The sequence below is a fragment of the Toxorhynchites rutilus genome, chromosome 3 (genome assembly GCF_029784135.1).
Source record: "Toxorhynchites rutilus septentrionalis strain SRP chromosome 3, ASM2978413v1, whole genome shotgun sequence".
Classification (NCBI taxonomy): domain Eukaryota; kingdom Metazoa; phylum Arthropoda; class Insecta; order Diptera; family Culicidae; genus Toxorhynchites; species Toxorhynchites rutilus.
The window spans coordinates 200,756,109-200,898,501 of NC_073746.1; the positions used below are offsets into that span (position 1 = coordinate 200,756,109).

The following is a 142,393-nucleotide window of genomic DNA, read 5'->3' on the forward strand; positions in this document are numbered from 1 at the left end:
ACCCTTTTGTCATTTTTGTCATTTTGTGACACAGATTTCAGTCGATCGCATGCAACAACCGCTTCATAATCGCCCAATATTTATTTATTGGGCGAAGCTCCGGCGCGTTGGGCGTGTTCATTTCCTTTGGCACGAAGGTGACCCCGTTGGCTTCGTACCACTCCAACACGTCCTTTGAATAGTAGCACGAAGCGAGATCCGGCCAGAAGATGGTCGGGCCCTCGTGCTGCTTCAACAGTAGTAGTAAGCGCTTTTGTAGGCACTCCTTAAGGTAAACCTGCCCGTTTACCGTGTCGGTCATCACGAAGGGGGCGCTCCGCTTTCCGCAAGAGCAGATCGCTTGCCACACCATGTACTTTTTGGCAAACTAGGATAGTTTCTGCTTGCGAATCTCCTCCGGAACGCTGAATTTGTCCTCTGCGGAGAAGAACAACAGGCCCGGCAGCTGACGAAAGTCCGCTTTGACGTAGGTTTCGTCGTCCATTACCAGGCAATTCGGCTTCGTCAGCATTTCGGTGTACAGCTTCCGGGCTCGCGTCTTCCCCACCATGTTTTGCATTTCGTCGCGGTTAGGAGCCTTCTGAACCTTGTACGTACGCAGGCCCTCCCGCTGCTTGGTCCTCTGGACGAATGAACTTAACAAATTCAGCTTATTGGCGACATCCCGGACCGAACTTCTCGGATCACGTTCACTGACGGAGCATCCATTTTTGCCGTTCTTCACCTTCCGGTCGATAGTTAGGTTCTCGAAGTATCGTTTTAGTACTCTGCTGACCGTGGATTGGACGATTCCCAGCATCTTACCGATGTCCCGATGTGACAACTCCGGATTCTCGAAATGAGTGCGCAGGATTAATTCACGACGCTCTTTTCGTTCGACGACATTTTTACAAATTTACGAAAAATTGACAGTGAAGCATGGCCAACGTGATCTATACACTCTTATCTGATTATAAGCGAAAGCTGAAGATATAATTCCTAAAAAATAAATTTCTACAGCGTTTTTTCCGTGATGCAATTTGATGTGACACACCCTTTATTGGGTGTTTTGGTCGAAAAATTATTCAAGATTACCTTAGCATGGGTTCCCTCTCATTGTTCGATTCCGGGGAATGAGAAAGCGGACTCGCTAGCTAAGGTGGGCGCTTCAGAAGGCACACTTTTTGAAAGGCAAATTGCTTATAACGATTTTTTTCACATTCCTCGTCAAGACACACTCGTTAGTTGGCAGCGCATGTGGAGTGAAGATGAGTTCGGTCGCTGGTTACACACGATTATCCCTAAGGTTTCGACGAAAGCTTGGTTTAAGGGATTGAATGTAGGTCGTGATTTCATTTGCGTGATATCTCGGCTTATGTCCAATCACTACAACCTAAACACGCATCTCTATCGCATTGGGCTCGCAGCAAACAATCTTTGTGATTGTGGCGATGGCTACCACGACATCGAGCATATTGTCTGGTCGTGTATCCGGTTCCATGCTGCTCGCTCTCAGCTCTCTAGAGCACTGAGAGCAAAAGGCAGACAATCGGATATCCCCGTCCGGGATATCTTAGATAGCCGTGATCCTGATCTTCTGCTTCATCTATACCTGTTCCTCAGAAACGTCGATGTCAACGTTTAATGATGTTTCCTTCGTTGTGTCCCTGTTTCATATCCCTCCTATCCGATCTATAAACTTTTACTTAGTCGCGGCAATACATACACACACTCTTTACAGATACACGGGCCAAAGGTTGTACAGTCCACTGATCATTCAACAAGAGCCAAAGGTTGTACCGCTCATGACAACTCTACACGAGCTGATGTTTACGCTGGCTAGTGACCATTCTATCCTGGATTCCTCGAGTCGAGAAGACGCACCACGCTAGATATGGGGTACAGACTAGGGGGCGTTGCTGATTAATTGTCAGCTGCATCCCAAAAGGAAGTATCCCGTGTCGGGCACAGGTACAGAGCATTGGAGACAGCAACATCACAATTACGAAACAATCACTTGTAATACTAACCTCGAGCCAACCGCGAGTAATCGGTTATATATTACCAACATAGTTATAAGGCAAATATTGTCGAAATATTGAACTCCCGGCCATGTCAGGTTGACGCCATATGAGCCTTAATAAAAATATGTCCTTAGGTGACGAGTAAACCACTCGGTTGAATGTTCTACTAATTCCGTTTAATCGATTTTGGGAGTTTGCTCTGGTATCCCGCATGATTATGAGGAAGTATTAAACCTACCATCCCCCGGGAAAGATGAGCAATCCGAAGTTCAACTCGGTTGAAAGCACTGTGTCATGGAGCATTTGTAGCAGCAACGAATATTGCATCAAGATTTAATTGATCAACATGGTAAATCGAAGATATATATATATATATATATATATATATATATATATATATATATATATATATATATATATATATATATATAAATATATATTTATATATATATATATAAATAATGCCGTGACTTAACTCGCGGTTTAAAAAAAACTTTTATTTAATTTCTAATTACCCTTTTTATTCGTTTATAACACTTTACATTCGGTTCATAAACCTTTATGCCCGTATTCAACTCGGCTACGCTCAAGACTGAATTCTATAATCGTATTACAAGGCTTAAATAGACTACATCTGCTGATCTCATTATTTCCGTCGGTGGTTCGAACCTGATCGAACCTTTGTTCGCGTCGTTCGATTGATTTCCGCGGCGTCGGCAAATGTTGGTTTACACGCGCGGTGTAACTTTGACGCCTCTGTCTGTTGCTATGGGTCTCGGCTGGGCTTTTGCTGACGTCTTGACTTCTGGGACGCCTTGGTCGGTCGGTTGTGGTGTAACGCCTCCCCCCTTAGATTCTCGTCCGTCCTCGGACGATCTTTCGAAAAGGACGAGACTCGGTAATGGTCCAAATTCTCCTTTTCCAATGGTTTGTTTAAGTTCCGTGGTGGTTCCAACATGGCTTCGAATTTCCAGAGTTGCTCTTTCCTTCGCTTTGAATCTTCTGTCGATGATATAAATGGTAAAAGAACAGATAATGATTAGCATGAGGAGGACTCCTCCTCCGATGGTTGTTGTCCTTTTTGAACGATGCAGGTCTAACTTTATGTCCTGCAGACTGTTAAGGTTTTCCAATTTGAGGTGGTTGATTTCATTATTCTCCTCTGTATAGTTTAATTGTATCAACTTATTTCCGTATATTGGGAGAAGGTATTCTTCACTATTTCCAAAAGTTACTTGGTTATTGAAGGTGATGTTCATCACTTTGATTGTACAGTTGTTTGTTTCGATGATTGTCGGGGTGTTGATCAGTCTGGAATTGTTGCATGAATCAGAGATCAATACATTTTTGTTTGTGTCAACAAGTATGACTCCTTTCTTAATTTCTTCGACACGGATGGGTTGTCTGACGGGTTTTATGATACATTTTGGTGTTTGGTGATTCAGAAGGTTATAGATGCAATCATCTTCGAGAAGGGTTGTAGCTTCGCAAATGTCGCAAAGTTCGCTTTGTCTGTAAATGATGTCTCCATGCTTTGCCACCAGTTTTACGTCTGTGCTGATTCGTGTACTGTTTATGTTGAGCGTCTGAATGTTGATCAGGTCGAACTCGTTGTCCCCGAGGATGGGTATTTTCACCAGTATTATAATTTCACCTTGGCTTACAATAACGCTTCCTGAGCTGTACTGGAATATTTGATCTAAATAGTCTAGCTTTAGCTTTTGAGCATTGAGTCTGTTGAAAATGTACTTCTTCTCTTCAAATGAAAATAAATTTCTGTTTAAAATGTTGAGTTTAGCAAACTCGATTTGTTCTTCAATATTTCCGAGAATCTGAATTATAGAGTCAAGGTTTACAATCATGTTGATATATTCCAAATCTGCTCTGGTTACCAAAGAATTGTTCCTCTGTTCCACAATCTGTTTATTGATCTTTTTGAGTACGTCTGTTATGTTATTAATTTTGTTTTGTATTTTTTCGTTAATGATTATTTGTCTTGATATAGATTTCGATAGTAAATTTTCCTGTTTCTCTAAAGTTCCCAAACTATGGTTTATAATTTCTAAATCGTCATTATCAGGGTTTCCTGCTATTAATTTTATTGCTGTTCCTAATGCGTTTACTAATGCTCTTTTACTTCTGTGGGAATACAAGCTCATCAATTTACCTTTTGAGTTTTGTATTTTGAAATCTAAAGTACTTCTTAAGTGGTCTATAACTTTAATATTTCCTGCGATTTTTTCAATGTAATTGATATTATGTTCGATAGAGTGGATATTAATCTTTTGGATAATTCTCTCGAATCCTATCCTAATCCTGACTTGTTTTAATTTTATGGCAATTATACCATTGTTGTGAGATAGATCTTTAAGTTTTGTGCAATTTATTATGACGATGCATGAAAATCTGCAACGAGAGTTAAATAATTGATTTATCGGTTATTTCTTTATTCTATTTTTGTGGATTTTAATATTATTGACGTCTTCAAATGTTAGTTCGTTGTTGTGTTTAATCGTTGTTATTTTAAACGGATCTTTGTCCTTTGTTAAACGTTGAGAGTTTTTTATGTATTTAATTTCGCCTGGTTGAAGATCTTCAGGTTTTTCGTTATTCATATTTTGTTGTTCGTATTTATCTTTTCGTCTATTTAGTTCGATTTTAACTGCAGATTGCAGGTTTTTAGATTTTTCAGATATTTCTTCCATATTCGTAGATCCAGAGTTATTAAAAATCAAATTTCGCGGTTGGGTTTTTATTACTGAGTGGAAACTATTATTGTAAATGTCGATGGCGATATTTACTTGCTCGTTTAATGTTAAATCTTTAAATTTTGCTTTGTTTGTGCGGAAGGTTTCAATTAAAGTGGAGTGGAAACGTTCCACGATATCATTTGAATTGGATCCACTTGCGAGGTGTATCTCTATATTGAGATCATTTAGGAATCCCATAAAGTCTATGGACCTGAAAGATGGCTCTTGGTCACTCACTATAGTTTGAGGTCTTCCAAAATTTCGAATGTGTTCGGTTATTGCGGTTTTGATATCAACTATTGTTCTTGTGCTTAATGGAATCGCGTTTGCAAATTTTGAAAATGAATCAACTATGGTGAGCCACTTTTGACCTTTTAGGAAGAAAATGTCAATGTGGACTCTGTCGAAAGGTTTCTGTCCAAATGTGCTTTTTCTAATTAGTTTGGGTGGATTTCTGTCATATTTGGCTTTTTTGCAAATATCACAGGAATCGACATAAATTTTGACCTTTCGATCGAGTTGCGGGAAAAAGTGTGTTTGTAGAATCTGGTTCCGGTTTTCTTTGATTCCTCTGTGTCCGTATTGGTGAATTCTTCTTATGATCTCGTCTTGCTCGACTTCCATTCTGATGTCCTCCAACATGGTCTCTGAAATAAATACTTTGTAAATAATATTTGAGGAAAAATGTTTTTTATACGTCTCCTGCACTAGTTGTGCTAATGAGATAGGTACTTTTATACAACTCAAACCCTTCGGATTCAGGGTCCGTTTCAACGTTTCAACTATGTCTTCTTCGGTGTATGTTCTTTTTACTATTGTGTGTCTGTGATATTTTGGAAAAATTTGTTCGTAGGCTGCAAGTTCTACATTTCCTATTTTGAATATGACTTGTGTCCGAAAAACGTTGATAGGTTTCTCAGTATACCGAATAAAGTAGTCATCACTCGTATCCGCTGAGTGTACTGTCGTTCCGTCGCTTTCGTCGTCTGAAGGTTCGTTTCCTCGCTCAGAAGGTTCAACATTTAGGGAAAGCGATGATTGCGAGTGTGCGTTCAGGTGTTTTTCTATGTTTACGCGCGACAGCGCGTCGGCGACAACGTTTTGTTTTCCCGGTTTGTAGATTAGTTCGTAATCGAATTCCTCTAAAGCCAGCTTTCCTCTAATTATTCTGTGGTTAGCGTTCGTGAAAGAAAATGTTAGTGGTTGGTGGTCGGTGAACATTTTAAACTTTCTACCATAGAGGTATGGTCTGAAATGTTTCACTGCCCATACTATCGCGAGAAACTCCTTTTCGGTAGTGGAATATCGTTCTTCCGTTTTATTCAAAGTACGTGAGGCGTATGCGATGGGTCGGTCGTTACCTGCTGGCCCTTGTGACAACACTGCACCAATAGCGTGGTCACTCGCATCCGTTGTTAGTGAAAATTCTTTGCTAAAATCAGGGTAAATTAATACCGGGTCGATCGTCAGGAGTTACTTACACTTTTCGAAGCATGTTACTACTTCTGGTGTAATTTCGAATTCAATATCCTTTCGGAGAAGTGCTGTTAACGGCTTTACAATTTTTGCGAAATCCTTAATAAATCGCCTGTAGTAGCCAAGCATTCCTAGGAATTGTTTCGCTTTTAGGTATTGGCCATTGCCTTATTGCATCAATTTTGTCGCTGTTTGGTCGTACTCCCTCTTCAGAGACTGTATGACCTAAAAATTGCGTTTCTTTCCTAAAGAACTCGCATTTGTCCAGCTGAATTTTTAGTCTTGCTTCTTTCAATTTTGCGAAGACTTGCGACAAATTTTTCAAGTGCTCTTGAAGCGAGCTGGAGAAGATGATGATATCGTCCATATAGACGAAACAACATACTCCTACTAAATCTCTCAGAATGCAATCCATGACTCTTTGAAAAGTCGCTGGGGCATTCTTCAAGCCAAATGGCATACGAGTAAACTCATATTTGCCACCGTTTACGGAAAAAGCAGTTTTTTCTGTATCTTCCTCCGCTAATTGAATTTGGTGGAAGCCAGAAACTAAATCGATTGTTGAAAAATATTTCGCCTTTCCTAATTTATCCAGAATATCCGTAATTTCTGGTATAGGGTATTTGTCATTAATTGTTTTCTCGTTTAGTTTTCGGTAATCGATCACTAAACGGAATTTTTTTCGTCCAGATGCATCGGACTTTTTAGGAACCACCCACACAGGTGACGTGTAAGGCGAGATTGACTCTTTTATGATTCCGTCTTTCAGCATCTTTTTAACTTGCTCCTGCACCTCGCTTTCGTACACGTAGGGGTACTTATACGATTTGGAGTGTATCGGAATACTGTCCACGGTGCGTATTTTATGTTTAATTTTATGGGTGAATGATAACTTATCACTTTCCACATATAAAACGTCGTTGTATTTCCTGATCAATTTCCTGAGGGTATATTTCTCCTCCTCATTCATATGATCGTCTCTTATGGTGTAATTTTCAGAGTCAACCTTTTTCGGTAGCTCTGTCAGCTCGAATGGGTCAACCTCTGTATCCAAGTCATTGCAAAGCTTGATCTCGTTCGAATTGATTTCCATCGATTTTTTTGTATAATTTTGCACTGCTACAAAGGCTGTGTTATTAGCACTTCTGTAGAGGCCTGGCAAGATAGAAAATTTTCCGTGAGGCTTTTCTTCCTCTATAAGAAAATCTCCATTTTTCTTGGTTTTCAATTTTATGAACTGATATTCTTGTTCATTTAAATTGATTTTATGTTTCTCGGGAAATCTCTTTTTCATTGCGAAAGTTTTTCTCCCGATCTTCAATGTATTTTTACTGACGTCGATTTTAGCATTTAAATTTCTCAATGACTCGTATCCGATGAGTCCATCGAAAAATTTATGAAATTTGAAAATGAAAAATTTCAGTTTTTTATTTATAAGAAATGGGTCGAAGGAAGCGGATTTATCGATTGTAAAGGTTCCCTTAATGTTGGTTACTTTTGAAATCGGTTCTGTTTTGCAGTTTTCTATGTTTACATGCTCGGGTGATATGTAATTTTTGTTCGCTCCTGTGTCGATCAAAAATTTCATCTCGCCTTTGGATGTTGCAATGGTGATGTAGGGAATAAAGTTATTATCGTTCATTATTTTTCTTTTTGTAGCGCCTCGGCCACGTGAAAATTTAGTTCATCGTTGACGAAATAATCGTCATCTTCCGAATCGAGGACGGATTCGTCCAGCTGTTCCGAAGTGTCAGGTTCTGTTTGATGATTTTTGCTGTGTTCTGCTGTTTCGTGGCTGTTAACCTCTGCCCGCGATTTCGCTGTCCTCATCGAGACATCGTCATCTGGCGGTGGAGCTCTAGCTTTGAATTTCGCAGACCCGTATGGTTTTTGATTATGCAAGTTATTGTTAGAATTTGAGGTGGATGGCTTCGCGTTAAAGTGATTGCCATTACTATTGGGGTTGGGAGACGGTTTCGAATTATGTGAACCGTTACTATTGTTGGATCTGATATTTTTATTTGTGTCAGATGGTTTTTGGTTTAACTTCTGCCTATATGCAGCGTTGGCATATTGTATGGTGATTGCATACGCTTCCTCCAGACTTTTAGGTCTGTAGCTTCGCACGTGCATAGACAATTCCTCTGTGAGCCCATCTATGAATCTAGTGAGAGTCATAAGGCTCACTAGATTATTTATTGCTCTTGTAGAGTTGTTATAATCATCCATTGTCGCTGCTGTGGATTTAATAGCAGTGTCTATGGTTTTGATTCGGTTGTAGTATTCAGTGATGGATTTTTTTCCTTGGTTTATATAAAACAACGATTGGATATGAGATGTCAAATCTCTCCTATCGCCGTATGAATTTAGAATAATTTCTTTGATTTCTGCCCAACTGTTCGGGTTGCCGGCAGCAATCAAAATTTCTTTGGCCTCTCCCACGATTTTATTCTTTACCGCTCTGACCAATTGGCTGTAGACCGGATCATCTCTGTATCTTTCAAAAAGATGCAGGGTGTTTTCGGCGTCTTCAAGCCATGCGTTTGTTTCCCGTTTGTTTCCGGAGAATGTTGGTAAATTCTTAATAGGATCCGGAGTTCTAAACTGCATAAACGGATCCTCCGCTTTTGCTTTAAGTGTTCTCAATTGCCCAATCAGTTCGTTCTGATTGTGAGTTAGGCTCCTTATGTGTTGGAGTAACCCTTGAATTGTTATTTCTTGTTGCGGAATTGGTGCATGGTCATCCAATTCCGGGGCCAGAAGTTCCGGAGAAATCATTTGCTCCCGCTCGGCCATTTTAATAAATTTGTTTTTTCAAAAGAGTTTGTTCTTTTTTTTTTTTTGGCAGACTTATCTCACTTCTTAACTAGGCGAACCTAGCCAGAATTTTCACCTGCCCCCGGGCTTCTGAATGCCAAAGGGGGACTAGGCTCTGCGGAATGCACGTATCTGCATGCTCGTGCTGTTTCAATCCTGACCGAGAAATTGTCGGACAATCGCGCAGGTGCTAAGGATGACCGACTTTTGGATGCCGGCCAATTCCTTCTCCATGTTCAACACCTTTAGCGCTTCCAGAAGTGTCTTCGGGACAATTCCAGTTCCAGAGAGAACGACTGGAACAATTCTTGGGACCTCCCTTAGCCCCCACAGTTCCTTGAGCTCCACGGCCAATGGTCGGTACTTGCAGATTTTGCGACCGTGGGTCTCCTCCAGATTCTGGTTCAGTGGAATAGCGACATCGATGATGGTGACTTTGCGGTCGCTCTTGTCGTAAACCATTATATCTGGGCGGTTGTGGTGGATCGAGAGGTCGGTCAGAACAGTGCGATCCCAGTACAGCTTGAAACGGTCATTTTCCAGGACAGGTGCAGGCAGGTACCGGTAGTTTGGTACGTTGTCTTCCAGTAGAGCACATTGGAGCGCCAGTTGTCGATGAACAATACGGGCCACGTTGTTGTGGCGCTCGGTGTAGGCTGCGTTGGCCAAAACGGGACAGCCTCCCATAATGTGCTCTATGTTTTCACCTGGTTGATGGCACATCCGGCAAATGTCATCAACGTCTTGATGTCAGACGTACCGCCTGCAGTTTCTCGTCGGCATTATCCTGTCCTGGATGGCTATCATGTCGGCTTCTACTACTGAAGAGAGTTCACCACGCGTTAGCCACAGATTAGATGCGGCCTTGTCGACGTGTGGCCGGTCCAGTTGATGGGGGTGGGCACCATGCACTGCCTTCTGCTTCCAAGCTGCAATCTTCTCCTCCACTGTCTGCAGATTGCAGTTGAGTTGGTACTCCGCTTGCGCCAAGTGCAGAGCGCTGTATCCTCTGTCGGCGGCGCAGACAGCCCGGTATAGCGCGTTTTGGTTGGCGCGTTCTGCGAAGTACTCGCGCAGTTGTCGTACCTGGGCAACACACAGTGCAGATATGTCGACTATTCCAAGTCCCCCTTCTTTGCGTGGCAGTGAAACTCTCTCCAGTGCCGATTGAGGATGGTGCATTCCGGCCTCTTTGAATGCTTTCCTCATCCTCCTCTCAAGGTCCTCTAGGTTAGTTTTGCTCCATTTGACTACACCAAAACTGAAGGTCAGTAGGGGAACCGCGAATGTGTTGATCGCGCGTACCTTGTTCCCCGCGTTGAGGAAAGTCCTCAGGACACAGTTCACTCGACTCAAGAACTTGTCTCGCAGCTCCGTCTTGATGTCGGAGTGGCGAATCCCGGTGAGCTGTCGGAATCCAAGATATTTATAGGATTCGCCACGAACCATGTCTCTTATGAACTCGCCGTCATAGACCTCGTAACCTCCGGATTCGGTAAGCTGCCCTTTCAGCAGATGGACACAGCGGCACTTGTCGAGGCCGAACTCCATGCAGATGTCCCTGCTTATGTCTTCGACAACCCGGATAGCTACACCTAGACGCTGACGTGAATCAGCGTAGACCTTGAGATCATCCATGTAGAAGGTATGGGTCACTTCTTCGTGGGCGCCGTCGCCATACCTTATTTTATAGCCATGACCGTTTCTATTGAGCGTCCTACTGAGGGGGTTCAGTGCCAGACAAAACCAAAGCGGGCTGAAAGAGTCGCCTTGGAATATCCCCCTCTTTATCTGCAGCGTTCTAGACTGCAACACATTTTCCCCATCACTGAGGTGCAGAGACGTGCTCCACTGCCTCATCGCATGCTGCAGGAACCTAACGACGACGGGATCAATCTTGTATAGCTCCAATACCCGGACGAGAAACGAGTGAGGTATGGAGTCATAAGCCTTCCTGTAATCGATGTAGGCCATACTTAGGTTCCGCTGGTTATATACCGCCTGGCCGACTATGGCTGCGTCGATGATGGCCTGGTCTTTGCAGCCATGCGTATTTTTCCTGCATCCTTTCTGCTCTTCTGCGATGATATGGTGTTGTTCGCAGTGGGCAGAAACTTTGGCGGTTATGATGCTGCTTAATATCTTGTACAGACTCGATAGGCACGTTATCGGCCTGTACTTTGATGGGTTCAATGTGTTGCTGTCTTTCGGGAGGAGGAATGTGACGCCACGGGTGGCGAATTCAGGGAGGTTGTGTGGGTCACGTAGCACCTTGTTGAAGCACTCAGCTATCTTTTGATGTGCGACGGTCAGCTTCTTGTGCCAGAAGTTCTGAACACCATCGGGGCCCGGTGCTGCCCAGTTCCTCAGGTACCGCGAGGCTTCGCGGACATCGTTCTCTTCGACGATGATAGCTGGCATCTCTCCAATTTCACCACAACTCTCCTCCTCCCGTCTTAACCACATTTGCCCGTCGCGATGTTGTACTGGGGTCTCCCAAATACCAGCCCAGAAGTTCGTCACATCGCTAATATCTGGCAAACCTTCGCGGTAGTCGGGCTTCTCGTCGCTAATGTGGTCGTAGAACGCTTTTTCGTTATCTCTGAACATCCGATTTTGTTCCTGGCGCTTTGCAGAGTCAGAGTAACGTTTCAGCCGTTTAGTTAGGACGCTCAATTGCTGTACCAGTGTGTCGAGTTTTTCCGTCAGCTGGTGAGCTCCCAGCTGGCGAAGTTCAGTAGGCCGCACGATCACAGCAACTTGGCGACATAATTTCGCCGATCTGTTGCCTCTTTTGTACGCCATCAGTCTTCCAATTGCGGCGCGCTTGTTTAGGATCCGTTGCTCCAATCTCCTTCGCCATGGAGGCTCACGCCTTTCACGGAGATGTTGGAGCAGTCCGCCTCTTGGCCTAATACGGTATCCTAAACTTTTGGCGGTCGCCACAGCAGCACAGTAAACTTTCAGTTGCAGCTCCTCCATGTTCTCAGCATCAACCAAGTGCAGCGGAAGAACGTGCTCGTTCATGAGCTTTACTGCACTTGTCAGCCTGCGGGAATGCTGCAACTTCGGGATCCTGGGGCGCGACAATGGGTCTGTGTCGCGGAACTGTGAGATCGCCTCGTCGTAGTGGAAGACCAGATCGCGTAGTAGTTGTTGATCTGGCTGTGGGTCTTCCGGCTCAGGGGGTTGTAGTACTGTGGCCTCCACTGGTGCTGATTCGCGTGCCCCACTCGCGAATGAATTGCTCAGCCGTACTGAACTTCGTCTCGACACATCGCTTGCTCTGTTGTTCCTGGAGCTTATTTCTCTCTGCACCTGCTGCTTGATCTCGTCGATTTGCGTTTGGGAGAGCATGTTGTTGCGTACTATCGCTCTACGCCTCGCGTTCATCGCGTTCTGATCAAGCCTCCCGACGAACTCTGGATACGCTTCCTCGAACATTGTTAGTATTCGAGGGCGACCGCTCATGTCCGTCTCCAAAGCAGTGCAGATGTAATAGGCGCGGATCACGAATTCATTCATTTCGTGTGTCCACATGGCAACACGTCTCGTAGGCGCAGCGTTTCTTGGGTGATGTCGATGGCTGCTGTTTCCGTATGGCGGTAGCTCTTCGGGTTGAACCCGGCTGGTGGCCCGCTCTTGCACATCGCCCTCCAGCCGCTGGCCGCTCGCTCTTACGCCCGTTCCAGGACCAGCTCCAGTTCGGGGACCCTCCTCGGGTGATCGCATTCTAATTAATCTTCGTGATCGTAGCTCCATGTTATTGGGTGTATCTCCTTTGCCCGGGAGACAGCGGGTTGGCAAGGCCTCCATGACCCGGGAGGCCTTCCCCGGGAGAGATATAGCGCTCTGACTCGCTCGCACCCCCTCACTTAGCCACTTTCGACACCCGTTCTCGGAGCCAAGACCAGGTGTGTGTTTCCAGTTCACGCCCGATCTAAAAATGTCGTCATATGATCTTCGTGGAGGCGTGAGATAGGAACATTTGAGACCAACAGGCAGGCTCCTACCCTATGTTGATCCCCATTTGAGAACCTAATATATTTCCTGATCAATTTTCCTTTTTTTTTTTTTTTTTTTTTTTTTTTTTTTTTTTTTAAAAATCTTACGTACTTTATACGCGCGAGAAAATGTGTTGTTCTACACTTCACTTGTTAATGAATTAGTTATTCACTTTGTGATATATCAAGTGTCCGCTTACCACTGGTGGGGGCTCGCACTTCTGAATTAGTATTTTGTTGTGTTAGGTTTAGATAATTGTTCGTGTTTACTTACAGGAAGATTACTGCTTTCATCTCCTGGAGTCTGGGTAGGTTGAATCGGTTTCCTCGTAGATCGTTCGTTCCAGGTGGCGGGATTAGTTTTCCTAACGGCAGCGAGTCCTTGATTTTCGCTCAGGGGGTCCTCTCGCTTGTTCGTTTGGTTTCTTCAGTAGATGTAAACTTCTCCTCTTTAACTCGGTGGCGGTGCTTCCAGATATCCGCTCTATAAACACTACTCACTTCGTTGTACCACTTGGCCAATGACTGCGCCAATAATGCCGTGACTTAACTCGCGGTTTAAAAAAAACTTTTATTTAATTTCTAATTACCCTTTTTATTCGTTTATAACACTTTACATTCGGTTCATAAACCTTTATGCCCGTATTCAACTCGGCTACGCTCAAGACTGAATTCTATAATCGTATTACAAGGCTTAAATAGACTACATCTGCTGATCTCATTATTTCCGTCGGTGGTTCGAACCTGATCGAACCTTTGTTCGCGTCGTTCGATTGATTTCCGCGGCGTCGGCAAATGTTGGTTTACACGCGCGGTGTAACTTTGACGCCTCTGTCTGTTGCTATGGGTCTCGGCTGGGCTTTTGCTGACGTCTTGACTTCTGGGACGCCTTGGTCGGTCGGTTGTGGTGTAACGTATATATATATATATATATATATATATATATATATATATATATATATATATATATATATATATATATATATATATATATATATATATATATATATATATATATATATATATATATATATATATATATATATATATATATATATATATATATATATATATATATATATATATATATATATATATATATATATATATATATATATATATATATATATATATATATATATATATATATATATATATATATATATATATATATACATATATGTACGTATATATATGCCTTTTTTAAACGAGGATTCTCGTCTGGTCCTCCATCGACATTGATTATAATTACTGGCTTGATTATTTCTTGACATATAATAATCCCGAATTCAAGCAACTTGCAAACCCTCTTAAAATTGAGCCCATGAGGAAATCCGTTTGAAGAACAGTGCCTCTGTCATCCAATGGAGTTCGTATTGAACTGTTTCAGCATGACTAAGGTGACTTAGCTTTATTTTGCATTCTGCCATAACAGACGGAATAAGCTTATGTTTAGCAGCCGTGATAAAATCATGATCCTGTATATTAACACGATATTCGAGATCCATTAATCGATGCCGGTGTGAAACTCTACTCCGAACTTCTTCTTTGCTTTGAGAATGACACTTTATTGACGTTCGACGCTCCTAAGCAAACCGTGTCCTTTTCAAGAAACTCAAAAACGACGTTTTTGAGTTTTATACTGATTGACTTGTTGAATTTAAGAGACTTTAAACTTTTGCAGTTCATTTGTCTCTAGTCTTGAAAAGAGCCAATGTGTACAACTTAACTCAAACTCCTTCTCCAATTTCCTCGACAAAGACACTTCATCGTCGTTCGACGCTCCTCAGCAGACCGTGTCCATTTTCAACAACATCGAACGACGTTCTTGCGGATTTTGTATCTTCTACCCTTTTCTTATCCATCGCTCTTCGATGCAACGTGGTTCTCTGAGCGGCACGAGAATGGGCATAGCAACAACATTCTCAGAAGCCATGGCATGTGAGCTTGCTCTCGAATTGAGTGGAATGGAATAATGCTGCTTTTTGCATTAGAAGACTTGTACGAGTAAAATCGACTTCTTTTATTTGTTTTACATTGTTCACTTGTTTTCCTATTTCCACTATATATGTCTCGGACAAAAACATATGGGGGGGGGTCTATTTTCTTTTGATTTGCGTATTCGGAATCAAAATCCATCCATTAATTGAAGATTTTCAAAATCTTTTTCCACCCGAAACTTTGAAAGAGGCCCCTATATTGAAAGGTTTCACGAAGTCTCACGTCAGAATCGCGCAAAACAAGAAATCAGTGTATATATCAATTTCAGTTTCACATGTGAAAGGACGATTACTGCTTTCAATTGAAAGATTCATCCGATTTCATTTCTCGAAAGTGGATTATCCTAGACCGTCTTCAAAAAAGTGGTATTAAAAGAGGCATTTGAGAGCATATTAGTCTTACAACCAGCAACTGATTACGTCTGCTGTCATACTGCACATCCTTTCAGTATTAAATAAAAGTCAATAGGAAGAACTGCATCAAAGAACTGTGCCGCGACGTTGTTGCGAATCTCCGGTCCAATGCATCTAAAGTGGTGATGGCAAAATTTAAAAGTCCATACTGAAGCAAAAAAAAAAAACGTGGCGTATTCAACGCAATTCAATCTATGAAATTATATAAATTTTGAACTTTTTGAATCCTTTTTGTCAACGTGTTTAGGCTGTTTTTTTTTGTTGTTCAACAAAATACATCCTCATCTATATAAATAAAAATGATTTTGTGTCCGTTCCTCAAGATTTAACCCGAGAACGAAACAACGGATTTTAACAGTCAGTATCAGGTTTGATGCTTCTCAGTCTGCTTCAGATTCATATGTCAAAAATATATGAAAATCATTCGGAAAGGTGAAAAATTGGAAAGTCATTTTTAGCAAATTTTGTTTAGCTATAGCATATATATTTATATCTATATAAATAAAAATGGTTTAGTGTTTATATGCTTAAAAAGAAATTAAATAAAACGATCTATATTCGTACAGAAAAATAATTTTTGTGGGAACTTGAGTGTTCGAAATTATTTAAAAAAAATATAAAACAATTATGATAGATTACGACAAAACTGGACGACGGAACATTAGTTCAGCATTCAAATGTGTAATCTGGTGAGTTTAGGTTAGTTTCTTACGTGACCATTCAATTTTCACCACAAAATACACGCACACAAAGACTCAACAATGTGCTACGTGTTTTTTTTTTCTGAATTGCAACAAGGGTGCTTATCAACAACTGCACATACGCGCTCCACTATTACGATCTCGTCTATGCTGCCTCATTCATCACAAAACAGAAACACGCTCACATGTGATCGTATTGATGAGATTCAAAAATGAACCGAAAACATCTGGACTTGAGACCGGTTAGTTGAAAAGCAAACGAAAAAACACATTTGTTTTCTCTAAGTGAATAAGTTAGCATAGTGAATGAATATGTTGGCTGTTTATGTTGTGATATTATTAGTGTTGCAAGATCAATTGATAACATCAGAATCAATGGATCCCAACGACCATTCATCATCTAAATCTTTCATCGAATTTTACGATCAAGGCGTTCAAAGTTACTTATCGGGCGAATATGACGATTGTGTATATTTGTTAGAAATGGCGCTGGACAAGTACAGAAACTATTACGAGTCCATTTCAAACTGTAGAATAGAATGTGAATACGAAAACAGGGATATAAAAAATAAAGGAGACTTTCTCTATTCCAACGATATTGAAGATCTACGTTTCTATGAATTAATACTGAAACGTACTCTGTGTCTGGCAAAATGTCGTAGAAGAAACATTAAATACTTTCCTTTCGAAGAGGATTTTGATGGATATTTAATGGAATTATTTAAAACAGGGTATGCATATTCATACCTATATGCATGTTACACTAAGGTATTTGTTAATTGTTTTGTTATTACGAACCGCAATGAATCTGTTTGAACCATAGACAAACCAGCCAACATTGGCTGCTTCTGCAGCACTAACGTATCTTGTAAAAAATCCCGCTGATGATCTGATGAAAAAGAACTTTGCACTGGCTATGGAGAAAACAGGCGTTGATGCAGACGAAGTTGTGGACCTCGAAGAAAAGGTAACTCTTTTTTTCTCGTATGAATCTTTGATTTACATGAAGAAAAAATTTCAGAAATTTGTAAAGTTGTTTGTCTTAGGAATTCTCGCCATAAATGCAAAGGAATGGCAAAAAGTGATCACATTGTTGGAAAGTTCCATAATGCAGTTTATTTTCGATGAAAATCAGTGCAGAGCGTTCTGTGAAGGTGAATTTGATCATGGATTCATACCTGATTTCATATCGTCCATTGGAAGTAAGTATCATCGTTTTTTTTGTTTCAAACTTATAAACTTAATAAAAAAATTTCAGACTATGTAATTTCTAATGTTGAGGTTTTGATGCCTCAGTGATGATTGTATGAAACTAGATGTACACAATTAGGTTCTTGACATGGTTGTCGTTGTGTCCTTCCTCTTTCCATCACTCGTAACGATTTTGTCTAAGAATTTCTCAGTTTGGGTTCATCAGACTCTAAATAAGCTGGTTCTGCAGTATATCCATGAGGCGTTCTTTTGTCGTGTATTCGGCCATTCACCTGGTCGAACAGGGCAGTACAATTTAGGTTAATTTAATTCTACTTTCAAATTTTTTCAAAATGTATAAGTTATTGTTAGTTAAACAAAACCCCAACAGAATGCAAACGATACTAAAGTACTGTCACCGGCCACTGAGATTCTAAGCGCACGTAACCACTGTGGTGTCGCCGGAGGCCAAAGTGTTAACACATTTTTTTTCTAACCAACTTAATAGCAAATTCAATTAACCTTATTGACCAGCTTTCATTTGGTATCTACAACGTTCATATAGGACTTTTCCATACAGGATATTTTTGTTTGAATGAAAATTTCGTTTTCATGCGTTTGTAGGTTCTAGGATTGCAAGAAGTGATGATACTCACACGTATACATACGCATTCTTACTTATACATGCACTTCTCACCCATAAAATCATGAAAACGAAAGTTTATTAAAATTATTCATCATCAAAAACAAAGAGGAAATTTTAACCAAAAATATCTCTGTATTGAAAGATCCTACAGGCACATTATAGGGATCAAATGAAAGCTGGTTGATAAGGTTAAATGGATTTGCTATTGACTTGATTGACAAAAATTGTGTTTATTCACAAAATTCCTGTAAAAACAGAAAGAAATCGATTTTTTATATTTTATCTATATTTTTGCTCACTACATCTACACACTCCAAGACAACAATATGTTCGTGAAATATTCCAAAATCTGGAGGTTTAAGCTTTAAAATGATGTATATATTAGGCTGTCAAAAAAGTCCTGCGGTATTTCCGCGAGGTGTCGTAAGCGCGTAGTTCTAGTTGTATTCATTGTATCGAGTCATACTATAGCTTGTTGGAAAGGTATTTTTGCGCGCTATAAGCCCTTGACAGTGTTTTGTTTGGTTAAGAAATATAACCAAACAAAATAAATAAAGAGAAAATCCGACATATTTTACAATACTACTATGACAAAGGCAAAAATGCATCTCAAGCTGCCAATAAAATTTGTGCAGTTTATGGACCCGATACAGTTTCCATTTCCACCGCACAACGATGGTTTCAACGTTTTCGTTCTGGTGTAGAGGTCGTCGAAGATGCGCCACGCTCCGGAAGGCCTGTCGTCGAAAATTGCGACAAAATCGCCGAATTAGCCAAGAAAGACCGACATAGTAGGAGCCGTAGCATCGGCCAAGAGCTGGGGATAAGTCATCAAACCGTTATTAACCATTTGAAGAAGCTTGGATTCACAAAGAAGCTCGATGTATGGGTGCCACACACATTGACGCAAAAAAACATCTTTGACCGTATCGACGCATGTGAATCGCTGCTGAATCGCAACAAAATCAACCCGTTTCTGAAGCGGATGGTGACTGGCCATGAAAAGTGGGTCACTTACGACAACGTGAAGCGCAAACGGTCGTGGTCGAAGCCCGCTGGAGCGGCTCAGACGGTGGCCAAGCCCTCATTAACGGCCAGGAAGGTTCTGCTGTGTGTTTGGTGGGATTGTCAAGGAATAATTTATTATGAGCTGCTTCCCTATGGCCAAACGCTCAATTCGGACCTGTACTATCAACAATGGACCGCTTGAAGGTAGCACTCATGAAGAAGAGGCCATCTTTGATAAACAGAGGCCGCATTGTCTTCCATCAGGACAACGCCAGGCCACACACTTCTTTGGTGACGCGCCAGAAGCTCCGGGAGCTCGGATGGGAGGTTCTTTTGCATCCGCCGTATAGTCCGGACCTTGCACCAAGTGACTACCACCTGTTTTTGTCCATGGCGAACGTGCTAGGTAGTCAGAAGTTAGCCACAAAAGAGCCCTGTGAAAATTGGCTATCCGATTTTTTTGCCAATAAGGAAGCGAGCTTCTATAACAGGGGTATTATGAAGTTGGCATCTCGTTGGGAACAAGTCATCGAACAAAACGGCGCATATTTGACTTAAAACAGATGATTGTAACTAATTTTATGAACAAATGAAAATTCAAAAAAAATACTGCAGGACTTTTTTGACAGCCTAATATCATTAATTTTCGGAAGCTTATTTTCGACTTTCAAAAGTAGTGGAAAAATATCTGCATGGTGGGGTACGATTACGAGTCTGAGTCACTGTATGTATTAAAAAAAAATCGAGAACTATTTAAAGTCGCGTTCTTCACAGCCGCGTTCTAGGAGGCCATGTTTTAAAAACGATTGATCTGTGTTAGTCGTGGCTGTCTGCACGATTAAGAACGATTTGGTTGTAGTTTTACCTTGCTCTTCGTATATGCACCAGTCCTAGCGAGTCATCAGAGCAAGTGGTTTGTTCACCGCGCCTTCCTTGATTTCCAGCGGAACACGTACGTTGTCAATTCCACCAGTAATCGCGGAACTGCTGGGTTGCAGATTTGTACAGAAACTCCTCGGAGGTGTGGATATTTGGAGATTTGACAGGCATGAAGCATCTTCTTCTTGGATGGCACTTACGTTCCCAGTGGAACTTTTGCCTTCTAAACGTAGGTTTTACTTGCGTAATTTTTCATTAGTAGTACTTAGTTGAGATTTCTGTGCCTGATAACACGCCTTGAATGTATTCGGGAGTGGCAAGTTCTAGAATACGCGTGACCACAGTGCAAGTCGGAAGGATTTTTTGACGAAAAATTCCACCGACCAGAACGGGAATCGAACCCGAATCCCCGGTATGATGATGTGGTACGCTAACCACTCGGTCACGGGAGCACGGAGCATGGAGCACCTAGACCCTGAATCGGTAGAGTTAGTAACTCTACGTTCTATACGTTTTGTAGTTTATGATGACGTTGGTTTCCTTGGGTCAATGACAAGCATATTGTCCGGGACGATTTATAACATGGTCGCTCGGTTCTACGCTGGACGGCGCGGTCAATCGATTCGTGTTGGGCCATAACGTCTCAGCCGATGTACAAAAATGCTGACGAACGGAGAAAACGTAGTAGCGGATGGTGTCGACTTTCGCATCCGTTAACACCACAAACTTACGGTTTGTGAAAGGAACGTTTGCCATGGACGTTCAGGTAATTGCGGCAAATTCCTTGCTGTTGCACGATGCGACATCGTCCATCGACGGTAAAACTGAACGGTAGTGGGACTAAATGAAAACACGTTTGGTATAACGATTGGGCGTTTGGTAAGTTTCTTCGGTTTTACAACAGATGGCGTAACTTGATTATTATTCCAGTGAATCAAATTTCCAGACATTCGTTGGAAAGCTTCTGTCATTGCGCGTCTTTTTCAGTATATGTCAAAAAGTTGAAGCGTAAACAACATAGTTTTTTGCCACTTTGAATATGTCGAATTTCGTACCAACGAGAGTGTTTTTACGGGGAGTGTTATTTCATTACTTCTGTTCAGGAATGTAGATAATTTTCCTAGCCTAGTCCTAGAAACACGGAGAAAGCTCGCTAACTTTCGACCTCTCGCTCAATTTGTCTAAATGGTCAGCTTGACCTATCGTAAAGCTTTTTCTCGCGCTTTTAATCTGACCAAGACTATAAATATTAAAGCGCAACGCAGAATCACTCTCTTCATCAGTCGGAAATACATACTGAAGTACTCAACGTCTATCGTGTTATCGCTGGAATATCAGACAGAGTTGTGAAAGTTAAGTTTAATAAAAATCTAATCAAACTGACCGCGTGTTATAACACCATCGATTTCCGATTTCTTAACATAAAAACAGGAAGTGGGTTATATCTATGGTATAACCGCAAGGGTGACGTAGGACTATCGTTGATTTAGAGATCATTTGTTCGAAGTTGAATCTAAATCCATTCTGAATGAATGAATAAATGAATATTTGGGGGACTTCGAAAACGAGAGCGTTACGTTGGAGGCACAAGGTTTTATGCATCCAATATAGAATACGAAAAACCTTGTTCTGAAGAATAATCTTCAGAAGCTAACCTGCTAACTGTACTTGATTGACAAATCACAAAACCCAAATGTATTATATGGATATTTTATGGATAGAAAACATTAAAATTAACTCTTTCGCTTGAATGTAATTTTCAATTCCAAGGGGAACTGGCAGATTATTTTCCAGCAACGATTAGATATTTCCACATTTTCCTCGATACTGGAAGCCCACCAGTGGTTAATACTAACTCGATAACCACCTGTTAATAGTACTTGATTGAAAAATATTTGGTCACAGTGTTACACGGATAGAAAACATTCAAATAAACTCTTTCACATGAATGTATTTTTGAATTCCCAGAGGAACTGGCAGATTATTTTCCAGCAATGATTAGATCTTTCCGGAACTTTCTCGATGCTGAATGGCATCCAAACGGAAAGAATTCTGCGCGTGTATGTGTCGATCCTTCGCCGTCCACCTCCTCCAGCACGTTAGGCAACGATGTTGTCTTGTCGATGTCCTCACGAAAAATGAATGTGTCTCACCACCAGAATATCGCTTAAGTATGCTTTTTGTGTGTGATTGAATCGAGAGAAGGTGTGGTTTACGATGGCAATTTGGAAGGCAAACTAGAGGGGAATGAACTCTCTGAGCTCGGAACTTTCGGCGATTGAGCAATAATCGATTGCGGGCGCATACAATATTGGATACGGAAATATCCTACTGATGGGGAAGAATAATCTTCTGAAGCTATCCTGTTAATTGCGATTGATTGAAAAATCACAAAACCAAATGTATTTGGTCACGGTGTTACATGGATAGAAAACATTCAAATAAACTTTTTCACATGAACGTATTTTTAAATTCCAAGAGGAACTGGCAGATTATTTTCAATAACGATTAGATATTTCCACATTTTCCTCGATACTGGAAGCCCACCAGTGGTTAATACTAACTCGATAACCACCTGTTAATAGTACTTGATTAAAAAATATTTGGTCACAGTGTTACATGGATAGAAAACATTAAAATAAACTCTTTCACATGAATGTATTTTTAAATTCCAAGAGGAACTGGCAGATTATTTTCAGTAACGATTAGATATTTCCACATTTTCCTTGATACTGAAAGCCCACCAGTGGTTAATACTAACTCGATAACCACCTGTTCATAGTACTTGGTTGAAAAATATTTGGTCACAGTGTTACATGGATAGAAAACATTCAAATAAACTCTTTCACATGAATGTATTTTTAAATTCCCAGAGGAACTGGCAGATTATTTTCCAGAAAAGATTAGATCTTTCCGGATCTTTCTCAATGCTGAATGGCATCCAAACGGAAAGAATTCCGCGCGTGTATGTGTGTAGCGATATCTTCTCGGGGAACCGTTTGTGGCATCACTCTCCTCCTGATGGATTCCCTTCTGGCCTAGGGTGCACAAACAGGCTCTTGGTGACACCGTTCATCCGCGCTTTCATGATAAACGAAGAGCTTCACCACAACAGCGACAACATGCTCCAATCGCTGTTCAATTAGAACTGAGTGGATTTCCGAGCGGCGCTCGCTTATATACCGATTGGTGATTTCAATAGCCTGTTTTGAAAGCAATTTTAAGACTATTGAAACAAGTTTTTGGATCAAAAAGTAACAAGTATAGAACGCGTAGACATTTTATCTTTCGAATGAAGTGTTTATCATACCATTTCGTTCAGTTGTTTAGGAGCTATTAACGCTCAAAATCTCGGTCTCCGGCGTAACGCTTTCGTTTTCGAAACTTTGATTTTACACCCCGGTATAGAAATGAAAGACGTAGTCCTACGTCAAAAAGTTTGGTTCTTCGAGCCGGATCGATGGTTCCAACGCGCGGGTGAATTAAATCGAAAGACAGTTCAGTTGTGAGTTTAGTGATAAAACCGGAAATAAAAAAAAATCTATCGAAAAAGTGAAGCCGCGTTCGGTAATAAAATCGCAGAATAGTGTACGAAAGAACCGCAGATCGCAGAACAGGATCGCATCACATGATCACAGGGCTTGGAGCAGTTTCGCGCACTTGGCTTGGGTCAGCTATTGAGGTTGTAACATCTATTGTTACACTGGACAATAGAGCTGCATATCGACCACTCTGATAGGAAATATTCGAACCGTTCCTTCCACCGTATTACTGCAAACCGCTGTCGTAAAAGTTTCGAATCTTAACGGATACGCCGTTTGGGCAAGAACATTGCTTGACCCAGCATCGCAAATAAATTTGATCACGGAGCAATTAGCACAAAGACTAACACTACGAAGATACAAAAACCACCAAGAAATTGGAGGTGTAGGAAATTCGCAAATCATCTCATCTCACTCTGTCGTCGCACGAATTCATTCTCATTGTTCGAATTTTATCGCTGATTTCTCGCTACATGTTTTGCCGGGAATCACCAGAGAACTCCCGAGCAGGACAATTCATACAGAAAAATGGAAACTTCCCAAAAATATCGTACTCGCCGACCCTACATTCAACGAACCTAGTCCAATCGACATGATTTTAGGAATGGAGGAGTGTTATAACATCTATTGTTACACTGGACAATAGAGCTGCATATCGACCACTCTGATAGGAAATATTCGAACCGTTCCTTCCACCGTATTACTGCAAACCGCTGTCGTAAAAGTTTCGAATCTTAACGGATACGCCGTTTGGGCAAGAACATTGCTTGACCCAGCAACTAGCAGCACATTCTCCGTAGAGGAAACGTATTGTGAAGCACATTTTTCCAACACAACTACACGTGATGCTACCGGACGATTCATTGTTCGCCTTCCGAAGCGCTCTGACAAAATTTCCACGCTTGGTAGCTCAAAGGAAGTTGCCGCTCGTCGCCTTTTCGCTTTAGAGCGTCGCCTAACCTTAAATCCCTCATTGAAAAAATCCTATTGCGAATTTATTGAAGAATATCGCCGACTGGGTCATATGATAGAAGCATCGCCAGACAAACCCAATAGTAATTTGCCAACATACTATTTACCGCACCATTGCATAGTTAAACCCGAAAGTCTTACTACGAAATTGAGGGTCGTGTTCGATGCCTCCTGTGCTACTGACACCGGAGTGTCACTAAACGATGTACTCATGGTCGGACCTGTCGTGCAAGACGACTTGATCGCGATAATTTTACGCTTTCGTATGTTTCGATACGCAATAATATCGGATATCGAAAAAATGTTCCGGCAGATTGTCGTTCATCCATCCGACTGCCAACTCCAACAAATCTTATGGCGAGACTCGCCCACAGAACCACTAAAGACTTACCAACTTACAACAGTCACTTACGGAACGTCGAGTGCCCCGTACCTGGCAACTAGATGTTTGAAGGAGTTAGCCAAAATTGGTGAAAATGAATATCCTCTCGCCGCAAGAGTGACATCCAATGACTTTTACATGGATGATTTATTAACCGGAGTTGATGATATCGCGACAGGTCGGCAGCTGTGTGCGCAGCTGATACAATTACATCAGTCCGCCGGGTTTTGCTTACGCAAGTGGTCGTCCAACTGTCCCTCAATCCTCGCACAGATTCCTCTTGACTTGCGAGACGAGAGAACGCTTTTAGAGTTAGAACCTTCTTCGAATCCAATCAAAACACTAGGGCTACAGTGGCAAACGACAACGGATCAGTTTCTCTTCAATGTTCCGCGATGGAACGATTGTAAGACGTTCACGAAAAGAGTCATTTTGTCAGAGGCTGCTAAACTCTTTGATCCACTTGGATTAGTTGGACCAGCTATTGTCACAGCTAAGATTTATTTGCAACACCTTTGGCGAAACCAAAAATCTTGGGATGAACCGCTAGATCAAGAATTGTGCGAACGGTGGATTGAATTCAGACACAATCTCGAATCTCTCAGGCATATCGCAGTTCCCCGATGGTTCATTCGTATTGGAACATTTGTTGCGAACAGGGTCTCGGAGATCCAACACATAACATCGTCTGGATTGTGGACTCATGTTCCCGGGACAGAGAACCCTGCGGACATAATATCTCGTGGAATGGACCCTGCTCAACTCCAGCATACCAATCTCTGGTGGAATGGACCGCCTTGGCTGTCTCAATCGACGAGATTTTGGCCAGCTTTTCAACGACCTGCTAGAGAAACATTCGGCGAGAAGACCTAGAAGAACAGCCGATATCGTTAGCCATACAGCCAATCCCGCATTACGGTCAACCTATATTGCACTATTTCGTCTAGTGGCATGGATTCATCGATTCCGTTTCAATGCTGATCCTCGTAATCATCATCAGCGCCAACAAGGTCAGTTAGGACCCTCCGAATTAGAAAGGTCTGTTGAAGAATTGTACATTCGTGCATAACTCCAAGAGCAAAACATGGGTGATTTACCTCCCGAGAGAGTCTCTCCAACATTGCCTTTCCTTTCCACGGGTGTGGATCTTTGTGGTCCACTGTATTATCATCATCCACAGCACCGTTCGAAGACAACAAAATGTTATGTCGCAATTTTTGTCTGTTTATCCGTAAAAGCGGTCCTCTCCACCGGTTCGTTCATCGCAGCGCTTCGGAGATTTATTGCACGACGTGGAAAACCACGCCTTATTGAATGCGATAACGCAACAAATTTTAAGGGTGCTACACGAGAACTATGGGAACTTGAACAACAGTTTAATTCGCAGCAAATGAAGCAGGCCATCCAACGTTCATGTGCAGAGGACAGAATCGAGTTCACATTTATTCCACCTCGTTCACCGAACTTTGGAGGCTTGTGGGAGGCCGCGGTAAAGTCGGTCAAGACCCATCTTCGTGTCACTCTCGGTAATTCATCGCTAACAGCAGAACAGCTAACCACCTTTCTAACCCAGATAGAAAGCTGCCTGAATTCGAGGCCGCTCACCCAGCTCTCAGCTGATCCCGAAGATCTCGATGTGTTAACTCCGGGACATTTTCTAATCCATCGCCCACTCACTGCAGTAGCCGAACCGTTACTCGAAAGCATTCCCTCGAACCGACTCGATCGCTGGCAGATCGTACAGGAATATTTACGCAGGCTGTGGAAACGGTGGAACACGTACCTCTCCAGCTTGCAGCCTCGTACCAAATGGACCACTGAAAAGGACATCCGTATCGGAACTATGGTTCTGGTAAAGGAGGACAACCTGCCACCCCTCAAATGGCGTTACGGAAGAGTGACGCACATATTCAACGGACCTGACGGCAAAATCCGTGTCGTCATTGTAAAAACCAAGAATGGAGAATTCAGGCGCGCAATACCTCGGATTTGCGTGCTCCCGATACGCGACAACTCTCCATGTTCAACCACAGGACAATGACGTCCCTTCCATCGCAGCAACAATGCTGCGCATCGACCGGAGGCCAGGTGGCCTCCGGACCGTGTAAGTTAATTTATTCAAATATTTTTTCAAAAAACTAATAGAATGTTTTTACTCCGTTGATGACTGGCCTTCGGGATCCTTGGAGCTCCAACCCACAACCACGAGCACAACTTATTGAGCACGCTGCAACATGCATTATGCGCTACAACCCACAACCGCAGCGCCCAGGACCAGGAAACAACGGCAACCAAGGGACGAAGGATGTGAGATGGAGGAAGCCGAAGGAGGAGGAGTAACTCAACGTCATGAGGATCAATTACCAATACAGTGAAACAATTAGTTCTTGACCACTATCATCACACTGAAAACCAACCAATTTTACCTTCAAGAAAATCAACGAATATTTGTATAAAATCATAGATCATTGATAAGTGTTAGGATAGTTAGTCGCAAGTCACTACCATAGTGAATTTAATGTTGAAAATTAAATTTTCAACGGTGGCCGGCGTATGTTCAGGAATGTAGATAATTTTCCTAGCCTAGTCCTAGAAACACAGAGAAAGCTCGCTAACTTTCGACCTCTCGCTCAATTTGTCTAAATGGTCAGCTTGACCTATCGTAAAGCTTTTTCTCGCGCTTTTAATCTGACCAAGACTATAAATATTAAAGCGCAACGCAGAATCACTCTCTTCATCAGTCCGAAATACATACTGAAGTACTCAACGTCTATCGTGTTATCGCTGGAATATCAGACAGAGTTGTGAAAGTTAAGTTTAATAAAAATCTAACCAAACTGACCGCGTGTTTTAACACCAACGATTTTCGATTTCTCGACAACTTCAATATGAAGAAAAAGGTGCAGAAAGTCAGTAGAAAGTGGACATTTTGGTGGAAGTTTATGGTGACCATGCTCCAACTGAGCGAACGTGTCAGACATGGTTTGCGTGGTTTAAAAGTGGTAATTTTGACTTGGAAGATGAAGAACGTTCCGGACCGCCAAAAAAGTTTGAAGAAGGCTTTGGAGGATTTACTAGATCAAGATCCGTCACATACGCATCAAGAACTTGCAGATACATTTGGAGTAGCTCAGCAAATCATATCCGATCGTTTAAAAGCAATGGGAATGATCCAAAAGATAGGACATTAGATAGGTGCCGTATGAATTGAAGCCACGAGACGTCGAACGCCGTTTTATCACGTGCGAAAAACTACTCCAACGGCGTAGAAGATAGGGTTTTTTGCATCGAATCGTTACGGGCGATGAAAAGTGGGTCCAGTACGACAATCCTAAACATCGGGCAACGTATGGATACCCCGGCCATGCATCAACATCGACGGCCGCGCGGAATATTCACGGCCAGAAGGTTATGCTGTCTATTTGGTGGGACCAGCTGGGTGTGGTGTACTATGAGCTGCTAAAGCCGAATGAAACCATTACGGAGGACCTCTACCAACGACAATTGATGCGTTTGAGCCGTGCACTGAAGGAAAAACGGCCACAATACGAGGAAAGACACGGTAAAGTTATTTTGCAGCACGACAATACTCGGCCGCATGTCACGAAACCGGTCAAAACATACTTGGAAACGCTGAATAGGGAGGTCCAATCCCACCCACCGTATTCTCCAGACATTGCTCGTCCGATTACTACCTTTTTTGATCGAAACAACATGGCCTGGTTAACCAGCACTGCTCCAATTTTCATGAAGTCAAAAATTGGATCGATTCGTGGTTAGCCGACAAACCGGCCGATTATTTCCGCAAAGGGATCCGTGAATTGCCAGAAAAATGGGAAAAAGTTGTGACTAACGATGGGCAATACTTTGATTATTAAATTTGTAACACACAAGTCCATACAATGTGTGTTTGAGGTGTGAAACAATTAGACAGATAGTAGCACTTCATCTTCAATCTTCCCAAGATTTCCGGAACCCTCGCCATCATGGTCTGGACCACTTTTTTGGCACATCTGATACGGGATTTGAGTTTTTGAGTTGTGGTGGCTTCCCAACTATTTTCCTACTTCGGTTGAGACATTATGGCCCAATAAGATTCGATTGGGCGCGCCGTCCAGCATAGAACAGAGCGATCATGTTATAAATCGTGGATTTCTAGTGGCCCTCCGAAAGACGCGCTCTCGTAGAAAACTCTGTTCATGACATCCAAAACATTCTTGGCACGAACAAAGTCCACAAAGAGGAGAATAAAACCATACCCAGCTGTTTGTCTCTCTATAGCTCGTGTGATGGAAAACGTGACACGAATATGTTGACTTCTCCTGGTGACACGCTGGACAGGTTATGTCGGCTTCTTCTACGTTAGTATTCTGCGGCACTTCTGTTTGTGAATAACCTAGTCTATTTTGTCTAGGATTATCTTCTTCTTTGGACGCTGCCTCAGAGTGGGGTGTAACTCGGCTCGCCGACTTCACAGTTCATCGCATAAATTCACCAAAAAAGCGGTTCGTCACCGTCCTACATAAATTTCACCCACTTCATCTTCTCATGGTAACTTTTTTCCACAAACTCAATGATCAATGACTGTGCTCTCAGCTAATGTATATCGTAATAGTTCTCAATAAACATTGCATCAATAAAAATCGACGCAGAAAATCTTATTTTGTATTTTCATTTTAAACATATTTTTAAAGAAATTTATTGAACATCCTGCATATGTAAATATGTTAATTATTTCAACAATTGGGCGAAACTATTTAACGACGTGACCAAAAAAAATTTTTTTCACACAGACATAAACAGCGGACAGAGAGCCTCGAACCAGTTGGAACGAGATGATCTTCCGCCGCGTATTCTGACCAATGACAATACAGGACTCATGATGTTATGCCAATCAATAACTATTCACAAAATGGTGGAAGGGAAGTATTGCCTTACCCGTATTGTAGCACAGACCTTACCACATCTGTCTACCAATTATTTCGATCGGTGCACCCGTGCACATTTCATTTCGGAAAAACATACTTACATAGAAACCATAACCAGAACCAATGCATCCTACGAAATAAAATCATAAGTACACTGGGCAAATCAATTTACTGCTCATCATTTTTCTTTTCCGCACTGTAAACTTTAGAAATCGAAACATAGAAGACATTAAACAATATATTTTATATCATTGTACTTTATTCTAGATCATTTCACAAATACATTATACTGCAAAAGAAATTGTACGCGAAATATGGAAATGGTTCGAGGCAAGTACTATAAAAATTTATTTTCTGAACACTATCGATATCTTCAGTTGGCTTATCTAGATGGTAATTATTTCATACAATGATTTCGAAATTTATAAACATTTATTTTTCCGAAATTCTAGACAAACAATACGAAGAATCTTATCGTGCGGGGTTGAGCTATTTGGTCTTCAATGAAGGTGACTCTGACATGTTGAATGCTTTGAAAGACATGGAAGAAGATACCAAGATAACCTTGAACGACAATTTCTTCAAAGTTCGTCGGGTGAGTTAAAAAACTCTTATTCAAACAAATTTCGAATAACAATATGTTACTCGGAAATAAGCGCCAGTTGAAGCGCATGTTCCTTCATGTAATACACATTTGTTTTTCGTGATATCGTTTATTGTTGATCTTTCAGGAAGCTGATGAATATTACAACAGAATGGCGTATGAAGAAAAAATAATAGACTTTATACGGACAGAATTCGATGAGAATGAAGATAAACACGGAAATAGTACAAATGACTTACCCAATCTAAATGATTCTGCTGCCGCTGATCAAGAACAAGACGAGGATGAAAAACATGAGGCATGTTCATTCTACAATTGTAATTTCTATTATAAATTTTTTTTTTCGTTTTCGTTTTTCGAAATTTATTCTGAGGTCATTGAACAAGGATAAGGAATCGAAGTGGTCCGAGTCGTCCACCGACCCATTGTAAGAAGCGGCGGTCTCTCGCACGCAAACCTGTGTTCCACCGATTGCTCGGTTAGCTTGAAAGACAGGATACGATCCTTTAGCAAGGTCCGACCGAGCTTTAGCGAGATTTTTTTTTTATCTGTATTGTAGTGACTTTCAACACATTTGGTTGGTTCGTCACTTAACTTCCATTTTTGGAATAATGTCGGGAGTGAGAATTGAACTCGTGACCTTTAGCGTGAGAGGTATGGATGTTACCACTACGCCAGATCGCCTCCAACCTTTAGCGAGATCTTCAGCCGGACTTGCCTAGTTCCCCGGGATCACTTTCTGACATTGCATTGTTGGGCTACAAATCTAGTCATTTTGACTTTTTTTCTTTTCCAGCTCAATTCCATTCACTTCCTGTTTTAGTATTTTTGCGATTTACAAGATAAATTAATTTATATGTACATTATCACTATGAAACCAAAATCAAAAATCGCTATCCCTACGTTTGAGTATGCATTAATCTAACAATTCCAAAATCTAACGGAAAAAAAAAACAATTACACCCGCTTTTTTTGTTCGAAAATAACCTTTGTTAATCCGTTAGGCTTCGCCAAATTGTAGAGATCTTCACACGCTATTAAATGCTCACAGTTTAATTGCGAGCGTTTACACCGATGGTTACCAAACTTCTGACCCAATAAGTTTTCCTGCTTGCTTGAGAGCATCCGCGATGACAGTCGTACAGTGTCGACATCTGGTGGCGACTTTTAAGTTCGGGACCATAATTTGAGTCTCAACTCGGAAGTGTAATATCTATCACATTAGAAGGCACGAAGCCAGTTCTAAAATATTAAAATTTGAAGGAAAGGAAATGCAGAAGGAAAAATAAAATCATTCAAACTACGTGAACTGCTTTTTTCACTCAGTTTTTTTTACTTGTATGTGGTACACAAACTACGTAACACTAAAAATGCGGTTTTAGTGACTTCGGGAGAACTTCCGACAAGTTCATAGAATTTCCAACAAACAGAGACGAAAATTAATGTTCACATTTATTGGAATTGGTGCTTTCAAACCACCTGGAGTTTAGCAGAGAGGAACATGGGCTTGTACAAATTGATGTTTATACAAAAGTAACTACTCATTGGTTCAGTGCAGCAGTTCCCATCGTTACACTTCACTACTTGCAAAAGGTACTGGGATTTCCTTACGTAACGAGCCTACCACTCGGCTTAATATCGAACTAATTCTGCTTCATCGATTTGGAAGTTTGCGAACTCAGTATATTTTGCTCTGACGGGATATCCGTGCGATTGCACAAAAGTTTTCACAGTTTAGTTTGTCCCCTTTCTTGGAGATAAGGCAAATGACCTCATCTTTCCACTCCTTCGGTAGCTGTTCTGTTTCCCAAATTCTGACAATCAGCCGATGCAGATAACTTACAAACTTTTCCGGGCCCATCTTGATAAGTTTCGCTTCGTAGCCATCTTTACCAGTTGATTTGTTGTTCTTAAGCTGTTTGATAGTGTTCCTAACTTCACTTATCATTGGGGGTGGTACATCTTCACTATTTACTGCACCAACGTAATCGCTTCCATCGTCATCTTGGTCTTCTGTCTGTATGCCATTCATGTGTTCATCGAAGTGCTGCTTCCACCTTTCGGTCACATCACGTTCGTTCGTCAGAATACTCTCATCCTTATTCCGACACATTTCTGCTCGTGGCACGAAGCCTTTCCGGAACGGTGCAGCTGTTCTAGTTTTTGAAACTCCTCCTCTTCCTGGTGGCGCTTCTTTTCCCTGAAGAGTTGGGTTTGCTTTCTCCGTTTCCGTTTTTATCGTTCGACGTACATGACAAGTAGCTTGACGCAGCATTAGCTCCCGCGCAGCGTTCTTCTCGTGTAACACTTGCTGACACTCATCATCGAAGAACTCGTACCGTCGTCTTCGTTCCACGTGTCCTAGGATGTTCTCCACTACGCTGTTTATGGCTGTTTTAATCATGCAACAACAGTCCTCAACAGGAGCTTCGTTAATTTCGTTTCTTTCGGTAGCGCAGCTTCTAGCGTAGTGCGTAGCGACATCTGTTTACTTCAGTCGCGTGATATTGTACCGTCGATGGCATTTGTACCGAATGTTGTTCACAACGAAGAGTTTTGGGCGCATCTTAACCGTCACTAGGTGGTCCGAATCGATGTTAGCGCCTTGATGGGTTCCGACGTCAGTTATGTCCTAGAAATAACTGAGATCAATGCGGACGGCAATATGTGGCGATATCGATGAGTCTTAGGTCGTTTTTCATATGTTAACTGGTGTACGCTATACATACCAATTATAGGTTTGAATTCCTCCTCTTTACCGATCTGAAAATTGAAATCTCCGATGATGATCTTGATGTCATGTTTTGGGCAGCGTTCGTATTCGCGTTCCAGCTGCGCGTAAAATTCGTCATTGATATCATCGGGACTGGTTAGGTGAGGGCTGTGCACATTAATGATGTTGATGTTGAAGAATCGGCCCTTAATCCTCAATCTGCACATTCTTGGGTTGATTGGCCGTACCTAGCTCGTTTGTATTGCCGCAGCTTTGGTAGATGGTATGACCGTCGCAAAACGTACGTACTGTAGATCCTCTCCAACACAATTCCTGCAGTGCTACTATGTCAAACTTCTTCTTCTTCTTCTTCTTCAATGGCACTAACGTTCCTAGAGGAACTTCGCCGTCTCAACGTAGTATTACTTGCGTCATATTTTATTAGTACTTAGTTGAGTTTTCTATGCCAAATAACACGCCTTGAATGCATTCTGAGTGGCAAGCTCTAGAATACGCGTGATCACAGTGCAAGTCGGAGGAAATTTCTTTGACGAAAAATTCCCCCGACCAGAACGGGAATCGAACCCGAACACCCGGCATGTTAGTTATGACGCTAACCACTCGGCCACGGGAGCACACTATGTCAAACTTGCGATTCTCCAATAGTTCGGAGAGCACACGAGTACTTCCGATGAGAGAGATCGACAATTCACGTTCCGAGTTTCCATTCATTAGCGCGTTTTCGTCGCCTGGGTCTGTGTCGATTAGTCCGGTTCAAATCTTCTTGTGTATCGTTCATTACTAGTTGTTTTAGTCGTGCGGCTTGCAAGGCCTGCGACCAACCCCACTATTTCGCAGGAGGACCATCGTGATACTGCTGCTTTACATCCCGAGTACCACCAGGACTGGGTAAAGACGCTTATAGCGGCACCAATTCGCTCAGACGAGCTGTCTCCGGGTGTGGCTTTTGTTGGGGACTGGCAATGCCCAATGCTCATCCCACCACATCCTAAACCCGAACGGGAATCGAATTTAAAGTTTGAGGCGCATTCAAATATAATTTGAGATGAGAGAAAAATTGACATTATTTTCGCATGACCAAAACACTTGATGAAATTTAGCTGGAGACCCTTTGTGTATCCAATTTCATGATACTCAATGCTGTGAAAATGCTACGATACACTGTATAGGCAACTGCATTGAAGGGCAAATTGTCGTATCGGTCATATCGTTGAACGTTCACAAGCGCACGAGTTTTTTTCAATGCCAATCAAACAATTCATTGAATCTCCCCTTAGTTTTATTTGATATTTGATATATTAGCCCAGTTGTCGGGTAGAATTCGATGACTCAATTGTATCAAACATCTAGTGCATAGTTTTTGCTTTCAAGCAGTGGCGTAGTGTGAACGAGTTACACCTGGGGCGGGTGTCTTGAGTTCAATGTGACTAGCGCAGCCTGAGCGAAAACTCGGTGTCAGTCACCGGTGACTGACGTGGCAGTCAACGTGTTGATGCCGGTCCCATCGTTGATCGCAAATAATTTTCAATTAATTTCAATTTTGATAAGCCTTTTCCACTAGGTCTCATAAAAACGCAAATCGTTAGTAACAGCTTCAAAACAACTGTAAGATTTGGAAGCGTTTCTTAGAAGTTCCATTTCATGTTGAACTGTGTCACTTCCAATGTACACTAATGATTGGCATCGTCTAGGTTAATTCCAGCGGCGTTTAAATGTCCACGGAATATTGAAATCTCTAGTAACTACTCGCTTTCCGAAACTTCGTCGTAAAATTTTGCAAATTTGGGAATCAACATATTTAATTCGCTAACATTTAATACTGCTAACATGTATCTTGCTTGAATTACGGCTACTTATTTAACGATTTTGATCGCTCTTGTAATTCTCAATGAAAACGATCAGTGCTTTTTTCTGCAACACGCAAAATTATCAGCATGTTGTCCTCATAAGCTCGAAGAGTGGTTTACAAACCCTTGAATACGGCTTTTTTGTTTTGCTTTCCCTACAAAACCTGAACTTCTTCTGACATGGTTGGAGCGTTGTCGAAAATTGAGAACGGCACTTCATGAAAATTGAACCGCCACTCACTTTAAGGGAGTATCTGTTGTAGTATAGAAATGAAAAAAATACTATTTTTTCCTTCATATTCCTTAAGTTTGGACATTCAAGAATGTACCCCAGAGAGGACTTTTCGTAAATTCCATCGTAGTCATTTCAGTGATATTTCACTTGTCTGAGGATCATACGATAGCGGCATCTTTACTGATCTGTTCGATTTTTTCCGTTTCAGATAACCAGATGGGCTGGAATCATTTATGCCATGGCGCAACTTTTTTTTAACCCCCTCACTTCACCAGTTTTTTTAACATTTTAATTATTTTTATCGTTTATTTCTTGTTGTATTGTTAAAACATAAAGAAACTAGTCATGAAATAATGTATAGCGAAGATATTGCTTTGTTCAGATCTCGAAAAAACGGTGAAATTTTTCCCTAAATAATGACACCGATCACAGAATAGACTCGAATGAATTTCAAAGAAGACGGTTGACGATCATTCTAAAGTTTCAAATATATTTTTTCGAAACAAATATAATTATTACGGTCGTGGGACTGTAAGACCGCCCAACACTACGCCACTGAAATTATATCGGAATGCTAGGTCGCACTTGTACTTACTATATATTTTTTTAACTCCATAGTATGAAATAATTTTTTATTAATCTTTACTTACCTATATGTTTCAGGAGGAATGGCGCCAAACAGGAACAGTGCAGCAGGAACCGAACAAAAATTACCTACGTGATGAGCTTTGAATTATTTTCACATCACTGCCTTCCTTCCTTTCTTGTTTGTATCAAGGAGACTTTAAACATTGCAGTTTATTCGCCTCCAAAGACAACACTGCCGGTATAGATATTTTTGAATCATTGGTCAACATGAAGTATAATTACGGGAATTGCATGAACAGAGAAAACGGGAATTTGAAGTATACATTTTTGTCATTTATTTTTTTCTCTATATTTAATCCCACCAACTCGCAGGAGTCAAAATATTCAACCTGAATGAATCCAATGTACAACTCGCATATTTAATCGATTCAGTAATAAAGATCTATAAGTGACAAATAAATCATTACCTTATAATATTTCACAAATTAGCATTTCTAACAAGATACCTCTATTTATTCTTCTCACTTGACAAGAGAAACTCTACGAATAATTCTTCAAAAATCAAAACTTAGGCTATGTTGCACGGTAAATTTACAAAATCTCAATACTCCGAATTATTCGACTTGTTTGCCTCGGTTAAAACATCCAACAATCACAGCTAATCTATAGTTTTTTTTTCTTGCCTTAGCTTAGCTATTTGTAGAGTTCGCTTTATTCCGCTTTTTTTGCTGATCACAAATGTTTACTCAAATGGCAATGAACAATATTCAATGTTACAGCTATGAAACTCACACTCTAAAATGGGAAGCAGTCTGGTATAGAACAAAGAACACAAGTATCATGAAATTAAATACTCGTTAAATAATGGTGATCCTTTCCTGATTTGGAGAATAGAGAGGTAGAGATGCGTTGCCATTCTACAGTTAAGCGATGGTAAAATAATTCCCGATTGTCTAAAAACTAGGAAATTATTCACCACTAGTCAAATAGTACCGGCTTACATTTCAAAAAAGGCTGAAATATGTATATCATGACCGTTACACCAAAACCAAATACTTGTATACTAGACACTCTGTTTTTTGAAATAATAAATAACCTTTGAAGTGGTGTACATATTGTATAGTTTTGAATTCAATTTGTTGGAAATGTGAAACGGTTCCACGTGTGTGTATAACTCGCTTTTTCTCAATTTGTTTTTACGATTTAAATCTTTCTTTTTGATTCGATTTCACGATAAATATAAATATATAGGATTTTAATGTAATAAGAAACATTAAAGTTTATAAATATACTACGTAGTTTTTTTTTCTTTATATAAGGTTTTGGAATCAAGACACGTAAATTCTCCAATACAGTAGTCACTCAAAGTGTCGATTAATACGAATGTTCACATGTGTCTTCAGACTCTGATACAGGTTTCCAATTTTTTTTTATATTTATATTAACTATACGCTCGTTTCGATTTTTATTGCGTTGCATTTATTCATTGTGAAATAAAAATAACTGATGAGGTACGGTTATTCATGTCTCAATATTTATATGATTAACTTCGCAATCAACAGAATGCAGTTACTTCCATTTGTATACAATTTGAAACGTGTGTAGTTTTACAAAGCGAAGAACAAATCACGCTGAATGGAATACGCTTAAAAAGTGGAAGAACTGTCTTTTAATGACGCCTTTTTTTTTGACTACCAACTTAAAGTGAGTCATTTGGGAGTGTTATGAACAACTATGTCAATTCCGAAGTCTTTTTAGAGTACATACCCACACAAAAGTTTGCATCTCACTTTTCTGCGCAAGAGGTTAACTAGCTAATGATAACGATAATTTGGTAGCTGAACATTATAATTATTATATTTGGATTCTCACGTCGGTTTTAATTAATTGTAATCATTTCGCAGGTAATTTAAGCTTTTACTGAATTTGGTAAAGTTTCTATGATTTGTATGTTTGCGTGATTTCTAGGTAAGTTGTATCAAGTATGATAGTAAAAACTAAATCTGTTTGTCCGAAATATTCTACAGTAGAGGTATTAGCAACCATTGGAGTATTTAAGAAACTTTATCACATTAAATGTTAACGTTCCTAACATACATTGGGTACAAAAATACAAAGCTAATAAAAAATTAGTGAATGATGCGATTTTAGGAGCCCACTTGATCTATCGCTATATTTTAACGAGTTTTGCTGTGGAAGTATAGCTAAAAATATACAATGGGGTAAGATATTTGAACACAAAATACATTGCACTGGCTGTATAAAATACTTCAAAAAAAACTCAGATAAAGGAGACCATCTTGTGCGGCAAATTATGAATAACAATAAAAGCGATACTATAAAACGCGCTGATTTTTCGTTGCATTGAATAAATTAGAACGCGTTCTTAGAATGAATTATGCTTTCGGATAGAAGAAAGAAGAATTCCAATTTTAAAAAGAGTTTTAGCGAGATCAAAATATATGGCATGCATCATTCAGTACCCACTCGAATTAGATTTTTAATCAACATTGTGCTAAATAATTTCAAAAAATGATATCCTAAGTTCAGTGTTTTTTCAGGTCAATAGTTTCAATAAGGGCTATCAAGGAAGCAGCAGACGTTTTTGACAAACGGGGCAGTAGGCGGGGCGCCATGTTGGTGTCAAAAGATTCCTATTGTAGCTGTGGTAAGCCGCCGTCGTGATAATTAGTGCTGCCATTCTTGGAATTAATACACCTCTGTCTCACTCTGCTTTCACTTCTTGTTCCTTTCCCATACAGTTTACAAAGTTTACGATGGTTTGTAATTTTCTACCAGCAAAACCATAATCACTGAACGCACTCCACACGCGAGCATTTAAACTAGTCACAGTGAAAAATAAGAGAGAGAGCCGCTACTACAGCTTCATTCTTATGGAATGTTTTGACACTAAGATGGCACCCCTTATCGCTCTAGTCATAAACGTCTGCTACTTTCTGAATATCCTTCATATAATGGATAATTATAAGCCAATATAATATATATTGGATGAAGCGATATCAATTAAAGCTCCACAAATTATCGATACTGGAACATCAACGTTGAACCAACCACAGCAACTCCCCTTCCATGGAGGGAGTCATTAAATCACAGTCCCCAACCAAGCTCATCGAGCTGATCATGGACAACGTTGTCATCCGATACCGTCGTCCAGCGCAAATAATGCACAGCTGACCGTATATTAATATTCGCGGAATAAGGACTAAGACTAGCGACATGCTTCTTTCACGTCTTGCCTGTGATTTTGATGCAGAACTAGCATTAGTAGAATCAACACTGTCGTCTGGGTTGCATCAGATTAACGACCTATTGAACGTGAATGGTAAGCTTCTTGACTTGACATTTGTTAACAACCTTGACCGCGTAAGTCTCGTCGATTACCCATCGGCGCCCCTCAAAGTTGACAACTACCATAAGCCGTTGGCTTTAATTATCAATTTTCGTTCCCAAATGGAAGACGACTCTTCTTATCATCCTGAGCATGATTTTTCCCGCTGCGACTATCATACTATAAATAACAAAATTGCTTTTCTGGACTGGGACCGCACACTTGACCATGCATCAGGTGACAACGTTGTATCTATATTCTATGAAAATTTGAACGTAATAATTAGAGAAACAGTGTCCGTTGAAAGCCCGACGTTCTAGCAATTTCAATCAACCCTGGTGAACTCCACAGCTTCGGAATCTCCGCAATCGGCTGCGAAAAGCGAGAAAACGAATTCTTCATAACCAGTGCTTGGAAATATCTCTTCCGCATCAATCTTTTCAGTTAAATTCAAGACCTCATTCGATCATTACACCATTACATTCGGGATACGGAAAATGAACTCACAAGACTCACAGGGCCTGATTCTCGAATACACTTCACGGTGGAAACGAAATAAACGGCACGCCATTGAACTACGTTTTACGAGTTAGTGAAGTGTCGAAGATAATGATGAGTTTTCAGGCAGAATGAGCACTTTTCAAATAAAAAATAATTAATGAAAATTAACTTCTTCGTATCAAACTGGTATTCAATGTGAGTGGAAAAGTGGAAATTTAATCTGAAGATAATTTGATATTATAATGATAAATTTAGTGGGAAACTAATCTCGCATCCAGATGTCGACACCGTACCGTTGTCATCGCAAATGCGTTTCATACCGTTTCCACCGTGAAGTGTATTGGCGATCTAACGCAAAACGTAAACGATCGGTGAGACATCTGGATTTTGTTTTTGAACTAAGAAAATGATGCTAATGTAACCTAAAACTCAAAAACAAATCACGTATATTTTACTTCCGGGCTTTCCAAGGTAGTTCTCACATGCAGGAATCGTACATTTTTCTACTTGTGTTTGATTGTGCTCTCGAATTTCCTTCTTTAATACAACCATTGTCAACATTTTTATAGTTTTCACTACTCAAAGAGGTAAATAAATAAAATGATATATATAAAATTGCGCAGAATTAAATTTCTTACAAACTCATCGCAATCAAATAATCTTTTATGATTATAACATTGTAATTTATGGAAAGAACTACAAACCTTCCATAAACTCACATGGCAAAATTTAAAACCATCATCACTTTCACCGCAGCGCTGCCTAGGTGTAGATTTGTACGTTAGATCGCCAATTCGAAGTGCATTCGAGAATCAGGCCCACAATCACAGCAGGCACAGTCAATGAAATCTCTCTCTATATATAAATATAATATATATATATATATATATATATATATATATATATATATATATATATATATATATATATATATATATATATATATATATATATATACAATACATCGCACTCCGAAGTTGTTACGGCATAAAAATATGAGTCTTATGAGATGGATACATAATTTTTCAAAGTGTGTGACAAAATCGTGAGCTGAAATTATGTCTCGAAATGATTCAAAAGATATTCTCTATCTCTCTCATATACAAATGAAAATTTAAAAACATAAAATTAGTTACAATCATCTGTTTTAAGTCAAATATGCGCCGTTTTGTTCGATGACTTGTTCCCAACGAGATGCCAACTTCATAATACCCCTGTTATAGAAGCTCGCTTCCTTATTGGCAAAAAAAACTCGGATAGCCAATTTTCACAGGCCTCTTTTGTGGCTAACTTCTGACTACCTAGCACGTTCGCCATGGACAAAAACAGGTGGTAGTCACTTGGTGCAAGGTCCGGACTATACGGCGGATGCAAAAGAACCTCCCATCCGAGCTCCCGGAGCTTCTGGCGCGTCACCAAAGAAGTGTGTGGCCTGGCGTTGTCCTGATGGAAGACAATGCGGCCTCTGTTTATCAATTTTTTTTAAATTTTCATTTGTTCATAAAATTAGTTACAATCATCTGTTTTAAGTCAAATATGCGCCGTTTTGTTCGATGACTTGTTCCCAACGAGATGCCAACTTCATAATACCCCTGTTATAGAAGCTCGCTTCCTTATTGGCAAAAAAAACTCGGATAGCCAATTTTCACAGGCCTCTTTTGTGGCTAACTTCTGACTACCTAGCACGTTCGCCATGGACAAAAACAGGTGGTAGTCACTTGGTGCAAGGTCCGGACTATACGGCGGATGCAAAAGAACCTCCCATCCGAGCTCCCGGAGCTTCTGGCGCGTCACCAAAGAAGTGTGTGGCCTGGCGTTGTCCTGATGGAAGACAATGCGGCCTCTGTTTATCAAAGATGTCCTCTTCTTTATGAGTGCTACCTTCAAGCGGTCCAGTTGTTGGCAGTACAGGTCCGAATTGAGCGTTTGGCCATAGGGAAGCAGCTCATAATAGATTATTCCTTGACAATCCCACCAAACACACAGCAGAACCTTCCTGGCCGTTAATGAGGGCTTGGCCACCGTCTGAGCCGCTTCAGCGGGCTTCGACCACGACTGTTTGCGCTTCAAGTTGTCGTAAGTGACCCACTTTTCATCGCCAGAAACGGGTCGATTTTGTTGCGATTCATAAGCGATTCACATGCGTCGATACGGTCAAAAATGTTTTTTGCGTCAACGTGTGTGGCACCCATACATCGAGCTTCTTTGTGAATCCAAGCTTCTTCAAATGGTTAATAACGGTTTGATAACTTATCCCCAGCTCTTGGCCGAGGATACGGTTGCTACTATGCCGGTCTTTCTCGGCTAATTCAGCGATTTTGTCGCAATTTTCGACGACAGGCCTTCCGGAGCGTGGCGCATCTTCGACGACCTCTACACCAGAACGAAAACGTTGAAACCATCGTTGTGCGGTGGAAATGGAAACTGTATCGGGTCCATAAACTGCACAAATTTTATAGGCAGCTTGAGATGCATTTTTGCCTTTGTCATAGTAGTACTGTAAAATATGTCGGATTTTTTCTTTATTTTGCTCCATATTTGCGACACTATAACTCACGAACGACTTAACCAAACAAAACACTGTCAAGGACTACATTATAGCGCGCAAAACCTTTCCAACAAGCTATAGTATGACTCGATACAATGAATACAGCAGGACTTTTTGACAGCCTAATATATATATATATATATATATATATATATATATATATATATATATATATATATATATATATATATATATATATATATATATATATATATATATATATATATATATATATATATATATATATATATATATATATATATATATATATATATATATATATATGTTCGTATACACGAATCCTATCCTCGCGACACCTATCTGCTGAAATTAAAACCCATCTAAATATGAGACAACCTTCAGAGGGAAACACCACCACACCATTTCATCGAAAATAACATCGCTCATATTCGGTCTTCTGTAAAATAGACCCGTCGTGCGATAGAATCTGTCTCTTCTGCGTCGACACTTCAACGGAGTACCACGCGAGTTTGGATTAGTGGAAAAAAATTAAACACAGAAAATTTAATGTAAAACGAATTAGAAATAAAAAGAAAATTTGAATATCGAAGTTGCATACGCGAGTGTATGTATTTTACAAAGAAGTTGAGCGAAAAAGATTCCCGGTTACGTTGTCCCACTCCTCCGCTGTGTGGTCGAACATGGTCCTTCGAACCGGATAGACGTCGAGTGGAATCCGTCTAGCCGGTTTAACATCCATCGTTCAATCGAGCGAATCAACCGAGAAGCGCTGGCAATTTGCATGCGGCAATTGCAAAAACAAATAAGAGAAAAACCGTTGGTGATCGACCCAAAACAAAATGGCGATTCCACCATTGAGCTTTTGAGCAACAATCAATTGAAGTACAAGGCATTATTATTGCCTCACAAAGGTGAGTGTAATTCCAACATAAATAACCCTAGAGACTTTTCTACCGGGTCTTATTTTTCATGTGACCAACATCGAGAACGTGTACCAAGAATCTTCACATCAACACGTGCATCTAGATCTACGGACGTAGCAGACAATAGCAGATAACCTCAATCACTTTAGAACGCAAAGTTTTTTGGAGAAATTTCATCATGTCAACAGAGCGAAAGATACGCGGAATGAGAAACCGAAAACGCAGCATTTTTGCATCGTTCACAGCTATATCAATTTTTGTAGAAAATTATGAAGCTGAGCGAGATTCACTTGAGATTCCCGTACGCCTGGAAAATCTCATGCAAATTTGGATAGACTACAACAAGGTTCAAACCGATCTAGAGATGCTAGAAGAAGATGAAGAATTATTGGAGTCGTACCTCAAAGAACGCACTGAATTTGAAAGTTCGTATTATCGCATCAAAGGAATGCTTCTTGTACACAATAAGTCGAACAACCCTATAGAGGAACAGCGTAGATTCCATGACAACCCCGGTCAAATGAATCAAGTGAAGCTACCGGACGTGAAGTTGCCAATTTTCAGTGGTGAATTCGACCAGTGGCTGAATTTTCATGACCTATTCGTATCATTGGTCCATTCTGCACAGAACCTGTCGACGATACAAAAGTATTATTATCTGCGCTCGTCATTGGCTGGTGAGGCATTGAAGCTCATCCAGACCATTCCAATCAGCAACGAGCAATATCCTGTAGCATGGCAAATGCTTATCGATCATTACCAAAATGATAGACGTCTGAAGAGAACATATGTACAATCGTTGTTCGAGTTTCCTTCAATCAAACGAGAATCAGCTTCCGAACTATATAAACTACTTAGAAAATTTCAATCAAATGTAAAAATATTAAAACAACTTGGTGAGCAAACTGAACACTGGGATGTTCTGCTAATACATTTGCTCAGTTCTCGATTAGATACCGTAACAAGGCGAGATTGGGAGGAGTTTTCTGAATCAAACAATGTCACAAGGTTCACACAACTTATCGAATTTCTACAGCGGAGAGTCAACGTTCTTCAAACAGTCAACGTTAACAAACAAGTCGAGACTCCCACTCCCACTCCCATTAACAAAAAACCAAATTTTCTGCGTTCTGGTAATTTGGGAACCACGCAGAAATATACACACGATTGTTTGGCTTGTCAAGGACAACATAGTATTTACAAATGCAGTATATTCAGTAAGATGAAACCGGACGAACAAGAACGAGTGCTTCGTCAAAATCAGCTTTGCCGAAACTGTTTGCGGAAAGGTCACTGCGCAAAGGACTGTTCTTCAGAAAGCAGTTGTCGTCATTGCCACAAACGGCACCACACGATTTTGTGCACAAATCAACAGATAGGTAACAGCAACATACATACAACATCAAGCAATCACGTAGAGCAACCTACGAATGCAAAAGGCAATACTGCCACAATTCCTTCTGTACCAACTTCACACACCAGTGTAACAAGTTGTGTTTCTTACGAGAAAACCAGATCACAAGTGCTATTGGCAACGGCCATAGTGATTTTAGTGGATGAAAGCGGTATGAATCACACAGTTCGAGCATTACTTGATTCAGGCAGCGAGTGCTGCTTTGCTACTGAACGAATCAGTCAGCGAATGAAAGTACGTCGAAATAGGGTAAATCTTCCAATCGCCGGCATTGGTCAAGCAGAAACCCATGTTCGATATGTGTTCAAGTCAACACTCAAGTCTAGAGCTTCCAGTTATTCTACAGTCATCGAGTTTTACGTTCTTCCGAAAGTGACCGTCGACTTGCCTTCAGTTTCGGTCGATTCTTACCGATGGGCAATTCCACCAGGAATTCAGTTGGCAGATTCGGCATTTTATGATTCAGGTGCAATAGATGTAGTAATTGGAGCAGAAGTATTTTTCGAGATATTCAACACTAAGGGTCATATCACATTGGGTGAATCCCTTCCCAACCTGACGAATTCACTTCTCGGTTGGATCGTATCGGGCAGAACATCATTTACGCATAACAGAGATAACGTGCCAACTTGCAATGTGGCAACCACCGTAGATATCCATCGCAGCATGGAACGTTTTTGGACAATAGAAGATGATCCATCACCAGCCTACTCACCAGAAGAATCCTTATGTGAGAAACACTTTTCTGAGACGATTGTTCGTAATCCTGACGGTCGATATACCGTACGCCTTCCACTTAAACGGGATTTGTTAAACAAATTGGACGATAATCGTCGCACTGCGTTGCACCGTTTTCGTCTCCTCGAGAATCGCTTGAAGCGCGATCCTAAACTTGCTGTCGAGTACCGCGCTTTTATGGAAGAATACATTTCGCTTGGTCACATGGAGCCTATCGACGAATCACAGTCAGCTTCTACACTATCATTTTTGCTTCCACATCACCCTGTTGTCCGCGAAAGCAGTAGCACAACAAAAGTACGCGTTGTATTCGACGCCTCTTGCCATGGCGCAAAGGGTTTGTCATTAAACGGAATAATGCTCGTTGGACCTGTCATTCAAGAAGAGCTTCGCTCTCTTATTCTTCGCGCTCGCTTACATCCGATTATGCTCATCGCAGATATAGCAAAAATGTTCCGGCAGATTTGGGTTCATTACGAAGATACTCCACTTCAACGAATATTTTGGCGGTCATCACCCGAAAACCCACTAATGATTTATGAACTAAAAACCATTACGTATGGCACTGCAGCAGCACCATATTTAGCGACTCGAGTTTTGAAACAATTAGCCGACGACGAACGTGGAAACTATCCACTCGCAGCAAAGTCAACATATGAAGACTTCTATGTTGACGACCATATCACTGGTACCAAGACTATAGGCGAAGCAATAGAGCTTCGGAAACAAATGGAAGCCATGTTTGCATCGGCAGGCATGCAACTTCGCAAGTGGGCAAGCAACTGTCCGGCAGTATTAGACGATCTTCCTGAAGAAAATCACGCTATACTACTGACACTGGATTTCGACAAGAATCAAAGCATTAAGACATTAGGCTTGCACTGGGAGCCTCACACGGACTATTTCAAATATGTGATCCCAGAGAAACCATTCGATAACACGATTCCGCTGACAAAGCGTAACATTCTTTCATGTATAGCGAAACTCTTTGACCCGTTGGGTTTAGTTGGTCCAGTAGTACTGACGGCGAAGATAGTAATGCAAGCGTTATGGGGCCTGAAAAACGAAAATGGAAGGCCACTCGATTGGGATCGAGAAGTACCCGATTCGATGAAAATTCGTTGGACTTCATATCACACACAACTTCCTCAACTGAACAATTTGCGTATTGAACGACTAATAGTACTTCCGAATGCAACCTGTATTGAACTCCACTTCTTTTCGGATGCGTCCGAAGCAGCGTATGGTTCGTGTGTATACGTACGGTCATTGAACTCAACAGGCGAAATCAAGGTCACTTTATTGACTTCACGTTCAAAAGTGGCACCGCTCAAACTACAAAGCATTCCCCGATTGGAGCTCTGTGGAGCGTTACTTTCCGCCGAACTATATACGAAGGTAATGAAGTCGTTACGAATCGATGCTCAAGCGTACTTTTGGGTAGATTCTACCGCAGTGTTGTGTTATCTAAAGGCGACACCAAACACATGGTCGACGTTCGTGGCAAACCGCGTGTCAAAGATTCAGCATGCCACGGAAAATTGTGAATGGAATTTCGTGGCGGGTCACAACAATCCAGCAGACATTATTTCACGTGGGCTTTCGCCATCAAAATTACTTCAAAGTCAGCTCTGGTGGAAGGGTCCGTCATGGCTTCAGCAACCCACTGACTCGTGGCCCACTTTTGTTCCTGACATTCAAAAAGATTCGGATGTGTCAAAAGATATAAGGAAAACGTCAATTGTATTCACCGCACCATCGTCAATAACTCAACCTTTCATCGAGGAATATGTTGTTAGATTTTCCAATTATCAAAAAATGCTTCGAGTAATGTCGTACGCTCAACGTTTCATCAAAAACAGTTCGGTTTCAAAGGCAGAAAGAGAGAAATCAAAATTTCTCACAACAAATGAAGTACGTCACGCAGAATTAACTATCATCCGATTAGTGCAGCAAGCAAGCTTTCCTGAGGAATGGAAATCGCTTCAGAAAAAACAGATGGTTTCAAGCAAATCACGGTTGCGTTGGTTTAACCCGCAGATTTATAACGACGAAGTTATTCGCATCGGTGGACGACTAGGTCGCTCCACACAGTCTTTCGATTCTCAGCATCAAATATTGCTTCCACGAAGTCATGCATTCACTACATTACTTGTAATATGTTTTCACGAACGATATCTCCACGCAGCAGTGCAACTACTGACGAATACTATTCGGCTGCGATTTTGGATACTGGGTGGACGGAGCGTTGCTCGCAATACCGTCCGTAAGTGCGTTATCTGCTTTCGAGCAAAGCCAAGGTTAATTCAACAATTTATGTCCGAGCTGCCATCTCAGCGAGTAACCGCTTCAAGGCCATTTTCAACTGTCGGCGTAGACTTCTGGGGGCCAATATATATCAAGCCCCGTCATCGTCGTGATGTGCCACCGAAAGCATATGTAGCAGTATTTGTGTGTTTCAGCACAAAGGCTGTCCATTTGGAATTGGTCGTTGACCTTACAACAGCGAAATTTTTACAAGCATTTCGCAGATTCGTTTCTCGCCGTGGACTGTGTTCAGATGTATACAGTGATAACGGTAAAAATTTCGTCGGAGCCGCCAACGAACTTCGACGATTGATGCGATCTGATGAATTCAAACATGCTATATGCACCGAGTCTTCTGCCAAGGGAATACGTTGGCATTTCAACCCACCGAGAGGCTCTCATTTTGGGGGGCTCTGGGAAGCAGCCATTGCCTCAGCTCAAAAACATTTTATTCGCGTCTTGGATGACCGAAAGTTGTGCTAAGATAAATAATTGAATAATTGTGAAATATCAAGCATTGTTCAAATGCACTATGTGCCCATTTTTGATTGGTCCATTTTGTGCTCCTCAAATCGTACCGACCAAAACGGGCAACCAGAGCAGCAGCGAAATAGAATGAAGCACGATTGGAAAGGGAAAAGAAAAAAATGAACGAAACATTCGTCGCAGTCTCACACATGCGTAATTCTTGAGCCAGCCAGTCATCTTAAAAATCCCCGCTCCGCTGCCGTAACGATCATTTCTTTGTGTGGACACCGACTGGACAACATCGTTGCTGAACGGGCTGGACGGCGAGGGATCGAGTGCCTTTCTCAAGGCAAGAGGGCGGAGGTGGTAGCGCTGGAGTAGAATAGAGTAGAGTTTTCAAAGGGCCTTTCTCAAGGCTAGAGACGAATGAACTGCAAAAGTTTAAAGTCTCTATAATACAATACCTTCCTTCCTTCCGTAACGATCATTCTCATTCAAACCGTACACCACATCGGTTCGCATCACAACACATCAACAAACCAATCCAAGCAGTCATGTCTGGACATGGTAAAGGAGGAAAAGTGAAGGGAAAGGCGAAGTGATCGAGTTAGCTGGCAAAGTTGCTCGCGACGATAAGAAAACCCGCATTCGGAACAGAACACATTCGGTTCGGTGGACATCAAGACAACAGGCAATTGCAGCGAGTGGCGAATGGCAAACGCAATCGCAAAACGGCAGCAGGTAGCAGAAGAAGAAAGTTTGTTCTTTATACAATCTGCTTTGGTGGCAAATCCAGAACAAGGCGGCATCGAGGGCGTTCGAAATGGTTTTTTTCAAAACCACGAGTACTAAGTTTTCTAAATTGGAACCATTCCATAAAACACGGCGCTTATCAGGGCCATTAAACCTTTCAAAAAGAGTTTACGAAATACAGTTCAATGCTTTCTAAAATAATATCCAAAATAATAATAAAACACAAATTGATTTTTACATAATTCGTTTGCCAGGATATGATGAGTATGTGAATTTGGAAGTTGTTCTGAGCTTATTGATAGTTGGGGACTTTCAATTTTTCAATTTTCACCAATTCTTAAATTGTTTCCAGATTGAAAGTACAGTAATTTACAATTAGTTCGACATTTAGCTAATTGTACGGACATGTAATGCGACTTATTTAGTTGGACATTTTTGAAAACATAGAGATCCAAATTATGACCCCACATTGAAAGTCGACACTGTACCACTGTCATCGCAAATGTTCAATTACAGGTTAAAATCGCCTCCAATGCAACACTGAGTGGCGCTTCGGCACGGCTAGAGTATAAAACCGCTAGAGTATAAAACACGCGGATCACAAAAAAAAATCTTATTTTCTTTCAAACCGTAAACCCGTGCGGTTGTACGGCATCGGCATCGTGGACGTAACAAAGGAGGACAAGTTAAGGGAAAGGCAAAGTCCCACTCGAACCGTGCAGGTGTGCAGTTCTCCGTAGGTGTATCCGCCAATTGCTCAGCAAGGGTAGCTAGGCCGAGCGCGTTAGTACCAGTGCACCAGTCCACCTAGATATATAGTTTCGGCCGCCGAAGTGATCGAGTTGGCTGGTAAAGCTGCTCGCGACGATAAGAAAACCCGCATTCAGAACAGAACACATCAAGACAACAACAGGCAGTTGCAGCGAGTGGCGAGTGGCAAACGCAATCGCAAAACGGCAGCAGGTAGCAGAAGAAAAAAGTTTGTTCTTTATACAATCTGCTTTGCTGGCAAAACCAGAACAAGGCGGCATCGAGGGCGTTCGAAATGGTTTTTTTCAAAACCACGAGTACTAAGTTTTCTAAATTGGAACCATTCCATCAAACAAGGCGCTTTTCAGGGCCATTAAACCTTCCAAAAAAGAGTTTAGGAAATACAGTTCAATGCTTTCTAAAACAATATCCAAAATAATAATAAAACACAAATTGATTTTTTCATAATTTGTTTGCCAGGATATGATGAGTATGTGAATTTGGCAGTTGTTCTGAGCTTATTGATTTTCACCAATTCTTAAATTGCTTCTAGATTGCAAGTACAGTAATTTACACTTATCTCGACATTTAGCTAATTGGACGGACCTGTAATGCGACATATTTAGTTGGACATTTTTTTAAACATAGAGTTCGGGGTCCAAATTATGACCCCATATTGAAAGTCGACACTGTACCACTGTCATCGCAAATGTTCAATTACAGGTTAATATCGCCTCCAATGCGACACTGAGTGGTGCTTCGGCACGTCGCATTAAATGTAATTTACTGTACAACATGTCACAAGTTGGATGGGAAGAAATTTTCCAACTGTGAAAGCTGTGGCGAGTGGCAAACGCAATCGCTAAACAGAAAGGTTTAGCCGAACAAGATGGGGACATCGAGTGATAACAAAACAATAAACTCTTTAGATTGAAGATAATTTTGTGATCCTGAAAAGGACCCATTTTAGACTGCATGTGAATCCAACGAGCGAACAAATCGTAATGAATGTATTTTTTTGCCATCGCTGCCTTTTAACGCTCATTCGTTCGTCTCGTTGGACTCGACCCTTTGACTGAGTCTGCCGATTTGTCTCTATCCTGTGAGCGTGTACCGCTAAAGTACAAAACGCGCGCTGATGACCACCTATGCATTCCCTATCACAGCCATCATTTTGATTGTACGATATGTGCATACGCCAAAAGATGCCCGGCGTTGAACATTTAATAAGTACAAAGCCTTCAGAAAAAAATCAAGAATCAACTATGAGATAGTGAGAAAAAATTGAGAAAGTTTGTATAAAAAAAAAGCAAAAACACAACACCAAAGGTTCTTTTCAGAACCCCCAACATGTTCATAAAGAGTAAACAGAAAACTAATCCATTTTTCAGGTAGATAGGTAGGTATTCACGTAGGAGAAGAAAATAAAACAATATATTTAAAATATATATTTAGCAAAAGCTGTCCCCTTTGTATAGTCCTACGTCACTCCGGTTATGTCCCCGACATTACCCACCCATCTTTTTTTCGCAGACGGGTCAAACTGTGTTTTAGGAATGCGGAGAAAAATGCTAACATCCAACTCTGGCTGACGAAGTTTGAATTCGCTACTCGAATCGATTTTTCAGAATGCTTCCTCGCCGTCCAAGCCTATGAAATCCTTAACCCTTAGTGAATCTTTTTTGGAATTTCCGCTTGCACCACCGATTTGCGTTGTCATTCCGGAGTAACCTCGAAAATAACTGAATAAGCAAAGCACTGTCTCAATGAGAAAATCACACACTTATCGGGATATTGAAAATGAACAGTCACAACATTCCTGACAATTCAATGGCAATGAATAAATTTGGATGAATTCTCATGACTCGAACTTTAATGGAAGCTCAGATAGCACGGAATGAATATGAATGAACACAGTTGTAAATTTGTTGGACGTCGACTGAATGACAGCAGCATCGCCAAGCAAAATAACCGCGTTACACTGATAAAAATCTATGTTCAATATTACTTAACAATCTCAATGCTTCCAAGCTCTGTTCATAACAAAAACCCAATATGCAGAAGAGAACTACATGAGGCCGAGAAAAAATACAAAAACCTGCCGCTTGAAAGTTTCTCCAAGTACATAAATACTCTTCAGAGCACATTCAAACAAAATTCGTTATCTTTCTGGAGTTTCGTACGAAACCAGAAGAACTCGACACGGATACCGGACAAACTCTATCTTTCTATCCAGTAACTCCGATTTGCCACAATCTTCTGCCCATCTCCTTGCCGTTTTTGTTTCAAAACATGTATGAAAGCAATTCACCTCAACCAACACGCCAGTCTGTCATCTGATAATATCCGTTTCCCAATCCTTGCGTTTGATGAAGATTATGTTCATAAAGCACTCAGTTCAGCGGATATAATGAAAGGACCTGGTCCTGATCTTATTTCTCCGGTCTTTATCAATAACTGTGCAGCGATGCTCGCCAGACCGGTTTCAATAGTTTACAACCAATCTCTGCGCGAGTTTATCTTTCCTGAGGATTGGAAGCTGCCTTTCTTGTGGACAGGAGTTATCGTCCACAAGAAAGGCAACTTTCAAAATGTCGAAAACTACCGCCCGATATCTGTTTTGAACTGCTTAACAAAGTGGCTCGAGAGTTTACTTCATGGTGCACTGTATTCAATTGTACAGCCTGTGATTTCGGAATACCAACACGGCTTCGGCTAACTAAACACGTGCAACAACCACGAACCTTATGGCATGCTGATCAACAGTGGCGAGAAACGGCAACAAGTTGATGCTGTTTACATCGATTTCTCCAAAGCTTTTGATAAAGTACCCACCACCTTGCTATTCTGAAAATGAATTGTCTTGGCTTACCATCCTGGATCATAAACCTGTTAACCTCGTACTTATCATCCCGCAAAGCTTTTGTTAAATCCACGGTGCTAAACCCAGTGAATTTACGATTCCCCCTGGCGTACCACAAGGAAGCATTCTTGGCCTTCTGATTTTTGTGTTATTCGTTAACGATCTGTTAGATTCTCCTTTGACAGCAAGCTGAAGTTCTCCTTGACAGCAAGCACCTCAAGCACGTATCGGTCACAAATTCAAGAGGGAACGCGATGGTTGGATTTCTGAGACGCAACACAACTCATTTCGATGGCATTTACGCTATGAAGTCGTTGTAATGTGCATTTGTCCGCAGCATCTTGGAATACGCAATACATGTCCGTGCCCCATATAACGCTGTACATATTCAACGCATTGAACGTGTTCGGAAACGCTTAGTAAGGTATGCTCTACATGGTCTGCCCTGGAATGATCCCACCAACCTACTACCCTATGAACAGCGCTGTGCACTCATTGGAATGAAAATCCAGAAAAGTCGATGATTGGTGCCACATTCTCGGTTTTTGGTTCTTATTCTCGACTTATTGACTGCAGCTATTTACTCATGAACGTTAGTCTACACGCACCATCCCGACAGCTAAATCGGAGGAAGCTGAACAGCACATTCCGACTCATGGCCATGCGAGTCGTAAGTGCTTATAGGACCATTTCGACAGAAGCTGTGTGTGTAATCGCTGGAATGATTCCCATCTGCATCACTCTGGCGGAAGATAGCGAGTGCTACAAGCGACGGGAAAGCAGAGGTATCCGGAAATTGATGAGAGCGGAGTCGTTGGACAAATGGCAGTATGAATGGGATACGGCAGAAAATGGTAGATGGACGTACAGGCTGATACCGGTACTTTCGACCTGGTTGAACAGGAAACACGGTGAAGTTAACTTTTACTTGACGCAGTTTCTGTCTGGGCATGGCTGTTTCAGGCAATATCTACACCGGTTCGGGCACGCAGTTTCACCCCTCTGTCCGGAGTGTGGAGATATGGAGGAAACACCGGAGCACGTCGTTTTTGTCTGTCCCAGGTTCACCGAAAGGCGCGAGGGGCTGCCTGCACTTCATGTCGGGAATATTGTGGAGGAGATGTGTCGCGACGAGATGATCTGGAATGCCGTGAGCAGTGCAATCACACAAATCATGTCGGAGCTGCAGCGAAGGTGGAGGGCTGACCAAAGTGCTGACAACGTCCGACGGTGAAAGGTGAACAACGGCGACGGCTGTTGCAAGAGATGGTACCTCACGAGAGTAGCTGTGACGGGGTGCGCGTTGTGTTGGAGGGCACCACCTAATCGGCTCTCCGCTGGGAAGAGAAATCCTGCGAGGGTGACTGTGACGGGGCGCGCGTCAAGTTGGAGGGCGCTTCCTAATCGGTGCACGTCTTGACAGGTAAACGGATGCCGATTTAATAACTACGACGGAGTGAGTGTCAAGGAGGGCGTCTTCAAACTGGTGTATACCCCACGAGAGCTGCTGTGATGGAGTGCGCGTCATGTTGAAGGGCACTACCTAATCGGCGCTCCGATGGGAAGAGAAATCCTGCGAGGGTGACTGTGACGGGGCGCGCGTCAAGTTGGAGGGCGCTTCCTAATCGGTGCACGTCTCGACAGGTAAACGGATACTGCCGCGGAGAACAGCAAAAGGCCTGCCTGACAACGCCTGATCGTGGCCTGGATGGAGGACACCGCGAACATTTCGAAGGAACGAGCATCAAGGATGAAGCCACGATCAAAATGGTGAATACCCCACGAGAGTAGCTGTGACGGAGTGCGCGTCAGGATGGAGGGCACTGCCTAATCGGCGCTCCGTTGGGAAGAGAAATCCTGCGAGGGTGACTGTGACGGGGCGCGCGTCAAGTTGGAGGGCGCTTCCTAATCGGTTCACGTCTCGACAGGTGAGAAACCCCGCGAGGGTGGCTGTGACGGGTTGCGCGTCAAGTTGGAGGGCAATTCCTAATCGGTTCACGTCTCGACGGGTAAATTCAAAATGCCTGCTAAGAGGACATCAGTGCAGTGGAATTAATAACGAATGGAAAGAAAAAAATATTGAGAAAAAGAGAAGGACAACGCAAGTTAGCGTTGAAAACTCGAGAAGTGCATGAGCACAGCCGCCCCCTGAAGTAGTCGCCTAGATGTGGTCCCAGGGGGAATAAGGCAACGAGTAGAGGGCTTGGTTTTTGTGGGTGCGATCCCCACTCGACATCTGGGTTAACCCTTCCCAGGTAAGGCTGGTAGAGCGTTCCTCACCTCTTTAAAAAAAAAAAAACCATCCCGACAGCTACGTCATTATCGAATCCTGGCGATGCCTAGTCATCGTATCACATATGGACAAAGCAATCCGTCAGACGTTTACTGCCGCGTCTTCAACGATGTATCTGAACTGTTTGATTTCAATATTAGTAGATTAGTATACAAGAATAGTGTTCAGTCCACCGCTCAGCGCAGAGCACTGAATTTACGAGCGACAGGAAGGTGGTGGAAGGAAGACAACAAAAGGACGATCGCGAGGATACACACACCAACATACGCCCCACCCGTGGGGAGAGTGCATTGCGAGTGACAACATCCTGCACTGCGTGCAGGGAGAAAGGGACTTGAGTTTCAACCGCCGCTAAGCAAAGAAGTTTATTTCGCGTGATAAAACATTGGGAAGCAAGAAGCTAAAAAGAAAGTGATAATATTTTATCTTGTAAATTTGGTGTAAATAAAATGTGTACAAAGGATTAAGTGACTTATTTGCTACCAACCGATTAATCCCTCATTCGGTCCGTGGTATAGTTTTTGGTTTTGGATTGGTCCTTAACAGGACCAAAGAAGCGAATGGAATTTTCCATTTGCTTCGCATCGCACGCGGCACTGGGCCGCTCGGAATCATTTCCGTGGAAACGCATTCTCTCCTAAGTAGCATAACTGCTACTTTGGTTGAGATTGCCATATTCGTTGACCTTGCGTGTCAGCCGCATGGGCGGCTGTGGAAAAGTTTGGTTCGAACACGCACAAACATGATCGCAGCAAAATACAGTCCACTGCTTGGTGAAACAACAAATAGAATTAAGTCCCTTTAATCAGTCTGCACAACCATGAGGTCGTAGACGTTTGAAATTAAAGAAATAAATCAGAATAGACCTCCTTTGGAGCAAGGTGTTGTACTATAGGTGGACCGCAATGTCAAAATTGCTGTTCGGCCATTGCTCGTGAAAAAACAAATTTGTTTACAAAACAAATCGTATCTTTTGGTGACAAATGCATTCGTTGGCAAAATAGCTGCTCGCGCTTTATTGTCGAATCATAACAGTGCAGAAGGATGTTTCTAGTATATCTTTTCGCCTTTCTTTCCAAGCAAAATGTACTTCTGTGTGGCTCCCATCGGCGGGGAAAAGAGTACTATCAGCTTACGGCGATGGTGACAAAAAATAACGCTGATTATGGCTCCAGTGATTTCGCTCAGGGAGGAGGAGAATGATGTGCATATACTGGTAAGGAGATCCAGAAAGGGCCATTACAAGTAATTGGCTAGAGCAAAAGGAGGTTGTGCACTATCTTTCACGAATATATATTTGTTTATTTTTTCCTTCAGTTATTTTCCTTAGCGAGTTGACATTGAAATCATAACCACACACCCAAACAAAAAGTAAATAATTCTGAAAGTTACGTCTCGCTACTCGTCTCACGTCATGTCCTAAAAGTGTCAAGAACGAAACACCTATAGTTCAGCATCTTGCTTTGGAGTGTCATTGAAAGTTTGACAGAAAATTTCGTGTTAAGGGTGAGCTCAATTCTTTTCCAAAGCCTGCTATTGTTGGTGTTAGCTTTTTAGGGTGACATTTGTTGCAAGAAAAAGATTTTATAGTAACGTTCCTGTTCTATCGAGCTACTTAATACATGTTTCATGAAAAACTATATCTCTCTAGATTGTTGCAACAATATATTGAAATTCTTTCAATTACTATTTACTATTAATTCAAGAACTCTACAATAAAAAATCAATCAATCAAGAATGACGATGCAAAACGTTTTTTACTACGTTGTGCCAGGTGTGCCAGTAAATATGCATGAATCTCAAATTGATTAATTCGGATATGCAGGAGATGGACAAAAACAACACAATATGTACAATTTTGTCAATGTTCACATAGTCATAGTTTTTCGAAATATAGATCTCATCTGCTTTGATCCTCCACAGTCTACCTACCAAGACTAGTTGCCAACACGTGGCGACGGCTGGACTGTCGTTCAGGAACAAAGATCCAAACAATCGATCGCCTCACCTTAGTTTTTGCATCCCCTGGTTTGGGTAGTGAGCGTTGAAGTCCCTCAAGAGTTTGAAACCAATGCAAATGAAATTGGAGTAACTAATAGACATCGGAGCTGTAGCCACCCCTGCTTTTTTATCGATTATGAATGTTTTTGCCTGGTATGAGATTTCATGAATTTTTCAGAATTCCTCGGTGGTAATCCAGCCAACATTGAATCGTATAACTTGGTATATTCTAAGTGCTAGAGGGTGTCCCACATCAAACTGCATCACGGAAAAAAAAGTTGTAGAAAATTACCTAGTTGACCAATTCTTTTCAAATGAGAATGAGAATTATTTCAATACCTTTGTGTGAAAACAGTGAAGAGCGTATTTTATTTTTCTCGCCGAGAGAATTGTTCTTTAGGCTCCCTAGAAACGGGTTGCTCATTTCTTTTCGCTCGAGTGCTGTCAGTTAGATCAGAGATGGCGTCGAAACGAGCACTCCGCGAGCGCGTAGTACGGTTCTTCGAAACGCGTGAAAGTCAAGGAAAAAAGTTTACAATAGACCATTTTCGGGACGAAAATATGCCGGTAAGCACTGTTTGTGGCCGTCCGGCGAAGATCATGACGAAAAAGGAGAAGGAATCTCTGAAAAATCTGTTCGACAACAAGGACGGTACGAATCAGCGTGACGCCGGCTGAAAATTCTGCTACTCCCATTCCTACATCCACAGTACCCTCAAGCAGGAGGGCATCATCGGTCGGAAGGAGACTAGGTCCCCAAAGTACACGGACGAGCAGATAGCTACCGTGAAATCTCAGTGCCGGTGGATGACGAAGAATGATCGCGCGACGGCGTTCGTGCTGGACGACGAGAATTATTTTCCGTTGTCAAAGTACCACATTCCCGGTAATGACCGATACCATACCAGCGACAAGGTGTCCATACCCCCGGGTGAAGTACAAATACATGCATAAGTTTGAGAATAAAGTTATGCGGTATATTACAATCTCCGACAAAGGGATTTCAAAGCCCTGGTTTCACAAGCCGAGCGGATTTGCCATCAACCAGAAAGTCTACCAGGAGAAGAGCCTGGAGAAGGTTTTGGTTCCGTTCTAAGAGGAGCGTTATTCTGCTGGGAAGTACGTCTTCTGGCCAGACAAGGCGTTTTCCCATTACGCCGAGAAGACGTTGGTGTACCTCAAGGAACCCGACCAAGTTTCCTCAGTACTGTCCGATGGAGGATTTTTTCGGCTCCCTCAGTGCCCCAGTGTACAAGAATAATTTGCTGAAGAAATTCTCATTTTTCATTGAACACCCGTTAATAAGCTTTTGGCTTATTTATTTCATTCAACTTCAATACCATAGCCGTATGCTCGCACCTTACGCTTAATCCCACTCATAAGGTTCCGTACAACATCTGGCTGCAGCTTTTTCTTAACGGAAACCCACTTTTTCTTCATGTCTTCCCCAGATTCGACCTCCTTGGGATGCTTCCGTAGTGACTGCTTCGTGATGGCCCAGTATTTTCCGAAGGACCTTAGTTCCGGTGTGATGGAAGGGTGGATGGTTCATGTCCTTGGGTACGAAAGTGAGAAGTAGTGAGTAGTCCTTTGAGTAGTTGCACGAAGCTAGATCCGGTCAGAAGATCGTATGGCCCTCGTTTTACTTCAACAGAGGAAGCAGACGATTCTCTAGACATTCCTTGAGGTAGATCATCCATGATGAGACGATGAGGCTTCGTCAGCATCTGGGTGTACAGTTTACGAGCCCTTGGCTTTCCGAACGTATTTTGCCGTTCGTCACGATTTGGAGCCTTCTGCACATTGTACGTATACAGTCCTTCCCGGTCCTTGGCTCTCTGAACGAAAGACTTGGACAGATTCAACTGTTTGGCCACATCCCTGATCGAAGCATTGGGACTCCGCTTATTCGCTTCCACGACACGCTTGTGATCCTAATCACCATTCCCTCATTCATCCTTCCGTTCGATGCTCAGAGTTTCGTAGTAACGTTTAATCATACGACTCACCGTTGACTCCACGATTCCGAGTTGTTTTCCAATGTCCCGATGAGAGAGTTGAGGATTTTCCAGGTGCTTGCGATGAAATCAATTCACGACGTTGCTATTCGGGTTTCCAATTTTTTTCCAATTTTCGAAAAACTGACAGAGATAAAAATACAGTGTAAACAATACACTCCAAACTACTTTAATCCAAATTTTCAAGAGAAATTCCCAATAGATAATTTTATAAGTTGTCCACGTGGTATGTGTTCAGCCCCTATGGGAATGCGACCGTACGATTATCATGGGCAAATATTTGGTGTTTCATTCCTATACGCTGACTTTACAGTGACGGGACGTTGGATGTGTAGCACACTTTACATTGTTGGTATAATCGTTATGCTTAAATTCCAAGAGAAATGATCAAAAATAGATCAGAAGAAGGCGTCCTCAACGCAAGTTGTTATATTTTGTTATCGTCTGGAGTGTAAATACTCCCAGTATACCGGTTTAGGGTTGATCAGATTGTTCTGTGAACTGTACATTTTGGGAGTAACTGCAATCTCTCAGATTCATTTGTGTCTACCGTGTCGACTGATTAAACATTAGTAATCTCGAGATGATATATGTGATTTGATAATATTCAATCACGTTTCAATATTCTAAATAACGTCGGCTATATAAAATATTCATACTTTGGTATATATAGTTGGAATCTCACTTTCTTGCTACAACTTTTTTTTCACCCTATAATCGCGTAGGAATATACAATCTGATTTAAAAAACGCGTCCACTCACTTGAACTCTCGTCGATAGTTTTAATTAAAAATACTAAAATCTAATAATACCTTAAATATCAGTATGGATACGCATCGATTTTTTTCCGGTTGTTTAAGTCCAATCCGTCTGCTATGAGGTATACCAGCAGTAAAATTTTGATAAAATAGAAATGTAAAAAAAAGCTTATATGAAAATGTTATAGCTTCATTGTTAATTCACTAGATTCCAAATGTGTGTATGCTAAGACTAGACTACATAACAGCATGTGAATAGTGCTAACACTTCAAATAACTGGGAATGGGAATAGTTTAATTTTTTTTTTTTTTAAATATGTCGTTAGAGACATTAACATTGATTTCAAGGTCAGGGATAAGGGTTCTAGCATCTATAAAACAAAAGAGCTACTGAAACGTATTGTTCGCTGATAGATTGTTGCTCCATCGAGATGAATAATGGTGAATGTAATTTTTTTCAGAAATGACAAATAAATGGAACTAAAATACTTGAACGTACATTGAAGAACAAAATGTTTTCAGAGAGTATTTGCTAGAGTTCTTTTTAAGCGAACTTTTCAATCTAGCGGTAGCAATTTCAAGTCAGACAGATGAGATGGTGCTTTAGTAATTTTAATTGTTGAAATAAATGACGTCCTTGAAAAAAGAAAGAAAACTCATTCCCAAGTCTAATATCTACGCATCTACGAAGAAAACTTGAGTGCGATTGAAAATGATCCTAATAATTTCATTGTTCTAACGATAGAAAGCTTAATGGGAATAATTTTGTAAATTTTATTCGGTTGTGCGAATCATCATTTTCAAAATGAACCATATATATTGGCGTATATATATATAATAAACAAAAATCGAATCATCGGTTCTCGTTCAAATGTAAGATATATATATATATATATATATATATATATATATATATATATATATATATATATATATATATATATATATATATATATATATATATATATATATATATATATATATATATATATATATATATATATATATATATATATATATATATATATATATATATATATATATATATATATATATATATATATATATATGTCAATGTCGTGTCTTAAATAAATACAATATTTATTTTTGTTTACGTTTATCTTTATCTAATGACTACCACGTAACGGTCAACAAACACTCCGAGCTATAATCCTAACCAGTGTTAGTATTTAAAACAGACAGACGTAGCCCTGGGTAGTCGGAGCCCCCCCAGTGCGGACGTTACCTGATATCCTTAAAATAAATTCTCTTCGACGATCTGCGAAAATCGCGGGGCGGAATACCATCTCGCCAAATGCAACAGTTGACGCCAATGAATACGACCAATGAAGGACAAAGATCGGAAATTATATAATACCAGTTGCAGGCATGTACAAGGACAACAAGAACGAAAAAAAATAACACAACATGCTAACGGACGGCCCTGACGCTTGGGATGGCCCCATCAGGACCTTTCTTCGTTTTGTCACATAAAAAAAGATGAACCAGCCTACGGCTGAAAGTCTCTATAATAAAGAATAAAATAGCTCTATACAATCATGTCTGCAATTTCACTCAGTGTATACGAATTTCTCGGCTGAGTTCGACAAGATAAATCATTCTATCGCGGTCGCCAAACTTTAACGTCTGGGATTTCACGGTTCTTTATTGAGCTGGTTGAATTCTTACTTGACAGACCGCATTATGTCAGTAAAAATCGGTGACACTGTATCATCTCCTTTTAGAGTACCTCTAGGCGTCCATCAAGGAAGCCACCTTGGTCCTTACATCTTCCTACTGTATCTGAACGATGTTAACTCTTGCGTGAAGTGTCATAAACTCACATATGCTGACCATTTTAAGCTATTCACTCCCGTAAATTGCTTAAACGATGCAGTATTCTTACAAAAGCAACTTGATCTTTTCGCTGAATGCTGCGAAATCAACAGAATGGATCTGAATCCATCGAAATGTTCAGTCATATCTTTCTCACGGAAGCGTTCACCTGTTGTATTTTCGTATAAATTACGCAATGTGCTTTTAAGTCGCGTTGAGATCATCAAAGATCTTGGTGTCATCCTTGACTCAAAACATACATTCAGAGAGCATATCTCGTATATCACCACTAAGGCATCCATACTTCTGGGTTTTATCTTCCGCATCACAAAACACTTCAAGGACATACATTCTATCAAGTCTCTTTAATGTGCATTGGAACGCACAATCCTTGAGTATGCATGTGTCGTATGGTCACCTTACTACCAGAATGGTGTCCAGCGCATTGAAGTAATTCAGCGTATATTAATTCGCTTCGCTCTACGTGATTTGCCATGTAACGATCCTTCGAATCTTCCAAAATATGAAGACCGTTGTGATTTGATTGGGCTCGATTTACTGAGCCTACGAAGAAACGTCGCTAAGCTGACCTAATTCTCTCGAATATATCCCTTAGACAATAAGACAATGAGTATGTATATTAGAGTGCCAATGGATGTACGGGGAAAAAATGACCTTCGAATTTTCAAAGCGAACTTGATAAAAATTGTTGATTCCCACGTATAACTACCATATGTGTCATAAACTCACTCTAAGACATTTGGCATCAGAAACTTTTTTTTTAAAACTTAAATTTTGACATCTGCGACAATAGTAAATGAAGTCCCCGATTTCCTTTACTCTCCCTTGGGTGATTTTTCGGTTTTCAAAAAACTTAAGCTTTGACGGCTGTGCGACACTAGTAAATGAAGTCCGATTGAGCTTATATTTTACATAGGGTAGTTTTTAGTGGGAATCAACATTTTTAATCAAGTTCGCTTTGAAAATTCGAGATGGTAATTTTCATTGGCACTCTAATGTACCGTTCTGAATATAATATCGGACAACATCATATTTCGGACAATTTGTTCTAATATCTTGAAATGCTTAATGCACTGATGATATAACTATCAAATTAATATCCCAATTGCTTCTTTAGAGTAATCCCTTGGTTTCACTATCATTTCACATGAGAACTACATTTAAATTATAACATAATCGGCAGAAATCTAACAACACTACTCATTATCGTTTGTGTTTGACGTTTCCTTAGCGTGAGTACGTAGAATTTACCCGTTCATAAATATTTAAATTTCTCCTGTGTTTCATTAGTTCTCATGATCGTTAACAGTTTACTTTGATTGCTTTGTAAGTGTTCCGCAGTTGACTATAAAACATGATCAAGTGTAATGTAATTTTCGTCCAAAAAATTACAAAATAAAGTGTCCGAAATTTGAATTCAATCTGTCCGAAATTTGATTTAAAGCTCCCGCAGACTGCAGACTTTTGTCGGCCGATAGATCGATCGGACGACTTAATCAGTATGGAGCGATATGCATATGCGCACACTACACCGATTCAGTACCGGCCGATAAAAAAGTTTGATAGGCTTCTCGATTGCATTCAAACTATTCGGTCGGTCAACTATCGGCCGCTAGTTTAATCAGTACTGGCTATCATCAATCTATGCACACACGACGATTGTTTATCGGCCGATAATTCAATTCGCTCTCAGTTTTGGCATCCGACATACGTGCCGTGCGAATCACAGAGAATGGGATGCACCCAATGCTCTCGGAATCCCTTTTTGATTTTCCTTCTCCGTTCACACAAATTAAATACAGTCTTTCGAGAATATTCGGCCGACAGTTGGCTAATGTGCGCACTCTTGACCAGCCCGACTTTTTGGTTGGCTCGGTGTGCGCACTTGCTACCCAACCCGACCAAACTATCGGCTGAAAAAATCGATCAACATTACATTCGATCAACATTGAACGAAATGATTCACGAGGGAAGAAGAAGCAATCGTCATGTTTCTGCTGACTTCAAAAAAACGCAGCGATTCTCTATCGTCGCTCACAACGCATATGAGTGAATTGCGAAAAGATATTGCTTCAGATATTGAGAGGCTGCGGTAAAGAACAACTGCACATTCGACAATTGAACTACGTCGATCGATGCCGCAAAAAGGGAAACATCGCTGGCTTTTGATAGATCTGCTAGAATAAACGATCTTGTGTGTAAGCACATCGTTCGGCTATACCGAGAGAAATTATCCACTCGTCGATATCCGAAGACACTTCAAAGGAATGTTAACGGCTGGAAGTGTGTATACGATCCTGTAACAATTTGCTATCACTGCCCAGCGCAACGACTCCTACTCTCGATGTTTTCACTAACGTTTGTTGTCGCTCTCAGATATTTTTTTAAGCGGTGAAGTTTTGGTCAAATGGATATGCAAAACTAAGCAAAAACTAAGTTGCATTCTGAAAATACATACCTGCAGGCATGAAGTAGATTCCATTCGTATTCCTTATTCTTGTTCAGTAACGCGTATCCCTAGCTACCCTCGGTGTTGACGAGGGTACTAGTAACCAAAGTGAAGATCGGGTAACCAACCCAGAAGGAATCTTGGTTATATTCTGACAGGGAAGGGGTCCTATTCGAGCGTCTGTACACTATGGAGGTGCGGCTCAAAACAGCGTCTGTTCCCCATGTCAGGGGCGGCTGATCATTGTCCCCGTGCCAGCGAGGGTGACCTGCAAGCTGCCGTAAAAATGAAACGCACAGGAGAATTCACAAAGAAATTCGAAACAGGACAGTCAGACTAGACGCAACCAAAGAACACGGACTAAATATTGGAAAATCGAGACATGGAACTGCAAGTGTCTCAACTTTCTTGCGAGTACCCAAATTCTTTCGAAAAATATTGAGAGCCCGCAATTTCGACATCGTAGCATTAGAGGAGGTGTGCTGGGAAGGTTCTGTGGTGCGATAGTTTCAAGATGGTTATACCATCTACCAGAGCTGCAGCAAAACACACGAGCTGGGTACAGCAAAGCACTTGACTCTGCAACACTACCTGCATGATCGATGAATTCAAGGATATTGTTTACAATTTTCGATTTTTGCCATTTCTTCTACCCCCCGGACGCAATAAAGTAAGCATATGATTTGTAAAGTCGAATTTCGAGCATTTTGATGCAAACCGTGCCTCTACTGTAAATATGATCGTATCCCTAGGTGACTCTAGCCTTCCAAATTTCTTAGACGCGCTACAACGCGTCTTCAATCATTCTTTGACAAAGGGCATCTTCCCATCGCCTTGGAAGAAGGCTTACATTTTTCCGGTTCATAAGAAAGGCGATAGCAGAACCGTCGACAACTACCGAAGAATCTCTGCTCTGAACGCGGTTTTTATTGTAAGACTAGCTGACCCGGCAAACTTCGTCCCGCCCAAAATTTGTTTTTTGTTATCAATACCTTCAAACATTCACGTTTTTTTTACTAAGCGCAAGTCCAATCAAGAATCATTGATTGATCTTCTAATCGACCCCGTTGAATTTATCTTTTACTAAAAAAATTCTAGTACTTCTACCAAAACTCATAATTATAATATCAGATTATTTTCAGAAACAATTCTCGTTCAAGATTTTTCAACCACTTGCAAATAAAATGTTTCTCCGTTACATGGAATAAGTGTTTGATACAGAAAATATGATAGAATGAAGACAGACCTCTCCCCTCTTCTCTCCTTAGAGAGGGGGGAGGAGTGTCTATTCACAATAGAAACGTTTTGTGCCACCTAAAAACTTCACATGTCAAATTTGGTATTTTCTTGATTAGTTTTCGAGTCATGCAGAAATTTGTCTTTCATTTGAATGGCAGCTCCTAGAGACGGGGTGGAGTGTCCAACCACCGTGAAAACATTTAAACCTTCATATACCTAACAGAAACAAAATGAATTGAAAATCGTATGCTTGATTAATTTTTGAACAATGCAGAACTTTGTGTTTCATTTCTATGGCAGTCCCCCACCCCCTGACCCTAAAACCTTAACATGCCCAATTTCGTTTCATTTGCTTGAATAATTGCAGAAATTTGTGTTTCATTGCAGAAATTTGTGTTTCATTTGTATGGCAGCCCCCCCTTAGAGAGAGGGGTGGAGTGTCTAACTATCATAGAAGCATTTATTGCACCCTAGAACCTCTAGATGCCTAATTTGGTTTCATTTGCTTGATTAATTCTAGAGTAATGTAGAAATTTGTGTTTCATTTGTATGGCAGCCCATCCCCCCCCCCCCCTAAGAGTGGGGAGAGGGGTCTCAAACTATCACGAAAACCTTCCCCGGCCCCAAAAACCCCTACATACCAATTTTCATGTCGATCGGTTCAGTAGTTTCCGAGTCTATAAGAATCAGACAGACAGACAGACAGAAATCCATTTTTATATATATAGATTATATGGTCGGTGTTAAGTCATAGGAGACCAAGTCACAAATATTAAAATAAAATCGAGTTATTGATTTCATTAGATTAGGGATTTCGTAAGCTGCATCCCACATTTATCAGATTTCAAAAATCAAGCACCAAATTCAAACCAACAAAATGTTTTTTGAATGTACTAAGTATCTTTTTAAAATGCGCTTGAACCCGTTAGCGTAAAAGGTACACATTTTGATTATATTAAAGAAAGGACTCTCTGACTGAATAGATCAGTGAAAAATGCTGGTCTTCAGTGTGAGTGATCGCAAAATGTACTATTTCAAAGTGCGGTTTAGAGTTTAGACTGTGACGATGACAATGAATTTGAACTTGACGATTCTATTGAGGAATAAAGGGTGTGTCACATCAAATTGCATCACGGAAAAAACGCTGTAGAAATTTAATTTTCAGGAATTATATCTTCAGCTTTCGCTTATAATCAGATAAGAGTGTATAGATCACGTTGGCCATGCTTCACTGTCAATTTTTCGTAAATTTGGAAAAATGTCGTCGAACGAAAAAGAGCGTCGTGAATTAATCCTGTACACTCATTTCCAGAATCCGAAACATGCACCCAGAGATATTAGCTTTCCTGATTTCTCAGGATTTCCCAGACTTTTTGGCACGTTCCCTGATATCCTGACAAACACTCAATTTTCCACGATTTTCATAAAATGGTCCGGTTTTTTGCCTGATTTTTGTACTTTTTATTTTATCAGAAAAAACTAATCCACACAAACTAATAAACACACTAGGATCTTTACTCAAATATTTCTGGTACAAATTTGTGCCTAACTTTTTTTTCATACATATTACCAGTTGTAAACCGACTGAATAAGCTATTCCAGAATGAAAATCCCGAATTATACACTGCGTTTCACAACTATAGAACCACTCATTTTTTCTGAGTTTCCAAAGATATGTAATAAGTTGGTTGAATTGAAGTATATAGTGTATTCTTCATTTAAAAGACTGGTCTGGTTGGACTTGGTTGAAGTTTATTGTTGTGTTCAGGTGTGAAACAATCAAAAAACTAAAATTTCAGTGTTTTATAACTATAGAACTAGATGGAAAACTCTCACTGCTTCACAAAAAAAACGTCAATTTCACATGAAATACAATACGTTTCTAATTCGTAGGTCATCTTTAGTTCTCGATCAGATCAAACAACCCATACGGAGTGGTTTTGACCAAGTTGGACCATGTTGTAGTGTGCATCTCGTTCTACGCAGAGGATAGTTCTCGTTCAAGCTCTTCAAATCACTCATACTGCTTGTAAGCTTGTAAGCTTGTAAACTCATAAGTTATTGATAGGGTTTTGATCTGTTAAACATGGTCAGCACAATCTGACGCCCGGTTCAATAAACCATGCCCAGGAAACAGGTCACGTTTTTATGAAATAAACTTAACGTTATTAACTATTTTTGCTGAATCAGAATCGGAAATCGGAACGGATTTAAACGATTTGCATACCGATCGAATTGGAAATTGTCTAAGTTTTGTTTGATATGCTATGCATTACAATTCCATAGTCTGTATATAATTTAAATTGATGAAAATTGGAAGCAGTCCCATTTCCCCATACATTTGTTCTGTCCATTTGTATACTTTCACGAAAGAGTTGTCAATAACGGGCAACTTATTCAGCCGCTAGAATAGAAACAACGAAGGGGGATTGCGAAAAGAGAATATTTAAGAAGTAAACTCCACCCTTGCATAGTAAGTAAGCTGTCGCTAGCGTATTAGTATTGCATCTTCTCTGAGGAAAATTCTCAGAATATTTCCGTATCCGAAACAATAAACGCTTATTCTGCTCGTTTTGTGTTTTTTTATGTTTCCCCTCGAGCTGTGAACACTAGCGAATATTTCACTTGAAGTGCATCTGACATTACAATTCACACAATAACCCGAGTCATGGCAAAGCAGACGAAAAAAGAAAAGAGTGCAAATGATTATAGGTCGCTTCAAGCCACCAGTGTTCGGCTTTGTGTGTGTGCTTGTTTTCGTTGCGCGAAACTTTGAACTTATTCATTTCCTGTACATGTGAATAGCGCACTTTCGATACTTTTTAATTGCCATTCGTATTGGCTCTCGTGCGCATCGGCTCTGTTCTGATGCTAAAAGCACCTAGCTTTGTTGACGGTCATTCTCATGGTGTTTCATTTTTATCACTGCAACTGTGTGCATCTGTTAGACGCGTGTTTGATGCTTGTTGAATGGCGATGCACGGAAGATGTCAAGGAGTGCTATACCATTGAAACAACAGTAAATATAATGAAACATGATACTTGATAATTGCAAGTATTGTCATTTTTGTATTGCCAAAGATATATTGAAGTGATTAACCCCTTGAACGGAAATGACGAGTCCAGCTCGTCATAAACTTTCCTGAACAAACTGACAATGACGAGCTGGACTCGTCTGAAACTATTGAGATTTGATGCCTTTGAGAGCAGTATCTGTAAGTCATATCTATTGCTTTGATGTACTTGTATTCATGCTTCTAGTTACCGTTAGAATGTGATTTGTATACATCGTCTGTCAGAGCAGTACTGACTGGAAATAAATTGTCGTTCAAGAGGTAAAGAAATGTGGAATGATGTTGCTGGTGAAACAACTAAATAATCATGTGTGTATCAAATGCGCAAAAAGACCATCGGAATATCATTCGCGTTAAATACTCAATGCAATGCGTGCATTGATATAAAGAAACAAATTGTGACATATGACCAATTAGTGTATTGTTCTCGCAAAGACTAGAAACAATCGTTGCTTCTCGAAATAATTCTACAAAACCACGCAAGCCATTAAACTATTTCAGGGTCCCCGGAACTTTTTACTAAAGAGTTATTTATGAAATTTCGACATATTCGCAAATAATATCCTAAACGAGATACACACTACAACATGGGCCAACTTGGTTAAAACCACCCCGAATGGGTTGTTTGATCTGATTGAGAGCTAAAGCTGACCTACGAATTAGAAACCTATTGTATTTTATGTGAAATTGACGTTTATTTTGTGAAGCAGTGAAAGTTTTTCCATCTGGTTCTATAGTTACGAAACACTGGATTTTTTGTTTTTTGATTGTTTCACTCCTGGACACAAAAATAAACTTCAAATGACCAGTCTTTTAAATGAAGATAGTTATTATAATTATATATTTAAATATTGTTCATGTTTCATGTTTCTTTGTTTTTAAGAGGCTTTAAACTTTGCAGTTCATTCGCCTCCATCTATATTGTTCAATTCAACCGGCTTCTTACATATCTCCGGAAACTCTGAAAAAATGAGTGACTTTATAGTTGTGAAACGCAGTGTATTTACTACACTCTATGATTTTCAAACAGTGCTCATTACCTTAGTGAGGATGATGTGTATGTAGGAGTAGCCGCGAAGTTATTGATAAAGTTTCAGATTCTTCTTCTGCTTTCCTCATTTGGTGAGTAAATATTCAGAACAAAACATGGACCATGAATACAGATAAATCCTGAATATTGATTTTTCTGTAATTGGCTTTTTGGGAAAAATATCAAAGATCAAAAGATCCGGCGACACACTGATTTTTCTTCTTCTGGGAGAGTTTTTTCTTCCACATTCCACAACATCGGTTGAGCGACTTTTCTCTCAATTCAATGTTAACAAAACGAAGATTAAAAGAACAGACAAGGAACAGTAACAATGAATCTGTAGAGTTAAGTAAAAAAGATACAGTTTCCGTTATATCTCGTAGTAAGTAACATCTAAATACATCAAATCGGTGTATGAAACATTTAGAATTAAGAATATTGATTAATCTGTATTAAGTTTTATTTATTTTATTAAATTCGTTTATTTTACAGGCTCAGTTACTGTATTAAGTTGATCAATAATAATTCTCGGGGCACAGCGAATAAATGAGCAGATTCTCTACAGATACTCAAAATAACTGTTCATGTGGATTTGGTGAAACTTGGTTAAGTGAATCGTTACGATGTGTGGGTTCCACATCATTTGGTCACAAAAAATCTTTAATAGATTGCATCTCGGTCTGCGATTCGCTCCACGAACACAACGAAAATTCCGTTTTGAAGCAAATCATGACGGGTGATTTAGATGGATAATTTACAACATTGTTGAGTGGCTAAAAACTGGCAAATTATTTTGGAGTCTGGCTAGGAAGTGCTATTCCACCAGCTAAATTAACCGGCTATTGAATTTCAGATTATTTTAGGATCAGGTTCAGGTCCCTGCAAAAATCCCTCAAGGGAAAAATCTTCAACCTTATAGACATCATAGAAAATACCGTAAACATTTTTCAATGTTAAAGCAAACACATTCTGGGAGGATAGAATTTTGTAGATAGAAGGCAAAAGATTGCGTAACAAAATTTTGCTTTTTTGTATAAAAATGAATCGTCTGAATTTTGCGGACAACCCAATAAGGACTATCCTGATTTCTTGATTTTTTTTTAAAATTATAGTTGGCAACCCTGCTTGCACCAAAGCATATTCTGTTCCACGAAGTAATTACGAGGGAAATCAAACAATCTGTTGACCACAGAAAGCACAAGTTGCTTCTCTATTTCAGTAGATAATATCTTGTTTTGGAACATTTAAAACATTAATGGTTGTCATAAGTTGCGAAAATTTGTACCGATTCTAAGCGATTCAATGAAAAAAATATTAAATAATCCGCCATACGTGGCGCAAAGTATTATCTTTTAATATTATCTGTTATAACTTAATTCAGATTCCATAGTTCCAATCAAAAACTATTGATGATCATGTTTCCTAAATGTAAATATGACATTCGTGAATTTATTCAAAATGATATTCAAAGGTTTGTACAGCCTTGTGAAGTGATTTATTATGCAGAAACGAAAAGCGGTGTTTACAGATCAAATGTCAACATTCTTAACATGCACTTTGTTTAATAAATCTCTAATCGCTTTCTATAGATCTCTCAACTAAATTCTTCTTTGTCCAGAATGACAACGAAAACTTAAGGCAATATCAGCTAAACAAAATTACGCAAAAATAAATCTTAAGATAAAACTTTAAAATTTTGTTTTTACAACAGAAGTTGATATCTCTCTTACACAAAAACGGAAGTGAAATTAAATTAAATAAATTTTATTCTCATTAGATAATGAATAAATAAGAAGCCAAAGCATTTTTATCAATTCATTATCAGCTTAATAAGGATTATTGCGCATCCGTACCCTACCTCGGTTGTTGTGTACAATCGAATTATATGAGGGTACGTAAAGAGCCGCCTTTGCACGCCCGTGGTCTTCTGCAATCCTGACATTCAGGGGTTGGATACCACCTTGTGGTATTACATTATTCAATGCAGATATCGCTTCTTGCGCCTCCTCTCGTTTACTGAATCTTGAAAGAGAAAATATAAACGTGTCATCCTATGCACCCTTCTTTTATATTTGTATACAAACCTGACGAACGCTACGCCTTTTGGCTGTCCCGTGAGCTTGTCTCTCAAAATATTCTTTTGTACTATGGTACCGTATTTGCCAAAAATGATGTCTAGCTGCTCTTCAGTTATCGTTCGTGGAAGATTTGTGATATAGAGATTCGTTTCCTTGATGTCTTCGCCATGTGGCCGTGCATATGAAACCTTTAGTCGTTTGTTCCGAACTCTATAACCATTCAAGCATCTAATCGCACGCTGCGCTGCTTCCTCAGTCAAAAAATTGATAAAACCAAACCCATAACTGTAACCAGTCTGCAAGTAGAAATTTGTGAGAAAAAAAAAGTCTAGATTATAGAAAGAAATAAATAGTTAAACTATAATGCGGTCACTTATGGCGAGTAACAATATAAGTCTGGCTAAATAAATTACACATTTATTCTGAATAATTTCCTGATCAATTTATTGTCAAAAAAAACACATGATCCTCTCTCATGGTTGCTCAAAACATAGGTATAGTTCTATGGATCTACCGCAATCATCTGACTAAGCCCACCTCGTATATAGTTTTTGCGTTAACTATAAGAGAAAGTTTTAGGTTTGATTCTTAGGGCCCTATTATAGAAATCGAGGCGATAAGAATTTTGCTCGTTTGCTCTATTTTACTATTATAGTAATCGAGCAATTCGATAGCACCGAGCGAATGATAGCTACCCAGTTTAAAATCTATTCGAGCGGTTATAAGCACGGTGTCGGCCGTAGGCAGCTCGATAAATCGAGCTGAGCGAAACGGCATTACTTATCTTTGCCTCTTCCCACCATTGCTAAACTGTCATCCAGACAAACAAAAACGAGCAGAACGAATGAATGTAAGTTTTTTCAAAATAATAATTGTTATCGTAATATTATTATTAGTTCCATTTTCAGCAATCCACAAACTTTCCTATATGTTGCTGAGAGAGCAGGAACACACTGCTAGTTTATACAGTGTTGAAATAATTCGTGCGCTTTTTGTATGTGTCGGTTTTGATGCAGTACGTGGAGGTATAAGGAAATGTACTGCTAGTTTTGCAATTTGTTATTCCACGACAAGAAGGAGAGACCGCTCATCTAAAAAGAACATTACTCATTGTTATGAATCATAGGGAACTACCATGATAGGTAAAAGATTATAACGCATTCAAATCAACTAATTCAAACTGAATTTTATCACCCAACAGGTCATTCGATAACAGCAATTTCTGAGGAGTATTCGGAAACCAACTGGAACTGCGGAGCACTTCGAGATGTATTAGTTGCTGGTTAATTCAAATTATAAGTTGAGAGGATACATGTTATTATAAATATGTTATTATAAACATCAATATTTATATTCTGAGCTCCAGAGTCGGGACATTACACAGCAGGACATTACAATTGCAACAGGTCAGTAGAAGTGCAACATCGCTTGTTCAGCTTATTTCAGAATTCTTCAACATATTCCGAAAAGCACTCTTTAGCAGTGTTATTAGGTATTGGTAAGCCGATGCTGGAACTAGAGAAATGCGATGAGAAAAATCTCATTATAACATCTATACTAATCTCCATCATTCCTGATCTTAACACTATACATTGAACGTTATGTACGCCTAATGCATAACGCCTAACAATGAAATGAGGTAAGTTTCATGAAACATTTATAGACGGAAAAACATTATATGTATGTTTTTTTTTCAGAGCGCTTCTGTCCGGGTTCGAACAATGCAACACAAAATAAATAAAAACTATGAGAAGTTCTTTCAACTTCCGTGACACAATTCAATTCTATATTTACCAAGATTCAACAAGTTCAATCGTCTTAGTAGTGGTGTTATCCCACAGAAGAATCACGCATAATTATCAGGTTGCTTTGAACAAACAAAACCCGAACAATACGAGTACTATGTTGTATTCATTTCCGCATTCATATTGCTATATACGAGGGTCACTATTTATATTTCGGGAATAGGAACAAAAACAAATAGTTAAGCTGCGAATATATTTTTATTGTTTTTCAAAGTACTCGCCACGATGATCGATACACTTTTGCATGCGCTTAAACCAATTTTCAAAGCAAATCAACACGAGCCTTTTTTTTGAGCGATTGTCAACTTATGTGGGATCCAACGTGAACATAATTTTCGCACAACTAAGTGTTCATGTAAAATCGCATATATGCTGGTGGAACTAATGCTTAGGGATGCCTCAATCTCACAATAGGTTACATGACGATCTTGCTTAATCATTTCGTGCACAGCATCGATGTTTTCTGGCACTACAGTCGATTTTGGACGACCTTCACGAAACTCGTCGGACAGCGAACTACGACCACGATTGAATTCACTATACCAGCGATACACAGTGGTTTTTGATGGAGCTTCATCGCCAAAAGTCAAATTAAGTTGATTGACGCACTCTTGTTGTTATAATCCACGTCGAAAGTCGTAAAAAATCATCGCACGAAAATGTTCACGATTCAGTTCAATTTTTTTGCCGAGACCAAACTTTCAACTAAATATAAAATAAACAAATAGCGTTCGTATGACAAAATGTTCTGAGTACGTATATCGTCAAAAATGTCAAACTTTACGATGGAACCGTCAGATGGACTCACATGACATCAGTGTTGCCAATTCTCGAAATATAAATAGTGACCCTCGTAGATCATTATAATTAATCTTTTGTATGACCAAAAGTAAGCTCGATGCTAGTCAATAAGGAGTTTACAATAGTGAAATCCGCAGAGGATCTTAAATATCCTATTTGATAGTTCCGACCAGTAGTAGAACAAATAGTGCATCAATTTCTATTATAATAGCACAAGAAACTGAATAATATAATTGTAGTTATTGAGTTACATGAATTAGTATTATGTTTCAGATAGTGTTTTAAGTTTAAATGTTTCCAATAAAAGTGTTTTTATTCTTTATTTGTTTCATTCTCCTAAATACCAACAAACATGAAGGGAAAACAGTTGGTCGATACGGTGCCAGATTGGCACAGTGTTGGCCCATAATTGGTTGTCAAATACGAAGGATAGGTCGACAAAATCATTGCAAAATGGTACGACATCGGCACCGTTGTCGACACCATTTGTTGGGACCAATCTGACAAAACAATGTAGAGTGGGTATCGAGGCAAGTGTCAGAACTTTTCGAGTTGTTTGGGTAACTTGTTGCATATCTTTAGAGAATTATTTTGTTTTGGTTTGCGTTCCTGATATTTTCCTTTGGGAAACATTTCAGAAACGCTTAAATATATGCAATTTTCAACACATGTTCGTTTGTTTCAATCAGTACAGTGGAACCTCGATTATCCGCGGTGCGGATTATCCGCAAAAGCGAGTTTCATAGTAATTCTCGTGACCTTCTCGAAATTCGTCAGTGAGTGGTAGACTCTTGCTCTTTTTTTTTTTGGTGCTTTCTTTCACATTATCTGAACACTGGTGTACATGAGCTTATAGATGGATACCTCAATGATTTCTGTATTGATAAAACACAGTTTTCATACCGAAACATCTTTCTTTCGTGTTTGAACCTCATTTTCAGTACTTTATTGTGATATCCGCGATTTTAGTTATCCGCGCTGACTTTACCAGACTTCCGCGGATAATCGGGGTTCTACTGTATTTGTTTTACGGAGCTGCCAGAATAGTCTATACAAGGTAAGTGGTCAACCCAACATTATTTATATTAATCATGTTATAATTTACAATGCAGAACAGAACTTACTTCCAGCGCATATTTCAGTGGCTGAAAATGAGTGGACAGACAAATCACCACCAGTTTTAACGACGCGTTGAACCAATGAAAGCGAATGTACACATTGCCCGAGGTATTTGTGGAGGCAGTTCAAATAGAATCCCGGTTAAGGAATAGTGGGAGGAATTCAGTGAGGAGCTTAATGCAATGAGACCATCAATGCGTCTTGGTTAAGAATGGCAGGAAGTAAGTGTTTCTTCTACGATACATATAACTTCATAAGTAAATTTTATCATATTCTTTGAATTACTATCAACCGAATTTCCTACCTAAAAATTGCTTATTCCTGCTAGCGTACGTTAGTACGTGTTACGTTTGTCAGGAATTTTCTTTTTTATTGCTATACTATACCATATGCATAAGCTGAAATGTCTTGCAAAACAATAATGAATTTTTTTTAATTACAGATTTGGATTGACATGAGGTGAAAGGCAAAGAAAATACTAGCACACAACAAGCGAGAATTTAGGGCCACAAGTGGTGGTCCAATACAATAAAGCTGTTGACGCCACTACAACAAGAAATCGACGCTAAAAGAGAATCACATGCAACAACAAAATATTTTGTCAAGAAAAGTGGGATTCATGCGTGACTCCTTACGAATTCCATAGATTGCAGTTGTGAAAATACATGAGAAAGTTCATTTTCTAATAATTATATTTTGACGTAGGACTACGTCTTTCATTTCTATACCGGGGTGTAAAATCAAAGTTTCGAAAACGAAAGCGTTACGCCGGAGACCGAGATTTTGAGCGTTGATAGCTCCTAAACAACTGAACGAAATGGTATGATAAACACTTCATTCGAATGATAAAATGTCTACGCGTTCTATACTTGTTATTTTTTGATCCAAAAACTTGTTTCAATAGTCTTAAAATTGCTTTCAAAACAGGCTATTGAAATCACCAATCGGTATATAAGCGAGCGCAGCTCGGAAATCCACTGAGTTCTAATTGAACAGCGATTGGAGCATGTTGTCGCTGTTGTGGTGAAGCTCTTTGTTTATCATGAAGCGCGGATGAACGGTGTCAGCAAGAGCCTGTTTGTGCACCTTAGGCCAGAAGGGAATCCATCAAGAGGAGAGTGATGCCACAAACGGTTCCCCGGGAAGATCTCGAAGCAGCCGCTACACACACACACACATACATGCGCGGAATTCTTTCCGTTTGGATACCATTCAGCATCGAGAAAGATCCGGAAAATTATCTGCCCGTTCCTCTGGGAATTTAAAAATACATTCATGTGAAAGAGTTTATTTGAATGTTTTCTATCCATGTAACACTGTGACCAAATATTTTTCAATCAAGTGCTATTAACAGGTCGTTATCGAATTAGCATTAACCACTGGTGGGCTTCCAGTATCGAGGAAAATGTGGAAATATATAATCGTTACTGAAAATAATCTGCCGGTTCCTCTGGGAATTTAAAAATACATTCATGTGAAAGAGTTTATTTGAATGTTTTCTATCCATGTAACACTGTGACCAAATACATTTGGTTTTGTGATTTTTCAATCAATCGCAATTAACAGGATAGCTTCTGAAGATTATTCTTCCCCATCAGTAGGATATTTCCGTATCCAATGTAGTATGCGCCCGCAATAGATTATTGCTCAGTCGCCGAAAGTTCCGAGCTCAGAGAGTTCATTCCCCTCTAGTTTGCCTTCCAAATTGCCATCGTAAACCACGCCTTCTCTCGATTCAATCACGCACAATAAGCATACTTAAGCGATATTCTGCTGGTGAGACGCATTCATTTTTCGTGAGGACATCGACAAGACAACATTGTTGCTGAGGGTGCTGGACAGCGAAGGATCGAGATCTGCCCTGAAACGCAAGCAATTTGTTTGAAACTGTGAGGGAGCACAGACAAGCCGATCCTTCAGGAGAAGAGAAGGTGACCATCGAAGCAGCCGCTACACACACACACATACACGCACGGAATTCTTTCCGTTTGGATGCCATTCAGCATCGAGAAAGATCTGGAAAATAATCGGCCAGTTCCTCTGGGAATTTAAAAATACATTCATGTGAAAGAGTTTATTTGAATGTTTTCTATCCATGTAACACTGTGACCAAATATGTTTCAATCAAGTGCTATTAACAGATGGTTATCGAGTTAGCATTAACCACTGGTTGGCTTTCAGTATCGAGGAAAATGTGGAAATATCCAATCGTTACTGAAAATAATCTACCAGTTCCTCTGGGAATTTAAAAATACATCCATGTGAAAGAGTTTATTTTAATATTTTCGATCCATGTAACACACGATCGTTGGTTACACACGATTATCCCTAAGGTTTCGACGAGTGCTTGGTTTAAGGGATTGAATGTAGGTCGTGATTTCATTTGCGTGATATCTCGGCTCATGTCCAATCACTACAACCTAAACGCGCATCTCTATCGCATTGGGCTCGCAGCAAACAATCTTTGTGATTGTGGCGATGGCTACCACGACATCGAGCATGTTGTCTGGTCGTGTATCCGGTTCCATGCTGCTTGCTCTCAGCTCTCTAGAGCACTGAGAGCACAAGGCAGACAATCGGATATCCCCGTCCGGGATATCTTAGGTAGCCGTGATCCTGATCTTCTGCTTCATCTATACCTGTTCCTCAGAAACGCCGATGTCAACGTTTAATGATGTTTCCTACTACTGTGTCCCTGTTTCATATCCCTCCTATCCGATCTATAAACTTTTACTTAGTCGCGGCAATACATACACACACTCTTTACAGATACACGGGCCAAAGGTTGTGCAGTCCACTGATGATTCAACAAGAGCCAAAGGTTGTACCGCTCATGACAACTCTACACGAGCTGATGATTGCGCCGGCTAGTGACCATTCTATCCTGGATTCCTCGAGTGGAGAAGACGCACCACGCTAGATATGGGGTACATACTAGGGGGGCGTTACTGATTAATGGTCAGCTGCATCCCAATAGGAAGTATCCCGTGTCGGGCACACGTACAGAGCATTGGAGACAGCAACATCCCAATTACGAGAACACTTGTAAACTAACCTCGAGCCGATCGCGAGTAATCGGTTACATATTACTAACATAGATAATAAGAAAAACTGTCAAAATATTGAACTCCGGCCCCGTCAGGCTAACGCCATATGAGCCTTGATAAAAATATATATTTTGGAAAAAAAAAACACTGTGACCAAATATTTTTCAATCAAGTGCTATTAACAGGTGGTTATCGAGTTAGTATTAACCACTGGTGGGCTTCCAGTATCGAGGAAAATGTGGAAATATCTAATCGTTGCTGGAAAATAATCTGCCAGTTCCCCTTGGAATTGAAAATTACATTCAAGCGAAAGAGTTTAATTTAATATTTTCTATCCATAAAATATCCATATAATACATTTGGGTTTGTGATTTGTCAATCAAATGCAGTTAGCAGAATAGCTTCTGAAGATTATTCTTCAGATCAAGGTTTTTTCGTATCCTATATTGGATGCATAAAACCTTGTGTCTCCAACGTAACGCTCTCGTTTTCGAAGTCCCCCAAATATTCATTTATTCATTCATTCAGAATGGATTTAGATTCAACTTCAAACAAATGATCTCTAAATGAACGATAGTCCTACGTCACCCTTGCGGTTATACCATAGATATAACCCACTTCATGTTTTTTGTAAAGCAAATTGTTCCATGATGTCTTTTTTTTACACATCCATGCATGCATTACGTCTATTAAGCTTCATATGTCGAGGGAATATTAGTTTTCTCCAAAACATAACCATATTAACACTTTTGGAAATATAGATATTTATAATTTTCATAGCAGATGTCTCAAAAAAAGATTTGGCATCCTTTCTATAGTGCTTTGTGAAACATTTCAAACTCGTTTCAAAATATTTTAGCACGGCCACTGACATTCGAGCAGAGTAACGAATCGAGCTGTTTTCCTCGATTTCTATAATCCCAGATTTGTGTGTGATAGGGATAGTGATTGTATCGAATCCTCGATTCGATTTCTATAATAGGGCCCTATATTTAAAAACCAGATACATATTTGAAATTTTCATAGCGGATGTCCCAAAAAAAAATTTGGCATCATTTCTATAGTGCTTTGGAAACATTTCAAACTCGTTTCAAAATATTTCGGCACCACCGCTAATATTCGAGTAAGAGTAACGAATCGAGCTGTTTTCCTCGATTTCTATAATGGGCCTGATCACGAACATCACTGCAACGTACGCTGTCACGTCACTTACACTTCACTTAATCTTTTTGTGTCTATCATCATTGTCACGGACAGTTGCGTGTGAAAATGAACTCCGTGAAGTGAAAGTGTTCATTCCCGTTTATAAGAGACATGTTGGTTGCATAATGTCGGGTGTTTAAACGTTGTGTCGGTTGCATAATTTCGGACGTTTGAACGTTGTGCAGGTAAAATTAATACAGCGTATGAAATAATATTCTATTTAATTAATCGTTTGTTTTAGAATGAAGTTTGCGATTTTACCTTGATGATTAGTTTGCTGAATCAAATGCTGGCTCAAAGATGAGGAGGAATACTTGGTTGCTCGGGAATAATATAGTTTTTGAACATATAGGAATGTAATTTTACGCTAGAGATAAAACATGACTATTATGTTTAATAATTGAAATCTCGCATACTCTTGTACTTAGCTCTGTCTTATTCGTTTGAATAGTGATAAATATTTAGAATCATTTTTTATGAACCGTTTCTACAATTTTGATGAATAATAATATCTTCTATATCTCAGAACAAACCCGAATTATTCACCTCACGATCAGTATAATCTGAGCTACTCCCATATGGGATTCTGAAGTTCAATTCTCTTATCCTTTCCATTCTCGTGTAATTTGATACACGGGGCATAAGGTTTGATTTAATTATTTAAACAGAAACTGGTCAGCAATTTTTTAATATTCTTTCATTCAAGATATGTCTTCAAAACAATACCGTTGAAAATATCTACAACGTAAAAAGTTATAGCTATCGTCCTGATTCTGGTCTGGTCCGCCAATTGTGAATGTTTGAATTACAGAAACTAGCTCTGCAGTGTTGAAAAAACTTTACAGTTTATATTATATATCAACAAATCAATATTATACATAATCAATCATAATGATCGTATTTGGGCCAGTGGCCTCCATTGCCATTTTATGGTATTGCAACTCTCTCTTAGTCTAATCCTAAAAATAAAAACAAAAAATTTCTGTTCATTTAGGACAATCGGAAGTAGACATTCGCCATGTTTCAATGGGCCTACGGGAGCTACATTTATAATCCTTAATTACATCCCATAGCGCATTTACCGAATCCAAATAAACAAATTTACGTCCTCTGGATACGTCAGAATTTCGTTCTAAAAAGGCCACCAGGCGGGTAAATTGCTGTTTGTTTATCTTTTGTTTCTTAAACAAGACAAGATAATATTCAAAATGTTAGCAAAAAAGCTAAATAAATACGAAATCAAACTTAAGGTAATATTATATTATCAGGCACGTAGCGTAACCGGCACGGCACGTTTCATGCAAGACACATATTATTGCGTGTGTTTCAAATGTGTATGCGTATATATAGCGGAACGGCTCCGGGCATACACAGCACGCTTCAGACAAATGCATGAAGGAATTCTCGAAAAGAATATTTTGCCGGTGCCGGGCACGAACTACATGGGCGAGTAGCACCATACATACAAACCCAACGTCGAAGTTCGTGGTGTGGGTGCGTTCGTCGCTCTTCGGTACGACATCGGTTCAATCACCAGTAGCATTTCTCCGCTCCGTCTGCGCTGCCGGTCCGTACAGAGAAGTTGCTATGCCTGATGATATGAATACATCATGTATTTGTCTGCCGGTGTCGGTACGTGCCGTTTACGCTACGTGCCTGATAATATAAAACGGCCTTTACTCCATTCCGCGTGACTAGCTATCACCATCTAAAACACAAGTGACAAATATACCTGTTTTTCTCCGTGACATGACAGTATCGTGGTATTCATAATAACATCGAATTCATCAAAGTTGTCACGACGGATGAACTCTTTTGGATTCTACACACACGGTGACAGCCGTAATAAGGTTGTATACAATTCACTTCGTTTACACCGTGAAGTGACGTTCGTGATCAGGCCCAATACCAGATTTTAGTCGGTGTAATAGTTATAGTGATTGTATCGAATAATCGATTCGATTTATATAATAGGGCCCTACGGCAGCTTTTGTGACCAGTTCTCCATATCTTCAAACTGAGGACTATATGAGGTACTATATTTAAAATATTTCCATTCATAGTTATATGGTCCATTTTCTCTCTGGCAATTTGTGAATGTCACGCCAAACGAACTGTTTCCCTTCGGAACCAAATCATGCATCAAGCCATATTCCAAAGTTTTCGTAATAATTAAAGCGCTGCTCAGCATGTGCGTGTCCCATCGATGCAAATAGTTGGAAGGAGTCATTATTTCCAATCGTTGCGGGCAGTGTTACCACGTTTTAATCCGTACTAGGGGTCTGTACCATCGAAAATATTCATTGTAGAGAAAAAAATAAGTAAAAAAAAACTTTTAAAGTTAAACGGTTTCTTTGAGATTAAACATAGTAATAATACAGATAATGCACTAAAAGCTATAAAATAATTAGGCACGTAGCAGTTAGCAGTTAAAATAAAAAAAAACCTTTCAAGTTAAACGGTTTCTTTGTGATTAAACATAATAATAATGCAGATAATGTAGAAAATAATTAGGCAAATAGCAGTTAGCAGTTATCATACCTCTTCCTTGATTAATCAAGTACATTGATGAGACTTGCTGCTGAGCCGATTTCAAAGCTTATTTTTGTTCTGATTATATTCGGAAAAATTATAGAAGGTTGTATCCAAGATACGACCGCATTGTTGACGTAGAACTACGCTGATATTTTATATTAGTCGCTTGTTTATACTTTCGGATATTATTCTATAATGCTGTGAAACTTTAGAAACAACTGCTTAGTAGAATAATCTCTGAAATGGTTTTTTCATTGTAGAATCAGTTGACGATAATTGATTGATGATTCATTCTTGCCCTCGCAAAACAATGCACTAGCTGATCGTATGTCGCAATTTATTTCTTGGTTTACATTGGTGGCTTGAAACTACTAGGAATATAAACACTTCTAGCATTTTGCGCTATTCTCAAAAGAAATGCTTCTGTTAATATTACTGGCCTCGAAAAGAGTTGCATAACTTTCTCATGCTCGAGAGAAGCGCAGCTGTCACCCTTAGTGGAGGAAGTTTTGCTACCGGCAAGCGAAACCTAATCACATACAAAATTCCAGAACATTTGCTTTCTTGGTGACTAAACAACCGAAATAAACTTCTTTTTGTTAATAACAACCTCGAAAACAGTGTCAATGCTTCATTATAATCAATATTAGCGCAAATGCAATCCTAGTTGAAGGCAGTTTTACGACTGGCACGCGAACCCAAATAACTTATAACATTCCAGTAAGACATTCAAGATGCTTGGTATTCCCCAAATATTTTTTTGGCGCACAACCTTAACGTCTGCTTCGACATAACGGCAGTTTAATGCATTGATGCATTCTCAAAGGCACCAAGGAAGCCCTTATGATGACGGAAAACAAAATGTTAACTGCTTGGAAAAAGACTGAATTATGCCACACAGCTTGTACTTTGCTGTAACACCCATCGATGTGAATTCGCTGATGAGTTTGTCAAGAGCGACCGCCTTCACCACCAGCGGGGGAAGCTTGATTTTGGTTGCTGCCTGGGTAACGGCGTTTACATTTTCGACCGACGCGCCGAAATCGCTTACTTCGATGTTGTTCGATGCGGTGTCACACTCGCGAAGACTCGGTTCAGTGCGAGCACTTTTCACTGCACCAACATCGTGTGCATCCTTAGATGAGGCTTGCCTCGAAATTTTATTGCCCCTGACAATGCGTTCGTTTCTTGCAGGGCTCGAGCCTGCCTTCCTCTTCTTCTTGCTCATCACACACTACGCGAAGCGTCCAATTTATGACGCGGAAAGAAAAGCACACAATACGAATAACGTGAACAGAAAAACCAAACGACGATATCCAAGTTGGATTACCACTGGTGGGGTCCAATCTTAGATCGAAGCGCAGCGAAAGCAAAGTGAACTGGATTGCTCAACAGTCCGATGTCGAATGAAAGTTTGCCTCAGCGAGATCAACTGTTTATACTCTAGGCAAGTATTCCCCTTCATTCTTCTACTTTTCTTTTGTTCACGGCGACATTAAATCCTACGATTTCCCCTCCGTTGGTCGTCGATAAGTTGCTCGGTATTGACAGTTCTGTTCGAGAAAGCACACACATGGACAGAACAAATGTATGGGAAAATGGAAACGCTTAAAGTTTTCATGAATTTTAACCATTTACAAACCAGGGGATTCTAATGTATAGCATAATAAACAAATCTTACGGAATTTCCGATTCGTTTAATATGTAAATCGACAAAATCCGTTCGTGGCAAAAATTGTTATTAATGTTAACTTTATTTCATAAAAACGTGACCTGTTTTCTGATTTGGCACCCATAATGAAAGACGTAGTTCTACGTCAAAAAATCGTTCAACAGTTGCCGTGGAGTGAGGCATAGTGAGAACGTTACAAACAAGGCATCGATGCGCCGGAAATGCGAGCTAGTCGTCAATTTTTTTTGGCATTCAATTTTTGACCACCAACCCTGCACATGCTCGTTTTCTGAAATTGTGATTTCCTTACGGAGCAATTTTATTTTTAGGGTACGGAATTAATTTTCCACACCTTGTACATTCCCATTGTAAAATCCTGAAAACGCTTCTAACACAACGTTAACCCGTTCGCTACGAGCGTCGTCTATAGGCGACTTTCGCACGACGACCTGTGTGTACGAGTGTCGTCTAGAGACGACATCAGGGTGATGAGCTGTGTGTATGAGCGTTGCCTTTAGACGACATCAGGGTGATACTGCACATCGATCCCACTAGCGTGATGTACATACTTTTCGGCGCAATACTCCATTCAGCGGTAGCACTCCGACGGAGCACACTACCATAGATAAAGGGTTAATGCTGGTCAAATTAGAAAAGTTTCTGGGATTTAACATTGCCGCAGACTCGAGCGTCGAATAATAAAAATTGATTTTTTTTCTCATTTGTTTAAACAGCTCTACGAAAAAATTGCGGCAAATACCTTTTAGAATGTTCTGTCTTTCGCTGTCCATTGTTCTGATAATTTCTTCAGCTGCTATTCTGCCGTTCTACGCATAGTTGTCCCATGTTACTTTTTCACAATTTTCACTTTTCTTCATAAAACAATGTTTTTGTGCCTAATCTTCCAGAAAACCATAAAAAAGCTTATTGTTTGTTCCCAGCTTTTCAAAAAACAACATCAAGACCAATTTCCCATGTTGATATTCTAGGTACAACTGTCCAATGTAAATACTCGGTTCAAGTACAAGAATTTTATTTCCTATCTCGAGTTTTGCTCTTATCAACACATTCGGCGATCTATTTTTATTTATATAGATAGAAGACGATGTAGGAGTTCGTTTAATCACATTAAAATCCATTTCCACTTTCGAACGAAGATCAATTTCGTTACCGCAAACATCAAATTGACTAACAACGCTTGTCAATATGTAATTGTGGAACACATGCAAATTTAATTTTCCTTCAGCACTTTCCGAAATTTTTCAATTGTCATGTTTGGTTGGAATGATCTTCATATTTAATAGCATTGGAAATTGAAACAACGTAAGATTCCTCGCAGATATCAGTAAGAATGATCAAATAGAAATTTTTCAGCTCTTCATGTGACATCGTGAAATCAGGGTCTTCAGCATGAAACAAACGATTCAATCTGTTGATCTGAAGCAAAACATACGTCGCACCGTCCGACGCGAATCCTTTCAGACGATCCTTGTAAGGAATTTTGTCCTCATGGAACTGATCAATCATTGCATTGTGAATGCTTTTATGATCAGCAGCACCAAGTGATACTGCGGCGTAAAAATCGTCATGTACCTCAATGTTGCTTTGTTCAAATGTAAGAAATTTCACAAATGAAAAAAAAATTATAGGAGGTAGTATCCAAGATACGACCGCATTGTTGACGTAGAACTACACTGTTATTTTATATAAGTCGCATGTTTGTAACTTCGGATATTATTCTATAATGCTGTGAAATTTTAGAAACAACTGCTTAGTAGAATAATCTCCGAATTATTTATTGTAGAATCAGTTGACGATAATTGATTGTGATTCATTCTTGCCCTCGCAATACACTAGCTGATGGTATGTCGCAATTTATTTCATGTCAATGCATTGAATTTTTACCTCTAACGCTATTCCGGTGGCCTTTTTCGCAATTGACATAAGACTCGGCTACAGTCGATTATATACATGTTGCACCAGCACCATTATTCCACAACTCATAACTACATCAACATATCATCGGCACCACATGGAAACAACAACAATGACAACACTTGCAAATATCAAATATCATGCTACATGTTATTCAGTATTGCCTCAGTGGAATCGCACATGTAGGCAGCGTTCGTATAACGTAAACCATGCGCCATACAAGCGTATACAGAACCATACATTGGTGGCTTGAAACTACTAGGGATATAAACACTTATCGCTTATCACACTCATCATATCGCGCTATTCTCAAAAGAAACACTTCTGTTAATATTGCTGGCCTCGGATATAGTTGCATATCTTTCTCACGCTCGAGATAAGCGCAGCTGTCACCCTTAGTGGAGGAAGTTTTGCTACTGGCAAGCGAAACCTAATCACATACAAAATTTCAGAACGACATTTACTTTCTGACTAAACAAACGGAATAAACTCTTTTTGTTAATATCAACAACCTCGAAAACAGTAGCATTACTTCATTATGAAGGCAGTTTTGCGACTGGCACGCTTACTCAAATAACTTATAACATTCCAGTACGACATTCAAACGCTTGGTATTCCTCAAATATTTTTTTGGCGCACAATCTTAACGCCAGCTTCGCCATAACGTCAGTTTAATGCATTGATGCAATGTCAAAGGCACCAACGAAGCCCTTATGATGACGGAAAACAAACATTATTAACTGCTTGGAAAAATACTGAATTTTTGCCTCAGTAGGGATTTATACTAATACTCTAGCGCAAATATTTCATTCCCGCTATCCCCCCTCCTTGTTTGTTTTTATTATTACGGCTGCATAATTTGCACCACCATAAATCACAGTATCAAAAATTATGCGATTGTTGCATCGTGGCAGGGCCAATGCACAAGGGAGCAGATACAAATGGGATTTCGGCGTAGAGATGTAGAGATACACTATTTTTACGTACGGGTTATGAAGCACGCACGTACGCACACAAATCTCCATATATCGATGGCTTGAAGCAACTAAATATACACACACTTATCTCCGTTTTGCGCTCTTCTTAACAGAAGCCCTTTCTGTTAATATTGCTGGTTTCGATTAGCGTAGCTGTTGTCATTGGTGAAGAGATTTTTGCTCCCGTTATGCGAAACCAAATCACAGGCAAAATTCCAGAACATTTATTTTCTTGGTGATCCCACGATAGCCTAGCTTGATGCTTTCCCACACAATTGTGTAGCTCAGAACCTTAATGCAATGGCGTTAGTTTGATGCAATGATTGCAATGCCAGAGACATCAGCGAGTGAATAATTTGATGGCATCCACAGCTCAATCCGAAACGAAGACATGTGATGACGCGAATAACAAGCGATGTTCATTGGTTTGAATACAGAACGAGACTGAAAGTTTGCCTCAGTGAGATCCACTGATTATAATCTAGGCAAGTATTCCCCTTCATTCTTCTTTTGCTTTGTTCGCGGAGACTTTAAATCCTATGATTTCCCCTTCGTTGCTCGTCGATAAGTTGCTCGTTATTGACACCTCTGTTCGGGAAAGCACACAAATGGACAGAACGAATGTATGGGAAAATGGAAACGTTTAAAGTTTTCATGAATTTTAACCATTCACAAACCAGGGGATTCTTATGTATAGCATGTTAAACAAATCTTAGGGAATTTCCGATTCGTTTGGTATGTAAATCACCAGAATCCGTTCACGGCAAAAATAGTTATTAACGTTAACTTTATTTCATAAAAACATTTTCTGATTTGGCACCCTTAATGAAAGACGTAGTTCTACGTCAAAAAAACTGTACCAATCTGTACTTTTCGACGAAAATCTGACTCTGTATCCTACAGAATCTGTAACAAAACTAACGAAAAAATCTGTAGTATATGTAAAACCACGCGGGAAAAGGGGGTAATAGTGTTTGTGAGAGAAGAACAAAGCACACGTAAATAGATCAATTCACTTATCAGACTGTGTGGCGCTTCATTGACACGAGTCTTTGAATACATTTGAAGAAAATAACAATTCAATACTCAAATAAAATGTATGAACGATATGTTCCGATGATCAATTGCAAATATAAATATATATAGAAGGTGCATATGAAGTAAAATTCAGATTATACGCGAGCGTTACATGAGCAAATTTATAAAACATGCGAATTGTGGCTCTTTTGGTAATAACAAGTTCTTCCGCATAGTAACTCGATGTTGATATTTAAAATTTCCTTCGTTTATCGTATTGTTTTCCCATATTCACGTTGGAGAGCCTTAACCCTTCTCTTCGTTGGCCGAAGCATTTTTATTGAATGTAATACTTTTCCGTTTACTGTTTTCGAAAGCATAGGCAGCCGTGGCAGTGTTCCGAGCTCTGCAATACAATTTGCTTAACCAATGTTAAAGTTGATAAAACATACATTATAGACCCATTAAAAGTAAAAATAATAATTGTATTGATTTCAACACAATTTTGTTCTATTGATTTTCATGACATGAAACACTATGGCTCAGGAATAACAATTTATTGAGTGGTTTTTATAGCTGTTTCGATGATGTTGTCTGGCTTGAGTGTCGATAACGATGTTTTCACCAATACAAACAAAACCATTGTCGAAAATTGAAAATTTAACTTTCAGAGCACTAGCTCGAGTTTTCCGATGTTTTTCACTATACAGTGCGACAGCAGATGAAAATTTAATATCTTGTGAGTAATCGATTAGAGTTTGGTTGATATTACTTGATGGGAAGTGTGCGAAAACTATAATTTTCTTCGCCCTTTTTCGCAAAATTACTGATTTTCAGACGAGTGGTGAGGGAGGGAAACGGAAGAAATGAGCGCCATTGTGGCAGCAATTTATGGCTAGCTTCCACCTTCACCTTAAAGGTAGGTTTAGAGTTCCCGTGAACGTGAACGCGGACAAACTTTTTTGATAATAATTCATCAGTCCATATATAAAACGCGAGGAAAACATCTTGAAACGATATCAATAAACATTCTCTAGTTGAAACACATGTTTAAACGCAATTCATATTGATAAAAGTGGATTGATTCAATATTTCCAATTCTGAATTTCCACCGTGGTATCGAGATGTTGGTGAACTCACCATAGTTCACCGGCTTCGGAGAACGTGAACGTGGAAACAGTGGTGATCATAGACGTCAAAATGTTTCCTCGTTCATGTTCACGTTCGAATGTCCCAAGCAGGCCCTGGCCAAGACGATAAGATCCGCGAGTCAAGATGTGTTGCAAATTTAGCTGTCATTGCCAAACTATCAAACTACTCGGTGAGCTCAGTGCAGATCTATGGAACCAGGTGCGCCCATTCGCTAATCATATTTAAATCGAAACAATCGTCAAATTCGCAAAAATTCAAAGAAGGCAGTTTTGCAAACTTAAGATTTGCATGGAGATTCTTAAGTTATTCGATTACTTAAAACACGACGCTCTCTTAACCATTTGGCTATATATTTCACAACACACAACATTTACAAAAACTCGCCATTTTAATATAAAATCATCATCAGACACAATTCCAGTTCAATATTACGTAATACTGTATTGCAAAGAATACATATTCGAAACAGAAAAGTAAATTTTAATTCATCATTTTTTATTTCAAAAGTATGTTAATGTCATCCTGTAAATTCATGGCTGTAAAGTGGTTTTCACATTTTGGCCCACCTGGCAGTACGTTAAGCGCCTTGATTTACACCAGCCTGAGAGTTTGGCAGTTCTCGCGAGTGACAGCGGACATGTCTGACGCTGTCAAATGCTGTGTATTAGTATATGGATGCCCTAAGGGCGATCCCAAGGCATTCTGAAAATTATTTCACCGTGAACTGTAAAAGGATATGTTTAGCAATTCTCAAGTTTTCAATAAAAATTTTGATATGGATGCAATTTTATTCAATCGGATCTCTGCACGGGATGAAAAACTTCGTTGCTTCGGGTTGATTCGTTAACAACTGTATATTTTATCCGAATTACTTCATTGATGCTCGATGTAAATTTACTTCACGTTTACTGTCGAACTTTTAATATGAACGTGAACAAAAACGTTCTATCCACCACGATTTTTTGTGTTGTTTGTTCGCAATGTAGTTCACCGTGAAATGATCGTACTATTCCACCACCTGTTCAAGTTCACGTTCACGGGAACTCTGAACCAGGCTTAAGTGCGTCACCATCACCGTCCCGTCAACTATTCTCTTGGACTTATTTTGCCGACGTCAAAGTTGCCGTGATGGTGTATGTGCATGCTACCATACGATTTCCATGGGAGAATATTTGACCTTTACGTTGACTTTACTGTGACGGGACGTTGTATGTGTAGCGCACTTTAAGGTGAAGGTGGAAGCAAGCCTTTGTAGTAGTATAGGTAAAAATGGGGTAAAAAAAGAGCAATTTGTTTCGTTTGTTTTGATCTTTGTAAGTAGAGATGGGCAAAACAGTTCACTTTAACGAACGGTTCACTCATTAACCGTTCATCTAAGTGAATCAGTTCTTTTGAACCGTTCTTTCGCTCTTTCGTTCAGCGGTATCAAGAACAACATAGAATGTTAGCTTGAACCCAACATCAATAGACAGATAGATTTATATTTTTGAAATTTAGTGGGGAAAGATAAGCTGCTTCTTCTTTAAAAGTCGTAAACTGTATGTGAAAATATGTTAATCGGTCGACAGAAGTTTATATAATAATTTGTTGCGCACAAAATATGTGTAGTTTTTCATATTCTCTTCTTGGACAACACACAGGTTCCATCATATTTCATAATGTCCATTCAGGGGAAAAATCAGCAGCGATTTTCACTAACAATCAATCAAACAAACAATCAAGATAACACGTACACGCAATAGGCCAAACAATGAATTGAAATCAACGAAAAAACTTTGCCCTCACTATAAGATTTTATGTTTACCTAATCCATAATTCGCCCCAGCTTCCCCCAGATTTTTTTCTGATGATCAGGAAATATATGAATGTTACGCGGAAAGAATACATGAAATTGAAAATATATAGTTTTTTAAAACTACGAAATCAAATACTACGAAAATCAAATTTAATTTTTAACCCAAAATTGAGTATACATTAACAAAATAAACCTAGCGTTAGATGCATTTTGCTCATAAATGACAATATCGTTTTATTTTCCTTACAAACGTTCTCGTTATATTTGTCCATTCCGTCCAACGCAAATCTGTTCAGCTGCACTAGTTCGTTCGCAAACACTTCGTTCTCAAACAGTTCGTTCACTCTCAGTCAGTTGTTTCTCATACAGTTCAGTCGCAAACAGTTCGTTCAAAAACAGTTCACTCTCAAACAGTTCACTCGCAAAGCGTTCTTTCGGAATCAGTTTGTGGGGAGAACTACCGTTCTTTGAAAAAGAACGACCGTTCGTTCACTCTTTTCGGCGAACTTGTTCTTTCGTACCGTTCGTGAACGGTTTGCCCATCTTTTTTTGTAAGTAGATAGATCAAATCACTTATCAGACTGTGTGGCGCTTCACTGACACGAGTCTTAGAATACATTTGAAAAAAATAATAATTCAATACTGAAGTAAAATGTATGAACGATGTGTTCCGATGAACAATTGTGAATATAAAAAAAATAATAATTGTATTGATATCAACACAATTTTGTTCTATTGATTTTCATGACAGGAAACGCTATGACTCAGGAACAACATTTTATTGAGTGGTTTTTATAGCTGTTTCGATGATATTGTCTGGCATCAGTGTCGAAAAAATAACGATGCTTTCACCATTTCAAACAAAACCATTGTCGAAGATTAAATGAAAAAAATGAAAATTTGACTTTCAGAGCACTTGCTCGAGTTTTCCGACGTTTTTCACTATGCAGTGCGACAGCAGATGAAAATTTAATATCTTGTGAGTAATCGATTAGTTTGGTTAATGTTACTTGATGGGAAGTGTGTGAAAATGATCGTTTTCTTCACACTAGGTCGTATGAATAAAAAAAAGTATTTACTTATTCTACCCGTTTCCAAGTAAAGTAAACTTTCCTAGTATTTACTTGAATCCTTATAAATAAAAGTTTACTTTACTAATTTGATTTTCGAATTCGAACATAGTTTTTACTTTGTCAAACATCTATCAACTGATTGTTTAGGTTTCGTGTCAAAACGTTTTTTTTTTTTGGACAAAGCGTGAATTCGCAATGAAAAAGGAATAGTGTCGACGTCTGGTAGCGACTTTCAATTAGGGACCATAGTTTGGGTCTCTATCTCGTTAGTGTAATACCTATTAAATTAGAAGACACGAAGCCAGTTTTCAAATTTGAATGAAAATGTTCACATCATGTTATTTAATCACTTAAAACACTTTTTTCCGACTTTTATTTAACCCTTTGTCTATATATTTCCGACATCATTACTGAAACTTTTCACTATAATATAAAGTTGTCTTCAAAAACAATATTCGTACAAGATTTTTTCACCACCTGCAAACAAAAGTGTTTTTCATTTAAACAGAATGCCAAATTGGTACGGAAAGGTTATTTTTCATTCATAATTTAAATTTTAAAAACGTGTTCATTTCACCTGAAAATCAATCAATTTTTTTACGCTCCCCTAAACTAGTAAACGAAGCTCAATGCCATCAATGCGGATCGTTAACTTGTTTAGCTTCAAGCGCAAGATAGCAGCATTAAACATAAATCGGATATGACATCAAAACGAATGATAGTGTTTTCAGATCCAAAGTATGCTCATGAGCATACTTGATAATAACGAAGTAAATACTTGGTGAATGCTGTTTTATTCATACGAAATCAGCTAAACATTCATTTTCGAAAAGTAAATACTTTGTTGTTTCTTTTATTCATACCAAACGTAGTAAAAACTTAATCTCACTGCTCGACTGCTCGAATGAAGTAAAGTAAAGGTGGATTTTGTTTTTATTCATACGGCCTACTGTTTCGCAAAATTAGCCTATATTCAATTGATGTCTAACCCCTGATTGTGGCAGCCATTTGTGGCTAGCTTCCACCTTCACCTTAAATGTTCTTGAGTAAATTCTTCACATTCTTCACATTCTTCACATTAAGATGTTGTGTTCCTTCAGGACAACGAATGGCCACACAATTCCGAGAGCTTGATTGGGATGTATTAATGCATCCACAATATATTCCGTACCTGGTACCAAGCGTTTACATTTTTCTCGCATTGCAAAATTTGCAGTGATAAGAAATTGCGATCAAGATTGTAAAACATTATTGCTATAGTTTATCGCCAATGACCAAGACCTTATGAAGTTACCTTTAAAGTGGCAACAAATTTTCCAAAAAACGGTGCATATTTGACCCAAATCGGACAATCCGAAGCATATTGAAAATATTTTTGAATTTCACTCAAAAATAATGGATAACTAGAAAATCATAGTCACAGCTCGATATGAACTCGTATCACTTACCTTGAAATCTCTCATCACTCGACAGCTTTCGATTGGGCCCATAGTTGAGAACATAGAATAAAGTTCGCGCTCGGACATGTCTTGTGGCAGATAATTGACAATCAGATTTGTTCCGATTTGGTTGTTGCCGCCAGGTCCGAAATTCAGTCCAGACAATGAACTTGTGCTTGACGACGAAGTGTTTGGTGCGTTGCCGAATGTACTACTAGAGGGCATGTCGTACATTCGTGATCGAGGCGAGTATGAAAAATCTGAATCCTGTCCGTATGCGTAATTCGACTGAAAAATTTCAGGCAGCTTGAACCAACAAATTTGAATATTAGAGTAGAGACGGATACTGGCTAAAGAAAGGTTCAGTACACATTTCGAACGCAATGAGTTTTTTTCTGTGATTATTACTATTTATACCAGTGTTAAGGTGTTAGTCAATGAGTAGTTGTGTTTAAAATTTATGGGACAGATGATAGAAATATGATAGATACCAATACATCCGGAAAATAGGATAGAAAAATGTGTAACAGAATTTGTGTATATAAATCGTTTGTATTCTTTATGGAAGCTTGAACATAAAATATCAATCACTTTTCAAACGTTTTCGATTGCGTACAATAACTCCAAAACGGCTTTAAACTCAAAACATTTTGCGCAGCGCGCTTAATTACATTAGTTACAAGCTGAAACATTTCAAATGGTTTTTAAAATGCAATATGCTTCGACTCTTTGTTCGTACATCTGAATTCCAATAGTAAATCACTCCCATTACATTATATTGATTCCATATGAAAATGATAATATCTCAGCAGAAAAACGTTAGAAGGAACTCAGCAAAATCGCATCAAAAAATGACTTGTCATTGCGACATGCTTTTCATCGTTCGACTTCAATAATTAGGTCGCATATATTATGCTATACATGTCTCTTGAATGTTTTGGGGTGAGAGATTATTATGAATGTGAATGCTGATTTTCTCTTGTAACGAAGCTTTATGCGCGAATAACCAGCCCTTTGGAATCAATACTTTCTAGATGCTTTAGTATTTGAATATTATTTGAGTATCGAAAGAAGATACCAGTATATCTTAACATATATCATACATGCTATCGAACTGTAGTGATATCGACAAGATTCCCCTGAAGTCCGCGCTGGAGACTGTTTACTTTCTAGCAATTGTGATACAAATGTTGGGTTCACTATAACCGGGAGTCTGGAAGCATAGATTTATGAATTTCTGATAAAGCATTCTTTGAAAACTCATTGTACTAGTTAGTTTGTTAAACGAACAATGGACAGAAAAGGAAGACTATTTTCCTTGTCAACAATGTTTGTTCCGGGAATATTTTTTCTCCAAAGCGCGATTCATATCATTATTTTCGATATTCAACGAGCGTCTTGGTGCCGTTATTATACGCAGTGTCTGAAACGCTTTAATTTGACTGGTGCATTTAAAAAATTTGGTAAAATCATCACAACTTTTAGCCAGCATCAGCCTCAACTCTAAGAGAAATGGAACCACTCAAAAATTCATACCATTCCCGACGGTAGCGAATGTGACATTCCCCACAGCCTGCCACCACTAATGCACACGCATGAAATTGAGAAAAAAGAAAACATGAACTCACGATTCATCGCATTTTGTATACTTTTAATAGTGTTATAGGAAAATCGATGCGATCCAGATTTCATCGACTTTACGGAAAAACTGCCGATATTTCTGGCTCGCATTCCGTAATTCCCTAATCGCGATTATATTGGACATTGTCTATACCTGGATCTAAATGATAATGGATATCCGTTCATTTTGCTATACATCCTTAGTCTTGTTTTTCAGTTTAATTCTCCTGTTCGTTCCACAAGCGGCCACTTACACTCTCGCTCTGCGTCGTGTAGTATTTCTTCTCAAACTTGAATGGACACCGATACGGAAATCTTTAAAAAAAATTAATCAATACAAAACGCAAAACTAGCACCGAGTCGAAGCAGATTTATGTCATTTGTTTCTAAACATCGTGTACTCCAAAAAAGCGAAAAAAATTCTTCCAAGTGTCTGTAGCGTTTAATTCTAATAGTCAAATTCCACTCTCTGACTGTCGCACATCGACGAATTTGTACGACGAAAAGCGCATTCATTCAAAGTTTTTGATGAGGAATACCAAGAAGAATGGCTGGGTTGCCAGGTTTTTTTTGTGTTGTTGGGCTAAAGAACTTTCCATTTTAGTGCAGTATGTTTTCGTTTACTTGAATGAAATTTAGAAAGTGAAATAATGGTACCCGTATGCATTCGATCCGGATAGATTGATCATGGTATCTAGTATTTCGTTTCCAGAACATTGACAATATTCGTAATCTAAATTTGTTGGAACATCAAATACAGTAAGTTACATCTAATTCGACATATCGAGGCACCACTCTTTTTTTATTTTTTTTTTATCCCTTTTGTTTAATTTAGGCTCATTAGCATTTTAGCTGTAACAGAGCCAAATTTTAATCGTGTACATGTCACATGTTTATCATATCTATAATTAGCACATTACACAGTTGCCATTTTCGGCGTTAGAGTATTCCCTTCTATACCATTGCATATATGGTACACATTTACACAGTAGCCATTTAGGCGTAAGAGTTTTCTTCTGTTCTTCGATTATCCAAGTTAGACCGGACAGCGGAGACAGTTGATTGATCATTGTTGAGTTATTTATAGAACAGCAGCCCGATGTGTCTTGCAAGAGCAGAGCAGTTGTATGGATGAATCGATCTTATTTCGAACGCGGATCGATCTCCATCGCTGATAATTGTTGCGTGGACGTAGTTATTTCGTAACAACACAAAAATTGTCAATGAGGGCCCTGAGTTTTGAACTCACGATCGATCACTTACTAAGCGAACGCGCAACCAATGTGGCTACGGAGACCCCCTAGGCACCACTCTGTGTAGCATTAGAGGCGATTTTAACTTGTAAAGTGCGCTACACATACAGCGTTCCGTCTCCTTCCCATCAACTATTCTCTTGGACTTATTTTGCTGACGTCGGAGTTGCCGTTGCTGGTGTATATGAATGCGACCATACGACCATGGGAGATTTTTTGACATTTAATTCGTTTACGTTTACTTCACTCACTTTAAGCACATTAAGTACGCTACACAAAGAACGTCACCATCACCGTCCTGTCAACTATTCTCTTGGCCTTAGGCGTGCACAAATTACGTAACGCTAGAAGGCGATTTTTGGGTTTCCGGAATAAAACGCTGCAGAAAACGACTGCAACAGAAACTACCACTTAGAAAATGTGTAGTTGGTTTGAAATATTGTGGCGCGAAAAACATCATGTGTATAAATGCCTCACATTTCCCGATATCAATGTTTGCAAACAAAAATAGTCACTGTCATTTTCCATCCCCTCTCACACCTTCCATGCCTTATCCTCGTACTGTAGAAAACGAACCACCTGTCAATTCCAGCTCTTTGGATAAAGTGTTCTGGTGTCCGAATGAATCTGAGTGAATTCAGGTGTTTTAGTTTGAATGGTTCAATTCAACAATCAGTTTAGTTTAAAAAACAGTAAAATTGTATTTCGGTCGTAGTTGAATTTCTCCAGATGTATACCGTTGCCGGTGTATGTGAATGTTTTTGTCGTGTTTTGTGTCGAATATATTCGTTCAGTACACGTTGACCAAATTTTATCTGTTGAAAAGAGTCAAAATTTGACTCTATATTTAATATTTGGCCTCGATCAAGGTGTGTATATATATTCTAAAAGTGTGACCGTGTCGTCAATAAGTGCGCGAGGGGAAACGGTATGAATATATACAGAGGACTGTGGAATGAGGTTTGACTGCAAAACGCGGGAAATATTTCCATCGCCAACCGACCCCGGGAGTCGATTTGTTCTCTTGAATTGAAACATAAAATAAGATAGAGTATGTTACAAACCTAGCTTTAACCGTAAAAGACTTACCTTTCAACATTTCAATGCTCTTATTGCCACCAAAACAATTCCACACACAAAAAGCAAAAAAATATATTTCAAAATATTGTTGATTGTTTACACACACTGCGGAGAAACTCCAAAATACGATACGGTACCACGACTTATGAGAAAGGCCTTTCAGCCATCTTGGATTTGGATGTAAACAGCAATATTTTGCAATATTTTTTTTGCTTTGTGTGTGTAAAATTGTTTTGGTGGCAATAAGAGCATTGAAAAGTTGAAGAACTTACTTTTACGGTTAAAGCTAGGTTTGTAATATACTCTATCTTATTTTAAGTTTCAGCTCAAGAGAACAAATCGACTCTAGTTGTCGGTTGGCGATGGAAATATTTTTCCCGCGTTTTGCAGTGAGAGACATCGGTTAATCGTTCGATTAATTCAAATCATCGAATATCTGCAATTTTAATCGAGTAATTTTGTATCGAATAATGAAAATTCAAAATATGAATACATCGATTTATTATCAAAGTAATCGCGATTAATGAAAAAGGGAACAATTTTTTCAAAAAATACAGTACAAAATTTATTGAACCGTCATGGTGTTTCGTCTGCACGACTGCAGGAGTGAAATGCGGACTTGATGAAGGTAGTCTCAACTCCCGTTCTAAAGAAGAAGTATTCAAATTCGGAGTGCCAATGAAAATATGTCATACTAGTGGTCAATGATTCTATAAACATACTTTTTTTGAACTAGTAGCTATAGGACAAAAATATTCAAACAAATCAGCTATTTCAACAACATTCGAAGAACAGGTTATTTTGAATACATCGATTTATTATCAAAGTAATCGCGATAATTGAAAAAGGGAACAATTTTTTCAAAAAATACAGTACAAAATTTATTGAACCGTCATGGTGTTTCGTCTGCACGACTGCAGGAGTGAAATGCGGACTTGAAGAAGGTAGTCTCAGCTCCCGTTCTAAAGAAGAAGTATTCAAATTCGGAGTGCCAATGAAAATATGTCATACTAGTGGTCAATGATTCTATAAACATACTTCTTTTGAACTAGTAGCTATAGGACAAAAATATTCAAACAAATCAGCTATTTCAACAACATTCGAAGAACAGGTTATTTTGAACAGAAATAAAAATTATGTTGGTGCAAGAAAAATATTGTGCCCCCTCCCCTCGCGCACTTTTTGACGACACGGTCACACCTTTAGTATATATATACACACATTGGATTAAACAGTGTATGAGCACTCTCAGAGCTTCGTTTTGTGGAAGGGTGATATTCTCTTAATCAACGGTTCATCAAGTCAAGTATCATTTCTAAACTCATGAAATTTAGCTCATATTTGCGCACTATATTCTTTGTTCACATTTTTTAAAATAAACATCAAAACCTCAATCAGAGATGAACCAGCCTTCGGCTGAAAATCTCTTTAAAAAAAAGAAAAAAAAGAGAAACTCAAAGCATGTTTATTGAAATGCACTATATAACAATATTATTTGGAATCAACATTGAATAATCTATCGAACATTGTTCAAAATTAAATTATGAATTTCAGGTTCCTTCGTACGATTGTGGAGACATTTGAAGATATTTTTTCGTACGGTTTCCGGAATAAAACGCTGGAGAAAACGACTGCAACAGAAAAAGTGTAGTAGAAAGAAATATTGTGGCGCGGTATTGTATCTCATAACAAAAATTAACCAGGCAAACGTATCGCCCCGGCCAACCTATCCTATGTTTCAAACTAAACGGCACGCTTGCACCCAGGTTTGCGTGCAAGACACCTCTCCTTCCGACGGCGGGTCGGCGGTGGACTCGGATCGCGTCATCTTGGCGGCTTGGGTCGCCTCGATTTTTTATCCTCGCTTCATTGACTCAGAAAAAAAATTCTAAAAACTAAAACGAGGGAATAAATTTATGATAAAAATGTGAGGCATTTATAAACATGATGTGGTTGTTTCTTTTGCAGTTGTTCACTGCGACGAGTTAAGTGCGATTCACATACAACATACACGTCACGTTCACGTCCCGTCACGTCACGATACGTCAATGATTCTACCATGCAATTCTCATGAAAACATTGACATACACCAGCAACGTAACGACCCGTCAGCATACTTTCAACGAAAACAACCGGCAGGGTTTGTAGAAAAGAATAATTGACGGAGACGGACGGCTCGTTTGGTTTTTGTCTGGGCTTTGTGTCTCGGCTTTTGTTTTCATTTGGTTGTACAGTAATTTACATCTACATCGACATTAAGCTAATTGAACAGATCTGTGATGCAACACGTTTAATTAGACATTTTTACCTCTAGTTGGACATTTTTGTAAACATTGAGTTCGAGGCCCAAATTATGGTCCCACATTGAAAGTCGCCACCAGTCGCAAATGTCCAATTACTGGTCAAAACCGACTCCAATGCGACACTGAGTGGTGCCTCAGCATATCGCTTTATAAGTAACTTACTGTACTTTTTATGCCAACATATCTCTTAGCTCCAAATTTCGGAGTGAAAATCATTCGCGACTAGTTGAAAGAATTATTCTATTTATTATTATTGTTGCATAAGGGTCGGACTACGGGGTTTAAGGGGGTAATAATTGAATTCAATGAATTTTAAAAAATTTAGAACTGATTCTAGGCATGCTGATTTGGAAGAGGGCATTGCAATTTAAGATTGTTGTAGGTGGCGACACCATGAATAAAATTAAATAAATCATTCGTTTGGCATTTGACGTGACGGTGCTGGTGGAAGCATTGACTGCATGTGTGAATTGGTGGAGACGTTGACGGAACGTAGACGTTCTTCTCCGTAACGTGCTATGTGAATCGCACATTAAGTGCAATTCACATACAACACCCACATCACATTCACGTCCCGTCACGTTACGTCAATTATTCTACCATGCAATTCTTATGAAAACATTCACATACACTGGCAACGTAAGAATAATTGACGAAGAGGGACGGTTCCTTGGGTTTTTCTCTGGGCTTTGTGTCTCGGCTTTTGTTTTGATTTGGTTGTACAGTAATTTACATCTAATTCGCCATTTAACTAATTGTCCAGACCTAGGTAGTGCGAACTGAATCAAAACGGCTGTCAAAAAAGATCCAATTGAAATGTCAAAAGAGATCCAACGATCAGGAGTGTTATTTTTCTTATGATAATCAACACTATAAAAGAGGTATTGTTGTCAAGGGCGAAAATAATTGAAATTATAAAAAGAACGAACTACATTTTTCCGTCAATTGTTTAATTAGTCATTGCATCTCTGAAAGAGCATCTCAGCTTTTCACTGAGCAACGTATTTTTAATGTGAATTAAAAACAAACGAAGTCAATGTCACGTACATGTTTACACCTGCGATTTGAAAATATTCGATAAAAAGTGGAAGGAAGAGATGCCAGATGATTTAAAAAAAAAATCTGTAAAACATGTGAATGTCTGTAAAAAATGTGGAAAAGTCTGTAAAAGTGTGCAGATCTATAGAAATGTCTTTTAACGTTAATTTTCACATATTCATTAATACTTTGTACATTGCGATGCACGTAAGATTGTATTTTGTATATATATACAGCCATTCCATGCCAAACCAATATAGTGGTTCTCATATCTTCGTCAAAAGTGGTAATTTTGTTCTTTATTGCAAAACATTAGACTCGTATTTTTTTAATTTTTCATTAGGGTGCCCATTTCCATTCCTGATCCAAAAAATCAATTTCTTTCCACTTTTCACAAAATGACTTTTTTCAAAAATTTATAACTTTCGAACCACTTAACCAATTTAGATGATCGACATATCAAATTGAAGCCAATGTGCTTTAATTGAAAAATATTGAACTTGCAGAGAATATGGATCCAATTTTCGTAATTATTGATTGTAGTCGTTTTTTATTTTTTTATGACTTCGGACTAGAGGGCGCTATATTTTTTAATATTTTTTATTGAAAGCTATTAATTTAATATTTTTTATTGAAAGGCTAGGTCATTAGTTTCAATTTTATATGTCGATCATCTAAATCGGTTCAGTGATTCAAAAGTTATGATTTTCATTTGTCATTTTTGGGAAAAAGTGGAAAAAAATTATTTTTCGGACCACCTTGAAATGGAAATGGGCACCCAACTGAAAAAAGTAAAAAATACGGGTCTAATGTTTTGTGATAAAAAACAAAATTACCACTTTTGACGAAAATCTGAGAACCACTATATCGGTTTTGCATGGAATTTCTGTATATACACCCGACAAACGTTGTTCTGTCATAAAAAATATTTCTAGTGAATATGTTAATCGTAAAATAAAAAATAACTTATGTGTTGTAAATGTGTTTAAATGTTTCAACGATCTACACATACATACATACACATACATACGCGTTGTTAATTTTTATAAAAATCAGTATTTCTTCGTTGATATGTTGGACATCCACCAAGGCTTGCGGTCTTGTCGTTGGTGAAATTTATAAGAAAATGCAGTGTATATTTTCCATCCGCCATGAAAGGCTATACAAGCTTTAGATCACCACACGGCCGTGAACCATGTCTGTGGTAACAATATCGAACAGTAACCCATATTTCGTCATAATCATAATAATGTAAGTTGTTGAAAATAGAATAAAAATTGTTATTCGATGTTTTTTAAATACTTAGAAGACATAGTCCTGACCCTAACTTAACTATTTTCCTATAAATCTCCTTAAATTTCAGCAAAACAATCTTATCCATAACAGAAAATAAATATCAGAGACAATTTTCGTTCAAGATTTTTCCCTACCTGCAGAGGAAGCAATTTTTCATTAATTGTGAATAATCGTATCCTCTCTTTCGTCTGCAATGATTTTTTTTATTTTTTTTTTATCCAAAATATATATTTTTATTAAGGCTCATATGGCGTCAACCTGACGGGGCCGGGAGTTCAATATTTCGACAATGTTTGCCCTATAACTATGTTAGTAATATGTAACCGATTACTCGCGGTTGGCTCGAGGTTAGTATTACAAGTGTTTTCGTAATTGTGATGTTGCTGTCTTCAATCATCTGTACCTGTGCCCGACACGGGATACTTCCTATTGGGATGCAGCTGACCATTAATCAATGATGTCAGGGCAAAAGACTTATGTGTATGAGTTCCAAACTTCATACACACCAGATGGGTCAACCAGAAAGTCTGCCGGGCCGCAGGTTGAGTATCGCTGGTCTATCGTGATGTGTATTGGTATAAACTAAATATAATAACTTTTCTGTAATTAGTTGAAATGTGAATACATAGTAGTTATAAGATAGGTTTAAGAATTGAATGTGATGAGTGTGAGTGAGAGTGTGAGTGTGAACATTATCAACATATCCTTATATCCCATCCTATTCCTGATAAAAATATTTCACCCTTCTAAACTCGAGTCTACCGCGAGTAACCGGTTTTCTTCCTTATTAACAATAGAATTAAGGAAAATTGATCATAGATATATAGATATAGTTAATATGTTTAGTTAAGAATTCAGCTCCTTTGAACTTATGTAACTGAGCCTGTAAAAATAAACGAATTAATAAAACATGAAAAAAAATTTCTGTATTAAAACTATGGAAAAATGTCATATGGTGAGTCAAATGTCTTTGATGTGATGAATAGAGTCTTTTTTTTTCAAAAACCTGTGAAATATTGTTATATCCAAAAAGTCTACAACAAAAATAAAAAGTGTTTTACAGATATGTCTGTAAATTTACAAACATATTTGTAAATCTGGCATCTCTGGTGGTCTGAGAATTTATTGCAAGAAATCGCTTGAAAGCATGCATGAATTTGTTTGAAAATGAAGTGAATTGAGTCCGCACCACTTAGGAACAGACCTGTGATGCAACACGTTGAATTGGACATTTTTACCTCTAATTGGACGTTTTTGTAAACATTGAGTTTGGGGCCCAAATTATGACCCACTTTCATGTAATATGCAAATATTTCTATATGTTTCCAAACTATAAGCAAATTTTAATTTCAGCTTGAAACTATACAACGAATTTACAAATAAACTGTATTGCTATCAGGAATGGTGTGAACCCGATTATTCATAGACTGCATGTGTGAGTTAGAGGAGACGTTGACGGACATTTTGAAAAAATTCGAAAATATGTGAAGACACACAGAGTTTAAAATTTGTGCTAAACATAAATAAAGGCATCTTATCAAAAATGTGGTTTTTTATTTAGTGATTGGCTTCAAGATTTGTACGCAATGTACTCAAAGATTTGGACATAAATATATATGGCATCTCTGTTATTTCGGTTATCCGCGATGACAGTGGAATAGTGTCGACATCTGGTGGCATCTGGCCCCTAATGGCCAGAATTTGGGTCCCAAATCCGTTAATGTAATCTCTATCAGATTAGAAGACACGAAGCCTGTTTTAAAACATTAAAATTTTAATGAAAATTTTTGCATCATGTTATTTAATTACTTGACACACGTATTTCTGACGTTTATTTAACCATTTGTCTATACATTTCCAATATTGTTACTGAAACTTTTCATTATAATACAAAGTTGTCTTCAAAAACAATTTTAGTATGAGATTTTCTCACCATGTGTGTTTTCCATTTGAATAGAATACTGCTTTGATACGGAAAAGTTAATATTCATTCATAATTCTTATTTTCAAAAATGTTCATTCCGCCTGAAAATCAATTATTTTTTGACGGTCCCCTAGAATAGCCGTCAATGCGAATTTCTCACACAAGACGTTTTGGATCTAGTACAGTAATTTACATTTAATGCGACATTTTTTTAATTGGACATACCTGTAATGCGACACATTTAATTGGACATGTTTACATCTAATTGGACAGAGAAAAATCCGCACTGACAGTGGTTAGTGTCGACGTCTGGTGGCAACTTTCGATTTGGGACAAAACTCGATAGTGTAATCTCTATCAGATTAGAAGGCACGAATCCAGTTTTCAAATGTTAAAATTTGAATGAAAATTTCTACATCATGTTATTTAATTACTTTAAACACGTATTTTTGACTCTTATTTAACCGTTTGTCTATACATTTCTGATATTTTGACTGAAACTTTTCATTATATATAATATAAAATGATCTTCAAACACGATTTTCGTATGAGATTTTTTCACCACCTGTAAAAAAGTGTTTTTCATTTAAATAGAATACTAATTTGATACGGATAAGTTAATTTTTATTCATAATTTTTATTTTGAAAACATGCTCATTCCGCCTGAAAATTAATTACTATCTTTGACGTTCCCGAAATCGTGACACGAAGCTCAGTGCCGTCATCGCAAATATCAACAAACACAGCACAAACGAAAAACAGAATGTGAAAAACAAGTTAGAACCAGAAAAGAAAAACATCAAAATGGACTCAGATAACATTTTGATAAATCGTGGTGAGAGTGTTCTACAAGTGGCTGACGAAACGGGCTTTCCACCGTCGAGAATTTACGGAATCGAGAAGCAAGAAATAGCATTGAGGCATTGCAAGGCGTTGGCCAACAAAACTATCCACTGATTTCGAGATAGTAATGGGAAATATAAAGGTAAAGAAACCAGATGCCGAAATCGACACAACTATCGTTAAGGAAGGATACGATGTGAAACTTAAAAATACGAATGCAATCGCTCAGCCCATGGCGCCGAAGGAATTAACCAAGAACATTCATAAACTTATCAAAAAAGGTTTAGATGGATATTTTAATGTTATTTCCGCGTGTTCTTATCTATATTAATTCATTACAGCCTCAAAACACAAATCTTATTTATGTTATGGATTAAGGGATGTTCAAGTGCGTCCGCGGAATAATGAAACAGGGTAAGCAATGTGTATAATGTGTGTTGAAATGGGTGTTGCAATTTACAAAAAAGTCTAATAAAGTCATATATCTAATCGGAAGTCTCTAATTCGCATCTCAATTTTTACAGGATTGTTATTTTCGCTGCAGAAAAGTGGAAATCATGTGTCGCTTGCCAACTGTTTGTGAGAAACGCAATATCCCATATTGCTATACGCCGAGTCGGAAAGACTCGGGAGCAGCAATGGGTGTGAAACGAGGCACAGTTACAATGCTAATCCGAGAGCAGCCCTATTATCAAGAACAGTTCGATAAACTAAAAGTGAAAAATCAATGCCGTCAACACGAATATACCATTGTGCGAGTTTTTACAACACGATAAATTTTTAAGAGTGTTTCAACCATTTTTCCAATCAAGACAACTTATGGTGTTACAATCAATTATTTTGTATTTTTGTTATCATGCCATATACCTAATTACAATTCACTATTGTTATTTGCCAAGAAGGCGAATAATTTCATTTTCATATTCGTTTTTCCATTTTTCGACTTCCACTAATTTATGGTCATCACCAACAGCAATAAGAACATTTTTAAGTACATCCATGATGCTGATAGCCTTCTTATAATCATTGCGTTTTTCGGATTGACTGCTCCAAGAGTACATTTAACCCGAAGTACTAAGATCACCCTCAGCACTTTCGTTAGCATCGCAATCTTGCTCTTTATGGTCGGCCTCGAAAAAGTCACCACCAGAGGCAATATACTGGGTCAATTGCTCGTCGGTATATATTTGCGCTACATCTATGTTGTCTGAGTTGCTTAGCCATTCTTGAACTTCTTCTTCGGTCAGTACGTAGTTTGGATCAACGAGTTGCACTACTTTAGAAAGCAACACGCGGGGGTCACTTGTTGGTGATGAAATTGTGAAATCGTTGAACGAGTTATAGTTTTGATCTTGACTGACACTTAAGAGATTGCGCCAACAGTTAGCAATCGTTTCTGGAGTTATAGTGGCCCACGCATCAGTCGCTAGTTGAATAGCGTCATAAAGGCTAAATGATTTGATAACTTCTGTGACTGGACAATCGCTGTCAGTTTCCAACAGAACACGGTGCAGAAAATTCGATTTGTAGATAACTAAAAAATAAAAATAATATTCACTATCTTGGACTCGAAAATGTAATGACATTGTTACCCTTAAAAGCATTGATGATGCCTTGATCCATAGGCTGCAGAATGCTTGTCACATTTGGAGGAAGGAAGATCACCTGAATTTCTGCGTCATCCACTTGAAACTTATCTTTACTGCAATGTGCGGTGCAATTATCTAAAATTAGAAGCGCTTTAGCCGGTCTATTCTGTGCAGCTGCCTTCCTTTTGATTTCAGGAACGAAGACGGAGTAGAACCAATCAGTAAACGTCGCACTAGTTTGCCACGCTTTCTTATTTGAAAAATAGTGTATCCCATCAGGCACGCCTTGCGTTTTAAAGCATCTAGGATTTGCTGCGCGGCCAAGCACTTGTAATGGTAATTTGTGGCTACCACTTGCATTGCTGCAAGGTGTAATTGTCAGTCGCTCCTTCAAAGACTTGCGTCCGGGTGCAGTTTTTTCGCTAAAACTAACCAATGACTTTGAAGGCAAGGCCTTTACAACTAATGCCGTCTCATCAGCGTTATAAATATCATCAGCACTATAGTTGTTTGAAGTTATAATCTCCGTCAATTTATTCTTAAACGGTTCAACCGCAGCAATATCCGCGTCAAGTTTCTCTCCAGAGACAGTTAACGTTCTGATCCCGTTTCTAGCTTTGAAGCTACGTAACCAACCATAACTTGCTCTAAATCAACAATCGGGCGTCGTGCACGATGTTTCGTGGAGAAGCTTGCATTTTTCACATAAGAGTGCATCTGATATCGGTATGTGTTTCTGACGTTTTCCGTAGAACCACAATAAGACGGCTTCATTCAGCAATACATGCGTCAGAAGTCTTATCCGTTTGCGAAACTGGATCGTTTTGTTGGCCATCGTCTTGCAATGCCGCAATGCTATTTCTTGCTTCTTGATTCCGTAAACCGTCGACCGTGGAAGGCCCGTTTCGTCAGCCACTTGTAGAACAGTCTTACCACAATTTAGCAGGTCCAAGACTATGTTCTTATCTTTGATGGTGAGGACATTATACTTTCGTCTCTTGTATTTCACTGGACGGTTACGTTTATCGGGCTTGCTGTTAGCTTCACTGGCAGTGATTTGTTCTAAAGCAATAGAAGCGCGAATGTCCAATTACAGGTCACAATCTCCTCTAATGCGACACTGAGTGGTGCCTCGGCATGTCGCATTAAATGTAAATTACTGTATATATTTTGATTTACGTTACCTGACAACAGGAAAGCAAAGAACAAGGCGCCTAGAAGTATATACTAAGGTGGGCCAACTTGCTAAAACCACTCTTCAGCCATCTTGGAAGTCTACTGTGTTTTGTTTGTAAACAAAACACAATACGCTATTGCCGAAGCTCGCTCGTGATCAGTCTGTCTCTTTCACGCTACAAGCAAATAATTCCCCTTCTACTTTCTTCCGTGCTGTTTTCATATACCGCTCCCCTAACCAACTTAGTGACGAAACGGCCTCACCTAGTACCATAGACCCGTCTTGGCAAAGAATAGAGCGAACTCAGTTGTCAGCGTCGATAAGTTCCACAAATTACGAGTTGAATTTAAGTGTATAGATTTCAATTTCGATAGCCATGGCAAAGATAATTCATAGGGATATTGGACCAATGTTACAAAATCTAAGGAATTTTCTGCTAGGTGTAAGATACATTATCTTTCATGTTTACAATTCAGTCTATTGCATTATATAATTGCAGAGGAACCATACAAACGCTTTGAGATTTGAAGACGGTATAGCGGCCAGAACCCAGCCTCCGCCAAATTTGCCTGATGGTCCTGCACACAAGTTCTGCACATAATTTCTGAGTTACTTTTTAAGCTTTTCTTACATGTTTTTCTTTCTTTTCAGATTATCAGCGAATCACTATGCTGTTCGCGATGCTCGTAGGGAGGTAGCTCCTCCGATTACGCTATCTTCACAAGCGTTATTGGGCGAGACGAGGTTCGTATATTTCATATGTTGTTATATCGCTAATAACAACTCGGAGAGAATTAATTCGCCGTCCATGTTCATGAATGGCGACATTTGTCATCTACCGATGATATCGAAATTGTTCAAATATGGTTATGATGAGCTGTTCAAATGATCAAATGAGCTGTTATACGGTCATAATGTGCATGTGACAAACAACGAAACAACTCAAGTATTCAACCATTCTCTTCTGCTATAACATGTTGAGATATTAAGATTTCATAAAGAACGTATGTTCTATGGATCGGTTATCTTTCTTTTTTTTTTTTTTTCTTTTTTTTCCAGTTCACGTGGTAAACTACCAACTCCCGGAAAGATGTACGGATGGGACAAGCATTAATATCCATCACACGGGGTAGCGATCGTGGATTGTGATAGCAATAAAATGTAATTTGATTCCTAATTTTTTAATTTTCATTTAACCGATATCAGATTCCATGTAAACAATTTAAATCATTCCACATTATTTCGCCGATAAGCCTGATCCTAAAGGCTTCCTTTGAATCCTATGTTATTTTTCTTATCATTTGTCCTATACGCCAACACAGATCGTTCACATGGTTCACAGATGGTCGTAAACAGTAAACAGCTGCGAGTCCTTCGAGTACAGACTGTTGTTTTTATTTCCATAAAAACATTGGGAAACTCTTTTGTGCAATATTTCATTGATCAATTCTGAATAACTGCTAATCACTGTATTATGTTTTGTAAAACAATTTTCCATAGCTACAAGCGAAAATCTTAATCTGTCCTCTCAATACCCTTAACCGTTATTGGCTATTGATTCTTTTAAGTTTGAATCACCTATACTAGCTAAATGATATATCGTCTGAATTCAATTCTAGGTCTAGGGACATTAATTCACCTATTTTCATCAGCGGTTGAGAGCGGTAACCGGCGTCACTCTTCCATTATATCCTCGTTAACCGTCTCGTCCCAACCTGTGCCACACTTCCGAAGCCGCTGCATGAGAATCTTACCCCTATTCTGCATTCCGTCAGATTTGCATTTCGTTCGAAACTGCGAACTCGAACGAGTTATAATTTTGCATTCCCTATTTCGAACGTATTGCTCATTTCGATTGAATTATTCCAAACTGTTCGGAAGGAGTTCAAACAGTTGCATTGACGACTCACCGGTGCTGCCATCTGCAATCAGTTGCTCTGTTTGTGGGATTGCTGTGAACCCTTTAAATTACTATGGCAAAAGACTGTTTACAATTCTAAAATGGTCAGTGAAAACTGTTACCATATATTTTTTTAAATGCTTGCAATATGCATTGCCATTCCTTCTATATCGATTACATATACAATATAATCGAAATGAAAATAAAAATGTTTATATTAATACTAGCTGTACCCTGCCACGCTTTGCTGTGGCACATTGTGGTTGCATGGTTGAGTTGAATTTTTCATTTTTTTTATGTTGTAACAACAATCCTAGACGTGTTTGGTTGTTTATTGTATCATAGTTTGAACTCAATCGATTCCGTACTTTTCGAGTTTTTGACGCGTACACAAAGGAACAGAACATTTTAAATTACTTCGGAACACAATTTCAGTTCACGATTTTGTCAAACATGTGAAAAAAAAGATGTTTACATCACATAGAATACATTCATTATTGAATAGTCGATTTTCATTAGAAGCCCAATTTTAGAAACGCACTCTGGTCATATATAAAATAATTTTTCTTTCAATTTTCCAATTTTTTATGCCGTCACAACACTTCTTGAAGTGGATTGTATATTGTGTCCAACTTTGAGCTCAATCGCCTCCGTACTTTTCGAGAACATTTTTATATATATAGAGATTAGGAACTGTGTGGCTTATAAAACACAATGTCAATATAACTTAACTTGGGGCTTGACCTATAACGTGTTAGTACCATTATACACCACCGCAAGCGCAACAGTATACTGCCGTTAAACGAGTAAGGCGGCTCGCACACCGGAGCAATGAGCAACTAGCAACTGTCAACATGCAATAAGCAATATTATCACCAATGGATTTTTCCATTTAATCTTTGTTGATCTCGCACACCGACGCAATACGATATCGCTGTCGCCTTTACAGAGCAACACATGTCGCTAGCAACACGGCGTGTCGGTTGAATAGCAACTTATCGCTCATATTTTGACAAGTTTCGTACATTAAGGCGATTGTTTGCATAATGTCAGGGGTTTTTATTGCTCTGGTATGCGAAGAACAACAAAATATGTTTCCTGTTGCATATTGTGTACTGCAGTTTGCTAGTTGCTTATTGCTGCGGTGTGCGAGCCGCCTAACGCTTCACCGCATACACACACACATACACACGAGCCGAATATCTACTCCTCCATATATGATTCGGCACTCTCCCACCGACACAGCACGAGGTAAGTCGCACATTTGGCGATCCTGCCATTCATTTAAAGTGAATCAAGAGTCCTCTATACTTTTGCAATTGCAAATAAGAGGCCGAGCTAAAAGCAAGTGAATTGTGACAACCGCAATGCATTCCGAAAAGAGCCGGAAATGTGCATCAATCGTTTAAAAAACGACGCCATTGGAAAAATGCAAATCTGTTGCAGTCAATGCAAAGCGACGCCATGAAAAACGCTAAATATCAAATTTTGTTTCAAAACGACGCCATTGCAAAAATGCAAAACTGCTATCGTTTCAAAACGACGCTATTGTGAAAAAACGCAAAATTTCAAAGATGCTGCAATCGTTTCAAAACGATGCCATTGGGAAAAAATGCAAAAATTGTAAATCTGCTGCAATCAATGCAAAATGACGCAATTGAAAAATTCAAAATTGCAAAGCTGACTGCAGCAGCTGTGTAAAACGACGCAAAAAAATGCAAAATTGCAAAGCTACTAGAATCATTTCAAAACGACGCAATTGAAAACATACATAATTGTAAATCTGCGGCAATAATTCCAAAACGACTCCCATAAAAAAATGCATCTGCTGCAGTCAATGCAAAACGACGCCATGAAAAAATATAAAGCAAAACAAAAAGCTGAATAATTGGCCGAAGAAGCCATATAAAAAATGTTTAGCTAAAAACGCCACAATATCTTTAGTAATCATAATCGAATGAGATCCACCGAACAACCAATGCATACAGTATTCAATGGCTAGTTCACCGGTGTCTTATAGCTAAAATTATGTATGCGGCAAATTGCAGGTTGAAACTCGTAATCTCTACAACATACTTTCGAAAAGCTTGAACTATGACACACGACAGAAAATACATTCGGCCGAAAGAAAACCATAACCCCGCTGAACTCCGATCTGATGATAAAAAACCGTCGCAGGAAACAAATCCCAGCGGCCTCGATGAAAGTACGAGTGATGATAACAGCCGCGAAGGTTCATCGAACTACAGCGCCACGAAGAAGCTGGAAATAAGATCAATGCAAGCGACCGGAAAGGTGTTTCCAGTGATGCTGATGATGAGCCCGCATAGAAGACCGAAAAAACTCAGGTAACCCGAAAGGAAAGCAACATGAGCGAAAAGTTGAGCAACACGAAGATTCTTGCTGATTTCTCGACGGTAGTCGCACTCCAACAGCTTCCTGTTTCAACTGCTAGCCTTCCACATTCATCTATGAGAATTCAAGAGCCTAGGGTTACTACACCATCGCAATACATCAAACCTTTCCCAAGCAGTATCCGAAAATAGTATATATATTGCTGCGTAACTTTCGAGAAGAATATCTAAAGCAATCTACACTCGATGACGGTACATTTGCCGAACGTCTAACTTTCCAGAATACGTAGCATGCAAGCACACCTACAGTAAGTTATAGAAAAGCAAAACAAAGAACTGCAATTAGAGGATGCAGAAACAATATTAATTAATAAATCTGTGCCTGTCGCCCGTAACTTCAAATTTACATAGCATAGACAGTTACTAGTGCCTTGATTACAATAACCCAAAAATCAATATTTTCCAAAGATTCAGGATAATGTCTCCTAGAAACATTGGTAATAGTATAATTGGAAGTTTGATGCATGAAGCTTACTTCATTTTTTTCTAATACTAAACATACTGTTCTGCAGTGATTGCAATGGTGGTTGCAGTTGTAACTGTGATTATTTTTTTCTTTGGAGAGAGGGGGAGATGTGTGGCTTATAAAACACAATGTCAATATAACTTAACTTGGGGCTTGACCTATAACGTGTTAGTACCATTATACACCACCGCAAGCGCAACAGTATACAGCCGTTAAACGAGTAACGCTTCACCGCATACACACACACATACACACGAGCCGAATATCTACTCCTCCATATATGATTCGGCACTCTCCCACCGACACAGCACGAGGTAAGTCGCACATTTGGCGATCCTGCCATTCATTTAAAGTGAATCAAGAGTCCTCTATACTTTTGCAATTGCAAATAAGAGGCCGAGCTAAAAGCAAGTGAATTGTGACAACCGCAATGCATTCAGAAAAGAGCCGGAAATGTGCATCAATCGTTTAAAAAACGACGCCATTGGAAAAATGCAAATCTGTTGCAGTCAATGCAAAGCGACGCCATGAAAAACGCTAAATATCAAATTTTGTTTCAAAACGACGCCATTGCAAAAATGCAAAACTGCTATCGTTTCAAAACGACGCTATTGTGAAAAAACGCAAAATTTCAAAGATGCTGCAATCGTTTCAAAACGATGCCATTGGGAAAAAATGCAAAAATTGTAAATCTGCTGCAATCAATGCAAAATGACGCAATTGAAAAATTCAAAATTGCAAAGCTGACTGCAGCAGCTGTGTAAAACGACGCAAAAAAATGCAAAATTGCAAAGCTACTAGAATCATTTCAAAACGACGCAATTGAAAACATACATAATTGTAAATCTGCGGCAATAATTCCAAAACGACTCCCATAAAAAAATGCATCTGCTGCAGTCAATGCAAAACGACGCCATGAAAAAATATAAAGCAAAACAAAAAGCTGAATAATTGGCCGAAGAAGCCATATAAAAAATGTTTAGCTAAAAACGCCACAATATCTTTAGTAATCATAATCGAATGAGATCCACCGAACAACCAATGCATACAGTATTCAATGGCTAGTTCACCGGTGTCTTATAGCTAAAATTATGTATGCGGCAAATTGCAGGTTGAAACTCGTAATCTCTACAACATACTTTCGAAAAGCTTGAACTATGACACACGACAGAAAATACATTCGGCCGAAAGAAAACCATAACCCCGCTGAACTCCGATCTGATGATAAAAAACCGTCGCAGGAAACAAATCCCAGCGGCCTCGATGAAAGTACGAGTGATGATAACAGCCGCGAAGGTTCATCGAACTACAGCGCCACGAAGAAGCTGGAAATAAGATCAATGCAAGCGACCGGAAAGGTGTTTCCAGTGATGCTGATGATGAGCCCGCATAGAAGACCGAAAAAACTCAGGTAACCCGAAAGGAAAGCAACATGAGCGAAAAGTTGAGCAACACGAAGATTCTTGCTGATTTCTCGACGGTAGTCGCACTCCAACAGCTTCCTGTTTCAACTGCTAGCCTTCCACATTCATCTATGAGAATTCAAGAGCCTAGGGTTACTACACCATCGCAATACATCAAACCTTTCCCAAGCAGTATCCGAAAATAGTATATATATTGCTGCGTAACTTTCGAGAAGAATATCTAAAGCAATCTACACTCGATGACGGTACATTTGCCGAACGTCTAACTTTCCAGAATACGTAGCATGCAAGCACACCTACAGTAAGTTATAGAAAAGCAAAACAAAGAACTGCAATTAGAGGATGCAGAAACAATATTAATTAATAAATCTGTGCCTGTCGCCCGTAACTTCAAATTTACATAGCATAGACAGTTACTAGTGCCTTGATTACAATAACCCAAAAATCAATATTTTCCAAAGATTCAGGATAATGTCTCCTAGAAACATTGGTAATAGTATAATTGGAAGTTTGATGCATGAAGCTTACTTCATTTTTTTCTAATACTAAACATACTGTTCTGCAGTGATTGCAATGGTGGTTGCAGTTGTAACTGTGATTATTTTTTTCTTTGGAGAGAGGGGGAGATGTGTGGCTTATAAAACACAATGTCAATATAACTTAACTTGGGGCTTGACCTATAACGTGTTAGTACCATTATACACCACCGCAAGCGCAACAGTATACAGCCGTTAAACGAGTAACGCTTCACCGCATACACACACACATACACACGAGCCGAATATCTACTCCTCCATATATGATTCGGCACTCTCCCACCGACACAGCACGAGGTAAGTCGCACATTTGGCGATCCTGCCATTCATTTAAAGTGAATCAAGAGTCCTCTATACTTTTGCAATTGCAAATAAGAGGCCGAGCTAAAAGCAAGTGAATTGTGACAACCGCAATGCATTCCGAAAAGAGCCGGAAATGTGCATCAATCGTTTAAAAAACGACGCCATTGGAAAAATGCAAATCTGTTGCAGTCAATGCAAAGCGACGCCATGAAAAACGCTAAATATCAAATTTTGTTTCAAAACGACGCCATTGCAAAAATGCAAAACTGCTATCGTTTCAAAACGACGCTATTGTGAAAAAACGCAAAATTTCAAAGATGCTGCAATCGTTTCAAAACGATGCCATTGGGAAAAAATGCAAAAATTGTAAATCTGCTGCAATCAATGCAAAATGACGCAATTGAAAAATTCAAAATTGCAAAGCTGACTGCAGCAGCTGTGTAAAACGACGCAAAAAAATGCAAAATTGCAAAGCTACTAGAATCATTTCAAAACGACGCAATTGAAAACATACATAATTGTAAATCTGCGGCAATAATTCCAAAACGACTCCCATAAAAAAATGCATCTGCTGCAGTCAATGCAAAACGACGCCATGAAAAAATATAAAGCAAAACAAAAAGCTGAATAATTGGCCGAAGAAGCCATATAAAAAATGTTTAGCTAAAAACGCCACAATATCTTTAGTAATCATAATCGAATGAGATCCACCGAACAACCAATGCATACAGTATTCAATGGCTAGTTCACCGGTGTCTTATAGCTAAAATTATGTATGCGGCAAATTGCAGGTTGAAACTCGTAATCTCTACAACATACTTTCGAAAAGCTTGAACTATGACACACGACAGAAAATACATTCGGCCGAAAGAAAACCATAACCCCGCTGAACTCCGATCTGATGATAAAAAACCGTCGCAGGAAACAAATCCCAGCGGCCTCGATGAAAGTACGAGTGATGATAACAGCCGCGAAGGTTCATCGAACTACAGCGCCACGAAGAAGCTGGAAATAAGATCAATGCAAGCGACCGGAAAGGTGTTTCCAGTGATGCTGATGATGAGCCCGCATAGAAGACCGAAAAAACTCAGGTAACCCGAAAGGAAAGCAACATGAGCGAAAAGTTGAGCAACACGAAGATTCTTGCTGATTTCTCGACGGTAGTCGCACTCCAACAGCTTCCTGTTTCAACTGCTAGCCTTCCACATTCATCTATGAGAATTCAAGAGCCTAGGGTTACTACACCATCGCAATACATCAAACCTTTCCCAAGCAGTATCCGAAAATAGTATATATATTGCTGCGTAACTTTCGAGAAGAATATCTAAAGCAATCTACACTCGATGACGGTACATTTGCCGAACGTCTAACTTTCCAGAATACGTAGCATGCAAGCACACCTACAGTAAGTTATAGAAAAGCAAAACAAAGAACTGCAATTAGAGGATGCAGAAACAATATTAATTAATAAATCTGTGCCTGTCGCCCGTAACTTCAAATTTACATAGCATAGACAGTTACTAGTGCCTTGATTACAATAACCCAAAAATCAATATTTTCCAAAGATTCAGGATAATGTCTCCTAGAAACATTGGTAATAGTATAATTGGAAGTTTGATGCATGAAGCTTACTTCATTTTTTTCTAATACTAAACATACTGTTCTGCAGTGATTGCAATGGTGGTTGCAGTTGTAACTGTGATTATTTTTTTCTTTGGAGAGAGGGGGAGATGTGTGGCTTATAAAACACAATGTCAATATAACTTAACTTGGGGCTTGACCTATAACGTGTTAGTACCATTATACACCACCGCAAGCGCAACAGTATACAGCCGTTAAACGAGTAACGCTTCACCGCATACACACACACATACACACGAGCCGAATATCTACTCCTCCATATATGATTCGGCACTCTCCCACCGACACAGCACGAGGTAAGTCGCACATTTGGCGATCCTGCCATTCATTTAAAGTGAATCAAGAGTCCTCTATACTTTTGCAATTGCAAATAAGAGGCCGAGCTAAAAGCAAGTGAATTGTGACAACCGCAATGCATTCCGAAAAGAGCCGGAAATGTGCATCAATCGTTTAAAAAACGACGCCATTGGAAAAATGCAAATCTGTTGCAGTCAATGCAAAGCGACGCCATGAAAAACGCTAAATATCAAATTTTGTTTCAAAACGACGCCATTGCAAAAATGCAAAACTGCTATCGTTTCAAAACGACGCTATTGTGAAAAAACGCAAAATTTCAAAGATGCTGCAATCGTTTCAAAACGATGCCATTGGGAAAAAATGCAAAAATTGTAAATCTGCTGCAATCAATGCAAAATGACGCAATTGAAAAATTCAAAATTGCAAAGCTGACTGCAGCAGCTGTGTAAAACGACGCAAAAAAATGCAAAATTGCAAAGCTACTAGAATCATTTCAAAACGACGCAATTGAAAACATACATAATTGTAAATCTGCGGCAATAATTCCAAAACGACTCCCATAAAAAAATGCATCTGCTGCAGTCAATGCAAAACGACGCCATGAAAAAATATAAAGCAAAACAAAAAGCTGAATAATTGGCCGAAGAAGCCATATAAAAAATGTTTAGCTAAAAACGCCACAATATCTTTAGTAATCATAATCGAATGAGATCCACCGAACAACCAATGCATACAGTATTCAATGGCTAGTTCACCGGTGTCTTATAGCTAAAATTATGTATGCGGCAAATTGCAGGTTGAAACTCGTAATCTCTACAACATACTTTCGAAAAGCTTGAACTATGACACACGACAGAAAATACATTCGGCCGAAAGAAAACCATAACCCCGCTGAACTCCGATCTGATGATAAAAAACCGTCGCAGGAAACAAATCCCAGCGGCCTCGATGAAAGTACGAGTGATGATAACAGCCGCGAAGGTTCATCGAACTACAGCGCCACGAAGAAGCTGGAAATAAGATCAATGCAAGCGACCGGAAAGGTGTTTCCAGTGATGCTGATGATGAGCCCGCATAGAAGACCGAAAAAACTCAGGTAACCCGAAAGGAAAGCAACATGAGCGAAAAGTTGAGCAACACGAAGATTCTTGCTGATTTCTCGACGGTAGTCGCACTCCAACAGCTTCCTGTTTCAACTGCTAGCCTTCCACATTCATCTATGAGAATTCAAGAGCCTAGGGTTACTACACCATCGCAATACATCAAACCTTTCCCAAGCAGTATCCGAAAATAGTATATATATTGCTGCGTAACTTTCGAGAAGAATATCTAAAGCAATCTACACTCGATGACGGTACATTTGCCGAACGTCTAACTTTCCAGAATACGTAGCATGCAAGCACACCTACAGTAAGTTATAGAAAAGCAAAACAAAGAACTGCAATTAGAGGATGCAGAAACAATATTAATTAATAAATCTGTGCCTGTCGCCCGTAACTTCAAATTTACATAGCATAGACAGTTACTAGTGCCTTGATTACAATAACCCAAAAATCAATATTTTCCAAAGATTCAGGATAATGTCTCCTAGAAACATTGGTAATAGTATAATTGGAAGTTTGATGCATGAAGCTTACTTCATTTTTTTCTAATACTAAACATACTGTTCTGCAGTGATTGCAATGGTGGTTGCAGTTGTAACTGTGATTATTTTTTTCTTTGGAGAGAGGGGGAGATGTGTGGCTTATAAAACACAATGTCAATATAACTTAACTTGGGGCTTGACCTATAACGTGTTAGTACCATTATACACCACCGCAAGCGCAACAGTATACAGCCGTTAAACGAGTAACGCTTCACCGCATACACACACACATACACACGAGCCGAATATCTACTCCTCCATATATGATTCGGCACTCTCCCACCGACACAGCACGAGGTAAGGCGGCTCGCACACCGGAGCAATGAGCAACTAGCAACTGTCAACATGCAATAAGCAATATTATCACCAATGGATTTTTCCATTTAATCTTTGTTGATCTCGCACACCGACGCAATACGATATCGCTGTCGCCTTTACAGAGCAACACATGTCGCTAGCAACACGGCGTGTCGGTTGAATAGCAACTTATCGCTCATATTTTGACAAGTTTCGTACATTAAGGCGATTGTTTGCATAATGTCAGGGGTTTTTATTGCTCTGGTATGCGAAGAACAACAAAATATGTTTCCTGTTGCATATTGTGTACTGCAGTTTGCTAGTTGCTTATTGCTGCGGTGTGCGAGCCGCCTAAGTCGCACAGGAACCATCATAATCGGAATCATGGATAGTAACGCCATTCCGAGCGCGACAACTACATTATATTCCTACAAAATGTTCTCGAATTGTGAATGTGTGCTGTGTACTTCATAATATATGTTTGGAATACGGATGCTCAATAAATTTTTATTCTCTACAATACTAGCAACTATTATCTATTATTATTTTTGACGTAGGATTACGGCTTTCGGGTACAAATTGAAAATCGAACATCGAGCACATCGTGAAAATTGTCCAATTTCAAACGCTTATTACTCAGTCATTTCATGACGGATTGATGAAATTTTTGCGTCAATCGATTTCGGCACTCCATAACAATTTTTCATATTGAAGAAAATAATGTATGTAATGAAACTAACTATCGAACAATTGAAAAATCTCAACCCCTATCCTAACGAAAATACCCTCTTTTGATTGGTCGTAGTTGACGACACATGTCTCGATTCCCTAACAGAGACATCAAAACCAAGCAGTCTGGGGGAAATCGGCATTGCAAATAAATAAAAGAAGGGGAAGCTTTTGCTCCCACCGAAATGTGTTCCCTAACAGAGACTGAGTGAATAAACAATACCTTACAACCAAACGAACAAATTATTCAAACATGTCCAAAATCTGTCCACATACAACGTGGACAACTTTAGGGGGGTAGGGGTTACGAAGCTGTCCACGTTTGTCCACGGTGAGGGAGGAGGGGGTACAGATAATTTCCACGTGGACACATAAAATGTTTTTTGACGTAGAACTACGTCTTTCATTAAGGGTGAACATCAGATCAGAAAACAGGTCACGTTTTTATGAAATAATGATAACGTTAATAACTATTTTTGCCGAGAACGGATTTTGGCGTTTCACATACCAAACGAATCGGAAATTCCCTAAGATGTGTTTGATATGCTATATATTACAATCCCACGGTGTGTAAATGGTTAAAATTCATGAAAACTATAAGCGTTTCCATTTTCCCATACATTTGTTCTGTCCATTTGTGTGCTTTCCCGAACAGAGCTGTTAATAACGGGCAACTTATGGACGAGCAACGAAGGGGAAATCGTAAGCTTTAAAGTCTCCGTGAACAAAGGAAAAGAAGAAGAATGAAGGGGAAAATTTTCCTAGAGTATAAACAGTGGATCTCGCTGAGACAACCTTCCATTCTTCGTGAGGACACCGACTGAACAACATCGAGGCTGGGCGAACTGGATGGTGAGGGAGCGAATGCCTTCCTCAAGGCTATGGGGGTGGAGGAGTAATACGAAGTAATTTGAAGGTTAGAGACGAATGAACTGAAGAAGTTTAAAGCCTCACATGCCTTAGTTTCGGATTGAGCAGAGGACGCGACCAAATTACTAACTCGCTGATGTCTCTAGCGTTGCAATCATTGCATCAAACTGACACCATTGCATTAAGGGTCTGAACTACACAATTGTATGGGGAATCATCAAGCTAGGCTATCGTAAGCTCACCAAGAAAATAAATGTTCTGGAATTTTGTCTTTGATTTGGTTTCGCATGACGGTAGCAAAACTCTCTCTACAAAGGATGACAGCTAAGCTGATCTAGACCGCCAATATTGACAAAAAGGGCTTCTGTTGAGAAGAGCGCAAAACGGAGATAAGTGTGTATATATTTAACTGCTTCAAGCCATCGATATATGGATATTTGTGTGCGTACGTGCGTATGTGTAACGTATTGTGCTGTAGCTGGTAAACATGTCGATCCGAACGTGGCGACAAGGAGGGAAGATAGCGGGAGGGGAAATATTTGCGCTAGGTCATTAGTAATGAATCTCTGCTGAGGCAAATATTCAGTCTTTTCCAAGCAGTATACATTGTTTGTTTTCTGTCATCATAAAGACTTCGTTGGTGTCTTTGACATTGCCTCAATACATTGAACTGGCGCTATGGTGAAGCAGGTGTTAAGGTTGTGCACCAAAAAATATTTGGGGAATACCAAGTTATTCATTAAGTTATAATAAGTTATTAATTTATTTGGGTTCACATGCCAGTTGCAAAACTCCCTTCAACTAGGATTGCATTTGCGCTGATCTTGATTATAATGAAGGAGTGCTACTCTTTTCGAGGTTGTTGAGATTAACAGAAAGAAAGTAAATGTCGTTCTGGAATTTTGTATGTGATTTGGTTTCGCTTGCCAATATCAAAAATGTCTCTACTAAGGATGATGACTGCGCTTATCTCGATCATGTATTGTTCTGCGAGGACATGAATGAATCATCAAACAATAATCGTCAAATGATTCCACAAGAAAAAAATATTTTAGAACGACAAAACTGTTGAATGATTATTTATAAAATTTCGTAGCATTATAAAATAATATTCGCAGTTATAAACAAGCGACTTGAATTAAACTACAGCGTAGTTCTACGTCAACAATGCGGTCGTGTCGTGGACAACCTCCTATATATATATATTTAAATACATTACGTTTGATCTGATCTCGTTTCCAATTTATTCAATCATTTCAGCAGTTACTGGTACTGTGTAAAGAGGCTAACAAACTGTTGGTATTGTGTTTTTAGAAATGCTCGACATTGTTTTCTTAGTTGCGGGTTCCTATTCAGCTTCTGTTTGCCGTTCTTGTTGCAAATCGTGACAACAATTTTGAATGGAAAAAATTTGGGAAAATTTACAAAAACCATCAGCTACTTGCAAAGTCGGTCTTTTCTCGAAGAGAGTCATGCTCTGTGTGTAGTGGTATTAGAATAACGTGCGACCTCATGTCTCTTTGACATTCCGATAAAAAAATTGAATTTTGGCTGGAATGCGCTTTTCCGCGCACCTTCAGATTATTACTTATTCAGACATGAGTCATGCGGACTCAATTGAACTTATTTGTATTTTCCTTGAAAAAAAAAATCTTGCAACTTTTTTCCCCATGCTGTCTGTTTTTTCCGATGCTGTCAAACGTTTCTCCTATAGAAGAAGCAAACGTTTTTAGACTCGGGCTCTGTTTATTTACCTTTTGTGACCGAACTAGAAATTGAATAAATATTTTAAATTGGGTAACTCATATATGTAAGTTGTTTTAATGAAAGAAAATGGTTCAAAAAATATAATCCTAGTGTTCAGAATCATAAAAACAAACCTTAACTTTTTTGACGTAGGACTACGTCTAACCGGAAGATATAGGGGGTGAAATGGAAATCTAGGCACTGAACAAGTAGGAAAAAATGCAAGATTTGGATCGCTTATAACTCGAGCATTTCTCAATAGATCGCAAAGGTTTTTGCATCAATTAATAGGAAATATATCTACGCATCTATCATAACGAATAACATTTCATTTTTCTTGAGATAAATAATTGAATAATTGTGAAATATCAAGCATTGTCAAATTGCACTATGTGCCCATTTTTGATTGGTCCATTTTGTGCTCCTCAAATCGTACCGACCAAAACGGGCAACCAGAGCAGCAGCGAAATAGAATGAAGCACGATTGGAAAGGAAAAAGAAAAAAATGAACGAAACATTAGTCGCAGTCTCACACATGCGTAATTCTCGAGCCAGCCAGTCAGCTTAAAAATCCCCGCTCCGCTGCCGTAACGATCATTCTCATTCAAACCGTACACCACATCGGTTCGCATCACAACACATCAACAAACCAACCCAAGCAGCCATGTCTGGACATGGTAAAGGAGGAAAAGTGAAGGGAAAGGCAAAACCCCGCTCGAACTGTGTTGATCTGGAGTTCCCCGCAAGGGTAGCTAGGGCGAACGCGTTAGTACCAGTGCATATAGTTTCGGCCGCCGAAGTGATCGAGTTAGCTGGCAAAGCTGCTCGCGACGATAAGAAAACCCGCATTCGGAACAGAACACATTCGGTTCGGTGGACATCAAGACAACAGGCAGTTGCAGCGAGTGGCGAGTGGCAAACGCAATCGCAAAACGGCATCAGGTAGCAGAAGAAAAAAGTTTGTTCTTTATACAAACTGCTTTGGTGGCAAATCCAGAACAAGGCGGCATCGAGGGCGTTCGAAATGGTTTTTTTTCAAAACCACGAGTACTAAGTTTTCTAAATTGGAACCATTCCATAAAACAAGGCGCTTTTCAGGGCCATTAAACCTTCCAAAAAAGAGTTTAGGAAATACAGTTCAATGCTTTCTAAAACATTATCCAAAATAATAATAAAACACAAATAGATTTTTTTCATCATTTGTTTGCCAGGATCTGATGAGTATGTGAATTTGGCAGTTGTTCTGAGCTTATTGATAGTTGGGGATTTTCCTGATTATTCAATTTTCACCAATTCTTAAATTGTTTCCAGATTGAAAGTACAGTAATTTACAATTAGTTCGACATTTAGCTAATTGGACGGACATGTAATGCGACTTATTTAGTTGGACATTTTTGTAAACATAGAGATCCAAATTATGACCCCACAGTGAAAGTCGACACTGTACCACTGTCATCGCAAATGTTCAATTACAGGTTAAAATCGCCTCCAATGCGACACTGAGTGGCGCTTCGGCACGTCGCATTGAATGTAATTTACTGTACAACATGTCACAAAGCTGGATGGGAAGAAATTTTCCAACTGTGAAAGCTGTGGCGAGTGGCAACAAATCGCTAAACAGTAAGGTTTAGCCGAACAAGATGGGGATATCGAGGGAAAACAAAACAATAAACTCTTTAGATTGAAGATAATTTTGTGATCCTGAAAAGGACCCTTTTTAGCCTGCATGTGAATCCAACGAGCGAACAAAAGGTAATGAATGTATCTTCTTCTTCTTTCTTTGTTTTTAAGAGGCTTTAAACTTTGCAGTTCATTCGCCTCTAGCCCAGTGAACGGCCACAATAAAACCAGTCCAGAGGGGACTGGCGAAAGGGAAACCAAAAAAATCACTCATCAGATCTGTCCGCTCGACTCTCGGTTAAAGAAGAAGGTAGGAAGGGATCCTATGCTTCATAAGATATTTAATATATGCTGTAAAGAAAAGTAAATATTTACTGATCCGAGGACCGAAGCAGTGACGAAGCACAAATTTCCTAGACTCCAAGTGCCCTTCTCAGGAGGATGGGAAGGAAAGGAGTGGAAAGGATTTGGGTGGATTAGAGGAGTGGAAGGGGGTGGGAGTGGTGAGTGGCTCCTTGGTGAGTGTGGCTGTAGGAATAGGAAGTCGATTAAAGTATAATGTAATGGATAGAAGATAGATGTGGGTATGAAAGTATATATATTATATTATTTGTTATTTATTATTATTGAATGCGTGTATATACATGTATGAATTCCTTCCTTCCGACCCGTACATACATGTGTATACACACATAAACACGCATACATGACTGTGAAGTGGCGAACTTTAATAAGCAATTTCCAAGGTATTTAGTATTTCGATTTAGATTTTACCAAAGAAGTCGGTTTCTTTCAGAAACGCAATTAAATTGGTTTCTTGGGTCTCGTCTCTACTGAGGATATCTCGGAGACTCTGACCTATGTTGTGTCGGACTCGAGCATCTTTGGTATGTTGACATTCAAGTAAAAGATGGCTAACAGAAACCGGAGCTTCGTTGCAAGCACATTGGGGTTTTACGGCTCTGCAGAACAAGTGTGAGTGGGTGAAGTTAGTGTGCCCAATTCGAAGACGCGTAAGGACTTGCCTTTCCCTACTATTGAGACGGTCCTCCCAAGGGAGAGTGGAATTTTTGATTTTATGAAGATGAGTGGGACGGCTGTTTATCCAGCCTATGTCCCAACTTTCACGGACTTGCTGTTTTACCCAGCGGACAATGTCAGATGGAGGACAGGGCATGTCTGGGGGTTCGATTTTGCTGCCCTTGCCGGCCAATATGTCGGCGGCTGTGTTTCCGCGGATTCCTGAGTGACCAGGAACCCAGCAGAAGGAGATGTTTTTATCTGAAGCAGCATCTTTTGTTTGCTTAATCCATGGGTGTTTGCTGTTTCCACTTAGAAGGTCATGGAGACAGCTAGCTGAGTCGGAAAATATTGTGGTAGGAAGGAAATCATGGGTGCATTCTTGGGTAGCTATTAAAAGAGCGAAAGGTTCCGCACTGAAGATGGAGCATTGTGGTGGAAGAGAAAAGCTACCTATGTATCTACTCTCAAAAATTCCACATCCAACTCCATCGGCATTGACTGAACCATCTGTATATACCTGGTGATTGATTTGGAAATTGGATGCAACGAGGTTATTGAAGCAGGCTTTGACTTTTGGAGAAGGGTCTCCCGCCCGAACTGCCTTGAGAAGTTCAAGGTTAATGTTCGGCGGTTTGACGTTCCAATTTCTTCCCGTCGCAGATGAACGTTCACATATATCGGGAAGATCTTTGTTCGTGAGATTTTTGAACCATGTTTTAGCCCTATGTATTAATGGGACATTGTGGTCGCTTTCGGGGAGTGACAAGTGACGGATGGCTTTATTAGTGATGGCTTTTGTTACCAGGTGGGTGAAGGGAAGTTGCCCACTTTCTGCCATTACAGCAAGAGTAGGACTGGAGGGAAAAGCGCCAATTGCGAGCCTAATTGCTTTATTGTAAATTGGTTGAATGGTGTTTAACACCTTGTCCCCTCCACGGCTGAAGGTGCGTATTCCGTAAAGGATTTGTGGGACCAACCAAACATTTACAACATTTAGCAGCGTCTTTCTATGACCAGAGGCTAGGTTGCCTGCGATAGCCTTGATGATGTTCAATTTCTTTCTGGTGGCTATTTTGGTCTTTTGGGAATGTGATAGGAAGTTGAGTTTCTTGTCGAAAGTAACCCCTAGTATTTTCAATGTCCTCATTGTAGGGATCGGGATTTTGTTGAGCTGAAGATAGGTTCTCCTTCTGAGAGCTTTTCCGATATGTATGTGTTTGGATTTCTCCGGGGAAATTTTGAAACCTGTTTTTAGAGCCCAGTTTTGGATGGAGTCTAAGGTTTTTTGAAGCCTCTTTCTCTGAATTAAGCCGAAACAGCTCGTAGAGATAAGAGTGATGTCATCTGCATAGACTATGATTTTTATGTGGTCCGGGATAACCTCGAATAGAGATTGCATGGCAATGTTGAAGAGGGTTGGTGAAAGTGCTGAGCCTTTGGGGAATCCGTTTTCTGGGATTTTTAGAGAAGATTGGTGGTTGTTAATAACGGTTTTGAAAGACCGGTTTTCTAGAAAACATGTATTTTTTTGCCATCGCTCCCTTTTAACGCTCATTCGTTCTCGTCTCGTTGGACTCGCCCCTCTGGCTGAGTCTGCCGATTTGTCTCTATCCTGTGAGTGTGTACCGCTAGAGTACAAAACACGCGGACCCCAAAAAAATATCTTATTTTCTTTCAAACCGTAAACCCGTGTGGTTGTACGGCATCGGCATCGTGGACGTAACAAAGGAGAACAAGTTAAGGGAAAGGCAAAGTCCCACTCGAATCGTGCAGGTGTGCAGTTCCCCGTAGGTGTATCCGCCAATTGCTCCGCAAGGGTAACTAGGCCGAACGGATTGGCGCCGGAGCACCAGTATACCTAACAGCGATTATAGAGTTTCGGCCGTCGGAGTGCTCGAGTTGGCTTGCAAAGCTGCTCACGACAATCAGAAAACACGCATCAAGAACAGAGCAGCTTCGGTTCGGCGCTCATCAAGGCAACAATTAGTTTCAGTGAGTGGCAAAGTGTTTCACCGGCACGTCCCATTAAATGTAATTTACTGAACAACATGTCACAAGCTGGATGGGAAGAAATTTTCCAACTGTGAAAGCTGTGGCGAGTGGCAAACGCAATAGCTAAACAGGAAGGTTTAACCGAACAAGATGGGAATATCGAGTGATAACAAAAACACAACACCAAAGGTTCTTTTCAGAACCATCAACATATTCATAAATAGTAAACAGTAAACTAATCCATTTTTCAGGTAGATAGGTAGGTATTCACGTAGGAGAAGAAAATAAAACAATATATTTAAAATATATATTTAACAAAAGCTGTCCCCTTTGTATAGTCCTACGTCACTCCGGTTATGTCCCCGACATTACCCACCCGTCTTTTTTTTTCAAGAAAAACATAAAACAGAAAATAGAAATCAAATGATATTCAAACGCAATTCGATTATTTTCTTGAAAATAGAATTGTCCACGTGGACAAAAGGGGAGGGGTATAAGAAATGACCACGCTTGTCCACTGAGAGTGAGGGGGGTGAATGAAATCGTGCTTTTTCTGTCCACGTGGTATATGGACAGCCCCTAATGGATTATATAGAGACTTGATCGTCCGTAACACTGGGCGCATTAAGACTTCTACTGAACTTTACTTATTTCCTCTATTCGCTTCGCTTCGGGTAAGGTTGACGAGGATTAATTTTACCGCTTTTTCTAGGGAATCTACACTGTCGAGTTAAGTGCGATTCACATACAAAATCCACGTCCCGTCACTTCACGTTACGTCACGTTACGTCAGTTATTCTACCAAGCAATTATTATGAAAACATTCACATACACCGACAACGTAACGAGCCGTCAGCATACGTTCAACGAAAAGGACCGGCAGGATTTGTAGAAAAGAATAATTGACGGAGACGGACGGCTCGTTTGGTTTTTGTCTGGGCTTTGTGTCACGGCTTTTGTTTTGATTTTGGTTGTACAATAATTTACATCTAACTCGACATTTTGCTAATTGGATAGACCTGTGATGTTTAATTAGATATTTTACCTCTAATTGGACATTTTTGTAAACATTGAGTTCTCGGCCCAAATTATAGCCCCACTTTGAAAGTCGCCACCTGTCGCAAATGTCCAATTACTGGTCAAGATTGCCTCCAATGCGACACTAAATGGTGCCTCGGCATGTCGCATTATAAGTAACATACTGTAACATGCCAACATATCTCTTAGTTCCAAATTTCGGAGTGAAAATAATTCGCGCCTAGCTGAGAGAAATAGTCTATATATTATTATTGTTGAATAAGGGTCGGACTACGGGGTTCAAGCATTTTAATTCAATGATTTTCATTGAATTTTTCAAAATTTAGGACTGATTCTAGGCATGCTGATTCGAAAGAGGGCATTGCAATTTAAAATTGTTGTAGATGGCGACACCATGAATAACATTAAATAAATCATTCGTTTGACATTTGATGTGACGGGCTGGTGGAAGTATTGACTGCATGTGTGAATTGGTGGAGACGTTGACGGAACGTAGACGTTCTTCTCCGTAACGTTCTATGTGAATCACACATTAAATGCGATTCACATACAACATCCACGTCACGTCCACGTTCCGTCACGTCACGTTACGTCAGTTATTCTACCAAGCATTTCTTATGAAAACATTTACATACACCGGCAACGTAACGACCCACCAGCATACGTTCAACGAAAAGGACCGGCAGGATTTGTAGAAAAGAATAATTGACGGAGACGGACGGCTCGTTTGGTTTTTGTCTCGGCTTTTGTTTTGATTTGGTTGTACAGTAATTTATATCTAATTCGACATTAAGCTAATTGGACAGATCTGTGATGCAATACGTTTAATTGGAAATTTTTTCCTCATATTGGACATTTTTGTAAACATTGAGTTCGGAGCCCAAATTATGGCCCCACATTGAAAGTCGCCACCAGTCGCGAATGTCCAATTACTGGTCAAAATCGACTCCAATGCGACACTGAATTGTGCCTCAGCATATCGCATGATAAGTAACTTACTGTACTTTTTATGCCAACATATCTCTTAGCTCCAAATTTCGGAGTGAAAATAATTCGCGACTAGCTGAGAGAAATATTCTATTTATTATTATTATTGTTGAATAAGGGTCGGACTACAGGGTTTAAGCAGTTAAATAATTAAATTCAATGATTTTCATAGAATTTTTCAAAATTTAGAACTGATTCTAGGCATGCTGATTTGAAAGAGGGCATTGCAATTTAAAATTGTTGTAGGTGGCGACACCATGAATATTACATAAATCATTCGTTTGACATTTGACGCGACGGTGCTGATGGAAGCATTGACTGCATGTGTGAATTGGTGGAGACGTTGACGGAACGTAGACGTTCTTCTCCGCAACGTTCTATGTGAATCGCACATTAATCATCAACGTTGTGATTTTCGATTATTGTTCTGATTACATCTGGGAATTGTTTCGCGTACTTTTCAGGATTCCTGTTTCCAGGAGTGCCATTGGTTGGTAAATGATTGGACTAAGCTTACCATCGGTACTTCGCGTACTTGCAGACATGAAATAGACCTCATTCGTGGTTCTTAGCTTCCTGTCCAGTAACTCCTATCCCTACTGTGTATGATGGTGAATATAATCTCCCCTTTACACTTAACATATTCCGCTACGCGACGCGGCCATGTTATCCATATTTCGTCTGTTTTGAGGTTTGCCCCAGCCCTGCATAATACAACCCAATCACGAGTTCTCTTCCTCTTTCGTATTTGGACTGCGGACAAGGTGAGTTGTGTTCGCTGCGACCATTTAAAACATCTCCAAAATGGCTGGAGTCAGAGTGGCCTAAACCGTACACCTACCTCCCCTTGGTGCAGGTTGGTGTACGAGTTGACCATGGAGGTGCGGCTCAAAACAGCGTCTGATTCCATGTTAGGGGCGGCTGATCACTGTCTTCGTGCCAGCGGGGACTCTAAAAAGAGCTGTGTACGACGGTCCTCCGGCGAGACAGGGGGTTGGTGCAGGCCCTGCAAGTCATCCATAGAAATGAAACGCACAGGAAAATTCACGACGAAATTCGAGATATGACAATCGGACTAGACCCACGCAAAGAACACGGACTAGTGATTGGAAACTCGAAACATGGAACTGCAAGTCCTTAAATTTTCTTGCGAGTACCCGAATTCTTTCGGAAATATTGAGAGCCCACAATTTCAACATCGTAGCGCTGCAGGAGGTGTGCTGGAAAGGTTCGATGGTGCGATCGTTCCAAGGTGGGTATACCATCTATCAGAGCTGCGGAAACACACACCAGCTGGGTACAGCTTTCATCGTGATGGGGGATATGCAGAAACGGTTGATCAACGAAAGAATTTTCAGATTGAGGATGCGAGGCCACTTCTTCAATATCAGCATTATTAACGTCCACTCGTCTAGTAGCACCGATGATGACAAGGGAGAATTTTACGCGCAGCTAGAATCGCCCAAAAAGAGGAACCAACGGCTTAAGACTTATCGACTTCGCTGCCTCCAAGAACATGGCCATATGTAGTACCTTCTTTCAGCACAGTCTCCAATACCGTTACATCTGGAGATCACCACAGCAAACAGAAACACAAATTGACCACGTTTTAATCGACAGTCGGCACTTCTCGGATATCATCGACGTCAGAACCTATCGTGGCGCTAACATCGATTCAGACCTCTACCTGGTGATGGTCAAACTGCGTTCTAAACTGTCAGACGTCTATAACATAAGATACCAGCACTCACCACGGTACCACCTACAACGACTGCAGGAGCCGAACGTTGCTGCAACATACTCGCAGCGACTTGAAGCTGCGTTACCGGGGGTAGACGAACTGGATGCTGCCCCCCTCGATGCATGCTGGAACACCTTAAAAGTAGCAATTAGCAGCACAGCAGAGATCGTCATCGGGTATGAACCACGAGGACAACGAAACGAATAGTTTGACGACGAGGTCCGAGTGCTCCTGAACGAGAAGAATGCAGCACGCGCAGCCATGCGGCAACGAGCGACTCGACAAAACGTGGAACGATACAAACTGAAGCAAAGGCAGCAAACACTTCTTTTTCGGGAAAAAAAGCGCCGCCTGGAAGAGAAACAAAGTGAGGAGATGAAGCTGCTTTATCGTTCTCGAGAATCACGGAAGTCTTTCAAGAAACTAAACGTCTCGCACAAAGGCTTTGTGCCGCGGGTCGAAATGTGCAGGAACAAGGAAGGAGGTATCCTGACGAACGAACGGGGGTGATCAAAGGTGGAGACAGCTCTGCAATGAACCCCTGAACAGCGCGCAGACAGGAGACTAAGACGGCGTTGAGGAGGACTACAAAGGTGCAGTGAACAACGACGACTTACCACCCCCGACGATGGGTAAAGTTAAGGAGGCCAGTAATCAGCTAAAGAATCACAACGCAGCTGGTAAGGATGGCCTCGTAGCGGAGCTCTTCAAGGGAGGTCCGGGAATATTTTTAGAGTGTATGCAGCGGCTGATAGTCAGTGTCTGGGAGACAGAACAGCTACCGGAGGAGTGGAAGGACGGGGTAATCTGCCCCATATATAAAAAAGGTGACAAGCTGGACTGTGGTAACTTTCGTACCATCACAGTCCTGAATGTCTACAAAATTCTGTCTCAGATCTTCTTCCGCCGTCTATCGCCAATAGTATGTAGATTTGTGGGAAGTTATCAGGCCGGATTCATGCCCGGTTGATGACGGACCAGATTTTTACACTGCGACAGATCGTCCAAAAGTGCCGCGAGTACCAGGTCCCAACGCACCACATCTTCGTTGACTCCTAGGCCGCATATGATGCAATCGACCGACGACAACTATGGAGGATCATGGACCGAAATCTCCGAAATCTGACAAGAATGATTCAGACAACGATGAACGGTGTGCGGTGCAGTGTGCGGATCTCAGGTGAGCTATCGGAATCATTTGAGACTTACAGGGGACTTCGACAAGACGATGGGCTCTCCTGTCTGATCTTCAACGTGGCGCTGGAAGGTGTTATGCGGAGAGCGGGCTTCAACGAGCACGATTTTCAACGAGTCTAGTCAGTTTTTCTGCTTCGCCGACAACGTGGACATAATCGGAAGAACACATGCGACGGTAGCTGACTTGTATACCCGACTGAAACACGAAGCAGGGCTGACTGAGCTCGGGATCAATGCATTTAAAACTAAATACATGCTAGCAGGAGGTACTGATCGCAACAGAGTTCTTCTTGGTAGTAGTGTTGTGATCGACGGTGACGGACTCGAGGTGGTAGAGGAATTTGTCTACCTTGCAACAGATGGGTTACAACTCGCTTTTGGATGGTAAAAAAAACAAGAGCTTTGTAAGCAATCAAGAGTTCACAGAAAAAAAACAAACAATCAGCATACATTATTACTTCCACAATGGAGTCCCATGGTCGTTCATCCACAAGGAGCCATTGTCTTCGATTTCGATTAACAGCTCAGATACTAAACAAAACGCACCTGAATAACGCTTAATTAAAATGAAAAAATAAGGTTCAAATCAACTGTCAGCACAAATTTAAATCTGCACGAGCAATGATCGCAACCACACGAAATTTGGCGTCTACGATTTGCCGCCAACCCGACGTGAGCTACGAGAGAGCGTGAGGCGGATAGCGATGAGAAAGTGCAGAGTATATAAGGCCATCCACCCGTAGTATCGGTTTCTTGTATTTTGTCGGAAAGTCACCAGTGTATTGAGCTACGCGGTTTGACTCGAGTGCGATCGACTGGAGAGTCAGCCATACTTTGGGCTCAAAACTGTTTCACGGTAATATTGTGGTCAATTAACCGTCACATGGTGACAATAGACGGAAGAAGTGGAGTACTACTCGTTGTGTTTTTGCAGTGGTTTCGATATGACTGCCTTTCAACGTTTATAATCGAACCACTTGCCACGTGCCTGTTTCCGCCAATGACTTCCACTACCAACGGAATTCAATTCTTGTGTGCAGTGCTGAAAAAAACTAGAAGTGGATTATATCTGTGATATAACCGTAAGGTAGACGTAGGACTACCGCTGGCTCTGTAATTATTTGTTTGAAATTACATCTGAATCAATTCTCAATGAATAAATGAATAATTATTTCTAAAGATTGCTGAAAGTTTTCCTTGTTAGTGTGTGAGTGGATGAGTATGAGTATGAAATTATCATTAACATGAAATTCAAATATTTCGAAATTGTTGTTGGTTCAGAAAAGAATCGTTGGGTTTGCGTGGTTTTGTAAAAGCAACTGATGATACATAATTCTTTTTTATTCTCGTGAGAATAATACACGAGAGTTTTCATGACCACTCCATGCGGAAGCAGAATAGAAACTGATACGATTGGATACGATTGCATCACTGAAACCGAATGCGCAAATCTTCCTTTGCTCGACCACAATTACTAGCAAACATTCACTCCCTATCAATTGAACTAGTGACCGACACTCAATTGACATCCGAAGATGCATTGGTATGTTTTCAGAGAAAAACAGAGGAACAACTGGCGAGAGTGAATTTTTTATTTCTTTCATTCTTACGCTTCTCGCATTACTGTGGGAGTGTGATGCTAACACATGACCAAGGGGCATTATAAAATGCTCTCCCATCGCCTGCTCTGTGTATGCCCCGCTTATATGACCGAAATCATACTTCAATACGGAAAGCCGAGATTGTCAGAATGAATTATTTGTTTTCGTTCGGCCAAATGCGTTCATCGCATTCATATGGGATAGCGTTCGTTTGAAAATGAACCTTGTTGACAGTTGACAAGGCTAGCCAAATTCAAATTCATTGGTGATGAATGGTATTCTTTGTCATTTTCGTTGATTTTTTTCGATTGAGACTGAACTAGAACTAGTGATCTCGAGTAGAAGTGATCGCCCGTCAACACCCATTCCCGGACCGCTAGTGAATACCATCCTGAACGGATACGGAGACGAGCGAACGACCCCTTTTGGGAGCACCCGGCTCGTCTCTGCCGGTGAACGAACTCGACCCACGATTGGAAAATCGCACATGAAGCACGTGGCCCGAACTAAAGGGTGTGTCACATCAAATTGCATCACGGAAAAAACGCTGTAGAAATTTAATTTTAAGGAATTATGTCTTCAGCTTTCGCTTATAATCAGATAAGAGTGTATAGATCACGTTGGCCATGCTTCACTGTCAATTTTTCGTAAATTTGGAAAAATGTCGTCGAACGAAAAAGAGCGTCGTGAATTAACCCTGCGCACTCATTTCGAGAATCCGGAGTTGTCACATCGGGACATCGGTAAGATGCTGGGAATCGTCCAATCCACGGTCAGCAGAGTACTAAAACGATACTTCGAGAACCTAACCATCGACCGGAAGGTGAAGAACGGCAAAAATGGATGCTCCGTCAGTGAAAAAGATCACAAGCGCGTAGTTAAGCAGTTTAGACGTGATCCGAGAAGTTCGGTCCGGGATGTCGCCAATAAGCTGAATTTGTCAAGTTCATTCGTCCAGCGGACCAAGCAGCGGGAGGGCCTGCGTACATACATGGTTCAGAAGGCTCCTAACCGCGACGAAAGGCAAAACATGGTGGGGACGATGCGAGCCCGGAAGCTGTACACCGAAATGCTGACGAAGCCGCATTGCCTGGTAATGGACGACGAAACCTACGTCAAAGCAGACTTTCGTCAGCTGCCGGGCCTGTTGTTATTCTCCACAGAGGACAAATTCAGCGTTCCGGAGGAGATTCGCAAGCAGAAACTATCCAAGTTTGCTAAAAAGTACATGGTGTGGCAAGCGATCTGCTCTTGCGGAAAGCGGAGCGCCCCCTTCGTGATGACCGGCACGGTAAACGGGCAGGTTTACATTAAGGAGTGCCTACAGAAGCGCTTACTACCACTATTGAAGCAGCACGAGGGCCCGACCATCTTCTGGCCGGATCTCGCTTCGTGCCACTATTCAAAGGACGTGTTGGAGTGGTACGAAGCCAACGGGGTCACCTTCGTGCCAAAGGAAATGAACCCGCCCAACGCGCCGGAGCTTCGCCCAATAGAGAAATATTGGGCGATTATGAAGCAGGCCCTCCGGAAGAACCCAAAAGTTGTCAAATCGGAGGCGGACTTCAAGAGAAAATGGATTTCTGTTCAAAAAAACTACAACCTGACGTTGTACAGAACCTTATGGACGGGGTAAAGAGGAAGGTGCGAGCATACGGGCTTGGGCTCGAAGTATGAATAAAAAGAAAATGCCAAAAGTTGTTTAATAGTTTTTATTTTACTGTCTAAAATTTTCAAAAGGATCGGTCTACTGGGCGAATTTCTACAGCGTTTTTTCCGTGATGCAATTTGATGTGACACACCCTTTAAGCGGGCAGTGCGGAACTCATACCACTACAACGTCAGCGAAGCGATCGGAGAATCGCACAACTAGGTACGCTATCTCTGCAGATCTCTCTCTCTCTCTCCCTCTCTCTCTCTCTCTCTATCTCTTGCGCCGTGCCTGCCATCTTCCGCCGGTTGCCCATCTCCGGATCCTCCTCAGTGAGATTTGAGCTATTGATTACGACGGTACCCCATTCACCAACGGCCGCAACGTGACATGCTAGTCAACGATTCCCCCTTTTTTTTGTAAATTTAATGTTATGGGTAGTGATTATAAAAAAAACAATTTTGAATTTGAAGTTACTTCTCCATCTATATAGAAAAAAAAAAGAAATCCATCAGTGTGAGGCCATCTACGAGCGAGTAAGTGTCGGTTTGTCGGTTCTTCCCTTGCTTTGCCCTGATTAAGTTGAGCTAGCAGGTTTTGAAAGAAGACAGTGAGAGGCTATTTCAACCTTGGCTCGTTGATAACAACTGACAACAACAACAGCTGTGAAATTCGAAGACGCAGAGTCAATGGAAGTCGTGGAAGCCAAGGCTGGACGAGTGCGATGGGCAGTGCATGTTGCAAGATTGCCGGACAGCAGCCCTGCAAAGATGATGTTCGCATCGAATCCGGTAGGAACAAGAAGGAGAGAAGCCCAGCGAGCGAGGTGGTTGGACCAGGTGAAGCAGAACTTGGCAAGAATCGGTGCAGCTGGGAGTTGGAGAACTGCAACCATGGATCTATTGGCGAAAAGTTGTGAATCAGATCTAATCTCATAATGGGATGTTGAATCATTGTAAATCTATATATATAAAAATGGATTTCTGTCTGTCTGTCTGTCTGTCTGTCTGTCTGATTCTTATGGACTCGGAAACTACTGAACCGATCGACATGAAAATTGGTATGTAGGGGTTTTTGGGGTCGGGGAAGGTTTTTGTGATATTTCCAGACCCCTCCCTACCCTCTAAGGGGGGGGGCTGTCATACAAACGAAACACAAACTTCTGCATAACTCGAGAACTATTCAAGCACAATTTGAGATGTGAGGGTTTTTGGGTATGAGAAATGTTTCTATAATGGTATGACACCCCTCCCTCCTCTGGAATGGAGAGGAGGTCCCATAAAAATATTACACAAATTTCAACCAAAAATATTCCAACCAAACATGACAATTGAAAATTTTCGGAAAACTCTGAAGGAAAAAGAGAAAATTCGGAAAATTTAATTCCCATATGTTCTACAATTACATAGTGACATGTGCTATTAGTCCATTTGATGTTTGCGCTAGCGAAATTGATCTTTGTTCGAAACTGAAAATGGATTTTAATGCGATGAAACGCACTCCTATATCTTCTTTTATCTATACCAATAAAAGAGTATCGCCGAATGTGTTGATAAGAGTAGAACTCGAGCAAGGAATTGTCCGATTAAGGGCTGTCTTAATTCTATCATATTTTCTGTATAAAAAATTTATTCCATGTAACGGAGAAACATGTTATTTGCCAGTGGTTGAAAAATCTTGAACGAGAATTGTGTCTGAAAATAATCTGATTATAATGATGAGTTTTGTTAGAAATACTGGATATTTCATAGTAAAAGGTAAATTCGACGGGGTCGAATAGAAGATTAATCAATGAACAGTTCTGCGATTGGACCCATGAACTTGCTCATAGTAAGAAAACGTGAATGTTTGAAGGTATTGATAACAAAAAACAAATTTTGGGCGGAACGAAGTTTGCCGGGTCAGCTAGTAAATAAATAAAAGCTTACTTAGGGCTATCTGAAAACGTCACTTGTGATGGCAGCCTTTAATAAGCATCATTCATGCTTTTATAAGATTCCATAAAAACGTCAAGTTGTTTTTCTTACGTATTTTCTAGGACTTTCATTAATGCTTATTTCCATTAATGTTTATAACCGTTAATAGTGTTGATATAAGGCCTATAAGCATCTAAAAAGCAGATGTATTGTCATTTGGCATTGGAGATGTTGAAGTAGTGCTACAATAGAGCTAAAAGTTAATGTTATGATTACTTGGGTATGGCGAGCGGCATGTTGTTTGGAGGTAGATCTTGCAGGACGTCAGCAAGCGAAATCAGGAGCATTCTGTTGCATTGATACTGTTCGGAGATACTAGTTTCCCGACGTAAACATCTGTTCTGGCTCCAATAGCATAAATCGGTCAATAATGCTGCAATTTCACGTTCGATATTCGTACGAAGTTCATCAATCTTCGCTGGCTTATTGGCATAGACTATAGACTTAACGTAGCACCACAGGATACAGTCTAAGGGTGGGTTTAGACTAGTGATATATTCATGTGAAGAAATATGATGAGATTTATAGAAATCGCATCAACCGTTTACACTAGCGTGAACTTCTATAATGAATATATTCATATTTTCGGTGAATTTATTCACCTGAAGTAGAACTGCATCCAACTTTAGTGATTTCTCACTAGTGAGAAATTCACAAGCGTTTACATATGCTGAATTTATTCATGTTATATATACCTCGAATAAGTGTATCATATTTATTCTCACCCGTTTACACCTATTTTCACGTGAATAAATCCATCTATAGCTATAGATCTCCCTAACGTAAACCCGCCATAACTGCGTCAAATCGCACGACCGAGGCGGCTAATTGACTGGGCCATTTCGTGAGATAACACGCTCACCAAACTTGGTTTTCAATAAATCGATTGTTAAATTCGCTGTGTGCCTTGTGGCGCCGTCCTGTTGAAACCACATATTGTCCAAGTCCATATCATCCAATTCGGGCCAAAAATATTCGGTTATCATTGAGTGGTAGCGATTCCCATTCACAGTAACGTGCCGGTCTTGATCGTCACGGAAGAAGTACAGCCCAATGACGCCGCCGGACCATAAACCTGCACCAAACTGTAATTTTTTTGGGATGCAATGGTGACTCATGGAGTTCTAAGGATTGCTGCCTGACCAATAACGCATATTTTGCTTATTGACGAAGCCATTCAGCCAGAACAGAGCTTCATCGCTGAAAATGATTATTTGATGAAAATCTGGATCATTTTCAAGTTGTTGCTCAGCCCAATTCACCAATCTGTGTCAATTTTATCTTGACACTTGTATGTAGGCCAAGATCTTTTCTCAAAATTCGCCACAACGACGTCACATAGATGCCCAACGTTTGAGAACGACGTGTGAGAGACTGCTTTGGGTCTTCCTTAATTGATGCGCTAGCGGCAGCAATACTCTCGACACTACGGGCACTTCTTTGTCTCACTGGCACGAGAACATTTTGTACTGTGCACGTGGACTCAATTTTTTCCACTAGACGCTCAATTGAAGATCTGGCAGGATGATTATGACGACCATAAATTGGACGTAGCGCTCTCAAAGTAGAGCCCATTGACTCCGAATTTCGAAATTCTAATAATTTCGACTCGTTGTTGGGTTGTACATCTTTCCATTATGAAATGGCAAACCTTACTGAAGAGAAATGTCAAGAGAGCGGGAAAAAATTTGGCGTCGTTTGCTGTCCCTATCGGTCTAATTTTGTAGCGTCCCAATTGAAATACCCGTTATACACTCTGTCCAACTTCTATAAGACCAGGTGATGATCTTGCTGCTTTGTGTCATGTCATGTGTCAACAAACAATGCTTCAATTTATATTCTAGTGTGTAGGTATTGGTGACTACCATACACTGCACGATTTTCATATGTGTGTGTGCAAGTGCTGAGCGTAAACGAATGTTTTCGTATTTTCAACTGTCAAGTTTCTATAAGACCAGTTACATTTTTCGTTGTTTTAGTTGTTTTGATCAATTGAATCTGGAAAATGCCGAAGGGAAAAGTCTTCACGGAGGGAGAAGAAAGACAAATCGATGCATTTCACCGAGAAAATGATGGTATCAGAGAAATTTCTCGTCGGATTGGATGATCTCATCAAGTAGTGCTCAATTATTTGGCGAATCCTCAAGATACGGTAAGAAGGAGAGAGCTCCATGTAAATCGAAGCTCTTTGACCGGGATAAGCGGGAAATAGCTAGAACAGGTTCGAATACCTCAAAATCGCATGTGCAAATAAAGCAATAATTGAACTACTCAACTGCTCGGGTGACAATTCGTCAAATTTTGGTAAAAAATCCTCACATATAGAGGGCTTAAAAGGTTAAAACTTCTCATCTCACGCCATCTGACATCGGAAGTCCTCTGAGTTTTGCCAAAGCTCACATGAACCGACAGTGGGACATGATATGTTGTGACAAAGAATGTTTCCAAAAGAATACATTTTGCTATATACCATAACGAAAAAGTTCTTCAATGTATAGGTTATCTTTACTGACGAAAAAAAGTTCAATTTGGATGGTCCTCATGGTTAAATCGGGTACTGGCATGATTTACGGAAGAAGGAACAATATTTTTCAACCAGGAATTTTGGTGGAGGCTTGTTTATGGTTTGGGCGGGATTCTGTGCCACCGGGAAGCTCAAGATAGCTTTCACATCATTTAAGGATTATACACATGTTCTGGAATTCTCTCTCCTACCGTTTTTGCGTGGATATCGTCACAAAAAACAGGAAGTGGGTTATATCTATGGTATAACCGCAAGGGTGACGTAGGACTATCGTTGATTAAGAGATCATTTGTTTGAAGTTGAATCTAAATCCATTCTGAATGAATGAATAAATGAATATTTGGGGGCCTTTGAAAACGAGAGCGTTACGTTGGAGGCACATGGTTTTATGCATCCAAGGATACGAAAAACCTTGTTCTGAAGAATAATCTTCAGAAGCTAACCTGCTAACTGTACTTGATTGACAAATCACAAACCCAAATGTATTATATGTATATTTTATGGATAGAAAACATTAAAATAAACTCTTTCGCTTGAATGTAATTTTCAATTCCAAGGGGAACTGGCAGATTATTTTCCAGCAACGATTAGATAATTCCACATTTTCCTCGATACTGGAAGCCCACCAGTGGTTAATACTAACTCGATAACCACCTGTTAATAGTACTTGATTGAAAAATATTTGGTCACAGTGTTACATGGTTAGAAAACATTCAAATAAACTCTTTCACATGAATGTATTTTTGTATTCCCAGAGGAACTGGCAGATTATTTTCCAGCAATGATTAGATCTTTCCGGAACTTTCTCGATGCTGAATGGCATCCAAACGGAAAGAATTCTGCGCGTGTATGTGTCGATCCTTCGCCGTCCACCTCCTCCAGCCAGTTAGGCAACGATGTTGTCTTGTCGATGTCCTCACGAAAAATGAATGTGTCTCACCACCAGAATATCGCTTAAGTATACTTTTTGTGTGTGATTGAATCGAGAGAAGGTGTGGTTTACGATGGCAATTTGGAAGGCAAACTAGAGGGGAATGAACTCTCTGAGCTCGGAACTTTCGGCGACTGAGCAATAATCGATTGCGGGCGCATACAATATTGGATACGGAAATATCCTACTGATGGGGAAGAATAATCTTCAGAAGCTATCCTGTTAATTGCGATTGATTGAAAAATCACAAAACCAAATGTATTTGGTCACAGTGTTACATGGATAGAAAACATTAAAATAAACTCTTTCACATGAATGTATTTTTAAATTCCCAGAGGAACTGGCAGATTATTTTCCAGAAATGATTAGATCTTTCCGGAACTTTCTCAATGCTGAATGGCATCCAAACGGAAAGAATTCTGCGCGTGTATGTGTCGATCCTTCGCCGTCCACCTCCTCCAGCCAGTTAGGCAACGATGTTGTCTTGTCGATGTCCTCACGAAAAATGAATGTGTCTCACCACCAGAATATCGCTTAAGTATGCTTTTTGTGTGTGATTGAATCGAGAGAAGGTGTGGTTTACGATGGCAATTTGGAAGGCAAACTAGAGGGGAATGAACTCTCTGAGCTCGGAACTATCGGCGACTGAGCAATAATCGATTGCGGGCGCATACAATATAGGATACGGAAATATCCTACTGATGGGGAAGAATAATCTTCAGAAGCTATCCTGTTAATTGCGATTGATTGAAAAATCACAAAACCAAATGTATTTGGTCACAGTGTTACATGGATAGAAAACATTCAAATAAACTCTTTCACAAGAATGTATTTTTAAATTCCCAGAGGAACTGCCAGATTATTTTCAGTAACGATTAGATATTTCCACATTTTCCTCGATACTGGAAGCCCACCAGTGGTTAATACTAGTTCGATAACCATCTGTTAATAGCACTTGCTTGAAACATATTTGGTCACAGTGTTACATGGATAGAAAACATTCAAATAAACTTTTTCACATGAATGTATTTTTAAATTACAAGAGGAACTGGCAGATTATTTTCCAGCAACGATTAGATATTTCCACATTTTCCTCGATACTGGAAGCCCACCAGTGGTTAATGCCAACTCGATAACCATCTGTTAATAGCACTTGATTGAAACATATTTGGTCACAGTGTTACATGGATAGAAAACATTCAAATAAACTCTTTCACATGAATGTATTTTTGTATTCCCAGAGGAACTGGCAGATTATTTTCCAGCAATGATTAGATCTTTCCGGAACTTTCTCGATGCTGAATGGCATCCAAACGGAAAGAATTCTGCGCGTGTATGTGTCGATCCTTCGCCGTCCACCTCCTCCAGCCAGTTAGGCAACGATGTTGTCTTGTCGATGTCCTCACGAAAAATGAATGTGTCTCACCACCAGAATATCGCTTAAGTATACTTTTTGTGTGTGATTGAATCGAGAGAAGGTGTGGTTTACGATGGCAATTTGGAAGGCAAACTAGAGGGGAATGAACTCTCTGAGCTCGGAACTTTCGGCGACTGAGCAATAATCGATTGCGGGCGCATACAATATTGGATACGGAAATATCCTACTGATGGGGAAGAATAATCTTCAGAAGCTATCCTGTTAATTGCGATTGATTGAAAAATCACAAAACCAAATGTATTTGGTCACAGTGTTACATGGATAGAAAACATTAAAATAAACTCTTTCACATGAATGTATTTTTAAATTCCCAGAGGAACTGGCAGATTATTTTCCAGAAATGATTAGATCTTTCCGGAACTTTCTCAATGCTGAATGGCATCCAAACGGAAAGAATTCCGCGCGTGTATGTGTGTGTAGCGATGTCTTCCCGGGGAACCGTTTGTGGCATCACTCTCCTCCTGATGGATTCCCTTCTGGCCTAGGGTGCACAGGGCTCTTGGTGACACCGTTCATCCGCGCTTTCATGATAAACGAAGAGCTTCACCACAACAGCGACAACATGCTCCAATCGCTGTTCAATTAGAACTGAGTGGATTTCCGAGCGGCGCTCGCTTATATACCTATTGGTGATTTCAATAGCCCGTTTTGAAAGCAATTTTAAGACTATTGAAACAAGTTTTTGGATCAAAAAGTAACAAGTATAGAACGCGTAGACATTTTATCTTTCGAATGAAGTTTTTTTTCATACCATTTCGTTCAGTTGTTTAGGAGCTATTAACGCTCAAAATCTCGGTCTCCGGCGTAACGCTTTCGTTTTCGAAACTTTGATTTTACACCCCAGTATAGAAATGAAAGACGTAGTCCTACGTCAAAAATCACATTCATGTAAAACAATGCTACTATCTATACCAGCAAGGCAACTAAGCAATGGATTAAGGACCAAAAGCTTAATTTTTTTGACTGGCCGACTCGCTCTCCAGACTTGAATCCTGTTGAAAATGTTAGGGGGATTCTTGTACGCAGAATCTACACTGTTGGTAAACGATACACCACGACTTAAGCGCTGAAGGTCGCAAATTCGGAAACATGGAAAAATATCGAGAAATCCGTTCAGCAGAATTTGGTAAATAGTATTCCAACAAGAATTTTCAAGGTTATTAGTCGAAATGGCAAGGTTACCAATTATTGGCATGTAAATCAGCCAATCGTTTTGAATTTTTCATTGAAAGTACTTATGAATTTTGAAGTGGTCTTATATAAACTGGGCAGCTGAAATTATCATATTTAAGCACAATAAATAAACAAACAACTCTTTTGAAAGGAATTCACGTTAAATATACTTTATTCTAAGCATTCAACAATGTATGAATGTATCTTGTTGAAATTCTTACTGTTTGTGTTGCAACGACATAGAATCAGGGTGGTCTTATAGAAGTTGGACAGAGTGTATAATAGGTTGCAACTCTACCTTAGTTTTTTCTCGTCTGGTTAAAAAACAAGATTGATATGCTTTCGATTTTCCAATTCGACTCGATCGTCATCAGTCAAACTAACTGTCGCTGGTGTAGCTGCCAGAATCATAACGAAATAGTACTA

The 142,393-nt window shown here is 39.7% G+C and overlaps 3 protein-coding genes and 1 pseudogene across 13 annotated transcripts; 3 read left to right on the top strand and 1 right to left on the bottom strand.

Annotated features, from left to right (window-relative positions):
• Nucleotides 1–15,934: 15,934 nt before the first annotated feature.
• Nucleotides 15,935–36,834, top strand: LOC129777648 (cartilage-associated protein-like). Of its 6 annotated transcripts, none has more exons than XM_055784037.1 (7): nt 15,964–16,933; nt 16,989–17,132; nt 17,199–17,367; nt 29,981–30,106; nt 30,166–30,308; nt 30,445–30,615; nt 35,797–36,834. In XM_055784037.1, exons 1-7 carry the CDS (start codon nt 16,472–16,474, stop codon nt 35,863–35,865), a joined length of 1,284 nt encoding a protein of 427 aa, XP_055640012.1. In that variant the 5' UTR covers nt 15,964–16,471; the 3' UTR covers nt 35,866–36,834. The 6 variants fall into 6 exon arrangements, with proteins under 6 accessions (XP_055640015.1, XP_055640014.1, XP_055640012.1 ...); XM_055784038.1 differs by having other exon boundaries at nt 15,966–16,933; nt 17,187–17,367; nt 29,981–30,043; XM_055784036.1 differs by having other exon boundaries at nt 15,969–16,933; nt 17,187–17,367.
• Nucleotides 36,033–94,804, bottom strand: LOC129777649 (protein sex-lethal). Of its 6 annotated transcripts, XM_055784045.1 has the most exons (7): nt 94,459–94,804; nt 94,221–94,266; nt 92,694–92,990; nt 71,121–71,410; nt 70,895–71,058; nt 59,442–59,502; nt 36,033–37,925 (listed from the first exon to the last, which is right to left on the bottom strand). In XM_055784045.1, exons 1-6 carry the CDS (start codon nt 94,500–94,502, stop codon nt 59,450–59,452), a joined length of 894 nt encoding a protein of 297 aa, XP_055640020.1. In that variant the 5' UTR covers nt 94,503–94,804; the 3' UTR covers nt 36,033–37,925; nt 59,442–59,449. The 6 variants fall into 6 exon arrangements, with proteins under 6 accessions (XP_055640020.1, XP_055640021.1, XP_055640019.1 ...); XM_055784046.1 differs by lacking the exon at nt 59,442–59,502 and having other exon boundaries at nt 92,694–92,951; XM_055784044.1 differs by lacking the exon at nt 59,442–59,502 and having other exon boundaries at nt 92,694–92,972.
• A 9,081-nt stretch (nt 94,805–103,885) lies between these two features.
• LOC129779053 (H/ACA ribonucleoprotein complex subunit 2-like protein) lies at nt 103,886–104,956 on the top strand (annotated as a pseudogene).
• Nucleotides 104,957–107,013: 2,057 nt separating this feature from the next.
• Nucleotides 107,014–107,984, top strand: LOC129778285 (NADH dehydrogenase [ubiquinone] 1 alpha subcomplex subunit 7-like). Its single transcript, XM_055785092.1, has 4 exons — nt 107,014–107,249; nt 107,307–107,395; nt 107,459–107,551; nt 107,867–107,984. The coding sequence occupies exons 1-4, from the start codon at nt 107,184–107,186 to the stop codon at nt 107,919–107,921; spliced, it is 303 nt and encodes a 100-aa protein (XP_055641067.1). The 5' UTR covers nt 107,014–107,183; the 3' UTR covers nt 107,922–107,984.
• The last annotated feature ends 34,409 nt before the right edge of the window (nt 107,985–142,393 follow it).

Bases quoted from the DNA above. Each gene is read 5' to 3' on its own strand.
- LOC129777648 (XM_055784036.1), top strand. From the start codon at position 16,472: ATGAATATGTTGGCTGTTTATGTTGTGATATTATTAGTGTTGCAAGAT. The intron at 16,934-16,988 runs GTATTTGTTAAT...TTTGAACCATAG, and splicing joins TATATGCATGTTACACTAAG to ACAAACCAGCCAACATTGGC. The intron at 17,368-29,980 runs GTAAGTATCATC...ACTTTATTCTAG, and splicing joins TTTCATATCGTCCATTGGAA to ATCATTTCACAAATACATTA.
- LOC129777649 (XM_055784042.1), bottom strand. From the start codon at position 94,502: ATGTATAGCAAAATGAACGGATATCCATTATCATTTAGATCCAG. The intron at 92,991-94,220 runs GTATGAATTTTT...TGTTGGTTCAAG, and splicing joins ATTCGCTACCGTCGGGAATG to CTGCCTGAAATTTTTCAGTC. The intron at 71,059-71,120 runs GTTTGTATACAA...TTCTCTTTCAAG, and splicing joins AAAGGCGTAGCGTTCGTCAG to ATTCAGTAAACGAGAGGAGG.
- LOC129778285 (XM_055785092.1), top strand. From the start codon at position 107,184: ATGGCAAAGATAATTCATAGGGATATTGGACCAATGTTACAAAATCTA. The intron at 107,250-107,306 runs GTAAGATACATT...ATATAATTGCAG, and splicing joins TAAGGAATTTTCTGCTAGGT to AGGAACCATACAAACGCTTT. The intron at 107,396-107,458 runs GTTCTGCACATA...CTTTCTTTTCAG, and splicing joins CCTGATGGTCCTGCACACAA to ATTATCAGCGAATCACTATG.